Source organism: Hakea prostrata, chromosome 5 (genome assembly GCF_041222555.1).
Source record: "Hakea prostrata isolate BN-2017 chromosome 5, UWA_Hpros_2, whole genome shotgun sequence".
Taxonomy (NCBI): domain Eukaryota; kingdom Viridiplantae; phylum Streptophyta; class Magnoliopsida; order Proteales; family Proteaceae; genus Hakea; species Hakea prostrata.
This window is the reverse complement of record NC_142604.1, coordinates 54,291,465-54,435,643: the sequence shown is the minus strand read 5'-3', so window position 1 is coordinate 54,435,643 and position 144,179 is coordinate 54,291,465. Positions and strand designations below refer to the sequence as shown.

The 144,179-nt window shown below is 37.4% G+C and overlaps 10 protein-coding genes and 1 pseudogene across 12 annotated transcripts; 3 read left to right on the top strand and 8 right to left on the bottom strand.

Moving 5' to 3' along the window:
- Window positions 1–11,017: 11,017 nt before the first annotated feature.
- On the bottom strand, window positions 11,018–12,003 carry LOC149016582 (uncharacterized). Its single transcript, XM_089157137.1, has 2 exons — window positions 11,842–12,003; window positions 11,018–11,734 (listed from the first exon to the last, which is right to left on the bottom strand). The coding sequence occupies exons 1-2, from the start codon at window positions 12,001–12,003 to the stop codon at window positions 11,198–11,200; spliced, it is 699 nt and encodes a 232-aa protein (XP_089013263.1). The 3' UTR covers window positions 11,018–11,197.
- Window positions 12,004–16,711: 4,708 nt separating this feature from the next.
- LOC149016581 (uncharacterized) lies at window positions 16,712–17,536 on the bottom strand. The gene is made up of 2 exons (XM_089156785.1): window positions 17,363–17,536; window positions 16,712–17,251 (listed from the first exon to the last, which is right to left on the bottom strand). The coding sequence occupies exons 1-2, from the start codon at window positions 17,522–17,524 to the stop codon at window positions 16,712–16,714; spliced, it is 702 nt and encodes a 233-aa protein (XP_089012911.1). The 5' UTR covers window positions 17,525–17,536.
- A 27,694-nt stretch (window positions 17,537–45,230) lies between these two features.
- LOC149016580 (uncharacterized) lies at window positions 45,231–46,200 on the bottom strand. Its single transcript, XM_089156784.1, has 2 exons — window positions 45,876–46,200; window positions 45,231–45,767 (listed from the first exon to the last, which is right to left on the bottom strand). The coding sequence occupies exons 1-2, from the start codon at window positions 46,035–46,037 to the stop codon at window positions 45,231–45,233; spliced, it is 699 nt and encodes a 232-aa protein (XP_089012910.1). The 5' UTR covers window positions 46,038–46,200.
- Window positions 46,201–57,006: 10,806 nt separating this feature from the next.
- Window positions 57,007–58,108, bottom strand: LOC149016579 (uncharacterized). Its single transcript, XM_089157136.1, has 2 exons — window positions 57,898–58,108; window positions 57,007–57,820 (listed from the first exon to the last, which is right to left on the bottom strand). The coding sequence occupies exons 1-2, from the start codon at window positions 58,057–58,059 to the stop codon at window positions 57,254–57,256; spliced, it is 729 nt and encodes a 242-aa protein (XP_089013262.1). The 5' UTR covers window positions 58,060–58,108; the 3' UTR covers window positions 57,007–57,253.
- A 4,986-nt stretch (window positions 58,109–63,094) lies between these two features.
- Window positions 63,095–63,931, bottom strand: LOC149016578 (uncharacterized). The gene is made up of 2 exons (XM_089156782.1): window positions 63,719–63,931; window positions 63,095–63,628 (listed from the first exon to the last, which is right to left on the bottom strand). Exons 1-2 carry the CDS (start codon window positions 63,878–63,880, stop codon window positions 63,095–63,097), a joined length of 696 nt encoding a protein of 231 aa, XP_089012908.1. The 5' UTR covers window positions 63,881–63,931.
- A 1,556-nt stretch (window positions 63,932–65,487) lies between these two features.
- Window positions 65,488–90,649, bottom strand: LOC149016577 (O-fucosyltransferase 9-like). Of its 2 annotated transcripts, none has more exons than XM_089154683.1 (10): window positions 89,828–90,649; window positions 86,632–86,704; window positions 79,976–80,052; window positions 77,784–77,872; window positions 71,805–72,002; window positions 70,918–71,122; window positions 70,645–70,812; window positions 68,884–69,051; window positions 68,407–68,597; window positions 65,488–65,881 (listed from the first exon to the last, which is right to left on the bottom strand). In XM_089154683.1, exons 1-10 carry the CDS (start codon window positions 90,278–90,280, stop codon window positions 65,737–65,739), a joined length of 1,767 nt encoding a protein of 588 aa, XP_089010809.1. In that variant the 5' UTR covers window positions 90,281–90,649; the 3' UTR covers window positions 65,488–65,736. The 2 variants fall into 2 exon arrangements, with proteins under 2 accessions (XP_089010809.1, XP_089010810.1); XM_089154684.1 differs by having other exon boundaries at window positions 89,891–90,649.
- Window positions 90,650–92,077: 1,428 nt separating this feature from the next.
- On the top strand, window positions 92,078–94,985 carry NDHT (Chaperone DnaJ-domain superfamily protein). Its single transcript, XM_089154682.1, has 2 exons — window positions 92,078–92,494; window positions 93,917–94,985. Exons 1-2 carry the CDS (start codon window positions 92,157–92,159, stop codon window positions 94,335–94,337), a joined length of 759 nt encoding a protein of 252 aa, XP_089010808.1. The 5' UTR covers window positions 92,078–92,156; the 3' UTR covers window positions 94,338–94,985.
- Window positions 94,986–100,584: 5,599 nt separating this feature from the next.
- LOC149016575 (putative linoleate 9S-lipoxygenase 4) lies at window positions 100,585–104,848 on the bottom strand (annotated as a pseudogene). The gene is made up of 9 exons (XR_016173348.1): window positions 104,614–104,848; window positions 104,245–104,525; window positions 103,888–104,128; window positions 103,427–103,769; window positions 103,089–103,174; window positions 102,587–102,676; window positions 102,186–102,487; window positions 101,652–101,915; window positions 100,585–101,543 (listed from the first exon to the last, which is right to left on the bottom strand). The product of XR_016173348.1 is annotated as a putative linoleate 9S-lipoxygenase 4 (transcript).
- Window positions 104,849–109,707: 4,859 nt separating this feature from the next.
- LOC149016574 (2-isopropylmalate synthase) lies at window positions 109,708–125,742 on the top strand. Its single transcript, XM_089154680.1, has 6 exons — window positions 109,708–109,890; window positions 110,090–110,645; window positions 111,156–112,412; window positions 112,516–112,586; window positions 116,867–117,196; window positions 125,669–125,742. Exons 2-5 carry the CDS (start codon window positions 110,124–110,126, stop codon window positions 117,192–117,194), a joined length of 2,178 nt encoding a protein of 725 aa, XP_089010806.1. The 5' UTR covers window positions 109,708–109,890; window positions 110,090–110,123; the 3' UTR covers window positions 117,195–117,196; window positions 125,669–125,742.
- LOC149016573 (putative F-box protein At4g09190) lies at window positions 125,698–126,903 on the top strand. The gene has a single exon (XM_089156781.1). The coding sequence runs from the start codon at window positions 125,698–125,700 to the stop codon at window positions 126,901–126,903; it is 1,206 nt and encodes a 401-aa protein (XP_089012907.1).
- Window positions 126,904–128,365: 1,462 nt separating this feature from the next.
- Window positions 128,366–139,156, bottom strand: LOC149016572 (uncharacterized protein At4g06598-like). The gene is made up of 5 exons (XM_089154671.1): window positions 138,956–139,156; window positions 131,923–132,657; window positions 131,221–131,296; window positions 130,992–131,118; window positions 128,366–129,669 (listed from the first exon to the last, which is right to left on the bottom strand). The coding sequence occupies exons 2-5, from the start codon at window positions 132,636–132,638 to the stop codon at window positions 129,458–129,460; spliced, it is 1,131 nt and encodes a 376-aa protein (XP_089010797.1). The 5' UTR covers window positions 132,639–132,657; window positions 138,956–139,156; the 3' UTR covers window positions 128,366–129,457.
- Between the last annotated feature and the right edge of the window lie 5,023 nt (window positions 139,157–144,179).

The following is a 144,179-nucleotide window of genomic DNA, read 5'->3' as shown; positions in this document are numbered from 1 at the left end:
ATCATTCACGTATCATATCATTGTCATTAATTACATTATTGATATTTATGTTATATGTGTGGTGTGGAATCTTGAAAATGAATGTGTGATATGATGTTGAGTTGACCTCACCGAGTTCTGTTGAATTCATTCCTTTTATATGTCTTTTTCTATTAGATTATACTGCAGGTTATGAGGACTTCTTCCAAATGGAGGATTCGTTGCTAGTATATCTTCTTGAAGGAGTGACCGAAGAAGAAATTGACGCACATGGAGCTTCATGCCAGTATCAAGACTGTTCTTTTGGATTGGATTCCATTAGAGAACAAGTTTAGTTTATTTTTCATTGCGAATAAAACTACTCTCTTTTCTTTTCAAAACTCTGATGTTATACCTTTTATTTTGAAGTAATGGATGACTGTAACCATTATTTCTATTTTGATAATTTATTACTTGAACTTGATTTATTCTTGTCCATTTAATTATGCTATATCATGTTTTGTATGGATTTGTCACTGAACCTAGATCTTGCGGTGTATCACCCCCACGGGCATTCGGGTATGACCGGATCCGGCTGGGTGGGGTGTGACAGAAGTGGTATCAGAGCCTAGGTTCATACAAGTCCTAACATTATATGATACAGTAGGGGCATCCTGAGTCATCGATCCATAAATGACTCTATTAAATAGAAGTGAATAATAGGCTCAACATGAACTTAGAAGATTTATTGTAATGTTGCATAATGAATCAACTTGAATAAGATACAATAAGTATATGAAACACAAAGTCATGAATGTCATTAATTAAACAAAAGCATAAAACACAATAAAGCATATGAAACAGTAAATTGCATAATTTATAAAATATTTAGATTCTAAGATATCATAACCCAATATCAAGTGAAAGAGCGTGGACAAACACGCATAATAAAATATGTTTGAAACATAATAAAGCCGAGTGAAGTTACCCGGTACATCTGTGATAGTAGAAGGTAGATTCAAGGTTGTTAACGCTTGGGTGGAGGTTGAGGCTTTTTGGACGAAGGAAATTCTCCGAATTTTCTCCCTGAATTTTTCTGTGTTAGTGAAATCCACTCTGAAATGTCTGAAGATACGGGTCAAGAGACACCCGTACCCAAGGTTGTATACCTATGGGTGCTGCTCGTGGAATGATATATGTGAGATCAATGAGGATATCTCACATATAAGCGAAGATGGTGTGTGAAGAAAGTTTGCATTTGATTTCGTGAAGGAGATGTAATTAAATCTCATGTTTGAGCGTCGCATGAGGTTAGATATAACCTAGAAGTGTAGTAGAACCACCCCCAAGGCAAGAGTGAGGGTGAGAGAATGTTAAAAAGGTTAAAGAATGAAAAAAAAAAAAAGGGCTGTGGGCACCCGCGCGCAGCAGGCACGTCACGCGCCAGCCAGACGGCCACCAGCGCCCGCCGCGCGCGCACAGAAAGGAAATACCCAAAAAAAAAAAAAAAAAAAAAATAATAATAATTCTGTTTTGGCAGGTCTCTGATTTCCAGAGACCTACCGGGCGGGTGGCCGGGCGCTTGAAGCCACTGGCCTAACCCCCCCATGGTTTAAAAAAAAAAAATAAAAAAAATTCGGGGCGCTGTTTGTAGTTTTTTAAAAAAAAAAAAATTAATAAAAAGAAATATATATTTATATATGTATATAAACAAAATTAAATTAAATATAAAATTAAAAATAAAATAAAAACATTTTTTTGGGCCCTTAATTTCAGAAACCTCCCGGGTCCCACAAAAAAAAAAAAAAAAAGAGTTTGAAAGAAAAAATTTTCTTCTTCTTTTGGGCATGTGATTTAAAAAACCACCTTGATTCCTTTTAAAAAAAAAATAAATAAAAATAACTTTTCTTTTTCGGGCCCTTGATTTCAAAGACTGGGTATTTATTTATTATTTAAAAAAAAAAGAATTTGGGTCCTAATTTCAAAAAACCCCTAGTACTCTTGGAAAAAAAAAATTGAAATTATTATTATTATTATTATTTTTCTTTCTTTTGGCCCTCTTATTCCAAAGACCCCCATGGGATTTATTAAAAAGAAATTTTTGGAATCCTTCAAGCACTTCTATTGATTTCCAATAATAATAATAATAATATAAAATTAATTAATTTTTGGGGGACCTTTTAAGCGCTTCAATTGGTATTTATTCTTGTCTTAAGCTCAAATGGTTGGTTAGTTTGCTAGTGGTTATTACAAGAGATGGATGTATGGGACAAGTGTTTGTGAAGTTGGGATTTTGGTAAAGTGAATAGTAAAATTGGTGCAAAGTGTGGGAAATCTTTTTGTTGAAGCTTGGCTTGTGCGGAAATTGGTTGGAGCATGTTTCTAAACACCCCTAGGCATGTTTCTAACCAATATCAGCAAGTATTTTCCAGTTCTGAAGAAAATAATGTTGTTGATAATGAAATTGAAAAGAAAGATAGGTAAGAATGAAGGTTTTCTTGTGTTGTTGATCTTGATAATCTGTATGAAGTGTCTATGTGTTGTTTTGAGTTCCTCTTAGCTGTTTAAGAAGTCAGCAAAGAGTCCAGTGTTCTTTACCCATTAAATCTATTTTTCATTGTACCTTCCATTCCCTTGGTAAAGATTCGGTGGAACAATCAAACCCCTGAAGAAATTTTCTCATCTTATTGGAAGCCCAGGTATGCTTTCAATTTCGAGGACAAATTTTTTAGGGGGGAAGAATGTGAAATCCCGCCTAATCCTAACCTTGCTACTGTGCCAAATCCATACCTACCATATGCATTATTCGATTTATTCTCTGTCGACTGTCGTATGAGTTGCCTAGTTTTGTTTGGTAGAAGTTCACCCCGAAGCTGATCTTTTCTCCTCTCAATTTCTTCTTGTGCCTTTTATTTACCTTTGATAGGAGGGTGATCTTAAGTAATTCCCATGACTGATCCTCCTATCCCTGCTGTTCTAGAGTGGACCTCCATACACCCTATAACCTTGTGTTTTCCCCACATGATGATTTCGAAGGGAAATCAAGTGTGATCTTCATGATTTGTTATTCCTTCTAATTATTTCAAGACTTCAAGCTTTTCATCCCCTGTTCCTCAATCAAAGGTTAGTAATCTCTCTTGTATTGTATTGATCTACTTTTACTATGTTTTACCCTTTGTGATTGAGATTTAGAAGAAGATGCTGCATCCTTGCAACCATCTCTTTACAATCTCTTTTCATTTTTTTTGGGTTTTATGATCTTCATATTGATCTTTACCATGATCCTTATGAAATCTTCATAAAGCCATGATCTTACTTTACTCTTACTATGTTTTATTCTTTGTGATTGAGACTATGAAGAAGATGCTACATCCTTGCAACCATCTCTTCTACAATCTCCTTTCATTCTTAAAGTTTTGTGATCTTCATATTAATCTTCGCCATGATCCTTGTGAAATCTTCATGAAGCCATGATCATACTTTCGATTTGATTTCAAAGCATGTCAGATTTACTCCTTGTTTTATTACAAAAGACTTATTGTTATTTGTTTCCCGTAGATTTTGGGAGAAGAAAGTCAAGATAAAAGCAATGTATCTCCATCTCTTTGGAAGCCTAGTACTCTCCCAATTTCGAGGACGAAATTTCTTTTAAGGGGGGAGGAATGTGAAATCCCCGATTTCTACCCTTTAACGTGGTTTTAAGACCAGAACCAGCCTTGATTGCGACAATTGTGGACCATTCAATTGAGCCCGAAGGATTGAAAATTAAACAAATGTTAGTAGATGACCCTTATAATGACTCAAAAAATTCTCCTAGAGTTTAAGTGAAGAGAGAAGATTAATCTCGATAGTGTAAAAAGGGTAATTTTGTAATATCTGTAGATCAGTGATGGAGAATCCGATTGACGTAAATAATATATCAAATCGAAGATCGTCGAAAGACCTTTCCAACGAGCCAAAGATCATCAAAATCGAGTTCGTGGGTCCAACCATAAGCCAAGTTTGAGCCGTTTAGGTGAACCAACCCCCACCCATTTTCCTTAGGGGCAAAATTGGAAATTCGGATTTTTAAACCCTATTTATGTTTTATCTCATCCGTAAACGCATTTTTGGAGGCTAGAAAGAGGCGGAGGCTTTGGAGAAAAGGAGAAACGAAAGAGAGGAGCGATTTCCATTCTTCCGAAGGTGTCGGATCCGAACTTTCAAATCATTCGAAAGTTAATTTTCTTTAATCTTCTCTTACTCACAATTTTGATGTTTTCTCTCCTTTCTTTTGAGAATCTGAAAGGGAAGGTCTTATATCTGGTTGCTTTCCTTTATTGTATTAATGTCCCTTCCTAATTTGTGGGAGTGATATCTTTTCTCTTCTATTGTGGGATCTATGAAAGGGAATAATGATAGGTACCCTAGATGCTTATATTTTCTTATATTAATGTTTCCCTTGAGTTTGGGAGTAATGCTTTATCCTCTTGCAAAGATTTTAGAATTTACTCTCTAGGTCACCCAGTGATTTATGAGAGCCAAATTTCATTTGATTTTGGTCAAATTTAATAAAATTGAAGGTAACCGTAGATCCTTTTGTTTCCAATTAGATTTTCCCAAAGTTTTGTTTCATTATAAACTTAGTGTGGCAAATTATGACCATTCACTGAGGTTGAGAACTACCATTTTTAATCTAGTTTTCAGATTTGGTTTTTGTGGAAGATTTTAGGATATCCTTTTAAACCCAAATGGCTCTAATTGTGATAATTATTTCTTTGCATGAATAGGTTAATATATCTTTAGTCACTAATTTGTGAGAAGGAATTATTGATCATTGGAGGAAGAATAAAGTAAAAGGTGAGGAATATACTTAACTTTATATTACATGTGTAATGATGTCGATTACTTTTCATTATTGATATCTGTATTGCTTTATTATTATCTGTTTATTTCATGCTTTTGTTAAATATGAATTGCTATGATTTATGTTTATTATTACTTATGATGTTGCTCCTTGCTTTGAAATCTATTATTGTTGTTATGAAATGGAATGTGATTGTATAGAAAAATATTATTATTTCTTCTACCTTGTATTTTTTTACTAGGGTTGTGGGTTCACCCATTGCCCTAGTGATATTATATGATTACTTATATTGTGGTTGAATGGGAATGCCCTTTGCATTTCCCATAGATACCAAAGGAGGCGTATGGGACGCATTCCTATGGTGCCCTGCTCTTTCCGATTACTAATTACATATTTAGACATGTCTAAGTGTTTGGTTAGGTGACCTCATGAGTACTACTACCCTTTCCTATTGCCTTAACCCGTGATGTTAGTTTCCGATGTCAGCCCCACTATCATCATAGAGGGTAGGTTGCATATATAGATAAGGGCTCAGCCTCAAGCCGTGAATGACCCGTGAGAGGACATGGAGATCATCCTGTCCATTATATGTGGATGACCCGTTAATGAATGGGGTCCAACAGATGCCTCCATTGAGGATTCCATTCATAGGTGGGAAGGTATTGAACCAACAGAGCACTAGGCGTGAGGGGAAATATCCGACCATATGTTCGAGACCATATGACTTGCATTGGGCCTAAGATTATCCTTGACACGCGCCGACTTATACCAATGTGATGTGAGAGAGTGGTGACCTAATCCCCAACCATGGCTTGCAGACTTTACACAACAACCGCGGAGCCCACCTGCTAGTGCCGAGGGAAGAGTGATGAGCCCCCAAAGAAGACGGTGTATGACTTAATGCGTGTCTACCATAGAGACTTCAGATAGAGTTAGAGCATAATCATTCACGTATCATATCATTGTCATTAATTACATTATTGATATTTATGTTATATGTGTGGTGTGAATCTGAAAATGAATGTGTATATGATGTTGAGTTGACCTCACCGGTTCGTTGAATTCATTCCTTTTATATGTCTTTTTCTATTAGATTATCTGCAGGTTATGAGGACTTCTTCCAAATGGAGGATTCGTTGCTAGTATATCTTCTTGAAGGAGTGACCGAAGAAGAAATTGACGCACATGGAGCTTCATGCCAGTATCAAGACTGTTCTTTTGGATTGGATTCCATTAGAGAACAAGTTTAGTTTATTTTTCCGCTGCGAATAAAACTACTCTCTTTTCTTTTCAAAACTCTGATGTTATACCTTTTATTTTGAAGTAATGGATGACTGTAACCATTATTTCTATTTTGATAATTTATTACTTGAACTTGATTTATTCTTGTCCATTTAATTATGCTATATCATGTTTTGTATGGATTTGTCACTGAACCTAGATCTTGCGGTGTATCACCCCCACGGGCATTCGGGTATGACCGGATCCGGCTGGGTGGGGTGTGACATATATAGTAATGACCCATGTATTATTAATTTGTGCGATACGAGCCTGAATCCTATTGTGACATTGCCATGATTATATAGATATATATCTATATGTCCAGGTGTCTAAAAAATTACATCTTGTATGTTTCAGCTCATTTGACAGTATTGTGAGAACAAGCGTTAAAGTTTTATTACAACAAAATATGAGAAAATAAATTTTTAAAAAGCCCCGGAGGCCCCAATTGGCTCCGGCCCAGTTACGACGTTCACAAGTCTTCCTGTCCCGGACAAATTCACAATTCTTGCCGTTCCGGACAAGGCGGTCTGGCTAAGGTATTGTATATTATCTTGACTTCATAAGCTTGACTTGGCATTTCTTTTTATTATATATCTTCTCTGGAAGCGAGGGAAGAGACAAGTTAAGGATTTTTGCGAGTTAAATAAGAGGAGAACCACAAATCTAGCTTCAGTGGTGATGCTCAGGAGGTCTATCAAATTGTTTTGATTTTGCTGTCACTAAGATCTTTGTTGATCTTGCAGATTGGATCTTCACTATTCTTGCTGTCACGAACAAAGCAGATCTAGCTGAAGGTATCAATTTTAGTTAAAATTTCTAACCCTATTTACTATACATTTTGAATATAGTGAAAGATTGAATTAAATTTTATTTTTTTAAAATTCCCATTTTTCATTTGATCAGGTACGTAACTAAGAACTATGAGTAACTATTGGTCAAGGGATGATAAATTATTTGTGGATGGGGAGTTAGAGGTCCTCTCATTCAACCTAAGTCTTGCAAATTCACCTTCGCAATCATTGCCAATGGAGCGAAGATCAGATTTTATCTACGACGGTCCGAAAGGTGATGATTTCAAAGACTACTTGTCTAAGAATGACTTTCGGGTTAACCGTAAAGGGAGAGTTATTGTTGTTGTCCCCGGAAGAGATGAAAGGGTTGAAGCTTTTCGTTACTTTCTTCTCGACAAAGTAGTTCCTTTGCTTATTTTTGGTTTCAAAAACTCACGCTTGTCAAAGTTTAAAGAAGTGGTGGAATTGCAAAGCCTCCTGGATAATTCCAAAGCTGAATTGGAAAAGAAGAACGATGAGTTGAATGAATCACAAAAGCAACTTGACAGTATCAAGACAGAACTGATGGACAAGATTACTGTGATGAAGAAAGAGGTGATGGAATCACAAAGCCGCCTAAATGAAACTGAAGCTGAATTGGCAAAGAAGAACTATCAGGTGAGTGAATCGCAAAGGCAACTTGAAGATCTTAAAACAGCACTAATGAAGAAGTCGATGGAAGATCCACAACTTGCCAAATTTTCCCCTTTTCGGGTCCTAGGTGACTTGAGCAACATTTTTGAGTTTCTTCGTAGGATGAATGGGACTTATGTTAACTCGGAGGGCATATATATCAAGTTAGATTTTATTGGTGCCAAGAGTTCAGGACCATGGGTTACAACCGATAATTCACATTACCATTATCAGTCGGGTCTGAGAATGACTGATAGTTTTAGCTTCGTGCAATTCGATTGGAATAAGCATGCAATGAATATCCAAGAACGACAAGTTGTATTACCGCAAATACGGGGAGCTGGTGGTTATATAGATGCGCAATTGTATGTAGAAGCTACTAACGGTATTGGTACAATTATAGCTTTTACGTTCAAAGAATTTTGTTTTATTGGGAGAGTAAAGAGAGTCTCCGATACATTCCTTGAGAATGCTTTGGTCGGCGTGTTTTTTGAACAGACCAAGCATGACAAAAACAATTGCTACGTAGATGCTTTAGCAACTACTTTCTTTGTTCTCAAGTCCAAGGATGTGTATTGGAGAGGAGCTAGTAAGGCTGTTCCAAGATTTATTTCTTAGGATTAAAGAGTTTTATACTGTCTTCTTTAATTATTTAATTATTTGTTTCTTGACATGCTTGTACGCAATCTTCAACTTCCGTTCTTTTGTTCCCTCGTATAATTTATAGAGTTTTTTCTTTTCTTTTTTTCTTTCTTAAGATTGAGCAAATTTGTAGTTTAATGAAAACCTTGTGAATTTCTACTCTAAGAAGTCTCAGATTTAACATTAGGTGAAGAGATTTCTGTTGTGAAGCATAGTCTTTAGGATGTTTAGATGTGAAGCCACAATATCGCATATGTTAACAACATAACACTGAGCTGAGGAATCAGCCACAAAATTCAGTTTCTTTATTTATTTTTTATTTGGTAAATACAATGTTCAATTACCTTGGAATTAATAAAAGTAGACATATAATCTTCAAAAGTCAGTATGGAAGATGATATGGGGTTGGGGTTGCAAGATGACACCCAAAATTCATCATTCTCTATGAGGCGTAGTTGTCCCTCTACCTCAGCTATTGGAAAATCCATTTAGAGACAAAACATTAAAGGCAATTTAGAAATTATGAGATTCTTTAACCTTGACTTAACATAATTTGTTAAGCGAGTGTACCACTGTGTAAATTTATTTTGGGGTGTCTCCCTTCGGTCGTAAGCTCTTGTCTCCAAAAGGATGGCTCTTCCTCGCCCATGAATTCAGAATGAAAACGGAAGTGCTAGGTTAATGTAAAATCACGAATTAGAATGAAAACAGAAGTGCAGAATTGAGCTAATTGAGTCCTTCTCGTTTGCTGTTTCGAAATCGGAAGAATCAATCTGAAATCAAAATAGAATAGGCACCCATTTATGTTTTTTCTTATTTTTAGGAAGTAAGTTACTTTATTGAAAGGAAAAACCTCAATTACAACCTAAGCCTAACATATAAAAAAGTAAAAGCCAGCAAACCGGAATTTATGTGGTTTAGCCAAACTATGTATATTCCTGGGTTTTTCTATTTAGAAATCTTAAGATGGAGTCAGGATTCACTTTTGAACAGTCAATCTGAAATCAGAATGAAAACGAAAGTGAAAACTAAGTTTTGTTGTTTTTAGGCCGTTTATTAAGAAGCTTGGATCATCTATGGAACTCAATCATCAATGCTGCATTCGGTTGTGATGCTCGGTTGCAGAGAATAGAAGAGAAAAATACCACAGCTGGTAAATTTCTGGCTCACACAAATAGAAATAATTTAAAAATAAGATAGCTAGAGGCAGAGGATGAAAAATTGTCCTTATCATCATGCCCAATAAAATTACCTTAATCACCAAAACAAAATTTGTCTTACACCCCCAAAATATATTAAAATAGCATAGATACTCCAAAATGTTTCTTAAAATGATACAATGGTACACTCCATTAGAAGATTTTGTTAAGTGGATGGTTAGATAATTCATAATTCATAAATTTTCCTTTATATCTTGTGACTTTATAGTATTATCTTTAACCATTTTTACTTTTTTTTTTATAACTTTAAAATGTTGTTCTTATTGAAATTTTAATTCTAATTCAATAAATCTCAATTAATATCACCTTCTTCCTTTTAGAAGAAAAGAAAAAAAATCATATATCTTCTATGAATGATTTAGTTTCCTAATAAAATTTGGTTTTTTTTTTTTTTTTTAATTAGCGTGATGATTTTATGAGTGATTAACTAGTTTTGTTTTTGTAGTATGAATGGGATCACCTTAATTAATTAATTGAAGTCAACCTAAGGCCATCAATTATTGATAGGGAGGGAATTGGCCAAATTGCGGATAATCTATTATATTAAATATTAATTTTCTCTAACAAACTGATAATCCAATTTGAAAACTGCTAATCAACAACCAGGAATTGAAAATCAAAAGTAGAGTTTTTTACATGTGGGTCCTTTTCGTATAGTATAAACTAATGTTAAGTCCTTTATAAGATGAATAAAATACCCCATACACCCATATTTCATGCTTGCACCAGTCCCCTACCTTCCTCACACCTAGCCACCCTCCTGAAAATCACCCACATAGGCCCCATCTTTTTGCCCACCCACCATACTGGAATAACAGCATGTGTTGAGATCTAATATACATCGACATTTGAAATTTGAAATGGATGATCGAGATTTGCGGCAAGAGGACGTAATCCGAACTCCAGCCGTGCTTCTTGCTTTTCCTGTTTTCGCTAATTTGATCAGCAACTCCACCTCATTTTAAATTTCCACTTCCACTGCACTTATTATGCAACAGTGAGTGATCCTAATGTAATGGCGTTGCGCTTGTAAGAATTTAAACAATGAGTGATCCTAATGAATAAATTTTTATTTTTTTTTGTCGTCCCCAAGGGTTGAACCCATAACCTCTCCACTGAGAAGTATGAATCTTACCACTCTACCAACCCTGTATTGACAAGTAGTCCTAATGATTTGTATTTAATCATAAAACACGGTTCTTAGAAGCCGTTTGGTTGTAAAAACTCCTGGATTCATGAAACTAGAGATTCATCATTTTACATTAAAAACATGAACCTGTAGATTTATGGGCATAGGGTGAAATTCAAAGATCCCACTCCTACTATAAAATTGCCAAACATTTGTTTATTCACAAAAATCACGTTGACCAAATAAATTTTCAGGATTATTTCACATATTTAATTCCATAGATCATTAACCAAACAGTTAATTTTATAAATTATGACTCTATAAATTTGAAATCTTGATATTTAAAATATCAAGATATTTGAAATCTTCAGACGTATGTAACTATGGGACATATAAGAGATCGGCTACATCATGACAAACATGGAAAATTATATGAAACCATCAAAAGTTGGAGGTTTTCTTACCTTTAATTTGTTGGAAACCCCAACAATTCAGTTCAACCGTGGTTGAATATTAAATTCTCTTTCTCTTACCCTAATTAGTAATTACACAGCAGCTCACACAGACAACAAGTGCATGCCAAGTGTCAAGCACAAAGAGCACATGAAACACGTGGAATTATGATACAAAAACATCTACGTACTTCGAGACAGTACTAGTACCCCGCTTTCTCCACGTCATTGTGGTTGGTAGCAGCAACAACCTCTCCCAAGTCATTATTTACGTCCAGAAAATATAGCATAGAAACCAGAACAACACAACAGAAAAACATAGGTATAGGACCGAAGAGCCATACAAATAGTGGAAAAGAGAAGTAAAACGCTCTCAAGCCCAGTGACCAAAAGCTACTCCCTCGAGTCACTATCGTCTCCACATAATCTGCCATCATATGTGGGCTTATCATCTTCTTCGTCGGAAGGTTGATCAGCATGCTTGCATGGTGGTAATATCTTATCGACTGTACATTAAACAAGAATGCTAAAAGAAAACACACCAAAATGGAGAAGAATTTGATCCAAAACCCTAAATTAGACTGGGTTCCAATTATCATCACTGTTGGTCGAGCAGTGACGCTGGCCATGACCATAACAACAACAGTACAGAGCGTGATTGATGTACATGCCAAAACTGTCGACGCCATCATATTGTTTCTCAATGTCTGAACTGCAAGAATGTTGTTCTTGGAAGGATCCTGGCGGTGTCCATCATCAGAAATAAAACTCAGAACTGAAGAACAACATTGGGATCAAATAGAATAAAATAAAACCAAATGATCTAACAGCTTAATTAATTAATTACCTCCATCATGGTTTGTACCCATAAACGTCTGTTGATATCATTAAGGCCCAAGACAGTGCTCGTGGGATGAGTTTTGATTCGATGCAGAAGCCATATCTGGTAAGCTATCATCAAACAGAGACCTAGAGGAACCAGAAAGAAATCAAGGATTTGTATCTCCATGTTGGTGTTTGATGCTTGCAGTAGATCTCCTTAGGAACTAAACTCTGGTAGCTACCATATTATAAATTGTTTTGGAGACTTAGGAGATGAAGAAGAGAAGAGCATATTCAGGATTCATGCCTTTTAGTACCAGAAGCGATCTCGATCTCAGTCCATTCGTGTAGTGAGTGTGGACCACATAAACACATGAATGATACGAAATTGATTTTAATGTGAGTTCTGGCAAGCGAAATTGATGTCTTCCTGCTTTTGTGTGTGCTTTCATAGCAGAACTTGAACCGCTTCTACAAGTAAACAACGCGGGAAATAGCCATTTAGTTTTGCAGACCCACGAGATGAACTTCTACACATTCATGTTTCTTTTCTAACCCGAAATATCCTCCAGTGGTACTGTTTCGAGGCCGAATTAACCTGGATGAATCTTTGGTGGCCTCAGAATGATGGACAGGGGACTTACCGTAAGTTATTGGGTGCAATTGCATGAAGTTCCATTAGAATTTCGTTTATTTTTTTTGGTAGAAGAATTTTGTTTATTAACGACCTAGAGATATGATGAAAACACAATTTTTTTACTCATAAAGAATTAGGGCAGCCAATAGTAAAAGAAATCAAAAGGACCTTTAGAAAATCAAATCAGTAAGATTTGGGAAATTCTTGTAACTACTACTCATAATTTTTAAAAGATATTTAAAGAATTTACTCCTACAATTTAGTCCTCATTCATGATTAATTTAAATATTTTTTAAAAATTTATTTATATAATTTTGTTACCAATTCTAATGCTTTTTATTTTTTATTAATAATTTACTCCTTAAAAGGTTTAAATATAATGGATTTTAAAAATATTATTAAAATATAAATTAATTTAAAAAGATTTTTTGGAAATTTTAGATTTTTCTTAATATTTATTACTTAAAAATAAAAAATATTATTCTAGATTTTTCTTATTATTTATAACAATAAAAATTAAGATATAATGGACAAAAATCTTTCGTGAGATTTTTATTATTATTTATACCAATAAAAATTAAGATATAATGGACAAAAATCTTTCATGAATTTTTTATTATTTACTTGGATTCTTCATGTTGCATATGTAATAGTTCACACTCCTTAATATAAAATTACTAATTAAAAAACAGGAGAAGAAAAAAAAAAAATCGCTGCCCCTAAACTAAAAACTACCAAGGCGGCTAATAATTTACAAAATCTACCAATTACAGAAAAAGAGTAAGGGCTTGTTTGATTACATGAGTCTTTTCAAATATCTAGAGATCTCAAATTATGGAGTTTTAATTTATAAAATTAGATGTTTGGTTGTGGAATGAAATATGTGGAGTCATCCTAAAAAAATAATTGATCGATGTGATTTTTGTGAATGTACAAATGTATAGTTTTTTTGAAATCTCTGGATTTCACCCCATACCCATAAATCTACATATTCACATTTTTAGTGCAAAAAGGTGAATCTCTAGATTTCATGAATCTAGAGATTTTTACAACCAAATGGGTATAATTCTCAAATTCATGAGTTCATAAATTTGAAATCTCTGGATTCATGTAACCAAACAGGCCCTAAAGCATTCTTTTTGAAAAGAAAGAATCTTCTATTCTAGCAGCGTTGCTATTTTATAATAAAAAACTTGTTCCATAAAAAAGCCGAATCCATAATACAAATATGAAATGAAATGATCGGAATACCTTCGAATTCATGTTTAGAAAGGAGATTTTTCTTAATATTAGTGCTTTCAGCTCCTTGATTCCTCCCGAAGAAGAGCCCCTTGATTCGAAACTCATCACGGCCCGCTAGAGTCGGCCACTTGAGCTCCGTTGCCGCCTTCTGATGCTTCTCCCAAACTATCAGCCTACGATTACTGGGACGAGGATGAATTCGAAGGTATTCCAATCACTGAAATGAAATGAAACTTCTCCAAGATCATAAAAAAGAAAAGAAAACTAATATTTGGTTGTAGGAAGGTCCCTCCTACCTTTGTTGTTTTAGGCTCTTTTTGGTATCAATTATCATTCTCAATTATGAGAATTTTTCATTATTTTAAATTGTTTGGCATCTATTATCAGTTTTGTTTTTTACGTTAAGTCTTCTTAATAGAATATAAACTATAAACTAATGTTGGGTTCTCTTAGTGCAATAAATTACATTTGGGTCCCATAGCAATTAACACCATTTGGGAGACATTAAGTTTGTTTATAAAATAATTAAAACACCCCCTACACCCATACCCCATGCTTGCACCTAGCCCCCTTACCTTCCTCACACCTAGCCATCCTCCTGGAAATCACCCACATAAGCCCATCATGTTGGCCACCCACCACCAGCCCCACCATGCAGGAATAACAGCTCCAAGGCTGCATGGCAAGAGGCGTCGAACTTGAATGCTGCGTGATGAGCACATTTATGTGTGAAATCTTAGGGCATAAAGCATGCATTTTATACAAGTAGAGTTACCTTGGGTTTTATGTTGTTTTTGCAGATTTTAGGACTTATCAAGATTTAAGCAAATATTTGGAGTTTTGGGCTTGAATCATGCTATTTTACACGTCAAGAAGTCCATTCAAATTCTCAAATGAGAAAATGGGCCTGATCTGGAGCACGATGGGCTAGAGATGTGTGATTATGGGCCAACTCCGAAATATTGAAGAGATAAAGAAGGCAAATTTGATCTACGGGTGAGATTTTAAATCAAATCTACAGAGATATTATTGAGAGAGTCCAAATGGAAAAGAGTCATTGCATACTTCAATATCTTATTTCTTATCTTGGATTTAATTAAAGAAAGAAAAAGTGGAAAAAGAATTATATTTAGAAAGAAAAAGAGGAAAAATCCCGTTTTTGAATGCCTCTACCAGTTTCGATCAAACCCTTCATCGAACGGTCATCCGATGTCCAATCGTGCTGATTTTTGGAGGAGAGCTTCACGGCTACTTAAACCTCAAATCCAACGGTGGAATTATGCATCTGATCTCTCTAAGTTGGCACGATTAGTACGTCAAAACCCTAATTGGCTGAGTCAGATAGAAACCCTAAGTTTTATTCAAATTCAGCCGTCCTTCATATCTCATGTAAACTCTATAAAAGGAGAGCATACTCCATCAAAGGAGAACATTTTCTAGAGCTTAGTAGAAGCATTCTTTCTTCTCTCTTTAGTTTATTAAGGTTTTCTTTGCTTGCATTAGTGAGATTTAAATTTTTAGATTCAATGTTTAGGTTTAATCTATTTATGTAATGCAATTCAAGTTCAAGCTTCAAGTTCAAGTTTCAATTTTTTTTATATTCGTTTTTCTCTGGGTCTAGCAATTGCATATTTAGATCATTCTAGATCTAGATCTTCTCTCCTCCATCCATTCCCGCTTCTATCTACCCCTCCATATTCTTAATTTAGGGATTTACTTTCAGCATTATTTATTGTTCTCCCTTCCCCTGGATCCTTGATCAGAAATGCCTACAGTCGTGTCTCTCTTTGGTTAAGGCTTCCTTTTCCTTTTATTACTTTGTTATTTACTTTCTGTTATTTACTTTTTGTCCATTCATTCATCATCTCGGACCACATAACCGGAACAAGCCTACAGTCGTGCCTCTGCTTCTGGTGACGGGTGATGTTGCAAGCTATGAACTAAATTTTACTGACTGCTTTAACATACTAATTGGTTTTACTTTTTTTTTTTTCCTTTTTATTTTATTGTTCGCATTTTTTTCCTGTCTTTTATTTATGCATTGATTGTGTTTAATTTATTTTTCGTTTCAATTCGATTGCATTAGACGTATGGATTATGATCGTTTAGTTTAGTTAATTAGTTAACAAAAATTGAATCATTTCACTCTCGCATTACTATTAAGAAGTTGAATTCTAAGTGGTATATCTCCTTGAGATCGACCCGTTAGCTACACGATACCGTGCACTTGCGGTTACTTTTAAATTTTACAAACAAGTTTTTGAAGTCAAAATGTGGTGCAAGGATATTTTGGTTGTTTTATAAATAAACTTAATATTTTTCGAACAACATTAGTTGTTATGGGACTTAGACATAATTTATTGCAAATTATCATCAATCTAGAAACCCATCCTAGAGCTGTTATAATGGGTGAAACTAACACCTCTTAGTGAAAAGGTCATGGGTTCGACTCTTGCTGAGGCATATTAGTATCCCCATCCTTCGGCTTAATAAAACCCCTTTATACACTGACTGAAAAAAAAAAAAAAAAAAAAAAAAAAAAAAAAAAAAACCTTAAAACTTTCACATAAAAACTCTCAAAAATATAAAAATGAGATAGTTTATTAAATTGAATAATTGTAAGAGATCGGGCTACATCATGACAAACATGGAAAATTATATGAAACCATAAAAAGTTTGTTGGCTACATCATGACAAACATGGAAAATTATATGAAACCATAAAAAGTTTGTTGGAAACCCCAACTATTCGGTTCTACTGTGGTAAGCAGCTTGGTCCGCTTAAGCAAGGTTCCGATATCGAAACCTTGTGGATGCAAAAAAGTCCCAGCTGGGAGACTCACCAACTACAGCCACCGGATTAGTCAGGGCAAAAAGCCTTGGAAACCAGAGTTGGCAACCAAAAAAAAAAAACTCTTTCTCCTTTTTTTTTTTTTTTTTTTTTTCTTCGATCTTCTCTTTTTTTCTTTTTCTTTTTTCGGTCTGATACAAAAACATCTACGTACTTCAAGACAGTACTAGTGCCCAGCTTCCTCCTCGTCGTCATTGTGGTTGGTAGCAGCAACAACCTCTCCAAAGTCATTATTTACGTCCAGAAAATAAAGCATAGAAACCAGCACAACACAACAGAAAAACATAGGTATAGGACCGAAGAGCCATACAAACAGTGGAAAAGAGAAGTAAAACGCTCTCAAGCCCAGTGACCAAAAGCTACTCCCTCGAGTCACTATCGTCTCCACATAGTCTGCCATCATATGTGGGCTTGTCATCTTCTTCGTCGGAAGGTTGATCAGCATGCTTGCATGGCTGTAATATCTTATTGACTGTACATTAAACAAGAATGCTAAAAGAAAACAGACCAAAATGGAGAAGAACTTGATCCAAAACCCTAAATTAGACTGGGTTCCAATTATCATCACTGTTGGTCTAGCAGTGACGCTGGCCATGATCATAACAACAACAGTACAGAGCGTGATTGATGTAGATGCCAAAACTGTCGATGCCATCATGTTGTTTCTCAATGTCTGAACTGCAAGAATGTTGTTCTTGGAAGGATCCTGGTGTCCATGATCAGAAAGCAAACTCAGAACTGAAGAACAACAATATTGGTATCAAACAGTATAAAATAAAACCAAATGATCTAACAGCTTAATTAATTAATTAATTACCTCCATCATGGTTCGCACCCATAAACGTCTGTTGATATCATTCAGGCCCAAGACAGTTCTCGTGGGATGAGTTTTGATTCGATGCAGAAGCCATATCTGGTAAGCTATCATCAAACAGAGACCGAGAGGAACCAGAAAGAAATCAAGGATTTGTATATCCATGTTGGTGTTTGATGCTTGCAGTAGATCTCGTTGGGAACTAAACTCTGGTAGCTACCATATATATAAATTGTTTTGGAGACTTAGGAGATGAAGAGGAGAAGAGCATATTCAGGATTCAAGCCTTTTAGCACCAGATGCGATCTCGATCTCAATCCATTCGTGTAGTGAGTGGGAACCACATAAACATATGAATGTTACGAAATTGATTTTAATGTGATTTCTGGGAAGAGAAAAATTGATGTCTTCCGCTTTTGTGCATGACCTTTCCCGCTTTTGAGCGAGATTTTCCCTGCTTTTGTACGTGCTTTCATAGCAGATCTTGAACCTTCTACAAGTAAACAATAAATTTTGCAAACCCACAAGATGAACTTCTAGACATTCATTTTTCTTCTCTAACCCCGAAATTATTTTTTTTTTAATTTTTTTTTTGGGGTCAATAACCCCGAAATATCCTCCAGTGGTACTGTTTCGAGGCCGGATTAACCTGCACTGGACTATGAATCTTTGGTGGCCTCGGAATGATGGACGGGAAACTTACCATTAAGTTCTCGATGCAATTGCATGAATTTCCATTAGAATTTCGTTTATTAACATCACTTAAATGTATGATAGAGAGATATGATGAAAACACAATTTTTTTACTTATAATGGTAATGAATTCGGACAACCAGTAGTAAAAGAATCAAAAGGACCTTTAGAAAATCAAATCAGTAACATATGGGAAAATCTTGTAACTACTACTCCTAATTTTTAAAAGATATTTAAAAGAATTTACTCCAACAATTTAGTCCTCATTCATGATTTATTTAAATATTTTTAATAATTTATTTATATAATTTTGTTACCAATTCTAGTGCGTTTTATTTTTTATTAATAGTTTACTCTTTAAAAGGTTTAATATAATGGATACTAAAATATTATTAAAATTTAAATTAATTTAAAAAGATATTTTTGCAAATTTAGATTTTTCTTAATATTTATTCCTTAAAATAAAAAAGATTATTCTAGATGTTTTTATTATTTATACCAATAAAAATTAAGATATAATGGACAAAAATCTTTGGAAAAATTTTAATTATTTATTTGGATTCTGCACGTTGCATATGTAATAGTCATCCCTCCTTAATATAAAATTACTAATTAAAAAACGTGAGAAAAAAAATATATGGCTGCCCAAAACTAAAACCTACCATTTGGGCAGCTAATAATTTACAAAAACTACCAATTACAGAGAAAGATGAATAAAAAAATAAGGAAAACATTCTTCTTGAAAAGAAAGAAACTTCTATTCTACCAAAAAATTATAATAAAAAATTTGTTTCATAAAATACCCGAATCCATAATACAAAGATGAAATGAACTTCTCCAAGATCATAAAAAAGAAAAGAAAACTAATATTTGGGTAGTAGCCTAGGAAGGTCCCTACTACCTTTGCTGCTTTAGACTCTTTTTTGTATCAATTATCATTCTTAATTATGAGAATTTTTCATTATTTTAAATTGTTTAGCATCTATTATCAGTTTTTTATTTTTATTTACAATAATAGAAAAGCCTCTAAAATCCATGATATACTTTTATTATGAATTATGGTGAGAATTTCATTCTCTTCATTTATACAAAAGTTTACTTAAATTTTATAGTTAAAATTAGGATAAAAAAGTCAATACATATTCTTTTATAAATAACTATATATATATATATATATATATATATATATATATATATATATATATATATATATATATATATATATATATATATATATATATATATATATATATATATATATATATATATATATATATATATATATATATATATATATATTTTTTTTTTCTCTTTTCTTATTTGCTCACTGTCATTTTCTAACAATTTTTTATTTGACATACCAAACTTATTTTTTATTTCATTTTTATTTTTAACAAATTTCATCAAACCATTTTTCATTCTTGACGAATAATGAATTCTTGTACTTTTTTTTTTTAAAATTAAATCGGCATAATAATACAAAAACAGAACCTTATTTACCTTTGAATTTATACCTATTTAATTAACAATCTTCTTTTCCATTTCAAATTATAGAGAGAGAGAGAGAGGAAAACAAAAACTCAAGTCTTGAAATTTTCATTGACTACGAGTTGGATACTAGCAGCCAAGATACATCTTATACGAAAACCTCGTCAGCTGTAGAGAAGTTGGGCAACGTCATAACAAACACAGAAAATGAAATGAAATCATCGAAAAATAATTTTCTCAAGTTTGAATCTTTGCAGGGCTCAAAAGTGGCCAATGGGTGCCACATGGCAAACAGTAAATCCTAACCGTCCGATATTCGAATATTTTATCCTTTATTAAACAAGTCCAATTAAGCCGGTTCTTCAATCAAATCATTCAATCCAACCAATCCTTTACTAATCACTCACGCTCAACTTGTCTCTACTCTTTTTCCACAACGTTACTGTTTGTTGGCTGGAGACAGTGTGTCAACCGTTCAGGTTGGGCCGGTTTCGGGCCGGTGCGGGTTGGGTTCAAGTTGACTAACGGTTTGGGCTAACGGTTTAGAATTAGGTTTACTAAGGGTTTGGGTTCGGGTTTTCTAGCGGTATGTTTTGAGTACCTTGTTGATGTGTGGAATTTATCAAAAGCATGTGAATACATATAAGCATTAAGTTCCCACCAAGTATCTTGTGTTGAGTTTTCAAAACCAAAAACTTTTTTTCTACAAAGAAATAAAAATTATAGAACTAATATACAAAAGAAAGTTGGCATCTTGATGAATTTTAATGGGTTGTCTCTGTTTATTCTCCTCCCCCTTATAGACAGTTGTAAAAATAGATCAAAATAAAGCATTAAAAGATTTTCCAATGATAATACACTTGTTAAATATTTACTAAGCCCATCTTCCAAATGGTGAAGGCTTTGACAGGCATGTTGTTTGCATGTTCCAAAGCAAAACAAATTAATACTTGGGGTTTTTTTTTTGTCTTTTACATTTAAATTAAATTTATTTTATTTATTTATAACGGGTTTAACGGGTTGGTTCAGGTTTGGGCTAGTTTCCGGCCTAAAGGTTCGGGCTAGCGGGCCACACATTGGCTGGCCCGGCCCAGCCCGAACGAATGCGGGCCGAAGTTGTTCACTCCAAACACAACCCATTAAACTTCAGTTCTGGTCAATTCTGGCTATAACGGACCGGTTCTGTTCGGGTTAGGTTTTGACACCCTTAGCTGGAGTCGTCATTGTTGCATTCAGTTCCTGGAGTAGTTTTCCAAATGATGGTTTTGCTCTGGTTACCTATATTGGGAATTGTAGCCCCACAGCCACTTTAACCCTCATAAATGTGTTTCATGTTCTTTCTTTTGGGTTTAATTTTGTTATTTATTTCGCAATTCACCCAACAACATAATTGTTTCTTAATTTATATCCTAAACATTATACAATATAGGACTTTTACACAAAGGAGAAGATTGGGCTAAGGCATATAAGAAGTCTTTATTTTTTGGGGTTGGATCTCCCCATTGTTGTTGTTGGTTCTCATGCCACAGATCTTTGGCATATTCGTTTAGGCCATCATTCTTCAAAAGTTTCGGTTATATTAAACATTTGGACCCGAATATTTTCAAAAACTGCCTATGACGGGCTGAAAGGTGACGATTTCAAAAACTTCTTGTCTGAGAGGGGCTATTGGGTTAACCATAAAGGGAAAGTTATTGTTGCTGTCCTGGGAAGAGATAAAAGGGTTGAAGCTTTTTGTTACTTTCTTCTCGACAAAGTAGTTCCTTTGCGTCCTTTTGGTTTCCCAAACCCACCCTTGCCAAAGTGGAAAGAAGTGATGGAATTGCAAAGCCTCCTGGATAATTCCAAAGCTGAATTGGAAAAGAAGAACGATGAGTTGAATGAATCACGAAAGCAACTCGACATTATCAAAACAGAACTGATGGACAAGATTGTTGTGATGAAGAAAGAGGTGATGGAATCAGAAAGCCGCCTAAATGAAACTGAAGTTGAATTGGCAAAGAAGAACTATCAGGTGAGTGAATTGCAAAGGCAACTAATGAAGTTGATGGAAAATCCACAACTTGCCAAACTTTCCCCATTTTCCCCTTCTCGAGTCCTAGGTGACTTGAGCAACATTTTTGAGTTTCTTCGTAGGATTAATGGGACTTACGTCAACTCGAAGGGCACATATATCGAGTTAGATTTTATTGGTGCCAAGAGTTCAGGACCATGGGTTACAACTTACAAGTGATAGTTCACTTTACCATTATCAGTCGGGTCTAAGAATAACTGATTCTTTTAGCTTTGTGCAATTCGATTGGAATAAGCATGCAATGGATATCCAAGAATGATGTGTTGTATTACCGCAGATAGGGGAAATTGGTTCTTATATAGATATACCATGGGATACAGAAGGTATTGATGATATTAATCCAGTTGTAGCTTTTACGTTCAAAGAATTTTGTTTTATTGGGAGAAGAAAGAAAGTGTCCGATACTTTCTTTAAGAATGCTTTGGTCAGCGTGTTTTTCGAACAAACCAAGTATGACAAAAACAATTGCTACGTAGATGCTTTAGCAACTACTTTCTTTGTTGTCAAGTCCAAGGATTTGTATTGGAGTGAAGCTAGTAAGGTTGAGATTCCAAGATTTATTCCATAGGATTAAAGAGTTTTATATTGTTTTCTTTAATTATTTGTTTCCTCGTATGCTTGTACGCAATCTTCAACTTACATTCTTTTGTTTCCTGTTTGCAGAGAATTTTTCTTTTTTCTTTCCTTTTGAGATTGAGCAAGTCTCAAGTTCTTCTTCCGTCTTGTATATAATTTACAGTTTAAGTAATGAATACCTTATGGATTTCTACTCTAAGAAGTCTCAGATTTAACATTAGGTGAAGAGATTTCTGTTGGCATAGTCCCTGGGATGTTTAGATGTGAAGCCACAATATCGCATATGTTAACAACAGAGCACTCTGAGCTAAGGAATTAGCCACAAAGTTCAGTTTCTTTCTTTCTTTATTTTTTTTATAAGTAAACATAATCTTCAAACGTCGGTATGGAAGATGATATGGGGTTGGGGTTGCAAGATGACACCAAAAATTCATCATTCTCTATGGCGTGCTTGTCCCTCTACCTCAGCTATTGGAGGACCCTTTCAAAGATAAAACATTAAATGCAATTTAGGAATTATGAGATAATTTAACCATGACTTAACATAATTTTCTAAGGGAGCGTACCATTGTGCAAATTTAATTTGGGGTGTCTCCCTTCGGTCAGAAGCTTTTGTCTTCTAGAAGGATGGCTCTCCATCGCCTAATACATAAGGGTGGGAGTGATTCATACTTGTTCAGATCCCGCCCTACTATTATTATCCGCTCCTTTCCTATTATTATTATTATCCGCCATTTTCCTCTTATTAAAACTATTTCCCTCTTTACGTAATTCTAGTCGAGCTTGAACGCTAACTTGCTTCTTGGGATGTTTATGTCTTTTGCTATTTATTTTGGGGTGTCCCTGAAATTTTTCAAGAGAAAAATAAAGTAAGGGCAGGATGAGAATCTCTTAGTTGAACAATTCTAAATATCTACCATCAAATTTAGTGAATTAAATTCTCCTATCTTTTCTCCCATTACTTTTTTTTTTTTGGTAGAATCCCATTACTTCTTTATTAGTTATTGTAACCTTCAATAACCAGTTCTTTGTTGGGTTTGTAATAAAAATCACTTATCTCTTTTGAGTTCAAAATTTGAATTTAGTGGGTCCCACTTAGTGTTAAACATGGGTTAGGTGTTTGGTATCATTAAGAGGGCCTTGGGAGAAGTAAAATGGGGTGAGGAAAAGAGAATTTCTAGTGAGTTCTAAAGTGGATTATGAGCAAAAATGGGATTGAATTGGGATTGAACTTTTGTTTTTTTCTTCTTCTTTTGGTTTTGCAATAAAATGGTTTCTTCTCTCTTGTATTCTTCTTCATTGCAACTCTATTGAAGCTTGAGCTTGCATTGAAGAGTTTTCTTCAAGAGCTTGAGGTGGAAGGGTATTTTCAAGGAGGTTTGAGAGGTTGTGTGACCGGTCGAGGTAACATTGTATTATTCTCAAATCTTGTACTGTTTTGAATATTAAAATAGTGAAATCCCTCCCATAGATGTAGCTAATATTAAATATTTCAGATTAGTAAACCACGTAAAATTCTTGTGTGTTGTTTGAATTTTTCTTTCATTATTGTAATGGTTTGTTGTTATTTGCTTTGTGATTGTCTTTAATTTATTTGCACATGATCCTTGGTTTATTTTGTTAATTCGGGGTGATTTGTTTGATTACTCGGTTCCTTGGATTGGGTCTTATATTCTACAATTGGCATCAGAGCATAGGTTTTGTGCATTTATTTTGGAGACAATGAATGCTCATACATTTAGGGTGGAGGCATTTGATGGAAAGACAAATTTTGAGCTATCGAAAATGAAGATGAAAGATTTGTTAATTCAAAATGGTTATCACAAAGCATTGTTGGGAAAAGATAAGAAACTGGAAGGAATGAAAGATGGTGATTGGGAAGATATGGATCTCAAGGTCATGTCTACTATTCGGTTGAGCTTGTCAAATGAAGTTTTGTTTAATATTGCACATGAAAAATCGGCGGCGGATTTGTGGTTAAAGTTGGAAAGCATCTACCAAACAAAGTCTCTCACAAATAGAATTTTCTTAAAAAGAAAATTATTTTCTTTAAGAATGAAGGATGGTTCAAATATTTATAATCATTTGAATGAGTTCAACAACATACTTTATCAATTGGAAAGTGTTGAAGAAAATATGAAGGGTGAAGACAAGGCGGTGATTTTACTTTACACTCTACCAGAATCTTATGATCATTTAGTAACGACTCTAAGTTGTAGTAAGGGGGATTCTCTTGATTTTGATTCGGTTTGTAGTACATTACTTGCCGAGGAATTCCGAAAAAAGGCTTCTTTAGGAAGTTCTATGGAGGTGGGTTCGGAAGCTAATATGACAAGGGGTAGAAGCAAAGAACGTCATGATTCTTCAAAAGGTTATTCAAGAAGCAAGTCAAGACATCATTCTAAATCCAAGGGGCATAATGGCAAGTATAATTGTTGTTTTTTGAAGAGAGTAGACATCTTAAAAAGAATTGTCCCAAAAGAAAGAAAAAGGGTTTTAATTCAGGAAATGAGAAAGGTAAAGAAATTGTTGGTGAATTCTAAAGAGACAAATCAAGTTGTGGCTACCACATCTAGTGTTATTGAAAATGAAGTGTTGATAGTGGGTTGTAGTTCTGAATTTCACAAAAATTGGGTTCTTGTCACCGGTGCTACACATCATATGTGCCCACACAAATCTTAGTTTAGTACATATGAACCATGTGAAGGAGGATTGGTGAAGATGAGGAATAACTCCACTAATAGAACAATTGGCATTAGATCGGTATACTTAAAGATATTTGATGGTATTGTTCGCACACTTGAAAATGTTAGACATGTTCCGGATATGACAAAAGGTTTGATTTCTTTACCTACTTTGGAGAAAGAAGGTTGTAAATTTTTTGGAGTAGATGGAGTTCTCAAAGTTTCAAGAGGTGCTCTTGTTATCATGAAGAGAATCCGGGTTGGTCTCTTATACAAGTTATTGGGTAGTTCCATAATTGATGATATTGCAAATGTGGTGGTTGACAAAAGAGATGTTCCTCTTAGATTATAGTATCGAAGACTTGGGCACATGAGTGAGAAATGTATGAAAATTTTGATAAAAAAAACTTATCTCAAATTTGAATTTTTTAGAGAAGGAATTTTGTGAGCATTGTGTCTATGGGAAGCATCATAGAAGGTCTTTTAAAGCCGATATATACACAAGTAAAGGGATTATTGATTATATTCACTTGGATGTTTGGAGTCCATCATTGGATGTGCCTTATGGTGGTGCTCAATACTTTGTTACTTTCATTGATGATTTTTCAAGGAAATCCCTCCGCTCGACTTTCTACTTTCTGCTTTAAACTACCTCTCTTCTGTCTCCATGTCAGCTAACAATTTCCTTTCACCACTGTGTGACAATTCTCAAGTCAGGTGACAATTCTCAAGTAAAAAAGGGATGTGTTAATGGCATTCAAGAACTTCAAGATTGAGGTGGAGAAAAAAATCGGTAGGAGCATCAAAGTTTTAAGGACGAATAATGGAATGGAATATGCAAAGAATGAATTTGGTAGTTTTTGCAAGGAAGTATGAATTGTACGGTATCATACCGTTGTGCATACTCCACAACAAAATGGAGTGGCAAAGCGCATGAATAAAACATTGATGGGGAGGGTTTGGGCTATACTTAGCAATGCAAACTTAGAGAAAGAATTGTGAGCTGAAGCTGTGTTGACGGCATACTATCTTGTGAATAGGTCTCCTTCAATGACTTTGGGTGGAAATACTCCAAATGAGGTATGGCATGGAACTTTTTATGATTATTCGGATTTGAAAATTTTTGGATGTGATGCATATGCTTTGATTCCAAGTTGTCAAATGAGCAAACTTGATCCAAAATCCAAGAAATGTATTTTTGTTGGATATGGTAAGAATGTGAAGGGGTATCGGTTATGAGATCCAAGTACCCATAAGATCATTATAAGTCATGATGTACATTTTGATGAATCCTCTATGTTGATTAAGGGGGTGGAAAAGAAATGTGATGGAAAAAAAATCAATTGTTGAGGATACCCATGAACTTCACATACAACCTACAAGTTCTTCAAATGAGGATGCTCATGATGATGAAGATGTTATGGATCTTGATAATCAAGACGTACAAGGAGAAATTCAAGAAGAAACACCGGTTGGCGTTGAAGAAGAAATTGTGGTACCTTAGAGGAAGGCCGATAAAACAAACTCGTTTGGTAGAAAGGTACAAGGATTATGTTGATCCAAATACTTTAAGAGCTTTGGTGGCATTAAATGAAGAACCAAGTACATTTCTTGATGCCATCAATGCGGATGATGCAAAGCATTGAAAGGATGCAATGAAAGAAGAGTTTCAAACACTTCAAAAGACCAAGACATGGGATTTGATGGAATTGCCAAAGGGAAGAAAAGTCATTAGTTGTAAATTGGTGTACAAACTCAAGAGAAGGGTGGATGGTAAGGTATAGGGTAAGGCTTGTTGCCCAAGGCTTTGCACAAAAGGAAGGTATAGATTTCTTTGAAAAATTTTCCCCGGTTGTGAAGTTGGTGACTATTAAGTTGGTGCTTGAACTTGTTGCTATGTGTGACTTGGAGCTTGAACAAATGGATGTAAAAACGGAATTTTTACATGGTGATCTTCTTGAAGAGGTGTACATGTGGCAACCGGAAGGATTTGTTGAGAAAGGCAAAGGGAAACTCGTGTGCAAGTTGAGAAAGCCCTTATATGGACTTAAACAAGCTTCAAGACAATAGTACAAAACTTTTGACTCATTCATTTTAAGTCTTGGTTACAAAAGAAGTAAATATGATCATTGTTTATACATTATGTTCTTTGATGATGGTTCATATGTGATTTTAGTTTTACATGTGGATGACATGCTCTTGGTATCCAAGGATAAAACTAAAATTGAAGAGCTCAAATGATATTTGGGCAAGAGGTTTGAAATGAAGGATCTTGGTCAAGCCAAACAAATTCTCGGAGTTCAGATTCAAAGAGAGAGAATGAATGAGACTTTATCACTTTCACAAAAGTCCTTTGTGAAAAAAATTCTTGAGAAGTTTGGCAAGTGTAAAGAAAAGGCAGTTTCAACTCCATTGAGATCACATTTCAAATTATCTTCTAATGATAGCCCAAATACGGAAGATGAAAAGAGAAAGATGTCAAGATGTCCTTATGCAAGTCTAGTTGGGAGCTTAATATTTCTAATGGTGTGCACTATGCCGGATATTGCTCATGCGGTTGGTGTGTTGAGTAGGTTTATGACAAATCCTGGAAAGAAGCATTGGGAGGCGGTAAATGGGTGCTTCGATATTTGAGAGGCACAAGTGACTACTTTATCACATTTAGCAAAGGTGAAGAGAAAATTCAAGGCTATGTGAGTGCTAGTTATTATGATGATCATGATAAGGGATGATCTACAATGTGGTATGTTTTCAAGTATACCAAAGGTCCAATAAGTTGGATGTCTAAACTTCAAGCGACGGTGGCATTATCAACTACCGAAGCGGAATACATGGCGGCAACCGAAACTTGTAAGGAAGCTGTGTGGCTCCAAGGTTTGATGGGTGAGATTAACATTAAGTCAAAAGGTATGCATTTGTTTTGTGATAATGAGTGCAACTTACTTGGCCAAGAACCTGGTACATTACAAGTGGACAAAGCATATATTGGTACAATATATCATTACATTCAAAAAGTCATTGAAGATGGAAGGATCCGATTGTTAAAAGTTGGAACTAATGAGAATGTGGCGGATATGCTTACCAAGGTTGTCCAAGGAGAAAAGTTGAATTGGTATCTATCTTCTCTAGGTTTCAAGAAACATGATTTGACAAGTAAGCGATTTCCATCAAAGTGGAGATTGTTGGGTTTGTGATAAAAATCACTTTATCTCTTTTGAGTTCAAAATTTGAATTTAGTGGGTCACACTTAGTGTTAAACATGGGTTAGGTGTTTAGAATCATTAAGAGGGTCTTGGGAGAGGTAAATGGGGTGAGAAAAAGAGAGTTTCTAGTGAGTTTTAAAGTGGGTTTTGAGCAAAAACGGGATTGAACTTTTGTATTCTTCTTCTTCTTGTGGTTTTGCAAGAAAATGGTTTATTCTCTCTTGTATCCTTCTCCATTGCAACTCTATTAAAGCTTGACCTTGGATTGAAAAGTTTTCTTCAAGAGCTTGAGGTGGAAGGGTATTTTCAAGGAGATTTGAGAGGTGGTGTGACCGGTTGAGGTAACATTGTATTATTCTCAAATTTTGTACTATTTTGAATATTAAAATAGTGAAATCCTTCCCCGTGGATATAGCTAATCTCGAATATTTCGGATTAGTGAACCACGTAAAATTCTTGTGTATTGTTTGCATTTTTCTTTCATTCTTGTGATGGTTTGTTGTTATTTGCTTTGTGATTGTCTTCAATTTATTTGCACAAGATCCTTAGTTTATTTTATTCATTTGGATGATTTGTTTAATTACCTCGTTCCTTAGGTTAGGTCTTGTCTACTACATTCTCATTTGCTTTTTCTTTTTTTTTTTTTCATTTAACAAGAACAAGTGAACAACCCAAGGAATAAGATGATGATTACATGGGATTCAGCTGGTATTGGAAGAAAAGCAGCAAGAAAGGAGGGAGGGGAGAAGGTTGGGTGGCAGGTGATAGTGGGCAGACGGTGGTAGTGTGTTTTTTTTCCTTTTTTCTTTTTTTGGAATTTTGAATCCAATGGCACAAAGCCACAGAATCCTCATTGACCATTCATCCCCAATAACTCCTCTACTTCCCATGATTTGATACAAAGAAAGCCTCCGTTGGAGAGATTACCTTTGCTACTTTATGCATCTCTGTCAGGCAGATCAACTTGGTGGTTCATTCCCCAGGTAAGCTCGCTTTTGACGACCACTCTTTCTTTTGGAAGATTTTGGCAAACAAAGGCTCTCTCAAGAGGAATGGCATGCAGGGTTTAATATAAAATCTTAACTGATGATTAAGGGGGATGGTTAGAATAAGGAGAAGGAGAAGAAAGAGGAGGTGGGGCTGCCGGAGGTGGAGGAGACGCTGATCGATGGAGGTGAGTGAAGAGGGTGAGTGAATAACCATGGGAATAGTTATGTAATTTATCCTCTGAAGGGCATTTGAGTAATTTAACTTTTAAATTTACAATTGAATTGAAGTATATGTCATTTGCTGAGTTAAATTAATAATATCATTTCACTGTCCAAATGATAACATGTAATTTTCAACATAATACTGAGTAGTCACTATTTTCACCCCAATAATAATAATGGGTTATATATGTAAAGAAAATAAGTTTAAAAGAATATTCCAAGTCAAGCTTTTATGGTTGGTTTTTCGTTTTTCTTAAGGTATGTATATTGCATTCAGATTTTGATTTAATTTCCACTATTCTTGCTGTCACGAACAAAGCATGCTGATCTCCCTAAAGGCATGTATATTGCATTCAGATTTTGATCTTCACTATTCTAGCTGTCTCGGACAAAGGCATGTATATTGCATCAATTTTAGTTAATATTTCTAACCCTTTTATCATTTTTATAGAAGACTTCATATGTTTGACTTGGAATTTTCTTTTGATTATCTTCTCTGAGAGTGAGAGCGAGGGAAGAGACAATAAGAAAATTGGAGTTGAGGATTTTTGTGAGTTAAATAAGAGGAGAACCACAAATCTAGCTTCAGCGGGTGATGTTCAGGAGGTCTATCAATTGTTTTGATTTTGTTGTCACTAAGATCTTTAGCTGATCTTGCAGATTTTGATCTTCACTATTCTTGCTGTCACGGACAAAGCAAATCTCGCCGAAGGTATCAATTTTAGTTAACATTTCTAACCCTATTTACTATATATTGAATATAGTGAAAGATTGATTCCCCCCCCCCCCCAGTTTTTCATTTGATTAGGTACGTAACTAATTAAGAACTATGAGTAACTATTGGTCGAGGGATGATAAATTATTTGTGGATGGGGAGTTAGAGGTCCTCTCATTCAACCTAAGTTTTGCACCTTCATCTTGTGAATCATTACCAGTGGAGCGAAGATTAAACTTTCTCTATGATGGACCGAAAGGTGATAATTCCAAAAACTTCTTGTCTGAGAGTGGCTATTGGGTTAACCATAAAGGGAGAGTTATTGTTGCTGTCCTGGGAAGAGAAAGAAGGGTTGAAGCTTTTCATTACTTTCTTCTCGACAAAGTAGTTCCTTTGCGTCCTTTTGGTTTCCCAAACCCACCCTTGCCAAAGTGGAAAGAAATGATGGAATTGCAAAGCCTCCTGGATAATTCCAAAGCTGAATTGGAACAGAAGAACGATGAGTTGAATGAATCACGAAAGCAACTCGACAGTATCAAAACAGAACTGACGGACAAGATTACTGTGATGAAGAAAGAGGTGATGGAATCACAAAGCCGCCTATATGAAACTGAAGCTGAATTGGCAAAGAAGAACTATCAGGTGAGTGAATCGCAAAGGCAACTTGAAGATCTTAAAACAGCACTAATGAAGAAGTCGATGGAAGGTCCACAACTTGCCAAATTTTCCCCTTCTCGGGTTCTAGGTGACTTGAGCGACATTTTTGAGTTTCTTCGTAGGATAAATGGGACTTATGTTAACTCGAATGGCATATATATCATGCTTGATTTTATTTGTGCCGAGAGTTCAGGACCATGGGTTACAAGTGATAATTCACTTTACTATTATCAGCCGGGTCTGAGAGTGACTGGTTGTTTTAGCTTCGTGCAATTCGATTGGAATAAGCATGCAATGGATATCCAAGAACGACGAGGAGTTGTATTACCGCAAATACAGGAAACTGGTGGTTATATGGATATGCAATGGAATACAGAAGGTATTGATAGTACTAATACAGTTGTAGCTTTAACATTCAAAGAATATTGTTTTATTGGAAGAATAAAGAGTCTCCAATACATTCCAAGAGAATGCTTTGGTCAGCGTGTTTTTCGAACAGACCAAGCATGACAAAGACAATTGCTACGTAGATGCTTTAGCAACTACTTTCTTTGTTCTCAAGTCCAAGGATATGTATTGCAGTGAAGCTAGGAAGGTTGAGATTCCAAGATTTATTTAGTAGGATTAAAGAGGTTTATACTGTCTTCTTTAATTATTTGTTTCTTGATATGCTTGTACGCAATCTTCAACTTCCGTCTTTTGTTTCCTTGTATAATTTTGTAGAGAATTTTTCCTTTTCCTTTTTCTTTTCTTTCTTGAGATTGAGCAAATTTACAGTTTAATGAAAACCTTATGGATTTCTACTCTAAGAAGTCTCAGATTTAACATTAGGCGAAGAGATTTCTGTTGTGAAGCATAGTCTCTAGGATATTTAGATGTGAAGCCACAATATCGCATATGTTAGCAACAGAACACTCTGAGCTAAGGAATCAGCGACAAAGTTTAGTTCTTTATTATTTTTTTTTATTTGGTAAATACAATGTTCAATTACCTTGGAATTAATAAAAGTAAACATAATCTTCAAACGTCGGTATGGAAGATGATATGGTGTTGGGGTTGCAAGACGACACCCAAAATTCATCATTCTCTATGCTACGTACTTGTCCCTCTACCTCAGCTATTGGCAAATCCTTTTAGGGACGAAACATTAAAGGCAATTTAGGAATTATGAGATTCTTTAACCTTGACTTAACATAATTTGTTAAGGGAGTGTACCACTGTGTAAATTTATTTTGGGGTGTCTCCCTTCAGTCATAAGCTCTTGTCTTCCAAAAGGATGGCTCTTCCTCGCCCATGAATTCAGAACGAAAACGGAAGTGTTAGGTTAATCTAAAATCAGGAATTAGAATGAAAACAGAAGTACAGAATTGAGCTAATAGAGTCCTTGTTTGATGTTTCGAAATCGGAAGAGTCAATCTGAAATCAGTTAAGAATAGGCACCCATTTATGTTTTTTCTTATTTTTAGGAAGTGAGTTACTTTATTGAAAGGAAAAACCTCAATTACAACCTAAGCCTAACATATCAAAAAGTAAAAGCCAGCAAACCGAAATTTATGTGGTTTAGCCAAACTATGTATATTCCTGGGTTTTTCTATTTAGAAATCTTAAGATGGAGTGAGGATTCACTTTTGAACGGTCAATCTGAAATGAGAATGAAAACGACAGTGAAAACTAAGTTTTGTTGTTTTTAGGTCGTTTATTAAGAAGCTTGGATCGTCTATGGAGCTCAATCATCAATGCTGCATTCAGTTGCGATAATCGATTGCAGAGGATGGAAGAGAAAAAGGACCACAGCTGGTAAATTTATGTCTCACACAAATGGAAATAATTTAAAAATAAGACAGCTAGAGGCAGAGGATGAAAAACCATTCTTATCATGCCCAATAAAATCACGGTAATCACCAAAACAAAATTTGTCTTACACCCCAAAAATATATTAAAATAGCAGAGATACTCCAAAATGTCTCCTAAAATGGTACAATGGTACACTCCATTAGAAAATTTTGTTAAGTGGATTGTTAGATAATTCATTATTCATAAATTTTCCTTTATATCTTGTGACTTTATAGTATTATTGATGCGGATCAATATGCTTCTGGATCCGGCTGAGCCTCCTCTCGTATCCGGGACGATGAGTCCTGCAAGAAAGGTTAGATGCGGGCCGGCTTGTGTGCCGGGCAGCCGCCTCCGATGGCAAAGTTAGATGATGAACCGAATGAGGTCTCGTGCAAAAGCTACACAAGATTATGCTCAAAGTGTATTGGTTGCTTACCGGAGGGGTAGATATGTGCATTTATAGTGTGGGTGTTACCTTTTATGTATTTGGTAAGTTGGCCAAACAAGGGCTGATGTTTCTCCTCGGATCATGCTCCCTTGTTGTTGGTCCCATTCAATCAGCTGCTGAGTTGACTTTCTATAACAAGGATGATTGCTATATCTGTGGCGTACGTTGCGCTTTTGGTTATAGAAGATCGGCATCCTTCCCGATTAACCGTAATGTGGAGCCCCATTCGGCCTGGACCCGATCACGTTTCGTCCTGCTTGGACCGGGTGCGACTCGGCTAATATGACAAGGTGTTATATTCGGGTTATACCCGTTTGGTTCTAAGCTTTCCGTATCATAAGCCCCCTATCCCGATCATTGCTTGCGATGTTCGGGATAGCTAAGTGGTTTGGAGTGAGTTGTGCCTCGGGAGATTCCACGAACTCCCTTTCCTCGGGATATTCCAGGAATACCCTTTAATGGGCGCATTAAATGCCTGCGCACTAAAGTGATCAGCCGTTTTTTGTAACGGCTGTCCTCAGGACTTCGCCCAACCTGGGATTGACACGTCAGGTGGCTAGGCGTAGGCTCATAATGAGAGCCTCGGGGGAGGCGAACCGCCTTCACTTTGTAACCGTTGATCGTCAAGAGTCGTAACCGTCTGATCAGGAAGTGTAACGCCTCTTCCGGCAATATAAATAGAGGCCTTTCCCTTCATTTTCTTCCCACCGTTTTCTTTGCTCTCGACTTAGCGACGCTCCCGACTGACTTCTGAAGCTCCTCAAGCCTTCCCTGCTTTTAATCAGTAAGTTTCCTTTTCCTTATGGCCCCGAGGAGATATAAGGCCCGAAGAAGCCAAAAGTAAGCTTGAGAGGGTTTAGGCATCAGAACAAGGTTCCTGTTCCCATCTACCGTGATAGACGTCGTCGAGCCGAGGGTTATGCCAGTGAGGGTGATAGCGATCAAACAAAAAAGTACAATCTGACCGGGGATCGCCTGAAAGAACTCCACGAGCAATCTTCTGATGAGGAGAAATCCAAATCTAATAGCTGCTCAACCCAGGACGACGATCCCCGACTCTATGATGAGATCCAAGAGATGTTCCGTAAGGACAAAGAGAGGCAGGCGATGCAAGCCTTGACTTCGTCCCTCGTACCCGATGAAGTGGGAGGGGAAGTAGAAACCGGGGTAGAGGCAGAGGAAGAGGCCGAGGAAGAGGCCGAGGTCGAAACTATTCCAAGTGTAGATTCCCGGGAGGATCCCGATCAAAGTTTCAATTCAAACCCTGCTCCTGTTTCTGATTCTGCCACTCCTTCCGCTCAGAGTGCCCTAAGACCTGAGTCTACGGCCACTTCCCGGGATCCCCCTGCTGTATCTTCCCAAGCCTTCCTTCGGACTGATGTCCCATCTACCTCCCGGATATCTAGATCGAAAGCTCCCCCTCAACCGCCCTTTCAACGTCCTAGCGGTTTTCGGGGGGCCATTCCCCGTAAACCTGATTGTAAGAAACTCGATTCCGCAGCCTTAGAAATCCTTCGAGCCGAACCCTTAACTCCCTGGCACATTAATTTTGTCCAGAATTCCTCGGGACCTGAATTCTATCTCTGCTCCCTGTTCCCCGAGGATCTTGATAGATTCTTAGGTAGTTTTGGTATTCCTGAGGGATATCAGGTTATCATCCCGACCGATAGCCAAAGAGTGAACAGTCCTCCCGAGGGGTTCTATCCCTTGTATTACGATGCTTTTATCGGGGGGTTACGTCTCCCGTTGCATGATCTTTTCATAGACGTGCTTGACCATTATAAACTCAGCCCTTCTAACCTGAGCCCCAACAGCTGGAGGATTATGATCGGGTTCGTCGGTTTTTGTAAGTCAATAGGAGTCTTCCCGACTTTCGGCTTATTCCACCATTACTACTCCCTTCATCCTCACAGCCAACGCGGTTGGTTTTTCTTATCCAAGAGAATTTCCCCGTCTCAAGGGAACTTTATCTTAAAGGATTCCCTCCCGTCTACCACCAAGAAGTGGCGGGAGTTTTACCTTTTCTTTAAACCACCTTCTCCCGAGCCTTTCCGTACTCAGTTCCAAGAAGTCCCCAAGGGGAAGATTGACCGTCTGAATATTCCTGTCGCCCTTCATCCCGAGGAGGAAAACTATATTGATATAATAAACTCGGTAGACGATGACGAGCTCGCAGTCCATGGGTACTCCATGGAGTACGAGTCAGTTCTTCAGCTATGGGGTTTCTCCCCGAGTAAGTCTCTTTTTATTGTTTTTGTGTCATCTATGTTGTGCTGACCTGATACGTATTCTTCGTTTTTCAGTGAGTCAAGATATCTCTGAAGATGATCTTCTGGCAATGGCGCTCGGGAACATGGACGAGGCAAGGAGACGGAAACCTGTGCCTACAAGCAAGACTCCTTCGGGAGTACTCAAAAAAGCCCCCGCTCAAGTTCCTGCGGCTGCCAAGGCGATAGCCCCTCCTCCCAGGCCATCTCCGGACCAGAGTCTAAAGAAGAAGGCTCCTTCCTCGGGAGCTGAGAAGCGTAAAGGAGACGGCGTTCCTCGTCTCTCGAAAAGGGTTCGTATCAACGAACCAGCTCGGGAGGTTGCCCCCTCTTCTTCGGGTGGTGACCTTGGTTTTAACTCCGTTTTCAGTGACTCGGAGTATGCTGAACAGTGGCTAAATGAGGCCACTAATGATGCGGATGCAACATATCTGTGCAACCTCCCGAATAGGGAGTTTTTTAATGAAGGATTCAGGTACCTGTCTTTCTTCCTTTTTCTCCCGAATCACTATTATCAATCTTCTTACCCGGGTAATCTTTTTTTTCAGATACGTTGCTGGTGTTGTGCACATTTTTTCTGAGTCTCTTCGTAGGGCTCGGGACCAAGCAAAGCAGTTAGCGCTGGCCGAACAGCTCCACGGGGAGTCGAACGTTCGGGCCCGCACTGCTATTACTGCCAAGGAAGATGCGGAGAAGAAACTGAAGGACGCCGAAGAGAAGGCGGCCAAGCTGAAGAAGGAAAGGGATGTCCTTTCCAAAAGTAAAAGCAAGTACAAAGGGAAGGTCAGTGACCTGGAAGAGAAAGTCGGGAAGGTGTCTGAAGATTTAAGGGCGTCTGAAGCCCTCTTATTGGCGGAGAAGAATGAGAATGCCCAACTAAGAGACAAATTGAAAGAGCTGGAGTCCTCGGGAGCCTCAAGACGAGGTGTGCTGGAGGAATACTTCATGACTCCAGAATTCAAGAATCTTACTCTGGCTGTCGCTACTCCCGCCTTTAAGAGGGGTATGCGAGTTGCCTTTAAGAAGGCTCTACAGCAGACCGACCTTCCTCGTCCCCGAGAGTTGGAGAAGCTGCTGGACCCTCTGATCTACGATGAACTCGGACGCCCACGTCCCAAAGACCTTCCCGAGCTTGAGGATTTCCCTTTTCCCGATGCTATGGACTATATTGACCCTCTCCCCCAACCCTCTCCTGAAGACGAAGTAAGAGAGGAAGGTGAAGATGAAGGAACAATAGCTCGGGAAGAAGATAGTGAGCTGCCAGAAGAGCATGATCGGGGCGAGGGAGAGACCCAAGGTTCCCCTGCCAATACTGTAGGCATGCTGGAGTCCCTAGAGGGTGCGACTGAACCAGCTGCTGAAGAAGACCTTCCCGGGAGTCCTTCAGTGAAAATTGATGCTGAATACTGTAATCTTTTTTGAATGAATCAAGTTTTTTTCTCCATTTTTGTTGTTCATGAGCTACCAAACAAGTCTTTTTTCCATTTTTGTTGTTCATAAGCTACCAAACAAGTTTCTCTTGGGGGTTATCGAGATAAGCCCGAGTGATTTGTATAAGCATACATACGAATGGTATCTTTAAGGAAAGATGTAAATTCCCTCAAAAAAGGAATAATTAATCAAACGGGAATGAACCCGAGTGAATGGTATCTTTGAGAAAAGATACTATTTCCTTAAAAAAGGAGTAATTAATCAAACGGGAATGAACCCGAGTGAATGGTATCTTTGAGAAAAGATGCTATTTTCCTTAACAAAGGAGTAATTAATCAAACGGGAATGAACCCGAGTGAATGGTATCTTTGAGAAAAGATGCAATTTTCCTTAAAAAAGGAGTAATTAATCAAACGGGAATGAACCCGAGTGAATGGTATCTTTGAGAAAAGATGCTATTTTCCTTAACAAAGGAGTAATTAATCAAACGGGAATGAACCCGAGTGAATGGTATCTTTGAGAAAAGATGCTATTTTCCTTAACAAATGAGTAATTAATCAAACGGGAATGAACCCGAGTGAATGGTATCTTTGAGAAAAGATGCAATTTTCCTTAAAAAAGGAGTAATTAATCAAACGGGAATGAACCCGAGTGAATGGTATCTTTGAGAAAAGATGCAATTTTCCTTAAAAAAGGAGTAATTAATCAAACGGGAATTAACCCGAGTGAATGGTATCTTTGAGAAAAGATGCATGTTCCAACCAGAGTTGATCAAGTGGGAATGAACCCGAATTTATCGTATCTTCCTTAGAAAGATTTGATCTGGTAAAATGTGAAGTCACAAACGGAGTTGACCCAATGTCTATAGTGGTTATTGGTAGAACTTCTTCAAATTTGTGGAATGCCATGAACGATCAATCGGGCTTCCGTCTTCTATTCTCTTCAGTCGATATGATCCCGGCCTTGTTTCTTTTTCCACCAGGTAAGGCCCCTCCCATGTTGGAGCTAGCTTTCCTTGATTTCTTGGGTCTGAAGCCCCTGTTCGTCTTAAAACCAAATCCCCCGATCTATATCTTCGGTTATTCACCCGAGAGTTGTAGTGTTGTGCCGCTCTCCTTTAATACAATAGATTTTTCTGTTGTGCTTTTGTCCGGGATTCCTGCAAAAGATCTAAATTCTCCCTGAGCCCTTGATCATTTTGTTGTTCATTAAACGTATCATAACGCAATGATCCAGCCAATACTTCCACGGGAGCTAGGGCTTCAGTCCCATAAGCTAAACAAAAAGGGGTTTCGCCAGTTGGGGTTCGCACCGTAGTTCTGTATGACCAGAGGACGCTCGGGAGTTCCTCGACCCACATTGCCCGGTTATCTTCCAACCTTTTTTTGATCCCATCAAGAAGTGTCCTGTTGGTGACCTCAACTTGCCCATTGCTCTGGGGGTAGGCAACCGAAGCGAATCGATGTTCGATATGGTACCTCATACAAAAGGATTTGAACCCGGCGCCTTCAAATTGTTTGCCATTGTCCGTCACTAATATCCGGGGTATCCCGAACCTATATATTATCTTCTCTTGAAAAAACTTTTCCATCTGTTTCTCCGTGATGGAAGATAATGGCTCAGCCTCGACCCACTTTGTGAAGTAATCTATTGCAACCACCATGTACTCCCGATTCTTAGGAGCTTTCGGTAGTTTCCCAACAAGGTCCATTCCCCACATCGCAAATGGCGTCGGGTTGGAGACGGATATCATGGGGACCGCTGGTAACTTTGGGACATTAGCGTGTTTCTGGCATCGTTCGCACTTACGGACATATTCAATCGCGTCCTTTTGTACCGTAGGCCAGAATATTCCCGACCTTAATACTTTTTGTGCCAGCGCCTTCCCGCCCATATGTGCACCACATATGCCTTCGTGGATTTCAGCTAGGGCGTAACTCGCTCGGGATGGCCCAACACATCTTAAGAGGGGATTCGTGAAGGACCTCCTATACAGGTGTTCCCCGACCATGGTGAACCGAGCGGCTTGATTCCGAACTCTTTTTGCTTCTTTTGGATCAGTCGGGAGAATGTCATCCCGAATATACGTAATCAGAGGTGTGGTCCAGTCTGGTTCCTTGCTGATCTCAAAGGTTTCCAGTTCTTGGATACTCGGGCTATTTAATTCTTCAATGTAAACCGCCGAGTCCAAGTTTTTGTAACTTGCCATTGACAGTCGGGAAAGTTCATCTGCATTTTCATTCTCCTTTCTTGGTATCTGTCGGTATGTTACCCGTTCAAAGAAGGTTTGAAACTGTCCAACCTTGACCAAATATTTAGCCATTCTTTCATCCTTTGCTTCATACTCCCCCCTGATTTGGTTGACAACCAATTGAGAATCACTTCTTACTTCCAGTTCCCGAACCCTGAGGGCTCGGGCCACTCGCAAGCCTGCTATGACAGCCTCATACTCTGCTTTATTGTTTGAGGCTGGGAATTTGAATCTTATTGCATAGCTAATGGTAAAGTTCTCGGGACTACAGAGGGTCAATCCTGCTCCCGATCCTGAAACACTGCTCGAACCATCAACATGTAGAATCCACAACTCGGATTCTCCATCCGTCGGCATTTGGTCATTTTTCTGCGGTATAGTGCTTTCGACAACAAAGTCGGCCAACACCTGGGCTTTTATGGCTGTCCTTGGCCTAAACTCAATCTGGTACTCGCTAAGTTCCACAGACCACCCGACCATCCTCCCTGCTACATCAGGCCTTTGGAGTATTTTCTTTAATGGGAAGTTAGTCGGGACTATTATCGGGTGCGACTGGAAGTAGGGCCTTAGTTTTCGTGATGCCACGAGAAGTGCCAACGCTTGCTTATCAACGTCCGGGTACCGTTTCTCAGCATCTATAAGCACATGGCTCACATAATAGATTGGATTCTGAACGGTATCACCCCGAACCAAAATCGCACCGACGTTTGGCGAGATTGCCGGATAAATCGTAAGAGCTTCTCCAGACAGAGGTCGAGCCAAAACAGGTGTTGTCCAGAGATATGTTACAAGATGATCGAAGGCCTGTTGGCATTCTGGTGTCCAAGTGACTGTTCCCGAACTTGACATAGTCTTTAAGGCTTTGAAGAACGTGTTACATTTTTCCCCAGCCCGGGATATGAACCGATTCAAAGCGGCCACCCTCCCGGTTAAACACTAGATTTCTTTTATGGTAGCTGGTGGTGTCATTTTGATCAGTGCTTGAATCTTTTCCGGATTAGCCTCGATTCCTCTCTGGGAAACCATGAACCCAAGAAACTTTCCCGAGGAAACCCCGAAGGCGCATTTTTCAGGGTTCAGGCGCATTCGGTATGTCCTAAGAACATCAAATGTCTCTTCCAAGTCAGCCAAATGTCCTGCCCGAACCAAGCTTTTTACAAGCATGTCGTCTACATATACCTCCATGTTCCGCCCGATTTGCCTTTGAAAAATCCTATTGACAGCTCTCTGATAAGTTGCCCCTGCATTTTTTAACCCGAACGGCATTACTCGGTAGTAATAACTCTCCCGATCAGTCATAAAGGAAGTGTGTTTCTCGTCCTCCCGACTCATTAAGATCTGGTTATATCCCGAGTATGCGTCCATGAAACTAAGGACTTCATGACCAGCAGTGGCATCGATCAGAAGATCAATCCTCGGGAGTGGGTAGCAATCCTTAGGGCAAGCTTTGTTCAGGTCAGTGTAGTCGGTACACATTCTCCATTTCCCATTTGCTTTCTTTACCATAACTACATTGGCAAGCCAGGTCGGGCATTCGATTGGTTCTATGAAACCCGACCTCTCCAATTTTTCTACTTCAACCCTGATTGCCTCATGCTTTTCAATCGCAAAATTTCTTCGTCTTTGGATGACCGGGGTAGCATCCTTCTGTATCCAGAGTTTGTGCTCTGCTACTCGTCTGTCTATCCCGGGCATATCATTTGCTGACCATGCGAAGATATTCGCATTATCACACAAGAACCGAGTAAGTTCCTTCTTGAAATCGTCTGGCTGCTCTGAGCCAATAAACGTTCCTCGGTCAGGAAAGGATTGACTAAGTTGGATCCTTTCCAGCTTTTCCACGGGTTCCGCCCGTTGCATGCTTTCTTCATCACGATCATCCCGAACCTCGACGTTCATGGCCGTTCCCGAACTTTCTGGCTTACGCTTTTCCTTCAAGTAGTTTGTATAACATTGTCGGGAAGCCGATTGATCTGAGCAACACTCCCCGACTCCGGATTCGGTCGGGAACTTTAACTTCATGTGCCTGGGGGACACCACTGCTTCAAGTGCGTTCAATGTTGGTCGTCCCAGAATGACGTTATATGCCGACAGTTCCCGGACCACCATGAAGTTTACCCGAACCAAAGTATCTCGGGGTGACACTCCAACTTTGAGATCCAGATGGATCGTTCCTTCTGCCACTGTGGATGATCCTGCGAAACCATACAGTGGCGTTGATGATGGTGTTAACAAATCATCAGCCAACTTTAATCTTCTGAAGGCATCATACGAGATGAGGTCGACGAGAGGATCCCGTGTCCACCGAACTCGGTGAACCTCCCGGTTTGCTATTTTGACTTTGATGATAATCGCGTCATCATGTGGTGACGTGACACCATCCAGGTCAGCGTCCGTAAAGGTTATAGGCTCGGGACATACTGGATTTTGCCTTTTCTTAGGCAAATGAACAACCCCCACGAACCGAGCCTTTTGTTTTGCCTTTCTGATCGACTCCACAGTTGGTCCCCCCATAATGACGTACACAGGTGTTTCCTCCCGATCGACCTTCTCTTTTCCTTTGTCCGCTTTTTTGTCAAGCTCTTTTGGACTTGGGGATCGACCTCTTTTCTTTGGCGCCGGTGAATATGCTTGGCTCTTCCCCGACTGCCTTACATATTGACCCAACTTTCCTTGTTGAATCAATTTCTCTATTTCAAACTTCAGATTCCGACAAGCATCCGTATGGTGTCCGTAATCTTGGTGGAATCGGCAATATTTTGTCATATCCCGATCCTCTGGAGGTGCACGTATCTTCCCGGGCCATTTCAACTCCTTTTTATCCCGAATATTCATCAGAATTTCTGACGGCTTCGAGTTTAAAGGAGTATAGTTTACTTGTTCACGCTTCCAGTGACTTTTTGGCCTCTGATGCTTGTCACTTGGGGATGGTTTTTCCTCACGTTCTGATCTTCTATCCCGATCTGATCTTCTGTCCCAATCTGCCTTAACCCGAGCGTCTATCACTTCATAGACACTGGCTTGCTTTTGACACCTGCGTAACAGCATGCCGTACGTTCTTGGTTTGTCCGTAAGCAAGACTTCCAGAAGCCTTTGGTGGGTAATGCCACTCCAAAGCGCACTGTATGCTACTTGATCATCAAGCTCCTCGATCTCGATGGCAACTTCATCAAACCTTTTCAGATAATCCCGAATGGACTCATTTCGGCCTTGTCGTATGCCAAAGAGGCTGTCGGACGTCTTTTTACTCCCGATTGCACTTCGGAACCGAGCTATGAATTTTTGGGCCAACTCCCGGAAATTATTTATTGATGCCGGTCGTAGACTACTAAACCATTTAATAGCCGGGCCCTTAAGTGATGCTGGAAAAGTTCTGCAGAGCAATTCATCCTCCCGACCTAGCACCGTCATTACCGATTTAAAGTAGCTGATATGCTCCTTTGGATTTGTTTTCCCTTCAAAAGGGGTGAAGGTCGGCATGATAAAATTCCTTGGTAGAGGCATGTTCATGATTTCGTCCGAGAACGGCTCCCGATCCACTACGTCAAGATCCTCGTCATGATCCCGATCTTCCGGTTTCGCTCGACCTCGGCCACTCGCCTTCGCAGCCGGTTCTGCCTTGTACCCTCCTCATCGGATTCGACTCGTTCCTTTTTTGAGCGAGGGTTTGTAGTCTCCTTCCTTTGGGATGGTGCCCGAGAGGTCGAAATTCTCGACCTTGAAGGTTGGGGTTGGCTTTCTCCTTCTTCTTCCTTCTCTACGATCTCATCGACCTGTTCCCGACTATACCTGGGGGGCAAGGACCCTGTTTTAGGCGGCAACGAAATGCGTTCTAAAGCACTGATCCTTGTCCCATTAGGCGTGGTTTGGCGCTTGCTACGATCAGGTTGTATTTCCCTTTGTTCCCGAGTAATTTTTGTTCTCGGGATGCGCCTTGGATGTCGGGCTCCTCGCACCGTCCTGAAGGCTTTCATTAGCCTTCCCGACTGGGTATTACGCCTTGGTCCTTGTTCGACCCCAATTTGATGTACTAAACCACGTAATACCCCTTGCATTTCAAGCATGCCTTTACGTAGTTCGTCCATATCTGCCATAATGGCTTGGTCCCGGGGTCCTCGTGATGTCCCCTCTTCATTTGGATCATCCAGAACCATGTTGTCCGGAAGTATCTCTTGTTCTTCGTGAACCGACGGATTAATCATTTCTTCGGGAATTACTCGATCATCCCCCGTACTTTCTTGTCGGGAACGTCCATTAGTTCGTCGCACCATGACTTGAAGATTTTGTCGTTCCCACAGACGGCGCCAAACTGATGCGGATCAATATGCTTCTGGATCCGGCTGAGCCTCCTCTCGTATCCGGGACGATGAGTCCTGCAAGAAAGGTTAGATGCGGGCCGGCTTGTGTGCCGGGCAGCCGCCTCCGATGGCAAAGTTAGATGATGAACCGAATGAGGTCTCGTGCAAAAGCTACACAAGATTATGCTCAAAGTGTATTGGTTGCTTACCGGAGGGGTAGATATGTGCATTTATAGTGTGGGTGTTACCTTTTATGTATTTGGTAAGTTGGCCAAACAAGGGCTGATGTTTCTCCTCGGATCATGCTCCCTTGTTGTTGGTCCCATTCAATCAGCTGCTGAGTTGACTTTCTATAACAAGGATGATTGCTATATCTGTGGCGTACGTTGCGCTTTTGGTTATAGAAGATCGGCATCCTTCCCGATTAACCGTAATGTGGAGCCCCATTCGGCCTGGACCCGATCACGTTTCGTCCTGCTTGGACCGGGTGTGACCCGGCTAATATGACAAGGTGTTATATTCGGGTTATACCCGTTTGGTTCTAAGCTTTCCGTATCAATTATCTTTAATCATTTATCTCTATTTTTTTTTATAACTTTAAGATGTTCTTCTTATTGAAATTTTAGTCCTAATTCAATAAGTCTCAATTAGTAGTATCTTTTCCTTTTTAGAAGAAAAGGAAAAAAAAATCATATATCTTCTATGAATGATTGTTTCCTAATATAATTTGGTTTTTCTTTTTTTTTTTTAATTAGCGTGATGATTTTCTAAGTGATTAAATAATTTTGTTTTTTAGTATGAATGGGATCACCTTAATTAATTAATTGAAGTCAACCTAAGCCCATCAATTATTGATAGGGAATTGGCCAAATTGCGGATAATCTATTATATTAAATAATAATTTTCTCTAACAAACTAGTAATCCAATTTGAAAACTGGTAGTCTAATAACCAAGAATTGAAAATTAAAAATAGAGTTTTTTACGTATGGGTCCTTTTAGTAGAGCATAAACTAATGTTGAGTCCTTTATAAAATGAATAAAATACTTCATAAACCCATACCCTAGGCTTGCACCAGCCCCCTAACTTCCTCGCATCTAGCCACCCTCCTGAAAATCACCCACATAGGCCCCATCTTTTCACCCACCCACCACAGCATGTGTGCTGACTGTTGAGATCATATATCCACTGACATTTGAAAATTGAAATGGACGATCAAGATTTGCGGCAAGAGGACGTAATCGGAACTCCAGCCATGCTTCTTGCTTTTCCTGTTTCTGCTAATTTGATCAGCAACTCCACCTCATTTTAAATTTCCACTTGCACTGCACTTATGACGTTGTGCTTCTAAAAATTTAAACAGTGAGTGGGCCTAATGTAATGACGTTGTGCTTGTAAAATTTAAACAATGAGTGGTCTAATGTAATAATTTTTTGGGATAATTACTATTACCCCTGTACTTTGAATTTATTATTACTGTATCCCCGAATTCATCATTTTAAACATTTGTGCATTCACAAAAATCACGACCAAATAATTTTTCACGTAAATTCCACATATTTAATTCCACAGATCAGGTTAACCAAATCGTTAATTTTATGAATTATGACTCCATTGATTTAATATCTTGAAATTTAAAATATCAAGATATTTGAAATCTTCAAACTCTTGTAATTAAACCGCCCTTAAGAAAATCTACACGTAAAAAACTCTCAAAAATATAAAAATGACAATAATTAAATAGTTTATTAAATTGAATAACTATGGGACATATAAGAGATCGGGCTACATCATGACAAACATGCATGGAAAAATATTATATGAAAGCATCAAAAGTTGGTAGTTTTCTTACCCTTCTTAATTTGTTGGAAACCCCAACAATTCAATTCAACCGTTGTTGAATATTAAATTCTCTTTCTCTTACCCTAATTACACAGCCAGCTCACACAGGCAACAAGTGCATGCCAAGTGTCAAGCACAAAGAACACATGAAACACGTGGAATTATGATACAAAAACATCCACGTACTTCGAGACAGTACTAGCTCCCTGCTTTCTCCACGTCATTGTGGTTGGTAGCAGCAACAACATCTCCCAAGTCATTATTTACGTCCAGAAAATATAGCATAGAAACCAGAACAACACAACAGAAAAACATAGGTATAGGACCGAAGAGCCATACAAATAGTGGAAAAGAGAAGTAAAAAGCTCTCAAGCCCAGTGACCAGAAGCTACTCCCTCGAGTCACTACCGTCTCCACATAATCTGCCATCATATGTGGGCTTTTCATCTTCTTCGTCGGAAGGTTGATCAACATGCTTGCATGGCTGTAATATCTTATGGATTGTACATTAAACAAGAATGCCAAAAGAAAACAGACCAAAATGGAGAAGAACTTGATCCAAAACCCTAAATTAGACTGGGTTCCAATTATCATCACTGTTGGTCTAGCAGTGACGCTGGCCATGATCATAACAACGACAGTACAGAGCGTGATTGATGTAGATGCCAAAACTGTCGATGCCATCATGTTGTTTCTCAATGTCTGAACTGCAAGAATGTTGTTCTTGGAAGGATCCTGGTATCCATGATCAGAAAGCAAACTCAGAACTGAAGAACAACATTGGTATCAAACAGTATAAAATAAAACCAAATGATCTAACAGCTTAATTAATTAATTAATTACCTCCATCATGGTTCGCACCCATAAACGTCTGTTGATATCATTCAGGCCCAAGACAGTTCTCGTGGGATGAGTTTTGATTCGATGCAGAAGCCATATCTGGTAAGCTATCATCAAACAGAGACCTAGAGGAACCAGAAAGAAATCTAGGATTTGTATCTCCATGTTGGTGTTTGATGCTTGCAGTAGATCTCCTTAGAAACTTAACGCTGGTAGCAACTAAATATATAAATTGTTTTGGAGACTCAGGAGATGAAGAGGAGAAGAGCATATTCAGGATTCAAGCCTTTTAGTACCAGATGCGATCTCGATCTCAGTCCATTCGTGTAGTGAGTGGGAACCACAAACATATGAATGTTACGAAATTGATTTTAATGTGATTTCTGGGAAGAGAAAAATTGATGTCTTCCGCTTCTGTGCATGACCTTTCCCGCTTTTGAGCGAGATTTTCCCTGCTTTTGTGCCTGCTTTCATAGCAGATCTCGAGCCTTCTACAAGTAAACAATAAGTTTTGCAAACCCACAAGATGAAATGTGATTTCTGGGAAGAGAAAATTTGATGTCTTGTCTTCCGCTTTTGTGCATGACCTTTCCCGCTTTTGAGCGAGATTTTCCCTGCTTTTGTGCGTGCTTTCATAGCAGATCTCGAACCTTCTACAAGTAAACAATAAGTTTTGCAAACCCACAAGATGAAATGTGATTTCTGGGAAGAGAAAAATTGATGTCTCTCCGCTTTTGTGCATGACCTTTCCCGCTTTTGAGCGAGATTTTCCCTGCTTTTGTGCGTGCTTTCTGTTGGTGGACTGATTCAAAACTAACCGACGGCTCACTTTGGAAGCCGTTGCTGTTTCATAGGAGTTTAACGAGTACTTGAGTGTGCTGGAAGTGGTTGCTATTTTTTAGGAAATCAATACGTTAGGAGTCCTCTTGAGTTGTTATTCAGTTTTTCAGTAATATAGGACTGTTAGTTTCTGTTTTTTCTTATATATGTAATTCTGAAGTCTACAGAAAAGTGCGTGTGAATGAGTGGAAGCAGATCCATTATCATTGTTTCGTTTAGTCAAGAAATTCTGGGTTTCTGATTGCAGTTTTCTCTCTGTTTGTGTTCTTGTTCATCTTTGTTTCATTTATTCCAACAGTTTGGTATCCGAGCCAGGTTGTTCTCTTGACTTGAGGAGTAATGGCAACAATGGGAAGCATATCACAGCAGTCGATGATCCATGTCTTCAAAGGAGAAAATTTTGATTTTTGGAAGATAAAAAATGAAGACACTTTTCAAGTCACAGGATCTATGGGAAATAGTGGATGAGGGATACAATGGGACGGATGATGAAGCAAGACTGAGAGAGAGAATAAGAAAAAGGATGCAAAGGCTTTGTTTTTTATTCAGCAAGATCTTCATGAAACCATTTTTTCCAGAATTTCAGCAGCTGAGAGTGCGAAGGAGGCTTGGAATATACTGCACAATGAGTTCCAAGGGTCATCTAAGGTAATCACTGTAAAACTTCAGTCTTTGAGAAGAGATTTTGAGACCTTGTTTATGCAGAAAAATGAGACGGTCCAAGATTTCCTATCTAGAACAAAGGCAATAGTTAACCTTATGAAGTCTTATGGAGAAACCATCTCTGATGAGACTGTTGTAGCTAAGGTTTTGAGGAGTTTGAATTCAAGATTTGATCATGTAGTTGCTGCCATTGAAGAGTCAAAAGATTTGTCAACTCTTACTGTTGATGAGTTGATGGGATCCCTGCAAGCTCATGAGAGTAGATTAAATAGATCATTAGAGAAAGATGAAGAAAGAGCCTTCCTACAAGTCAAAGATTCAAATCAAGAAAGATGAGGAAGTAGTAGAGGAAGGGCACATGGAGGATATAGAGGCAGAGGTCGAAGCAGAGGTTGGGTAGAGCAAAGAAGATGTTATGTCTGTAACAAACCAGGACATTTAGCAAGGGATTGCAGGAGCAATCAAGCAGAATTTGCTGAAGATACAAATGAAGAAGAGGAGGATTTTTTTATTCATGGCTGGAGTGGAACATAACAGAGAGGAGGAGACTGTTTGGTTTATAGATAGTGGCTGCTCAAATCACATGACAGGATCAAGAGCCATATTCAAGAATCTTGATGAGACACAAAGAAGGGTGATAAGACTTGGAAATAACAAGCAGATCCAAGTCGAAGGAAGAGGTACGGTTGAGGTACGAACTAATTCTGGCAAAAAGAAATTTATTTCTAATGTTTTATATGCACCAGAATTAGTACATAACCGATTAAGTGTAGGGCAACTAATGGTTAGTGGTTTTTCTATATTTTTTAATGAAACAATGTGCACAATTACTGAGAAAAGCACCAACCATGTATTAGCCAAGGTTAGTATGGCAGAAAATCATATGTTTTCACTTGTTTTTAACAAACTAGAGGGGGAAGCTCTTGTTGCAATGTCTAAAGATACATCACAATTATGGCATCTTAAATATGGTCATTTGTATTCTAAAGGTTTAAAGTTGCTAAACCAGAAAGATATGGTGAGTGGTTTGCCACAGACTGAAGAACCAACTAAAGTGTGTGAAGGTTGTGCATATGGCAAACATAGTCGGAGGACATTTCCTGTTGGGCAGTCATGGAGAGCTTCAGCACCTTTAGAGCTAGTGCATGCTGATCTATGCGGTCCAATGAGAACAGAGTCATTGGGTGGAAGTAAGTATTTTTTTACTTTTTTTTGATGATTATAGTAGGATGATATGGGTATATTTTTTGAGGTTGAAGTCAAAAGCATTTGAGAAGTTTGTCAAATTTAAGGCTTTGGTGGAGAAGCAGAGTGGCAGCAATTTGAAGAAACTTTGAACAGATAGAGGAGGGGAGTTCTTATCCACAGAGTTCGTCAGTTACTGTGAGAAACATGAAATTCATAGAGAACTGTCAGCTCCTTATACTCCAGAGCAGAATGGCATTGCGAGAGAGAAAGAATAGAACAATTGTTGAAATGGCAAGAAGCATGATGAAAACAAGGGGTTTGCCTAATATGTTTTGGGCTGAGGGAGTAACCACAACAGCTTATCTTCTGAATATTTCTCCTACGAAGGCTGTCCAAAACAAAACTCCATTTGAGGCATGGCATGGTAAGAAACCATCTGTGAATCATTTGAAAGTATTTGGATGTGTGGTGTATGTGCATATTAACTCTCATGAAAGAGATAAACTTGGAGAGAAATCCATGAAGTGCATTTTTATAGGGTATTCCACACAATCAAAGGCAGATAGGATATACAATCCTATGAATGGGAAAATTATCATAAGCAGAAATGTAATCTTCAATGAAGAGGAAGGTTGGAAATGGGAGGACAAACAAACTGTAGTCCGTTTGACAGAAGAAGAAGAAGGAAGTCAAAACCAAGAAGATGAAGTGCAAGTTGAAAGCCCTTTAACAACAACGTCATCAAGAAGCTCCAATCAATCAAGTAGCAGCTCAAACACACCTAGCAACTCTCCCAACAGTGACTCGGATGATGATGACACACCACCTAGAAAAACTAGATCTCTTAAGGAGATCTATGAGTCATGCACTCTTGCTTTCTATGCATCAGACCCTTATAGCTATGAAGAGGCAGCAAACAAGTTGGAGTGGAGGCATGCTATGGAAGAGGAGATTGCAACTATAGAGAAGAATGAAACATGGGATTTGGTTGATCTACCTCAAAACAAAAAGGCAATTGGCTTGAAGTGGGTATTCAAGACCAAATACAACTCAGATGGAACATTACAGAAATACAAGGCAAGGTTGGTGGAAAAGGGTATTCACAAAAACAAGGCATTGATTTTGAGGAAACCTTTTCTCCAGTAGCAAGATTTGAAACCATTCGAATTCTACTCTCAATTGCAGCACATTTGGAGCTGGTTATGTACCAGTTTGATGTCAAGTCAGCATTTCTAAATGGTGATCTAAGTGAAGAGGTGTATGTAATCCAACCTGAAGGGTTCACAAACCAGAGAAGTCCAAATAAAGTCTACAAGCTCAAGAAGGCGTTATATGGATTAAAACAAGCACCCAGAGCCTGGTACTTGAAGATAGACACTTATTTCCTACAGTTTGGGTTCAAAAGAAGTGAGAATGAGCCAACATTATATGTGAAACAGTGTGGGAGTGATGACTTCCTCTTAGTTTGTTTGTATGTCGATGATATGATTTATTTGGGAACTAATAATTCTCTACTTGTAGATTTCAAAACTCAAATTATGGAGAGGTTTGAGATGACAGATCTAGGCAAACTCCATTATTTTTTGGGTATGGAAGTGAAACAGTGCAGTAATGGAATCTTCATCTCACAGAGAAAATATGCTACTGATTTGCTAAAGAAGTATACAGTGAGCAACAACAAGGAAATTGATACACCAATGAATTCGAATGAGAAGTTGCAGAAAGAAGATGGGACAAAAGCTGCAAATGGAAAACAATTCAGGAGTCTGGTTGGAGATCTTATCTACTTAAGTCACACCAAACCTGACATCGTTTTTGCAGTAAGCTTGATCTTTAGGTTTATGCATAATCCTACAAAACACCATTATGGAGCAGCAAAAAGAGTTTTAAAATATGTTGCAGGAACTCTAAATTATGGGATATGGTACTGTAAAGCAAGAGAGCTTAAGTTGATGGGGTACTCTGACAGTGACTGGGCTAGATCAGGATGTCAGCAGATGATAGGAAGAGTACAACAGGCTTTTGCTTTAGCCTTGGGTCTGGATTGGTGACATGGAGATCTAAGAAACAAACTACAGTAGCTTTATCTTCTTGTGAAGCAGAGTATGTGGCAGGGGCAGCAGCAGCATGTGAAGCAATTTGGATGAAGAAGTTGTTGACTGATTTGGGGATGAAACAATCAGGAGCAACTGAAATCTTTTCTGACAGTAGTTCAGCAATAGCCATGACAAAGAATCCAGTATTCCATGGAAGGGCTAAACATATTGAAATAAAACATCATTTCATTAGGTAGTTGGTTGCAGGAAATGAAGTTTCTCTAAAGTTCTGTACTTTTGAAGATCAGATAGCTGACATTTTTACCAAGGCTCTTCCATATTCAAAGTTTAGTCATCTAGGAGCTAGGCTTGGACTATGTGAGTTTGAATCAAGAGGGGGTGTTGGTGGACTGATTCAAAACTAACCAACGGCTCACTTTGGAAGCCGTTGCTGTTTCATAGGAGTTTAACGAGTACTTGAAGTGTGCTGGAAGTGGTTGCTATTTTTTAGGAAATCAATACGTTAGGAGTCCTCTTGAGTTGTTATTCAGTTTTTCAGTAATATAGGACTGTTAGTTTCTGTTTTTTCTTATATATGTAATTCTGAAGTCTACAGAAAAGTGCGTGTGAATGAGTGGAAGAAGATCCATTATCATTGTTTCGTTTAGTCAAGAAATTCTGGGTTTCTGATTGCAGTTTTCTCTCTGTTTGTGTTCTTGTTCATCTTTGTTTCATTTATTCCAACACTTTCATAGCAGATCTCGAACCTCCTACAAGTAAACAATAAGTTTTGCAAACCCACAAGATGAACTTCTAGACATTCATTTTTCTTCTCTAACCCCGAAATATCCTCCAGTGGTACTGTTTCGAGGCCGGATTAACCTGCACTGGACTATGAATCTTTGGTGGCCTCGGAATGATGGACGGAAACTTACCAGTAAGTTCTCGGTGCAATTGCATGAATTTCCATTAGAATTTCTTTTATTAAGATCACCTAAATGTATGATAGAGAGATATAATGGAAGTACAGCAACCAGTAGTAAAAGAAATCAAAAGGACCTTTAGAAAATCAAATCAGTAAAATTTGGGAAAATCTTGTAACTACTACTCATAATTTTTAAAAGATATTTAAAGAATTTACTCCAACAATTTAGTCCTCATTCATAATTTATTTAAATATTTTTTTTAATAATTTATTTATATAATTTTGTTACCAATTCTAGTGCATTTTAATTTTTTATTAATAATTTACTCTTTAAAAGGTTTAATATAATGGATACTAAAATATTATTAAAATCTAAATTAATTTAAAAATATATTTTTGGAAATTTTAGATTTTTCTTAATATTTATTCCTTATAAATAAAAAAAAATTTTTTATATTTTTATTATTATTTATACCAATAAAAATTAAGATATAATGGACAAAAATCTTCGTGAGATTTTTATTATTATTTATTTGGATTCTTCATGTTGCATATGTAATAGTCCTCATTCCTTAATATAAAATTACTAATTAAAAAACGTGAGAAAAAAATATATATGGCTGCCCCAAAACTAAAACCTACCATTTGGGCGACTAATAATTTACAAAAACTACCAATTATAGAGAAAGATGAAATAAAATTAAAAATATGGAAAGCATTCTTCTTGAAAAGAAAGAAACTTCTATATATTCTAGCAGCGGTTGACAACTTTATAATAAAAAGTTTGTTTCATAAAAACCCGAATCCATAATACAAAGATTAAATGAACTTCTCCAGGATCATAAAAAATAAAAGAAAACTAATATTTGGGTAGTAGGAAGGTCCCTACTACCTTTGCTGCTTTAGGCTCCTTTTTGTATCAATTATATTCTCAATTATAAGAATTTTTGTTATTTTAAATCATTTGGCATCTATTATTAGTTTTATTTTTACTTACAATTATAGAAAAGCCTCCAAAATCCACGATAGACTTCTATTATGGATTATGGTGAGAATTTCATTCTCTTTATTTATACAAAAGTTTACTTAAAATTTTATAGTTAAGATTAGGGTAAAATAGTCAATACATATTCTTTTATAAATAACTATATTTTTTTTCTCTTTTCTTATTTGCTCACTATCATTTTCTAACAATTTTTTATTTGACATACCAAACTTATTTTTTTATTTCATTTTTATTTTTAACAAAATTCATCAAACCATTTTTCATTCTTGATGAATAATGAATTCTTGTACTTATTTTTTTTAAATTAAATCGGCATAATAAAGAATGAAAATTGATACAAAAAAGAACCTTAATTATCTTTGAATTTATACCTATTTAATTAACAATCTTCTTTTCCATTTCAAATTATAGAGAGAGAAGAAAACAAAAACCCTAAGTCTTGAAATTTTTCATTGACTACGAGTTGGATACTAGCAGCCAAGATACATCTTATACGAAAACCTAACGATCGTTAGCTGTAGAGAAGTTGGGCAACGTCATAACAAACACAGAAAATTATATGAAATCATCAAAAAATAATTTTCTCAAGTTTGAATCTTTGCAGGGCTCAAAAGTGGCCAATGGGTGCCACGTGGCAAATAGTAAATCCTAATCATCCGATATTCGAATATTTTATCCTTTATTAAACTAGTCCAATTAAGCCGGTTCTTCAATCAAATCATTCAATCCAACCAATCCTTTACTAATCACTCACGCTCAACTCGTCTATACCCTTTTTCCACAACGTTGTTGTTATCATTGTTGATTGGAGACAGGGTATCAACCGTTCGGGTTGGGCCGGTTTCGGGCTGAAAAACACTCAACCCAAACACATCCCATTAAGAAAATAACAGTTTCGGGCCGGTGCGGGTTGGGTTCGAGCTGACTAACGGTTTTGGCTAACAGTTTAGAATTTGGTTTACTAATGGGTTTGAGTTCGGGTTTACTAGCAGTATGTTTTGAGTTCTTGATGTGTAGAATTTATCAAAAGCATGTGAATACATATAAGTATTAAGTTCTCTCCAAGTATCTTGTGTTGGGTTTTCAAAACTAAAAACTTTTTTTCTACAAAAAAATAAAAATTATAAAACTAATATACAAAAGAAAGTTGGCATTTTGATGAATTTTAATGGGTTGTCTCTGCTTATTCTCCTCCCCCTTATAGACAGTTGTAAAAATGGATCAAAATAAAGCATTAAAATATTTTCAAATGATAACACTTGCTAAATATTTACTAAGCCCATCTTCCAAATGGTGAAAGCTTTGACAGGCTTGTTGTTTGCATGTTCCAAAGCAAAATAATTAAGGAAAACAAATGGATACTTGGTTTATAACAGGTTTAAAAGGTTGGTTCGGGTTTGGGCTAGTTTCGGGCCAAACGGTTCGAGCTAGCGGGCCACACACGGCCTGGCCTGGCCCAGCCCGAACGAGTGCGGGTTGAGGTTGTTCAGCCCGTTAAGCTTCGGTTCGGGCCAGTTCAGGCTATACGGACCGGTTCAGTTCGGGTTAGGTTTTGACACCCTTAGCTGGAGTCGTCATTGTTGCATTTAATTCCTCGAGTAGTTTTCCAAATGATGGTTTTGCTCTGGTTACCTACATTGGGAATTGTAGCCCCACACTCACTTTAACCTCATAAATGTGTTCCATGTTCTTTCTTTTGGGTTTAATTTGTTATTATTTCGCAATTCATCCAACAACATAATTGTTTCTTAATTTATATCCTAAACATTATACAATATAGGACTTTTACACAAAGGAGAAGAATGGGCTAAGGCATATAAGAAGTCTTTATTTTTTGGAGTTGGATCTCCCCATTGTTGTTGTTGGTTCTCATGCCACAGATCTTTGGCATATTCGTTTAGGCCATCATTCTTCAAAAGTTTCGGTTATATTAAACATTTGGACCCGAATATTTTCATTTCATTAAAATTATGTTTACTCCATTTGTCCTTTAGCTAAGTAAGCTCAACATCCTTTCACTCTTAGTACAATCTCTACCACTTCATGCTTTGAATTGATACATTGTAAGATAGCTAAGATGAGGGATAGGAAGAGTAGAAATCTTGACCATGTTAGATGCATTAAAAATGGAGATGGTAAAGTTTTAGTTTGTGAGGAGGACATTAAGAAAATATGGAAAACATATTTCTCTAGTTTACTAAATGAGCATTCTTCAAGCACTTATGATTCGGACGATTACACATTTCACCAAGGCACCAATGTCCGAACTTATATATGTAGAATTTCGATGTCCGAAGTAAAAGAAGCTTTGAGGAGGATGAAACTCAGTAAGACACAAGGTCTCGATGAAATCCCAATTGAAGTATGGAAGAGCTTAAGAACCCATAGACTAGTTTGATTGACTAAGTTGTTTAATAAGATTATGAGCACAGGGAAAATGCTAGATGAATGGAGGAGAAGTGTCGTGGTTCCAATTTACAAAAATAAATGAGATATTCAAAGTTTTAATAATTATAAGGGCAATAAATTGATGAGCCATACGATGAAATTATGGGAAAGAATAATTGAAACCCATTTGAGACACTTAACTACAGTTACGGAAAACCAATTTGGGTTTATGCCAGGAAGATCTACAACGGAGGCTATTTACTTAATTAGGAGACTTATGGAAAGGTATAGAGAATGTAGGAAAGACCTTCATATGGTATTTATTGACCTAGAAAAAGCTTATGATAGAGTTTCTAGAGCGTTAATTTGGCAAGTACTAGAGAAAAGAAGCGTTGCAAGTAAATATGTAGATGTAGTTAAGGATATGTATGATGGTTCGGAGACTAGTGTTAGAACAGTGGGGGGACAAAGTAATGAATTCCCGATAACAGTTGGCTACATCAAGGGTTAACTTTAAGCCCATATCTAATTGCACTGATAATGGATGAATTAACCAAAGACATTCAAGATGAGGTCACCTGGTGTATGCTTTTTGCAGATGATATTGTGTTGATTGATGAGACCCAAGTGGGGATTAATACCAAATTAGAATCATAGAGTAGCTTTAGAATCAAAAGGCTTAAACTTAGTAGATCGAAGACAAAATATCTAGTTTGTAACTTTAGTCATGATCGGGCAAATGATGAGGTGGTGATACTTGACGATAATGAGATTCCTTAGAGTGATTGTTTTAGGTACCTAGGTTCAATCATAAGAAAAGAGGTGATTTAGAGGATGAGGTTTTCCAAAGAATTAAAATAGGGCGGATGAAGTGGAGAGGTGCGTCCGGGGTCTTATGCGATCGGCGTATTCCATTAAAGCTTAAAGGAAAATTTTATAGGACCGTTGTTCGACCAGCTATGATGTACGGTGCAGAGTGTTGGGTTGTTAAAAAGAATCATATAGATAAACTCAGTGTAGCAGAAATGAGGATGCTAAGATGGATAAGATAAGAAATGATCATATTAGAGTTGGTCTGGGAGTTGCTCCCATAAGTGATAAGCTTCGAGAAAGTCATTTGAGGTGGCATGGCCACGTTCAACGGAGACCTATAAATGCCCCTGTATGGAGATGTGATATAATCCATATTGAAGGAACTATAAGAGCTAGGGGGAGACCTAAGATAACCTTAGGAGAAGTGGTGGGAAATGATATGTATAGATTAGGTCTTGTATCTAGCATGGCCTTGAACAGAACTTGATTGGAGGGCAAAAATCCATGTAGCCGACCCCATTTAGTTGGGACAAGGCTTATTGTTGTTGTTGTTGTAACATATGGGGACCTTCCTTTGTACCTTTAATCTATGATGCTAAATATATGTTTTATTGTTATTGATGATTTTTTGCAATGTGTCTAAGTGTTTTTGTTAAATCATAAATTTGATGTTTGACCCCATTTAATTCAAGAACTTTTTGTTATGGTCAAAATCTAATTTGGATATCAAGTTAAATAACTCCGAACTAATAGTACGACCACCACAACAACAAGAGGATTTCGGCATAGTTTTTTTTCTTTAGTGAGTCGAAATAAATGAATGAAGAGTAGAGGGTTGCTTCGATCCAATGTTTGGATTGACAAACCAATTTAATTGAACTGGATTAACAGATGATAGAGTATTGAAACAACCAACAGTTAAGATTTATTGTTCAACACGTGGCGCTAATTCATTGTGACCCATAGATGGCCGCTACTTTGAGTGTTAGAGACAATTACGGTACAATTTTCTCACCCTTAATTTGTTGTAATTCTCAAGAATTTTTTTTTGTTCATTGACTATCACGAAGATAGTAGACAGTTAACGTACATACTAAGAAAACCTTGTTAACCTCAATGGGTTGGCTCAATTGACAAAAGACAACGACACCTCATAGTATGATTAAAACTTAAAATCTTCTGACCATATAACTAAATTATGTATAAAAATTACCCTAACAATGTAACTAAAGTGTCAAATCCACAAATCTCATTAGTTGTGTAGGGATTGAGCAACATCATAACAAACATGATCATCAGAAATATCAAAGCTAGCATAATTTTCTTGCCTACCCAAGTATTTAATTCTTACAAGAGGAAGAAAAAATGCCCTATTCAATTCAACTTGGGTTGAACACAAACTCACACACGCAACAAGTGCATGCCCAAGTCTCAAGCACTAAAATTTACCCAAAGAAAAAGTCTCTAGCACTAAAAACACATGAAACACGTGGAATTATGATCCAAACACGTCTTTCAAGACTTAATATTTGAAGAGCCCACCGATCATTCCCTGATTCCTCCCTGATTCCTCGTCATGGTCGTTACCAGCACCGACAACATCTCCAAAGTCATTAGTTATGTCCAGAAAATAAAGCATAGAAACCAGCATAAGGCAACACATAAGCATTGGTATAGGACCAAAGAGCCAAAAGAATAGTGGAAAAGAGAAGTAAAACGCTCGCAAGCCCAGTGACCAGAAGCAACTCGCTCGAGTAACTATCCTCTCCACATATTCTGTCGTCACATCTGGGCTTATCATCTTCTTTACAGGAAGGTTGATCAGCATGCTTGCATGACTGTAATATCTTATGGACTGTACATCAAACAAGAAAGCCAAAAGAAAACAGACCAAGATGGAGAAGAACTTGACCCAAAACCCTAAATTTGACTGGGTTCCAATTATCATTTCTGTTGGTCGAGCATTGGTGTTAGCCATGATTATAGCAACAACGGAGCTGAGCATGATTGATGTAGACGCCAAAACTGTTGATGCCATTATATTGTTTCTCAGTGTCTGCACTGCAAGAATGCCGGTCTTGGAAGGATCCTATAGTATCCATGATGAGAAACGAATGCAAATTTAGAAGTGAAGAACAGTATTAATGTAAAAGCTTAATTACCTACCTCCATCATGGTTCGAACCCATAAACGTCTGTTGATATCATTAAGGCCGATGACAGTGCTTGTGGGATGAACTTTGATTCGATGCAGAAGCCATAGATGGTAAGCTAGCATGCAACAGAGACCTAAAGGAACCAGAGAGAAATCAAGAATTTGTATCTCCATCTTGGTGTTTGATAAAGACTCTGCTACTACACATGCCTTTTTAATGGCATTTAAGTACCAGATGCGATCTTGATCTCAATCCATTGATGTAGCGATATTTAAGGTGATTATTTGATTCTGTGAATATGTCCAATAAAGTCTCCATGGAGATTCACTTATGAAGCATTTCCCAATGTGGGCAGGCTTATATTTCACGCCTTTTGCAATTTAAAGGAAGATTAGAATAATTACCGGAAAAAAATAAAGGAGATTAGAATAATTACCTAAAAAAGAGAAGTGTGTTTTTTTTTTTTTTTTTTTTTGGGGCAAATCTACTGGCAAGGTTAGGCAAGGATTTGGGGGATTCCCACAATTAGGAAATAATGTTATCAACTGTGAAATGCTTTTCCTTTACGTGTTGTAATTGCTCCCTAGGGTTTGACAATGCGTGTATCCCTAATACTACGGTTTTGTTATCAGGGTTTTTTTTTAATTTTTATCTCCTTGATTCCCATTAATGTTTGGATTATTTTAGGTGATTTGACTTTTTGTTTTTTTGGTACAAAGGGATTTTATTAAGTCGGGGATGTGGATATTAATATGCCTCAAAGTCGAACAGCTCTGTGTTGGCGGTGATTTGACTTTTACATAGATGCATGTATATTATTTAATAAACATCTCATCAGACAGGGAACGGGTGAAATTTCCCATTAATGTTTGGATTCCTTTTAGGTGATTTGACTTTTACATAGATGCATGTATATTATTTATTTTCAATTAATTTTAAATTCTTTATTATTACTCTTTTTATACTTTTCACCACATATTATGAGGGTGGTCTACCTTTCAATTCTGACAAAATGAATCAGAAATAGAATTACAAGTAGATTTTTTTATAAATCTTCATAATGTGTAATAGAAAAATATGAACGAATCACAAACCTCTACCTTAATGAATAGAAGATCTGATTCTTTCTTTACATTCAATCTCATGATTTACTGTCAATGCAGGGTTGGTAGAGTGGGCATGAATACTGATGAGATATATCATTCTCTTTAAAAAAAAATGATCAAAATATTCATATTCCTTGGCACCATCAGATTGAAAAACTTGAATCTTGGAATTAAAGACATTGGTTGCATAATAATAGAATTGCTTGAATACTAAAATTGCATTATAACGACGTACAAGTGGAAAAATCCATTTAAATCTGCTGTAATCATCCAAGAAAAAATATAATAACTGTAACCTTGTGTAGATGGTGACGGAAAAGGGCCCCAAATATCAGAGTGCAATAATTGGAATGGAGATACTGCCTTGATTTATTCAACTTGAAAGGCAATTTATGTGATTTTCCCATCTGAGATGGGACACACAAAACTGGTGAAATAGATGAAAGTTGGTGCAGACCAGAACTGCGAAAGAGAGAGTCCAAAGTTCTCTTCGACGGATGCCTTAATCGGTCATGCCACACTTCTTGAGATACACATTCACTGAGATGAATAAAGGGAGATGCGGATGGTGGATGGAAACGATAGAGGCCAGCTTCAATTGATCCTTAAAGTAGAACAGTCCCCATTTTGAGATCCTTCACAAAGCATGAACTTGGATGAAATTCCATATAAATATCATTATCACGTGTAAATTTACTCAAAGAAAGCAAATTTTTAATAATAGAAGGAACATGTAGTACTTTAGATAAAGTAAGAATTTTAGAAGGCATTGATAGAGAAGCACTTCCAATATTTTTTATATGCAAACCTGAACCATTACCACTGTGAAGTTGATCAATACCATGGTAAGGCATTGTTGTATCCATGTGGGTTACATTGGATGTAACATGATGAGTGGCACATGAGTCAGGGTACCAAGAAGGATCAAATGAAGTAGTGGGTCCTGCCAAGAAAACTTCTGGAGAAGAATTCAGCTTGGAGGCATTGTCACATGGTGCATAGCGAAAATAATATTGCATCGTTGTATGATTAGTTTTGTTGCAAATTTGACAAGCAACCATAGGGGTATGGAGGAGAGGTGGAAGATGTTTTGCAAGTCGACCACGATTGTAGTAACCTCGAGCTCGTCCTCTGCCATAGCTGTGAAAGGGGCCACGATGTCGGTTAGTGGGTGGGGGGTTGATCTGGTGGATAGATTAACTTCTAATGAAGGCAAGTCAAGTTGTTTTCTTGTTTGATCTTTGAAGATTTCTTGATTCAGTAAAAGACCTATGAAATCATCAAGGTGAAGAGGGTCAAGACAGGAGGTAATTGAGGTGGCAAAGGATTCATATTGATGGCCTAGGCCACGAAGCATTGTGAGGATAATATCCGCATCAGAAACTGAGTGAGCAATGGAAGCAAGATGATCAACAATAGATTTAATATTCTGAACATATTCAGCCATAAAAGAGTGGCCTTTGCGAATTTGCAAAAGTTGGTATTTCAATTGCATTATGCGAGCTTGAGATTGTGAGGCATTACAGGGAATTCCAAGTAGCGTGGGAAGTGGTGAGACCAACGATTTGAGAAAGAGCACTTTCAAAAAGGGAGGAGATAATCCAAGATAAGATCATCTGGTCTTGCTTGTGCCATTGAGAATATGCAGGGTTAGGAATAGAGGTTGATGTGGGTGATGTGGTGCAGGGATTGGGTATGGTTTGAGGAGGAGCTGGATTGGTTCCATCGACATAGCCATAAAGGTCATGTGCATGAAGTAGAGGAAGAAATTGTGATTTCCAGAGGAAATAGTTGCTTCGATCAAGCTTTACAAGTAGGAGAGAAACAATTTTGGTAGGTGAAATCAGAGAAGAAACCATGGCAATGCTGGAGTTGGTCTTGAGGATTGTCTAGACGGCAGTCAGAGGCTGAAAAATTGATACCAAATTAGAATTTCGTTTGAGAGAGAATTCTTCCACACTCAGATTAGTGAGTGGGAGATGTATATTAATATTATATGAATTATAATTCAAATATTTGAGTTTGAACTACAACTTGTTTACAATCAAACTCTACAACTTATTGATACTTTAACTATAACTCATACAACTTGTTTACAATCAAACTCTACAACTTGTTGATACTTTAACTATAACTCAAAAATCTTCTTGATCGGATGGATAGAGCCAGTTATGGTGGATTTGAATTCAGAACTTATCCTTTACACTCCTTGATTCCCATTAATGTTTGGATTCTTTTATGTGATTTGACTTTTTTTTTTTTTTTTTTTTTTGTACAAAGGGGCTTTATTAAGTCGGGGATGGGGATATTAATATGCCTCAGAGTCAAACCCACAACCTCTTCACTAAGAGGTGTTGGTTTCACCACTAGAACAGCTCTATGTTGGCGGTGATTTGACTTTTACATAGATGGGTGTATATTACTTAATAAACATCTCATCAAACAGGGAACAGGTGAAATTTCCCATTAATGTTTGGATTCCTTTTAGGTGATTTAACTTTTACATAGATGCATGTATATTATTTATTTTCAATTAATATTCAATTAATCTTAAATTCTTTATTAGTACTCTTTTTATACTTTTTCACCACATATTATGAGGGTGGTCTACCTTTGAATTCTGACAAAATGAATTAGAAATAGAACTACAAGTAGATTTTTTATAAATACTTCATAATGTGTAATAAAAAAATATGAAAGAACCACAAACCTCTACCTTAATGAATAGAAGATCTGATTCTTTCTTCACATTCAATCTCATGATTTAATGTCAATGCAGGGTTGCTAGAGTGGTAAGATCCATAATTCTCAGTGGAGAGGTCATGGGTCCAACTCTTGTGGACGACGAAAGCTCCTTCTAAGGATGTAATCTAGGTGCATGCAAGCTAGCCTAGATGAACCTCAAACACCCGGAAAAGAAGAAAAAAAAAAGCTCATAATCTATTGCATGATACTAAAATTTGATAGTATTCCCATGCATGCAAAAAATTATATTGTCATAGATCAGTTTTTTTTTTTTTTTTCGGGAGTGGCCCAAACACTTGTATTTGACATACTTAGCATGATTTTCCTTTACAAGATTTTTATATGATTTGACCATGAAATCTGGATATAGTCGACATTGAAAATGTTCTAAGAATATTGTGATAACATTGCACGACCCTATGTCCAAGTGAAACGTTACCCATCACATATATAAGTAGGAATTATTCTGTCCTTTTATTCTTGATTTATTCATGTGAAGTATGTGATCCCAATAGGTCCATTGGCATCTGGGGCCATGGAACCTTCTATCAAATCTGTCCTTTTTGTTTTCTATCACTGAACTTGGTTTTCCTTTATTTATTGTCAATAACTTCAGCTGCCTATGTTAGTGCAAGCATTGCAAATTTTACATTAAACCTCAAGGGCATGTCAAGATGGAATATTTTAGGCTTGAATTTGGTTAAAATTTGAATATTTTGACTTTGAATTAAGGGTCAAGATTGAGTTAGAGTTCACTATTTACTTAGACTCAATTTGATCCTATTGATGGGATATTTTAGATAAATATGGAACAAACACAATGAAACTATAGTTTGTTTTATTGTTTTGAAGCAAAAGTCAAGGTAAATGTAGGCATTCAAGATTAGAGTTACTATCATATATAAACTCCATCCCAACTCGACATAAACCAACCTTTTGCAGCCATTGAAGTCATTGAAGTCTAGCAATAGAAACCCTGGATGGAAAGGATCCAGATTTTATGAGCACGCAAATCCTCTGCGTTCAGACAGGGTGTGCGTTTGTGCGTCCGACTGTTGGGTAGGGTACTCGGGTTGCTTGCTTGGTACCATGGGTAGGATATCTAACACCTGAATCCACTCATCTCATACTCCATAATAGCCAATTACAAATAGAAAGCAGGAAAAGTAAAAGGAAGCTTTGGGTGCAATTTCTTATCTCATCAAAATTTCTCACCTCCAACATGGTTTTCCAGAAGTTCATAGTTTTCCAGAAGTTCACAAATTCTGGGAGATTCGATCTTTATAAAATCCACAAACACATAAAATAATGTTCTTCAAAAATTCCCTAAAAAAAACAAAAAAAAAACAAAATACAACTACCTTGCTGCTTCCTCGTCCCTATGATCATGGACACCAACAGACTCTCCAAGGTCAACAGTCATATCCAGAAAATAAAGCATTATAACCAGCAAAACACAACAGAGAAACATAGGGATAGGACCAAAGAGCCACAGAAACAGAGGAAGAGAAAAGTAAAATGCTCGCAAACCCACTGACCAGAAACAACTTCCTCTGTTCACTGTCCTCCCCACATACTCAGTCGTCAAATATGAACCGGGCATCTTGTGCAATGGAACGTTGATCAACATGCTAGCATGGCTGTAATATCTTATGGATTGTATGTTGAACAAGAAAGCTAGAAGAAAGCAGACCAAGATTGAGAAGAATTTTATCATAAACCCTAATTCGCTGTGGCTTCCAAAGATAATTTCAGACGGTCGAGCATTCGAGTTAGCCATGATTATTGCCACCACAGAGCTCAACATGATCGCTGTAGATGCCAAAACTGTCGATGCCATTATATTGTTTCTGAGTGTTTGCACTGCAAGAACCCCATTCTTTGAAGTTTCCTGGAAAATAAAGAAAAAAATTCTCTTCTTTCATGTTCCGTGCAATGCAAAAATTAAGAAACAAAGAGAGCTGAATCAAGAATTAATTACCTCCATCATGGCTCGAACCCATACACGTCTGTTGATGGCATTGACGCCGATGACAGTGCTTGTTGGATGGTTTTTGACTCGATGGAGAAGCCATATGTGGTAAGCTAACATTACACAAAGGCCTGAAGGAACCAGAACGAAATCAAGAATTTGTTTCTCCATTGCTTTTGCCCTTCAAGAAGGGCTGAGCTTTCTTATGAATTGGTTTGGGAAACGAATATGTTAAGTGGAAGATTCTCAATGTAAATCCAAGAGTTCCTCAAATGGGCATATGTACCAGCCCAAGCTTGTCGGATCATATGTGTTAAAAATATATTATTCTTTCTTCTTCTGTAACGGTTCCGCCATCAATCACCAGGTCCCTAGCCTACTGTTCTCGGATTCTCGTACGAATCCTATTCTTGTACGGCCCTATCCGTAGGTACAACTGATGGAACCCAGCATGGGGCCCACATATATTTCTATATATAGATATGAGAATCTCATTTTTTTTGATAACGTATATAGATGAGAGAATCTATACTATACCGTCCTCGTCAGAGTCTCAGACCGCCATGTCTATGTGCTATGTGCACGTACCACTGTTATGAATTCAGACGAGCCTCCAAATTTCCTGCCTTCACCAATCACCACTGCCTTGATCATCCGCTTTGGTCCTTCGGAATCTCAAGGAGCTGTCGAGAAACTTCACTAAACTTCCTCTATTTCTGATTGCTACCTCATCTTTGGTTTATGCCAGGATATCCGCAGCAAGAACCAGGTTCTCGCTTTTACAGTGGGTCTTGCATGCCAACATGAAGCCAAGCTGGCAAAGGCCTGTCACCCTCAATGAATTTTTAGTTCTTGCTGGGGAGTGGCGGGACGGGAGTGTTGGGTTTGTTATAAAAATAACTTTATCTCTTTTAAGTTTAGTTTTGAATTTGGTGGGTCTCACTTAGTGTTAAACATAGGTTAGGTGTTTGTTATCATTAAGAGGACTTTGGGAGAAGTAAATAGGGTGAGAAAAATAGAATTTCTAGTGAGTTCTATAGTGGGTTTCAGCAAAAACGGGATTAAACTTTTGGAGTCTTCTTCTTGTGGTTTTGCAAGAAAATGGTTTATTCTTTCTTGTATTCTTCTCCATTGCAAATCTATTGAAGCTTGAGCTTGTATTTAAGGGTTTTTTTTCAAGAGCTTGAAGGTGGAAGGATATTTTCAAGGAGGTTTGAGAAGTGGTGTGACCGGTTGATGTAACATTGTATTATTCTCAACTCTTGTACTATTTCGAATATTAAAATAATGAAATCCCTCCCCACGGATGTAATTAATTTCAAACATTTCGGGTTTGTGAACCACGTAAAATTCTTGTGTGTTGATTGCATTTCTCTTTCATTCTTGTGATGGTTTGTTGTTATTTGCTTTGTGATTGTCTTCAACTTATTTACATAAGACCCTTGGTTTATTTTGTTCATTTAGGTGATTTGTTCAATTACCCGGTTTCTTGGATTGGGTCTTGTCTTCTACAGGGAGGATATACAGTTGGGTGGAGATGATCTGCACTTGCTTTGTCTCAATCAGCAGATTTTTTATTTATTTTTATTTAATATTCACAAGCAGATGATCTCGAATGCCAATCAATTCTCCCAAAAGAAGTCCTTAAGACACATTTAAAATATAGTTCAGTGAAGGCTTGCAGCAGAGATATATGGATGTCCAGGGTAGTTCTTAAAACGAATGGGCAGCAAAGAGTAACTCTTCAGTCTTTTATGGAAAAAAACATTACAGGAAATTTTATCATAATAATTAATCAGTTGCTGTGTCATATACAATGGGAGTTACCAGATTACAAATCCAAAGACAAGAGAATCAAAACCTTTACAATATGCTTCTCTTTCATTTGCAGAGACAGAAGAGAGAAGAATAAACAAAAAGAATTTGACAGCCAAATGGGGCTGATTGATGCTGCAAAACTTGCACTGGGAAAGAAATCTGCCAATTGTATGATGTATATCAAGAAAGAAAAATAAAAATTTGTTGCGTTACCTTTCCCCATTCTGACCTATATTACACATACAGTCTGGCATAGGAAAAGCGTATGAAGTGCTACTGGGTCTTTTCACTTCACTGCCAGTCAGATCACTATAAACAAGCATTTCTTGCATCTCACTCTTGAAGTCTTCCCATCTGCCATAATAACTAAATTGAGCTTTTCTCACAAGTCAATAAGTTGTTTTCTAGAAGAGGACGAAAACTTCAGTGCTCAAGGTGCCAAGTGAAAGCAACAATAGGCATGGAAAAGGTGTAATAGTATATAATACAGCATATTCTGAAAAGTAAAGTTAGGTTGTATTGCACCTTTGGTCCATAACAACAGAAAATTAGATTTTCAGGATATCAGTTTCAAGTATAAATGTGTATAATTGGTCCAATAAAGAGAACATTTTCTCCATTTTCTGCCTAAAAGCTCTACAAGAGCATATAGAGCTCTTTGCACTCACTTTCACTTGTTGGCTCTGATTTTTTCCAATTACTCCTTTGATTATGGAAATTATCCTCCCAACAACAGAAAGAAAGAATCTTTGATCCCGTTACGCACGCTTTTACTTGTTTTCTGTTTCAGTCACCACTTCATGCTGTAGGATCACTATCATCAATTGATACTCACCCTTTTATGTCTCTTACATATACATTAAACAAAATTGAGTGCCTTAATTGGGTGATGGCCAAAATTTTGACTTGCAATAGATTGCGGTTTTGAACTCAAATTTCCATGTGAAGCTTGCAATCAAGGGCTCTCTGCCTAACAGGAATTGCTGAAGATATACCACCAATCCAAAAGCTTGAACCATGCATTGTGTGAAGGATTCATAGACATATCAAGGGAAGCATGTCTCAGGGGTAACCAATGTGGGACTATTCCCCTAAAAGCAACCTCTCCACCCCCCCCCCCCAAACCTCTCCAAATTGAGGGCCAGGCCTTCCAAGTTCTTATCAAAACCAACATCAATGTGAAGTTCAATTTAGGTTTGGAATTAGGGAATGATGAATCTAGGGCTCGGCTGGTCAGATGGGCTGAAAATGAAGGAATGTAGGTGGCAATATAGGCATATGATCCTCTAAGTTTGGTCAGGTTTAGATTGCTAATATAGGAGATATGGGGTATCTAAGTTTTAGGAAGTCTGAGAATTCAAAATTAAAATAATAATAATAATAATAAACTGAAAGGGAATGGGGTGGGATATGCTGGCTGCACTTACATGGATGGAGGAGGCTTGTTTAATGATGTGGAGGAGATGGAATTGCCTGAGTGACTGCTGAATACAGTCATAGAGGAATCCCTGCTTGGCTTCACAAGAGGCCCTAACAATACACTTTGGAGATTCCTTACCAAAGCTAGAACACCATCTCGATGGACCAAGACACAGACTAAACTGAACAGCTGAACAGTATAAATCATAACTTGTAAATAATAACATGCAACAGATGGCTTTCATCCCTTGCGAATAATGAAATCCTAAGTGGACTTGAACTCTTAACTAAAGCTGAACATAAAAACTAGCTTGAACTGAAATTAAACACTTTCTTAAAATTTCTAATTGGACTTGGGTTTCATGATTCAACCCTTACAAGGACTCTCAATCAACTCCAATAAGAAATAATTAAATAGCATGCATCAGCCTCAATAAAGACTATTTAAATATTATGCATAGTGTCTAATAAGGATAAAAATCATATGCATAAACTCTAACAAGGATAAAAATAAAACCAAGTATAGGTAATTTTTGTACTCAACTCATGTACCCATGTTTTTGGTTCATTAAGTTGGTTGATTACAAAGAAAACCCATCCAATGGAGGTCCAATACCTATACGACCTAACCCTAGGCCTAATCAGAGGAAAAAAGAACCTAATTTGGGGTGGATTGCCATCACCCTCTCCCATTTTCACGCTTAGGCAGGTACACATGCACCAATGAACAGAGGCAGGTCCTGACACACCTGCAGAAAGATTGGATAAAGCCCGCTGAGTACCATGTGGATATCCAACCAAGAAGCACAAACCACCATTGGGTGGAGGGACAAGAGTTATATATGGGGACAGAGGTCTCAGGGGTAACCAACCTGGGACTATTTTCCAAACAACTCAAACTTATGGTTGAGAAGGGTTTCCAAAATCCATGCTGAGAGAAAGAGCACACAAGCCAGCTGGCCAGCGCCCAATGCTACAAGGTGGTCTACCTTGGGCTTCACTGTCAAGTATTTAAAGACATGGGCTGTGAAGAGAGTTGGCCTGAACATAAATGATCGTCTGAGAAATTTTATTGATTGAAGGTGAAGGAGTTGTTTGTTTGTGGGCCAATTATAGAGTAACACCATTTTGTTTTCTATTACAGGATCTATCAACTGCCAAATTTTATCCACAGTAAAATGGGAGTGTCAACCTGTGTGATTAGATACTCTTAATACTAAATAACAATCAAGTCAGAAGAGTTCAAGCCAACAAAATGATTGTCCATAAATTTTCAAATGTAAATGCGATCATCTCAGATATTTAGTAAAACTGACATCTACCGTATATTATTGGAGAAAACAAACTAGCTCAGATGTACAACTTTCCAAATTTGGAATGTATTACTCAAGCATACCATCGCAATTGAATAAAATGAATGAGAAAAGATATTTACACTGCATTTCATGATAAAATCTAACCTGATATTTGGGCTGTCAAACAGCAGGGCTAACTTTGTCTTGTTAGGCTTGATTGTCTTCGCATGTCCACCATAGAGGTAGCGTCTCTGACCTGTAACGAATTGAGCAAAGTTTCCACCTTGAGTTGTGACAAAAACTTCACTATGAAGGCACATTGTGTAATCAAGAGCTCCTAGTCTTGATGAGTGGCCCTGCATCACAAACTCCAAAACATTAGAGAACATCTACCTACTCCCTGTTAACATCATTTAGGGTTCCACAAAGAGGGAACAATGCGAAGTATGTCACATAAGTAGTAGTGCTCACCATGCCCATATTATTATATTTAAAAGTTTCAAATACTTGATGTGGAAGCTACATTGTATTGTGTAAGTATGCACATAAGTAGCAGTGCTCACCATACCCACTATTATTAGATTTAAAAGTTTCAAATACTTGATGTGGAAGCTACATTGTATGCCACAGCAGACGCAATACCTTAAATGGAAAAAGTTCATCAGGTGAGGCTAGGGTTTCCTTCATTTCTAAATGTGGAAACATCTGCCGAAGGGGGGCCAAATACTTTTCTGCCTTGTAGATTTTCCCAGCAGCTACATACACCGGGGTATTACTGTTGAAACCCATGCCCCTAAGCATCATTCCCACCTTCAATGACAAGAAAATTGGTTCAGTAACATGGTATTGGACAGAAAGATCAGTCTCAGCTTCAAGTTCAAGGCTTTGATTTTGATAATGAGTTCAGGTGCTTAGAGCTGGGGATAACTGGATGCAACAAAAAAGATGCTGATATACCTTTTCTTTGGAGAGGAATGAATAAATAAAATAAGGAAAAATGAGAAATTTTCTTGTAAAGAATATTTGCATGTCGAAGTTAAACATAGAAATGCTTCATCCCCATTTCAGTTGGACTAAGTGTATTCAATCATTAGGAAGGATCTAACGGTTTTACACAACCAATTAAATGTATTTTGTCTTACAAGTTGATCTTGCATAGAGATCCAAGCATATAAAAACAATCTATAAATGTTGAAAAAAATGAAAGCATCCTCCCAAGGCAATAGACCCCTATTATCCTACCTCATGAAGTTAATAAATCCTCTACACATGAACAAACAATAGAACTTTATTCTAGAACAAAGACATGCATCACCTGTCCAGAAATAGCAATGAGATGTTGACTAGGTTCAGCAAGGGTTCAAACAGAAACCAAAATAGAGCATTTGGAAAAGAAAGAAAATAAAAATTAACATATTTAATATACAATACTGGCAAGTTTTGTTTGAAGAAGTGATTAAGAATTGTATGAGGTGGTCAATGCTCTAACATCACCTTTGAGTCTGCATCCTGGATCAGATAGGGGGAGAAACCAATAGGCTCGAGGAGAGTAGGAAGCAAAAATTACATTCAAAAGGATTCAATAGAAAGTGAGACTAAGGAAGTAGGTAATTTTAAAATATAGAGGACTGAGTTTGAACACAAAATTAGTAAAGTTTGTCTTTCTCTGAAGGGGACTACAGAGTATGTCATGAAGTTCATAAAAGACTCAAGGAAAAGGAGAAAGGCAGCAAGAAATGTAAAAGCAGGCAATTAGATATTCTATATAAAAAAAAAATTGGTCCCTGCAGAAAGTATGAACCACTATAATGTTTGACTTCCCCAATTTTCCTTAATGTCATTCTGCAACTTCAGAATTGCACTTGCAGAGAATGTTTCACCATCTGATACCCTAAAGTTATTACATCAATTAAATTGTAGAGGAACATTTAATTATTCTAAGTATTAACAGTGAGGCATATCTGACACCAGGAAACATATCAACACCCACCCAGAACCAATGCAACCATAGACTGCAGTAGAAATTAACTTTCCTGGTGTGACTCATGAATAATCCAAAGGCATATTCTAGATATTCAAGTACTTTAGCATTCGGATCATGCTTCACAATTGAAGCAGTTCTCATTCCCTGGGTTTAACTTTTCCTCACCTCATTTTGGATAGGGTAGGATTTGATTAAAATTATCTTGCAAAGGAAGAAGTATTTACCAGAATAGGTGCATTGTGTTCAACATTACTACAGGCACTCAAGCAGCAGTATATCTTAATCAGATGCCAAAATGTTAAAAAGATGTAACCTCAACTAGACACTATTTTTATGGATTCTAGATCTCTCTTAGAATAAACATTTTGAACGTAAGATCGATGTCAATATTCATAAGAACCAAATTTGAATATCTGTACCTCCAGAGGAGTTAATGGGCATTTTCCATTCATCCGAATATCGCCTGGGTTTGTTATTCGACCAGGTTTCCTAAATTTTCCTCTCCAACTTTTTTCTCTAGCAATATCCATTTCATGTTTCTCTTCCACAGTGCCATCATAAGTACAGCAAGAAAATGCAACCATGTCCTATACAAATAGAAGATTCACATTCAGACATAATCTGGAAGAAGAATAAAAACAAGAATTCATGATACAGCCTATATATTCAGAGTCAAATGTGACAAATAACACCTTTTCAAACCGGAGATGAACTGAAACATACTTTCCATCAGTAATGGAACTATTCATAACCATCCGGTCAACCATACTTTCTGCCAAAACTCTTATTGGTTCTGAAAACCTTAATGCTTCATAATTAGCCAAACATCTAAGGCCTTCGACACTTGATGGAACTGAATGGGCCAATCTACTGGAGAAAGGAGCAATACGTACTACACTGTACAACAAAATATCAAAATCCATAGAAGTTATATAGAAGCAAAATAATATAAACTTATTCACAAAGGAAATTACTCTTCAATTAGTAATTTCAAAAGCTGAAATGTCTTATTTGATGTAGAAACAAATATATGATACAAAACAAGGTTAATCTTCACAATGATCAAATGTACAACAAAGAATTTTCAGTAGTCATTTTGACCTTTCGTTGTTAGCAAAATAAATATATTAGGAGTCAAATGGGATGAGATATGGAGACAAATACATCCACAATGTGAACCGAAAAATAAGGTTCACAAAAATAATGGTTAACTCTGACTGTAAACCTAAAGAGAATAAATGAAACAGTGTATCGGGTAAAAATGGAATAAAGACGAAGAAGCATCAGCAAAGACTTCTCATAACAATATAATATGAGAATAATATTGAACCCTACTACGATAACAAAGTCAAATGACATAAACGCCCATATGGTGTTAAATCTCACTAAGATTTATTTATTTGTAAAGAACCAAAAACAACAATTTTTCAGGGGGAAGAAAATCCAACAGAAGCAAGATCCCACATGGTTAGAGTTCTCCTAATCCTAGCTACAAGGCTTCCAGTATAATTTGTCACAAGAAGAAGTCAAGTTTCAATGCAACAAACAGTACGGCAAATGAAAGGAATTAATATTTTACCCACTCTGCAACAACTTTGGAAGGACTTTTTGCAGATAGTAAGTTGGACTAGACCGTGCTTTAACTCTTAAATTCTTGATGTTGGTTATATTGTTGTCAAACTGGTGAAGTATATCTTCTGGGACCTCTTTGATCACATTTACATGTTTTCTGAGTGCTGATATAAAGAACTTCTCATCGAATACCTCCCCAAATTTGCTGCAGAAAATTTGAAGAAAAATACATATATGTGTAATTTATTCAAAACTTAGCTGCAGAAATGTGAATTCCCAGAGATTAAACACGAATGTGCACTTCTTGTGCCTTTTACCTTGACAAAGAACAAAAGCAATTGGTTAGCATTTGTTTAACATGGATAACATGGAAAAAGAATAAAAACTGACCTAAAAAGTATTACTCAAAACATATCACTTTGCAGAAATTATTCAAAACAAAAGCACTATAGTGTAATTGATAGAAACCAAGACTAGATGTTACACCTTAATAATATTGACAGCATTAAATCTAGTATTTTTCTTCATTTACTTCAAAGTATGGGCTAGAAATCAATCAAATTTCCAACAGGATTGTGTTTCCAGATCACCCGATCTATGATTTATTTGCCCCCAGAAATGAAGCTAAGAGAGAAAAGCAAGCACACAGAAAAATGAAATAAAATCTTTATGAGAATCTGAGCACAACAGAAGGGGGGAACTAACTAGAAGATAGCTAAGGATAGAGAAAGGAAGAGTAGAGATCCTGATCATGCTAGATGTATTATAAGTTAAAAAGGTAAAGTACCAATTAGGGATGAAGTTATTGAGAAGAGACAGGAAGGTTATTTCTACTGCCTACTAAGTTCTAACAGATGACACTTCAAGTAACAGCATTTTGGAAAGATATGTAGTGAAAAACAGGGGTGTTCCAAGTATTTAAAAAATAAAATAAATAATAAAAAAAAAAGAGCCTTGGAACATGATGAGGTAGACAAGGCATGAGGATCAGATGAGATCCCAATACAAGTGTGGAAAATCTTAGGACTTTTGGTTTACTTGGCTAACCAAGTTGTGAAAAAAATTATGAGAACAAGAAACATGACAGACGAATGGAGGAAAAGCATTACAATTCTGAATTACAAAAATTAAGGTGGCTCAAAATTGCAATAACCATAGAGCATAAAACTACAATGAGTCAATCAATGAATGTATGGGAGAGCTATTGAAACCCACCTAAGACAAAAGCTACTACTAAGAAGAACCAATTTGGTTTTATGCCAACTCCACCACAAAAGGTATTTACTTGCGGACTCTAATGGAAAAATTAGAGATAGCACGAAGGATCCATATTGACCTAGAAAAATCTTACGACATAGTCCTCAGGGAGTTAATCTCACAAGTACTAGATTGAAGAGAAGTGTTTCAAGTAAATAGGTGGACATAATCAAAGATATGCATGATGTGCAACAACAAGGTAATAGGGGACAGAATAGAGAAGAAGAGAACAAGAAAGAAACCTCAAAAGGCTCAGAGTTGTAGCAAGGGAAGAGAGAGAAGAAAACTCATAAGAAGAAAAGAAGGGGGGGAAGAGAGAGAGAGAGAGGAGGAAATGTACCAAGCTCAAGCCTTAATTCATCTTTTCTACTCTTCCCTCAATAAACTGATTACAAGTGTCCAAACAATAACAGAACATACTTCAATAAGAAAACAACAGTAGGACTCTTCACAATTTAAAACTAACTAAAATTGATCCTACTAGGACTTTTAGCAATCTAAAACTAACTGGGGAAAAAGAAAAAAAAAACTAACTAAAACTGACCCTAAATATCCTATCCAAATAAAAAATTTTGATTAAATCTCAATAAATAAAATAATAAAATCCTACAGTATCTTTAAAACTCCCTAGCAAAACCGCATCTCCTACTTTATCTCCTTGCAAGCTGGACTTGGGCCCACCAAATACAAAGAATACTCCCCTAGGTTACTGTTAACATCACTGTAGCGTGAATAGAAAGATATTTTTCACTCGATCGGCACCAAGAAAACAGGATTCGATCAGTTGCTGCAGCATTGTTGGTCAAAATCACTGAGAAAATAAGAGTAAAAAAAAACAAAGCAAGTGATATAACAGATAGAAAGATCTCAGCGAGCTGAAGGAAAGTAGGGAAAAGACACAAGAAGGTAGAAGAGTCAGAGAGAGAGAGAAGAGATTTACCCAAGTTTGGACTTTGATACCACTTAATGGGGGACAGAATAGAAAAGAAGAAAATAAGAAAGAAACTTGAGAAGACTCAAATTGTAGCAGGGAAGAGAGATAAGAACACTTACAACAAGAAGAAGAAGAGAAGAGGAGAGAGAGAAGGTAAGGTTGCAAACATACAGAGCTGAAGCTTTAATTCTTCTTTTCCATTCCCCCCTCAATAAGCTGATTACAATAAGAAAACGACTAAAACTGATCCCATAAAGGACTTTTAGCAATTAAAACTAACTAACTGGTCCTAAACATCCTATCCAAATTAAGAATCAGATTACATAATTATCCCAACAAATAAATAATAAAATCCTATATTATCCTTAAAACTCTTATGCGATACAGCATCTCCTACTTTATCCATTCACAAGCTGCACTTGGGGCCCACAAAATAGGATGAATAATCTCCTAGGCTACTGTTCAACTTACGTGGTGCAAAAGTAACTGATTATGCTGCATAACAAGGGCAACTAGTGAATTCTCAAATATAGTAGGTTACATTAAGGATAAAATTTGAGCCCTGAATTGTTTATGTTTACTGTGAAAGATTTAACCAAAAACATTTAGGTTCTACGATGTATGCTATCTGCTGATGATATATTTTTTTTTTTTTGGATGAATATAAAAATACATTATAAAATCCCAAAGGGAAAGAAAGTACAGAGGGAAATAGAGGGGAGGGCAACCAGACTAAGATTATCTGGAAGACACAAGCAAAGAGCTCTCAAGACCTCAGGTAACAACAATGTGTTTGTTCCTTAGGTTATCTACAAGGGGCTTGTGATACAAAAAAAGGATCATGAAACTAACATCATTACAAATGGGCTTTCCAAATCTGATCCACTGAGCAAGATTTGGTGGTCCATCTGCGAAAGTTGCACTCCATCCAAATGTATGAGATGCTAGCCCCCCAAGTAAGCTTCTCAATAGTGTTAGCAATCTTAAAGCCTCCAAAAGTAGAACCAATCCAGCGACATCCTAAATCCGAGGGGCTGAGGGTGTCTAGATCTAGACCAAATAGAGGAGAGGGTAAAAAGCCAAATGGAGTGGGCAAAAGGGCAAGCAAAGATTAGGTAGGGGGTGGTTTCATGACTTCATCAGTTGGGCAAAAGATACAAGGTTGGGAGGGTAGAAATGAACCAAAGGATGAGGAAGTCTTGGGTTGGAAGGCAAACGGAAAGAGCTCTCCAAATGGTGAAGGCATGGCAAGGGATATAGCCTTTAAACCAAGAAAGATTGGACCATGGCACTGGGGTGAGGGGCTACAAATATGGTTCCAGGCAGAGACAGAGGAGAAGAGGGAGGTTTTTGGGAGGAAGCCAAACGAGATGGTCGTAGGGCAGGTAATCAAGGGATGGGGGAGGAGAGACCACACACCGGCAATCTCAAGGGGAAAGGGAGAGGAGGGGACCATGTTACGGCGAAGGAAGTGAGAGAGAGGCCAGAGTTAGCGATGCTTGAGAAGTAGACTGCCCTGGCTCCAACAACATGAAATAGAATGCCTGGGGGAGCTAAGGATCGAGCCAAAATGAGATATTGGAACCATCAGCAATTTTAAAGGAGACAGCAGAGAGGGCAATAGGTTGAAGAGAAAGGAGCTTGTGCCAAGTCCAAAAAGGGTTGGAAGTGGTGGAGGCAGTCCAAAACGAGTTGTTCTTGAGAAGGTAAGAATAGACCTAGTTGACCCAAATGGTTTTCTCCTAAGAGGAGATTCTCTAGATGAGTTTGAGGAGCCCAAACATATTGAAATCCTTAATTCTGCAGATGCCAAGGCCACCTTTCAATTTGGGTCTACAGACTTTGGACCAGATAATGGGGTGGAGGAATCTATGGTTTCTTGACCTTTATCAGATAAAGCTACTAAAGAGGGCTTCAATGGAGTGGATGGTGGATTTGGGGAGGGCAGAGACACCACTTCAATATATCTAGGAGGCTAGGAGAACCGATTTGATCAATTACAACCTACATACATACAAAAGGATATTGCTTTTCCACAATTGCAACTTTCTTAGGTTAAGGTCAAGCATGGGGGTACAGTGGTGGGCACAAAGACGGGCAGGGATAAGGGGAAGATCAAGATACTTGACAAGAAAGGAGCCAAGAGAGAAGCCCAAGAGCTGGAGGAGGGAAGAAGATAAGGTGTCAGAGACTCCAGAAAGAAAGATTTTTAGACTTGAAAAGGCTGGTCCAGAGGCTAAAAAGGGCTTCAAAGAGGTAAACAGAGGACATAATAGAGGAGATGGAGGTGGAGCTCACTTTGCAGTAGACCTTAAGGTCATTTGCAAAGGCAAGACGGGATTGAAAAGCAAGGTCTACACAGTGACCCATCTAGCTGGCATGACAGGCATAAGACTGAGTAGTCTGGACCACCTAACCAACACATCTGGACCATTGCGATTGCCCAGAACAATCCAAACAATGATGGCCAACTTAAATCCATGAGTATGTAATATATAGGATTCAACATGCTAAATATGAGATGGAATATGTTGGTTTCAACAGAAGGAACTACCAGTCAGAATGCAGGCATGCAGCATGCAGCAAGTTCACAAAAATAAAAAGGGGTAGCATTACACCAAACAACCCACTGGATAGCAGATGCAAAACCCTAGGAGCTCTCTGTTGCAGGCTGTCTGTTTAAGAAGTTTGTACTAAGTCAGGCATAACAAAGGTTGTTCTATTCAACCCATGATAATGCTTTTAGTAATCAAAATCATATTTGTCCAATGCCAATTCCTGGTCAAACCCCTTACTGGTGTATTGGCATTGACCAAGAAAAAGAAAAACCACTTTTACTGGAAAAAGGGGAAACCCATCCGCAGATCAGCAATGAATTGGCCAAGAACAATACCGATCTTTTTAACTATGCCCTGTGATTCAATTATAACTTACTGATCATTTAGTGTTCCAATCACAAATATCTATCACTTATTATCAGATCCTGATGTATTAACAGATCACAGTAACAACAGCTACCTAGCACAGCTGGTGATGTTGTGGTGCGCCAAGTCCATGCTCACTGTGAGCTTGGGAAGTCTTGAGTTTGAGCCCTTCCAACAACCCTTACCTATCGTCCCGGGGGGGGGGACTAAAGAGGACTGCAGCCCTCTCAAGAGTCTACAACCAAAGGTATGAATTCTCAAAAGTACTCATCAGAGCTGAGGCAGACACAGAGAGAGAGAGAGAGAGAGAGAGTTGTTTTCTGCGATATTCGGTGAACAAAAGCGAGATATAAATTATAGAGTATGTGATATGTTAGGGAGGATAGAAGCTAGAGAAAAAGCTTATCTCTCCTCTTTTCCAGAACCAGTCCAAATCAGTAAATAGAAAGATATAACAGAATGTTCTTCCCACATCATAGATAGCAAGTCTGATAAAGAGTATCTCCACAAATTTGAACCAAGGTGGAAGTTATCTCCTAGGCCCCCTCCTAGTTCCAACAATGAGCAACAAACAAATGAGCCAATGTTTTGTCATTGATAAATTTTGACATCAAGTGTATGGAAATAGAATTTCTGGAGATTATGAATATCAACAGAGCAACGTAGGAATGTAGCAACATGTAAGCAATTAATAAGTAAATTTTAAATGTCTTGGTGTGTTTACGACTCAAATATAAGTCGGATAGAGAAAGCAGATAACTGATCTTCAGCAGAATACATTATGGTCTAGTAGAAATATACTTGTAAATTCAAGAGACTAGAATAAACAAGTGCAAAAACAATAGAAAACAAAACTAGCATTGAGTGCCACCTGTAATCCTGCCAAACACTATTATAATGAAATATGGGAGCAACAAGGGTAGCATTTAGTAACCCCGCCACAGCCACTGCATCACATATCTGAATCAAATACAGCATTCATTAAATGAATTAGATGTTCTTGGATAATATCCATTTTGTACATTATATGTGTCAAAAATTCAGTACTAGAAAAAGGCTAACTTTATTTCAACATATTTTCAGATATTGAACTTTAGTGCATCAATTCCAATAGCATCCTAATTAAGTGCATGACATATTGATGGATTTAAAGATTGGTATAGATGCAACTTATATAAATCAGCATTGAATGGTCAGATGTCAATTATCAAAGATCCCACTCAACTTTGACCTTGAAATTACTTAGTTGAGCTCTTTTTCCATGGATCCCAACCACTTTTAAGCGCAAAATTAAACATACTTAGGCCACCCAGTATTGAACAAAAGTAAACCCTGCTTAAGCGCAAAAATAAACTTACTGAGGCATAAAACTTAATACTTGAACAAATGTGCTTCGCATATGATAGAATCTCACTACAAAATAATAGAAATAAAAAATTATCATTTCTATGTACATGCTATGTGCCTAATAAGGCCCAATTTGATGCATGGGAGCTAAACCATGGGATTGGTTAAAATGCTTGACTCAACTCGTTCCATCAGCTTCAGAGCTTTTAGTGCATTGGGAAAGTACATAACATTTGGTATTACAGCTTGCACCATGTCAACAATTCAAATTAGAGAAAGGGCTACCTAGGAGAAGGGGTAGCTGGAGTAGAGTGAAAGCTAGCAAGAAAGGGCTACCTGCTGCAGAAAAAAATTAAAAAAAAAAAAGAAGCAAGCAAAGTGCAGCTGCTTGAAGAAGGCTACCTACCGCCAAAGTGTGAGCTGCCTAGAGTGAGAGCCATCAAACAGGACGACTGCAAAAGCATGGTAGTATGTTACATGCCTAATGGGGCCCAATTTGGTGTGTGAGCACTAAATTGGGCCAGCCTAGTGTGGGATAGGTTAAAAGGTTTGACTCAACTCATTTCATCAACTTCGGAACACAATACATCACATCATAGATTACTTCCCCCATTGCAACTAGATTGTTGAAATATTTGTCATGTTTAGGTGGGGAAATAAAAAGTGCTCTGATATCCTTCAATAGATAATGGCAATGCTGCAAGTAACAAGGCCAAGGCCAAGGCAAAGAAGGCCTCTACATGAAATAACTAAAAGGATGGATCTGAGTGAGGGCTCAAAGGAGTATGTTAGAAGACCAATTTGGAGGAATAACTAGGACCTAGAATATGTTTAAGTTGACATCTACCAATATGTTGAGTTGGACTTTAAGCAGTACTTCAAGCATACCATGACATGGCCGCATTTTGTCATGCAACCTAAGGAATGGTTCCATCAGTGGCAAAAATGTTCTAGAGATGTTATGGCTCTGTGGAACTCTACATGATTATGACAGGTATAGACGTGTCAATAGTAGTACTTGTACTGAGATAGGCATAGGGTTTAGTGTTATTGATGACACTTGCTGACATTTGTGTACTATTAAATGGTTATTATTAAATGATTATTATTCATTCATTTTGAATCATATCCCAATTGCTTTTATTGGACTTTGGTGTTTTCTAGTACTAAATTATGAGTAGAATAAGTTATATTAGGAAAATGGTACAAAGGACTACAGCATATAGTAAGTCAATAACAACCTATAGTCGAAGCCAAACTGTTGGATATGTTTTCTGAAGTTCAAATGTATTAGGGTTTCTCTGAAGTTTCAGCCAAGATATAGCCAATTTTTACCACCGAAGTGGCCAACCAAGACTTTTAGCTGAAACATACAAAATTTTGGTAAAAATTGACCCAAAATATGAAATATTTTGATTCTGGCTCAGGCTGGAATACAGTTCTAAACGAAAATTTTGAATTATGCTCAATCCTATGCTTTGAAAAACAGTTTAGTATTGTATTGGCTGAAAATGGAAATTCTAATCCATTGTCAAAACACAATCTGGCAGGAATTTTTAGTACTTTCCAGCACTTTGTGTATGACGCTTTGTGCTGAAAACCCAATGTTTTCCTTCTTGTAAACAAAAAGCAGAAAAGGGACAGATAAAAATATAGAAAGACAGTCACTGAATATCAAAAGTCAGGCACCAATTTACTATTAAAAGTATCACATACAGATAAGCGTTGTTGATTAAAACCACCGTTTGCTTCAATAATGAGGAAGCCATTTGATCTTCGCAATTTTGAGAAACCTAAATGCCAGAAAAATAAAATTCATTAAGAAATAACAGGAAGAAACTAGAACTAAGTATTTGACTAGGCCCAAAAAAAAAAGGAGAAGAGAAAGAAGATATTTATGGGTATTCAGGTGGTAATTGCCAATGACAGTCAATATTCAAGCTCCGGCTGCACATTTGATACAGTTGCGATATATATTCTAGCTATTACAACAAAATACATGCTCCAAAGTCATAATTTCATCCATATCACGTAGAGCTAAATACTCATGAGCTTGAGGTAGATAAATAGAGAATTTCAATGTCTCTTAATTAAGTTTCAATGCTACTATACTGCCACCCATAGATTTTCAGCTACCAGTTCTAGTTGCTGTTTCATCATTTGGCTCTAATTACTAAAACTAGGTTAGTAGAGCTGCTAGTTAATTACTGTGTTAAGATCCAACCTAACCAATTGTTTCTAAAAAAAGTAGTGGTTTTTGCAACTACAATCTCAATTATCGAGGCATGTGGTGTGTTCTGGTGGATCGGGACCAGAGTAAGTTATTTTTGAAATTCTAAAAACCCCAGATAAATATATGACCAAGCAGTAACTTTTGAGAATTAGTTACTCTATGAGTCTTCAACAACTCCTTAAGATCTATGATTATTGCAGAGTTGATTTCGGAAAAATTCTAAGGCTATCCACTTGAAAATAAATTACATGGTTTTATGTAACCACATCGTAGACCTAGGCTTATCAATTTGGTCTAAATTTTGAAGCTCTTACAAGAGTATAACAAGATAAAGTTGCAGATCATATGGAAATATACTTTCTACAAAATGAATTTTTGTTTGTCAACTCAATGGTGGTGTTATGTCTGCCTCAAAGTCTTGTGCCTACATTGAAGATTTGACTTGCTCTGACATATTTGGGTGGTAATTTGGATTTTTTTTTTTTTTTTTTGGGGGGGGGGGGGGGGGGGGGATGTCGGCTGATAGGACCAAGGCTCCAAGCCCAGAGCTTATCACTGAGTTTGTTGGGGGCATGAAGATGAAGCCCCTGAAATACCATAAGACCTTGCTTGATGTATCAATTTGTTTACCTTTCTTTTGTAAAGCACAAGTGAGATTTGGGGTTTCAAACTAAGGGTTTTAGCGGGAGCTTGTAACACCATCTTGGGTGAACTTAAGAGATCCCGTTGTATCTTCTTTTGTTACCTAGAGAAAACATCTTCCCATTTGCCTATGGTTGTAGCACATTGCATTGGAGTGTGAACCACATTAAACCTTTTGTCTTCTTCAATCTGTTTTCTTTTCTGTTTGCTATTCATTGGTCAGTTCTAAAGATGGGACCATGGGAACCATTATGTCAGCCTACGGTTCTTGTATCCAATTCAAAGATTGACCTGCTCCTGCATATTTTGTTGGCAATCTGACAGATACTCTCTGAGATGAGTGATGGGCTCCATGCTTCAGCTGACCCAATTCAATGGATTGACCCATTTTGAATGAGTATTACTATGCTTTACATCTTCTTGCAAGGCACAATTGAGATTTGGGTTTTTTGACTAAGGGTGCTGGGGGAGAACTTAAACAACTGTTTTAGCCATTCTTGAGAGATCCCATTGCAACTTTCATACATTACATGATGAAAACATATTGAGCTTTGCCATGGAGCATTTGCTGTGTGAACTATGTAAGAACTCTGTTTAATCTTACTTTGTGTTCGTCTGTGGTCATGTTTTCTTTGGTATTTCCTTCTAAAGAATAAAAGTATTTTACAAGCTTGTAATAAGCAACAAAAAACACCAACTTAGATACATGTGATAGTATTGTTGGAGTAAAGGAAACTTTACTGAGGATGAAAATAGATGAGGTAGTAGGCCCATATGGTATCCAATGAAGATTCAGAAGTGCTCAGGAATCAGCTGAATAACTTGGCTCACTTTATTTTTTAGTCGATTGTGAGCACAAGAACTCTAGATGTAGATGCATAATGGTTCTAGTTATAAAATAATGATGACACTCAAAGCATTAATGACTTTAAAAGAAAGAATTTAATGACCTTACCATGAAATTACAGAAGAGAGTAACTAAAACCCAACAGAGAAAGAAACTACTAATTCAGACAAACAACTTGGTCTTATGCTATGAAGGTCAATCACACAGGATATTTCTTTCCTTAGCAGGCTTATGGAAATATTTAGAGCATAAGAACTAAGATAGAAATCCATATGGTTTTTACTGACTCAGAAAAGTTTATGATAGAAGCCATAAAGACTTAATTTGGCAAGTGTTAGTGAAGAAAACTGATTCAAGTTAACATGTGGACGTGGTTAAAGGTATTTATAACATTGAGATGACAGATATTTATAACATTGATATGACTATTAAGAACTGTGTGGGAAGGATAGGGTAGTGAATTCCTAACCAAATTGTTTAAGGATTGGGGCTCTACAGCTCATATTTGTTTGCGGTGATCATAGGTGAGCTGACTAGAGTCAAGATAAGATCCCCTAGGTGCCTTTTCTACAAAATATAGGGATGTTTTAAAACAAACATCAAGAAATCACGAATTGAAATAGAAAGAAATGATAGAACACAAAGATTTAATGTGGTTCACACACCAATGCAGTATGTTATGCCAATGGGCAAAGAAGAACTTTCTACCATGTAGGGAAAAAAAAAGGATGGAGACCTCTTAACCAATCGCCAAAACATGTCACAAGAACTCTCACCCAAAACCCTAAGGCAAAAAATCCCAAATCTCTCAATGGCCTAATAGGCAAACATCGGTAGATATTTATAGATTTTAATCAGTTAAAAGGGTCGATACATCGGGCCACCATAAACTGAGATCGGTGATGGGCTCCAAGCTCTCTGCTTCCATCACAAATCTCCAAAATCAAGTCATTCGGGTTGCCCTCCGAAATATGTTGGTGTTGGTCCATCTTCGAAGTCAGGAATAAGAACTCAAGTCACAACATAACAGACGAATGTAAGTTGGGCCATGGACACTAACCTTGGAACCATAAGGTAAAGGATTGGTAGAACAAAAATGGAGTATACGGTGCCTAATGTACAATATGCATGTAAAATGAAAATTTTGGTACCCATATCTAATCATAAACAAATAAACAAAAATGAAGATGAAGAATTCACAAAGAATTAGAATAGGGTAGATTAATTGGAGAGATGCATCTATAATGTTGTATACTTTTAAAACTCAAAGGAAATTATACAGGACAATATGCAGACAGCAATGTTATACGGAATGAACAAACTTAGTAAAGCTGAAATGAGGATGTTAAGGTGTGTCAAGTCTATTGTAATTTCTCTCCTTTCGATAAGCATGCTGTGTTACTCCTACCAGCAGGTTGTTATGAGGTTTGTTCTTTTAGCTAAGGTTACTATGTGTTCGGAATGCAGCAGAGCAAAGATTTGCAAAAGAGAATCAAAGGAGATCGCACAGACACAAAACAAAGACTCACAAGGTTCACCGAAGGTGGGCTACATCCACGTCCCAGCAATAAATTATGATTCAAGCCCTAACCTTATATATACAGTGTCTCGCACAGTACAATTTAAAGAACTCAGATACCCTAAATTACAAAATTGCCCCTAGAAATTGCGCAAGAATCACTAGTATCTCTTGGATTAAGTTGAGACCAGGCTTCACCGATAACAGCTTGGTCCTATTTTATACTAACATTGGATAATCCTGCCTTTTTCATTATTCTGAACTTATAAATAAAGATGCTGATCACGCTAGGACCATTAAGCCTAGTGTAAGTTTCTTGTTTATTCTTCCCGTTAATCTCTTCATCTCTGCTTTCTCTTACTTCTCTTCAACTCATACTCCAATTGACTGTTTGATGATCCAATACTATGACATGGTGGAGTGGTATAACTGGGGAAGATAAGTTTAAGAACTGATATATCATAGAAGAGATAGGAGTAAATCCGAACTGTTACAAGTAGCAAAGAACTCATTCAATATGCATGGACATGTGCAATATAGTCCTTTGAATGCTCCAGTATGGAGGAGAGATTCACCGCAGATGACAGAGCTAAAAGAGACAGTCTTCAGTTTATAGCTTTGAATAGAGCTCATTGAAGAAAAAGGATCAATTAGTAGATCCCATTTAGTTGGGATAGGGCAGAGTTGAACTCAATGATGGGATTTCAAGGTACAGAGGAATGACATAAGGACTAGTTACATGTATAACTTTCAGAAGAACTCATTAGAGAAATTGGATTGATAAAACAAACCCAATTAAGTTGAAAAAGGCTGAGTTAGATTGCACAAAGTTGAAGTCAAAGATAAGATTTTGTAGCCAAAGAAAGTATATTGTAGACTTGCTACCTGGAACAGGATTTACCAGGCTGTCATCCAAGAGATACTTCTCTGGAAGTTTCTACTGACTCAAGGATAAAGAAGGGGAGAACCTGTTGATAAGGGACACTATTAGCGACAGGTAGAAGAGCTAATCTACATATCTCATCCATGAACTGACACTGCTGCAGCAGTTAGTATTGTGAGTCAGTTCATGCATGATCACATTCCAATCATGTGTCCACCATCCTCTGAATTCTTCATTATCAAAAGTCAGCTCTAGGAAAAGGTGCTGTCTTGCCCCCCTGTGATCATATCCATGTTGAAGCTTAAACCAATGCAAACTGGGAAGGATCACATGATCGGAAGCTCACTTCAGGATATTGTACTTTTGTTGGTGGGAATCTGGTTACTTGGCGAAGTAATTAGCAAAACGTTGTTGCAATATCTAGTGCTGAAGCAGAGTTCTGAGCTGTGGAGCAAGGGGTCTGTGAATTATTATGGTTACGTGGTCCCCTAGAAAATCCAGGAGTGCTAGTACCTCTTCCTATTATTCTTTGTTATAACAACAAAGACACTATAAGCATTGCCCATAATTCAGTGCGACATGACAAGACAAAGCCTGTGGAGATTGCCAAGCATTTCATAAAGGAGTTGAAAAGCAGCATAATCTATATGTCATTTGTGAAGTCTGAAGATAATAGTAGATGTCGTCACCAAAGGGTTACTTGGACACTTATTTCATCCTATTGTTACCAAGTTGGCATGTGTGATATCCATGCCCCAACTTGAGGGGAAGTGCTAAGAAGGATAAATTGTCCCTCTAGAGCTAGCGCCATAGTCGAGAGAGACACAATCCCTCTCCTATTCCTTGTAGGACTTCATATTTGAATGTGTTTTTTATTAGTTTAATTTCCTATTCTGTTTTAGACTAGTTTCCTAATCAGTCTAGGTTAGTTTTTCTATTCCTACTTGTTCTTGTATTTCTTTTCCTACTCAGAGTAGGACTTACTCAAGTTCTAACTATAAAATACTCCAGTGGGGCCAATGAATAAACACAATTCTCTGAAATTATCTCTCGTACTTATATCATGTTACAACAAGTTCACGGAAGTGGTCCAGCTTGAATGAAGCTAACTCATAGACTATCTTTTCAGGTAGGGGGTTCATAGATTTGAATTTTCTTGGATTCTGTACTAGAGGATTTATTGTTTATGAATGCTATCGACTAACAGAGAGAGCTTTGTGAGAGTTTTTAGACTATTCATTATGAATCCTCTTCACGGCTGATGCAGCCATCATCCAATTCATGATCTCTCCCATGTTGGTGGTCCCACATGAGTACCTTTTCCAGTCAACAACCCTGCAGAAATTCAACTTTGTTGGAGCTGTTGTTCCATATATTTGATTGGTACAACACTTTCCAATCTTCAGCATGAAAATTGAAACAAAATGAACTAGTAAAGGCATTGACTTTCCAATCTTCAGCATGAAAATTGAAACAAAATGAACTGGTAAAGGCATTGACATTTTTCCTCCAAATCCCTTTATCCTTGTTAACTAAATCTAGAATGTACCCACTTAACTTTCAAATAACCCAACTCTTTTCTTTTGTTGCCCTTGGATGAAAGTCTAACATGAAACTACATTCAGAATTTACCCAATATGTCCTCACTAAAGGGGTGTACCCAGGCACAAGGCGTGCTCCCACCACTGCAGGGTCTGGGGAAGCTGATGATTTACACAGCTTTAGCATCGTTTCACAGAGAGGTTTTTCCAGGTCATAATGATTGCCTTAGCATTGCGCCAAAGCCCAGCCTAAACAGACCGAAAATCCATGAGTTGCCCAACCATTTTATAAATGCTCAATAAGCAAAAATTTAACTATAGGTTCAAGCATACCAGAAATAATTGGAGTGAGAAATCATGCAACCAAAGGAATGACATAGCTAACAAACACCAAAAGTAACAATTACAAAATAAAATAAGATGTGGTTTAGTTTTTCTGTCAAAGAATCATCTCAATGGCATCCTTTTCAATAAAGAAAAATAAGAGGTTGAAAGTTTCTTGTCCATATAAAAAAAGAAATCAAGACACCTGAAAGTAAACCAAAGATATTGGTAAATAAAGTAGCAATTTACGCCTCAAACAACACCTTGATTAAAATAATGGACACAAAATAATTAAGATCATGGAGGTAAGCTGCCTAGAGTATTTATGGATTAAACAAAATCATGCTTAGGTGAACTCAAAATATTAGATGTGACACTTAAACCTGTTTGTGGAAGATTTTTGCTAACGCAAGGTACCCAGCATTTGTCTGGTTCTCGATGCCATATCGTCATTAACTGCACAAATTGAATATTTTTTCAACTTCCAAGTCCTTCATTTGAGTAATGGGAACAAACAGAAAAACTAGTCAAGTAATGATGATTCACCTGAAGAATGCAGTCAGAACAATAGCAAAGAGCACAAACCAAAATATAAGATTCAGAATTAGGAATCTGAGTTATTCATGGTACCAAATTCAACAAAGGCAAACTTTGGAATTTGTTGCTTGTATTTTTCATAATTTACTGAATTGAGGGACAACAAAATTTTTAATAAAATTTTAGACTCAATGTCACAAATAGTTAAGTTTTTTTTTTGGTAATATATATATATATATATATATATAACACCCCAAAGGGAAAGGATACAAGAGAGGGGAAGAGAGGGAGCACTTCCAAGCTAAGCTAGCCTAGAAGAATACAACAGAGGATTATCTAGGCCCCAGATAACAACAGTATGCCTATTCCTTGGGATATCTACAAGAGGTTTGTGAGGCAAGAGAGAGAAGATGGAGTTAACTTCATTGCAAATGGCCTTCTAAATCTGATCCTAGGATCTAGATTTGGGAGTCCATCAGCGTAAGTTACACTATGGGCCACTAGTTACACAAGTCTATGCTCATGGAAGGCCTGCTGGGTAGTTAAGCCAGCAACTGAATAGTACAATAATAAACATATTTTACTTATTAAAAAAATATATTTTCCATGGTAGGCTGAATTTTATATCCCCAAAGAATCAAGGAGACTGACAAGAGAATGAACAAACTCAATAGAATATCTTCTTACATTCAAGACCCAAATCATTATTTACATATTCAAGTCCTCAAAGCACTGCCCAAGTGTCCAGGCTCTTTCAGGGGACCAAGGCAACAGAATGCCTAGTTGATAATTAGGAGTTCGTGCTGATTTGTATTTCATTGCTTTATTTTTATAAATATGCAAATGTTGTATTTTATGCTCTGTTCATCGTTAGCTGATTTTCTCATATCCGGTAATTAGTAGAATAGTTCTATCCCATTGAATTGCTAAGGCTTCTATCTAGCAAACAAGCATACTTATTACTACAATATTATGTATAATCGTGTTCTGAATCCTTTTTTTATTTTTTTTCACCAACAGATCATTTGAATTAAAAAAAGGAACAAAGTATGTACATATGTAAGATGACAATGTGGCTCCTTTGCCAGATTTCTCTTTTATTGCCCTCATTATTGAAGTTAAAAATTACAGACTTACCCACGGGAGGCATGTACATACATGTTCCTTATGCATGTCACAAAGGTGAATACCTAACCACATAGGGGCTCCCTTAAAAGCCTTGGGTCACTTAGTAGCCTTGACAATTATGATTTGCCTTTTGCCTCCTTTCCAACACCAATCTGGAAAAGAAGCAATGAGAAGAGGAAAAAAGGGTGGAGGCTTCAGTTGTCTGCTACCTTAATGATACCTTTCCAGGTTCCAACACCTTATGATAGATACCCTCAGACGCTCCCCAGATAACAGGACCCAAACTCTACAAGCCCCATATAAGCCATAAATTATTCTTCCTTAAAACCAAAATCTCCATAGTCCGTTACATCAGAAGGTCTTTGAAAAGCCCCATACACATTTGGGAGGCAAACTATACCAAGTTTAACCACTAATGCAAAAGAAGAATAGAATGACAATAAAGTACCTTCAGATAAGTAGATGCATTTCCATCCAAGCTGGACTTTTAATAACCGTCACACTTTTATTTGTTTTCTGCAATTTTAGAACCCTTGCTACACCTGCCAGTGATGTAATTAAAGTTGGCAGACCACAGTTTAGATCTGCAACTTTGGCCACAGAAGCAAGTCATGTGAAGCATACTGCTCCAGACTGGACAACTGATATAAGGACAGAACTTAATCATATTAATCACACTAAGGGGCACACCTCCCCATCTCTTTCAACAGCCCTGATTTTAGGGCAAAGAAAATTCATTCTTATACAGTTAAGCATGTTCATAACTTAATTTGCCTCCTCCCTGATACACTGTTCATGACAATATATCAGCTAGCAAGTCAATACTGGATTTGGTTAAATGGCAATTTGCAACATTCATTACATTTGTAGGTGAATCAACCAAGTTAACAATATTGATTCATCCCCTCAGCAAAGCAGAAGAAAATCGTTTGAGGTCATATGTACAAGGGAACTAAGATGATAAGATATCATCTTAGTCCTGTACAATTAGGTGACTACTACCTCAATGATTTCAATCAAACACTAAGTCTGACCTTCAACACATACTCTGGCCAGAGCTCACAACTGGTCACCAGATAAAGAAACCCATTGCTCTCTTCCATAGGCCCCAGCTAATATCTCAGAGGATGGTTTTCCTAAAGCATAGTAGAGATCAGATTCAGTCAAGCTAGTTCTACAAATTTAAATCCAAATAGTCCAGATAATAACAACAATATACTCTGAGCCACCTCTTCAAAAATTAGAAGCAACCGCAATTCAATCCTATGTTAACATATAGCAGTGGACAGCCAGCTTTAAGTCCTGCCTTTCGAAAAACTCTGCTACGGGGTAGCTTCCAGCAGACAAGCTTGGATCAACATAATCTGTGCAACTTTGTGGACATCACCAAATGGAGATTAATTCATTACTGAAGAGGAACTAGGGTTGAGGACAATTTCCTAGGGTGGGGTGGAAGAGAGGGGTTAGTCACCAGCAATCATGATTTGTCTCTGACAAGGCAGAAGCTGAAATGTTTAACCTCTACCAACTTCATGTTAACCGATTATTTAGGTGCCTGAATTTTGTCTCCTCAATTGGATTTCTCCTAGTGTCACTGGTCATATACTTCCTAATTGGGTTATCTTTAACTGTTGAAGAAAATAAAGAACATGAACCAACTCCATTATTTCTTAACAGCATATTAACATCATTTTCTTATTATATGATAACTATCACTCACTTATCTACCATGCAGGTCCCAGGAATCCTAATCATTTATTCAGTGAGAAAATTAATCAATCTGTAATTTCAAAAACATATTTCAAAGCAGGAAAGAAAAACTAAAGAACTAGTAAACCCATTAATCTTGACGCATTATCAATAACAAAAAGGGCAAAACTCAAGAATGAAGGAATCTTTTTTCAAGAAAGTTACCATGACATAGAAAGAAGAGTGGAATTCATGATGAAATGACTTAAGCAGAAGTGAAATGCTTACAGCATTGGAGCTACAGTTATCATCAAGCTGCATAAATCGCCAGAGCTTCTCAAAAACCTGAGGACTTCGATAAGTTGAACCAGGAGGAGGCGAAGGCTGAGGATAATAAACCACAACCCCCTGAGGATTTGAAGCCTGAAAACTTGAAGAACGCTTATACAGCCTCCATGAAAAGTACAGAAGCGGAATAATAAACAGAAGCCGCCGTTTGTAAACAAGCTGGGATAGACAGGTATAAGCTAACTTCCCCCAAAATGACATCTGCTGCTGCAGCTGCTGCCTCCGAGGACGACGACGGGTTCTTGACGATGGAAGAAACATGGAGGTCTGTGTCGGAGCAGACACCGGAAGAGAAGCCCCTTCGTCACCAAGATTGCTATTCCCGTGCATGGCTGCGGTGAGGCGGTTCTTCTGAGTCTTAACAACTAAGTAAATATCACACTGATCAAGTTCTGATGATTCTTTCTCCAATTCTTCCACCACAAGCACCAATCAAACGAAACCCACATTACTAAAAGAAGCGATAGAAAATGCTCTCCATCTGAACCCAGTACAAAGAAAGCGGTAAAGAATCAGTCAGAGCAGCAATGGCTATAACTAAGCAAGAAACCAAGTTCAGCTTACAGAGAAGCTCAAACTTTCAGTTCAGATGCACAATAAACAAGGTAATTAATTTCTGAAACTGAGAAAAGAACTTTTTCTTGATCAATTCGACGGCACAGAGGGAATAAATGGAATTTAATGGACTCTTCGGGAGCGGCAAAGGAGAAAACAAGAGCTGAGTCTCTGACAAGCGTAGCGAGGTAAAGGAGGGAATTTTCAACCAATAATAGATTGCCAGCTCAGCAACTCGCATAACTGTGGGACCGATGACCTATGCGGCGTTTACCGTTAGGGGCGCTCCAGCCAGCAGACTCCCCCCATGCATGCTGGAGTGTTGACAACTTGACATACATAACTGCTTGAATTTTTTTAGTAAATCTCGATTCAAAAAAAAAAGTGTTTATATAGTTAATTTCATCTTCTTCATGTTTTTATCAAAAAAAAAATATTCATCCATATCTTCCTCATTTTAATGAAAAGTAAAATGCTAATTATGCAGGTTTTTTTTTTTTTGGTAAAAAAATGTCATTATGCGCTTAACACCCTCAACAATGACAGGGACACTAGTAGTTTCTTAAAGTACAAGGTTCACTGTGTAATTAAGCTATAATACGTGAGAACATCAATAAAAATTCTTTTTATCTATTTGAAAATTTTATAGTGTCAATCCCTGAGCTACCTAATTTATTAGTTAGACACCCTCATAACATATCGGAGACACTCCCTACTCTTTGGAAATCAAAGTTAAAAAATGATGTAAATGAGTTAAACTTTTCAAAAGACAAGAATATCTTTGAACAACAACCTTATATTCGAATCATGTTTATCTTCTTCTACCGTCTGCAACCGCATTTCTTCCATTCTTTCATATTCATGATTTCTATTCTTGAATGAACAAACTTTTTGTTTTGTCCCTTTGTTTTCTTCTTCCTTTAGAATGATAATATTAAAAATAGATAAATAAAAATTAATTTTATTAATAATAAGAAAATTAATTGATAAATTAAATACCTTAAGAGTGTCACTAATATTAGGAGATAACCCAAAGGTAACGCCCAAAATTTTCCTATTTATTTACTTTCAAACCTATATCCAAACTTCGTCATTCCTATAAAAACTTCAAATTTTTTGTTTTTCCATTTTTTGGTGAAGTTAAAATTCTTCAGGCAACCAACGGGGGTTGGTCCAAGTGGTAAGCAGCTTGGTCCACTTAAGCAAGGTTCTGGACTTCCGGTATATAAACTTTGAGGATGCAAAAAATTTTCGTTGGAAGACTCACCCACCACAGCCAAGTGTGCGACCCGGGTCGAACACCAAATTAATCAAAGCAAAGCCTGGAAACCGGAGTTAGCAAACCAATAAATAAATAAATAAATAAATAAAAATCTTTCTGGCCTTACACTTTTTCTTTTTTTTTTTCACTACATCGAAGGGAGGTTGAATCAAGTTTGCCCCACCCTCTATGAGGTGAGAATCAATTTGTTTCTTTCAGAAAGCTCCACAACCTCAAGAAAATCTCATTCCATGGCTTTCAAGAGCCTACGGAGAAAGATCAACTAGGCCCCACCCTCTCTGAGGTGAGAATCAATTTGTTTCTTTCAAAAACAAAGCTCTACAAGTGCCATATTTTCTCCTCATCAACCTCAAGAAAACCTCACCTTCCATGGCTTCCACTGTGGCTCCTCCGTCCTTCTCGTTCTTGCATGGAAGCACAAAAGGAGGCAAGAATTTGGAGGAAACCCAGACGAGAAGTAGCAGTAGTGGTGGAAGGAGGAGAAGAAGTCGAAGCTTTCGTGTTTTAGCATCAGAAACCTCCTCCAGCCAGCGCAGAACAGCTCCACCTGGAGTTGACACTAGAATTCACTGGGAGAATCCAGACGAGGGTTGGATTGGAGGAACTACTACCAATTCATCAACGCGAACAATTGAGGAAGAACAACAAAACCTTTTGGGCAAAAACTACTCTGATCTGCTTGAAAACACCTTTGATTCTCATTACCAGTGAGTCTCTGTTCTTTTTGGTTTTATCTGATTATCATCTTTATCCGTTAACCCCATAATCTGGATCGTTTAATTTGTCTATTCATGTTATGGGTCAGCTTCAAATCATCATTTTCTATCTTCTGGGTCATGGAACAAGGTTTACAGACCTGCTAAACCTGGGAGTCTCGTGCACTTTAAACTGTCTTTATAGAATCACAGTACAGTTTTCATTCTAAAAGATTGGATGGATTGAGATTATATTTTGTGGCTGAAGTTTGTCCTGTTCAATGAGCTATTGAGGCAAATATACACCACAAAATAAGCAATAGACATCGGTTCCTCATGTGGCTGGTTTTTGGCCCTGCCCTCTGAGCTTGCCGGCCTACTTTTCCAACCACCTGGTCCAACCATTTGATAGTTAGTTTGAGACCAGGTTCCCAAAAAAAAAAAAGTGATAGTTTGACACATGCTATACCATTGGATGTATGTTTGGTACTTAACCAATGTGTCAGAAGTTCATAGAATGAATTGGGATTTTTCTTGTACAGTGCCATGAGCAACAGGGGTGCCTTGGTGCCCTGCATTAAATGGTTGTTAGTTGTCACATGAATTTCATTAAATGCTAGCTGCTCAAAACAGTGTTCCATTCGTTTTAAAGAAATACCGATTCTTTCACTAAGGCACCATTCATTTGTTGAATCTGAAATGGGGTGAGAAGAAGTTCGAAAAAATAATTTTATCCATGAAATCCCTAAGTGTATGTGACCTATTTGGTTCACTTTTTTTTTTTGGGGGGGGGGGGAGGTAGTAACATGCCGACCCCATCCATTTTCAAAGTCTCACTAAATAAGTAGAGTTTTGTAGAAAAGTATGAAAAATAATAAAAATGAGACCTACATTTAAAAATTTTCCATAAAAATCTTTCATGTTCCCCCATTCCCATTACATGTAAGTCCCAAATGTTTATTTTTTTCCACCCCACGGTTGCAAACAAACCGTGCCTATTAGTTACAAATGCACATGGTGTGACCATCAAATGCAAGTCCAGATCTTCTATCTGTTGGGAAAGCACTATGTGCTCACCTATGTGCTCCCGACCGCTTTACAACCACAAAATACAATGGGGCTACAAGTGAAAAAAATGAGATTTTTTTTTCAAAATATTTTTTCCACCTGTGGGCCCCACTGTATTTTGTGGTTGTAAAACGGGCAGGGGCATTCTCTATGGTCCCCGTGGGAGAGATGATCCGGATTCATCAAATGCTGGCACCTGGCACCACAAGTACCACCGCCCTAGTGTCAAGCCTATTAACCTATTCAATACTAAATTGGCCCAAGCAAATTAGACCCCTTAGGCACAAAACTGTAAGAGTCATAAGAAACCCTATGCTCCCAACCCCTAAGCTTCCTGCAGACCTGATATGGAGAATGAATATTCAGGTTCCTTGGAGTATCTACTGAGGCTGACTTGGAAGAGATCAAAGCTGCTTACCGGAGGCTATCAAAGGAGTACCATCCAGACACAACATCACTGCCATTGAAGGCAGCATCAGATAAGTTCATGAAACTACGAGAGGTGTATGATACTCTCAGTAATGAAGAGAGGCGAAAATTCTATGACTGGACATTAGCTCAGGAAGCTGCAAGTCGACAAGCAGAGAAGATGAGGATGAAGTTAGAGGATCCTCGTGAACAAGAATTGCGTAATTATGAATCAATTCCCGATATGGTTGATCGTCTTGGTGGGAGGAACATGAAACTCAGTGATCAAGCCTTGACGGGTCTCACCATTGATATCATTGCAGTAATGTTTTCAATATGTTCCATTATTGTTTATGTTCTCTTCTTTCAAGATCGATAGTGGACAGATGAAGATTTTAATCTCTATATTTTGATCTTTATATAATAATAACATGTCATCAGCTCTAATGCAAACCAAAGAAACCAGGAATTCAGTGAGAAATTACAGTCTCAAAACCAGTTCAGTCCATCTAACTCAGCAGCAAACCTCGGCTGCCACCGTCTCTGCTGTGAATTTCCAATGGGCAGTTCCTGCTTTGTTGAATTATTTGTCTTGATCATCTCCTCCACTGGTTTCAGAACAGTATTTTGAGCTGATCCAACCTTAGCCCTCTCCTCTTCAAGTGGAGACACAACAGAAGAACCCACTACGGCACCGAAGTGTTCAGCGCAGACGACATCGAATGAACTGAAAATCGACATCATGATTGAAGTCTGAAAGCAAATGAAAATGAAAAACTAGTCGGAAGCAAATATGATCTTTCAATTCAGTTTCTCAGAGAGAAAAAAAAGAACGCTTGAAGGAAGAGAATTCTGGGTTTCCGTTTGGGGTCTGAATTAACCAGTTTTCGGATTTTATAGAGAGATTCTTGTACCATGAGATTCTCGTGGACGGTTGAAATTTGATCATTCAGAGACTCGTTCTGCCTCTGCCTTGCCTTTTTCGAAGAGGCATTTCGCCGAATACGTAATGCTCAACCACACAACTTGGTTCCACAACTTGCGTTACCCTTTCTACTAGGAAAGAGAAAACCCACACAACTTGAGTTGCGTGTGTTTTTAAACCACATCTTTTTTTTTTAACCAAGCACCGCCATTGATGCTTATCTGTTAGAAGTGCAGTCTTAGACAGCATTAAAATCGTCACCGTCTTCTTACCTAATCAAGCTAAGCTCGATTTCCTACCACAATCATCAACTTTTCCTTCAGCCACTAATCTAGGATCTAAAAATCTAGACCAAGTTGTTGCCTTTAATTGATCTCACAGAGTGATTTGCTAAACTCCCAACTTTTTCCATTCAAGTGGAGAAGATTGATTTCTGTCTTCTCATGAGCTCTTACAAGAATTACTCCAAAGCTATAATAACCGCTCATTTCTGGGAGTTGACCTGAATGGCAATATTCTGATCCAAAGTGAGTGAGTCTGGGCAGATGGCAGTAGCCTAGGAACCCAAGATCCATTGAGAGAATTTCATAAACCCAGTAGCTCCACCAGTTTGGCTGATCAATCCAGACAAAACGGCCATAAATTCATTGACGGAAGAATTATTTGTTCAGGGTTCTCACAATCAAGGGAAGTGGAAATTTTTTATGATGAGAATTCTGGGAAAACATACTTCTATCGATTTGGGAGCAAAATTTCCGTTGCGTTCAGCAACGAATTTCTTTCACAGAACGCGTTGCTAGACTTGCTTCATGAATCAAAGTGAATTGAATATTAAGATTTGGAAGAGCAATTCATATGATACAACAACGAATTACAAAGAATGGTGTCCTCTGTTCCTAATAAAGAAAAAAATCAAAGAAGAACCGAAACCAAGAAAAGAGCTTCTCAGTGAGAGACAAAGGTCTCGAAACAGTTCAATCCATCTAACTCAAGAGCGAACCTCGGCAGTTCCGACTTTGATGAAGTCGTCTTCTTCATGTCTTCTCCTGTTCTCAAAACCTTGTCCTGAGTGGATTTCGCCTTAGTCTCATCTTTAATCTGATACATCACCGAAGAACCAACTTTGGCACCAAAGAATTCACCACAAACCGCATCGAATGAACTGAAAATCGACATCATCGTTGAAGATTGAAAATGAGTTCTCTGCCTTCTCGCAGGAGCAAAATTTTTCTTCTTCTCTAACCTCAGAGGGCAATAGACGCAGTGAGCAAAAATCAAAGAAACCAATTTCTGGGTTTTGCTTCTGAGATAGATCAGAGTGGATTTTATAAGGATTAGATTTGAGGGTTGGTTGGAATCCAGTTCGAATTAGTTTCTGGGTTTTGCTTCTGAGATAGATCAAAGTGGATTTTATAAGGATTAGATTTGAGGGTTGGTTGGAATCCAGTTCGAATTAGCGTTTCAAGTTCGCCTAATGTGAAAAGAAAGAGTCAATTCGTTTTGGGTCTGCGTAATGTTTGATTTTGACTCAATCTTGACAGGAGGGAGAAACTTCCAACTGGAACTTTCTCATATCTTGCACAATTGGGATTTTGGAAGAATGAGTTGTATCTTATTTGATTACAATCTACAACCACGCGTTCCTGTATTATTTAATCAATTGGTTACATCTATCATTATCCACGATAAGTTTTTCAAAGAACCTTCCTAGTTGATGACTCCACCATTAAAGAACCTTCTCGTAAAAGTGGATGACGATAGGTGATGGTGTTCTTCTCTATAACGTTCAAGATACTCCTAGAATTGCTGCCCAAGGAAGAAAGAACTATTCCTATAATTTCTGCCCAAGGAACCAAGAGACACTTTTGGGTGTAGCGCTACCTTAAACACAAAGTGTATTAAGTTTCATTCCAATTATGATTAATATATGTCTCACCTAAATTTAATTAGTGCAATAATATTTTAGATTGCAAATTACGATAAGACAAAAAAAACTTTTGTTGCCCATCCCATAATTTCAATCCCAATCTCAAAATTAAGGGTTTTAAATGAATAAAATTTGGGTTGGATTAAATTGAATTGGGATAAATTCTTCTCAAAAGGAATATGGAGATTGATTGAAAACAAACTCTCAATTAAAGTTAAAGGTTGAGGTTTGAGAATTTAATAATTTCTATTTTCATCTACTATTTTTATTCTTTAATTTTCTCATAGTCTTTTATTATTTTTCTTCTTTATGTATTTTAGAAAAAATGTTAGTTTCATCCTTAAATTACCTAGAACTTTGCTTCAATCCTGTGTATTTAATGCCCAAGACCATTATGCGGTATATTTCGGTTCGTTGGATCGAGATCTCGACCATTGAGATTCAATGATATCTTCACAGAGATTTTGGATCCGATGGTCCGAAATTTTACTTGACCTAAATGTGAATTAACTGAAGCAATTTCGTAATATTTAATGTCTAACAAGATGTAGGGATTTTACTCAAGTCGAACATCATGGGCCATCAAATCGAAATTTTGATTTTAACTATTGGAATTGAACGGTCAAGATTCAATTTTGACCGAAATTTCAAATTTTACTGTCCGAAATCTCAACTTAACGGTCATGCCAAGCAATTTCGAAAGATATAGAATTAGGCGTACAGGAGACAAAAATCTAGTTGAACTCGTCAAACTTGCGCCGTATTTCTCGGTCCAAGTCAAAAAAGCCGCAGACGGAAAACGAGTTGAACTGGGTTTCTCCTTCCGCGCACCTGAAGCGATATTTCCAGCTTGAATTCATTAGCTCAATCCCCCTATAAAATCCATTAAACTGCTCAAATCATCATAGAAATCAAAACCCAGAATTCCCTTTTCTACATCTCCTTTTGCCCTTCTAAGAATTCAAAAGTTTTCTTTGCATCAGTCAAAGCTTTGTTCAAGATGTCGATTTTCAGTTCAAGTTCTTTCGATGCTTTCTTCTCTGAATACTTTGGTGTCCCAGTAGTGGGTTCTTCAGTACTGCGTAAACTTAAAGAAGATCCTATTCCTAAGGTGCTAGCATCACCTCAAAATTCGGATTTCAGAACAGCAGAGGAGACGAAGAAGAAGATTTCGTCAAAGGTGCCAGCGCCACAGCAGCAACAGTGGATGCCGAGGTTTGCTCCAGAGTTGGATGGATTGCACTGTTTTGAGTCTCTTATCTCTCATTAAACTCTTTTAGCTTCTTGGGTTATTGGGTTTGATTTGTTTTGGGTAAAGACGATGACATTCTTTGTAGTTCTTGGATAAACATAATGGAACTCATTGATGATTGTTCCAATTCTTATGTTCATGACATTAAATTGTTCTTTCAAGATTCAAAATCTAATCCATTATGATTTGTGAAGAGATGTGTTATTTAGTGGAAGGCATTACTTTTAAATCTTTACCCCTTTGCCATAAATCAAGAGAGTTTCTTGGGGTGTTTAGTATACGAATCTCTTAATTCAAGGGGTTGATTTAGTTCATACTTGATACTGACGGTTCAGGTTGATTTAGTTCAACTCTGATTGAATCAAAGGGGTTGATGAGAATGAAAATTGCAGAGAGTCATTCTTTAAATTAAATGGACGTTTGCTATTGAAGAGACACATTGCTTATGCTGTGGATATCAAAATCTTGGCTATGGAAGAGATGGAATGGGCGTTTGATAGATTTAACTATGGTTGAATCATCAGCAGAGGAGACTCAAGCACTGTTTACAAGGGTGGTAACTATTAAGAAAGCCATCAATTTCAATGAAAAGAATGGATGAATTCATAGATGAAATTGGCATTTTATCAGCCAGTCATATAAATATTGTGGTGCAGCTTGGTTCCTCTTTTGGTTTATGAATTTGTCCCCAGTGGAATCCTCTCCCAACACCTCCGTGGTGTTGCATCTCATTCATTGTTGACTTGGGAAGAACGTTTAAAGATTGCTGCTGAAGTTGCAGGAGCACTTGCCAATATGCATTCTTTTTCTAACAGGCCCATTGGATGGGAATTTCATTTCCAAAGTGTCTGATTTGGGCGGTTTCAGGGCTAGTCCCATCTGATCATAATTCATACACACTCAACAACACTGGTTCAAGGAACATTGGGTTACCTGGATCCAGAGTTTTACCAATCAGGTGATCAGCTGATTGAAAAGAGCGACATCTATAACTTTGGAGTAGTTCTTGCAGAGCTCATGACAAGTAAGAAAGCAATCTTCATCAAAAGTTGAAGAAGTTGAACGTCGAGCTAATCATTCTGTGAGCTTTAATCAAAGGGAATAACTTGATCCAGATTTCAGATCCTAGAATGTTGAATGAAGGAATGAACTTCATATGGTTGCCATGACTGCAAAAAGATGCTTAAGATTGATTGGGTAAGACAGACCAATATGGAAGAAATGGCAGCTGAACTTCTGTATCTGATATCCCAATACAAGATTCTACAAAGGCAAAGAGGGTTAAAGAAGATCAGTGCACAGCAAAAAGTTGACAATCAGAGAAGTATATGGTTAAGGCCAACATAGTTACCCCAATGGGATCCTACTTCTTCCCTATTCTTTTCAACCAAGCAGTTTTGTATTAAATTAAGCATATTTATCTTGTAAACCCATAGTTATGGGATTTCTTGTTGGAAGAATTCGGAGAGAATTTGTTAGATAAGCCTTTAAGCATTACTCCCTATCACCAAAAATTTTTCTCTTGCTCTTCTCCCTTCCTCCTTAAGCTGTGATTTTAGTTGTGAGGGTTCTTTGTAATGTAGTACTGTATTTTGAATGATCAAGACAGTAGCCAATCAAGATATTTTCACAAGGAATGAATTTCAGATTTGATAGACTAAGTATGAAACAGAATTCAGAACGAAACTAAAGCCTAGAGTGATATCACAATGAAAATAACATATCAACAGGGACAGAATAACTCTTCAAAGTAGGGGCGCAGGATTATGAACCAGAATGGAGTTAGGCCGAAGTTTAAATTACTATTATGACATAAGAAGGATTCTCTGAGATCTGATATCAAGTAGATGGTAGATCTGAATGGTAACCAAAACAGAAAATGGTCACTAAAATATGCTTGTTAACAGACAAAGAAAAAGAGGGAACGATGTGAGGGAGTTGACAAAGCAATAATAACAAGAAAGTAAGACCTAGGCTTCATACCACTAGGTGGATTGATCATATCAAACATCAACCTACCTTGATTAAAAACAATGTTTCTCCATAGAAAAAAAAGCTTGCAAAGCAACTTCGATGTCAATTGATGCGTGAGGTGTCCTCTTATGTAAGTCTCTTTATATAGTCAAACTAAAGACAACATTAAATACATCATCCAACCACTAGCAAATACCCACCTAACATTGACTCAACCACTATTTCTTTTGACAATGGGTTCCTTATTTTCACACTATAACCATTTTCATTGACCTTAATGAATCTATCAAGAACTAGACTTGGGCTTGGATCTAACTCATTAAGATCATAACATGTGAGCTAACTTTAACCACCAAACCCTATGACCTTGTGACCTATTATTGGCTTCTTTTTTTCTAGCATGTCTTCAGCCTTGCATCACCATGGGCTGTGGAACCCGAGAGTGTTGAAGGAGAGTATCTTCTCATCCTCTACTAAGTTGCATAGGAGACATTGCATTTATGGTGCTTAAAGTAATTGAATGCCTTATACCCGTGTGAGGACTGATCATAGATATAATGAAACTATAATTAAATTTATTTTGCTATTGTATATTCAGTCAACTCTTTCTGTATCACTTCCTATAATTCAATGTCTTTCACAATACATTTACAACAATCAATCTCAATCCTTTACAGCAATCTACAGAGTAAAAATCAAAAACCAAGAAGCCCATATTAGACTTTCAAGACAGAACAACTAAATTGACACGCTATTAGGGATTCCCTTCCCTGTAATTCCACCTTTGGAGGTCACATTTGATGTGTCAGGATATAACAGAGTGTATGGAATCTTTGCAGGTCCCAGCCTGTTCTTAAGCTTAGGATTGTTATTCTTTTCAGTGATTCTCTTCTCTACGTCTTCTAGATTCTTCACAAATTGATCAAATTTCTTGCGTATTTCTAAGTTGTCTGTCCATTCTGTTGATCTTCGTTGCCCCAAGTAGACCTCTTCAGTTGTGTGCCTTGAAAGGACCTCTATCAATGCTACACCAAGAGTCATCTCAAATCTTGAAGGTAGCGTGCTCAAATAGTACTTTTCTGGATCTTTAAGGAACTCACTGAATTCAATTGTCCCCTCCAAGGGAATAAATCTCCGACAAAGTGTCGGTCGGTTGGGAGGATAGCCGGCATAACCATATTGCCCAAAGTTCACAGAGGCATGAAATGCTGAAGCAATCCATATAAGGGTAGTTAGAACTTCTACTAGGTCAGGGATGGTATCCATTTTATACCACCAATCTTCATTTTGCTTGTCACCATGACCTATTGTCCGGATTTCCAGCCACCATGCTTGAATTTCCACATCAGAAAGGACAGAATCATCACTGTGATAGTATACTAAGCAATAGTCCTTGACCCATGTCTTCACAGCAGTCCATATCTCTAGCCCATCAGAACCATAAGGGTAGTCTTCAAAGAGAAGCCGCACTCCAGATGGGTAGTTTTCATCCTTTAAAGCTAGATTCCTGAAAATAAGGTTTACAAATCCATTAGATCTTATACTTATCTGTATATAAATTATATTTGCATGTCTATATGATTTTGATAGATATATTGAAGGTAACAAGTATAACCTTTTGAGAAGATCCATAGGAAGGGCTTGGTCCCTGAAGTTCCATTCTCTATAGAGTGCAGAAGATAACTCCATTGAAATCTTGGTGGGGAACATTGTCTTCTCCAGAACACCTCCAGAATTGATGAGAATACTCCGAGCAAGTGCATTTATATGCATTGTGTCCTTGAAGTGAGGATCAAGCAACCGGTGAACTGGATGCATCACGCTCAACTGCCTTCTTGTTGCAATAATGAAGGGCTCAATGATGGCGTGTGTCTTTAACCTATAGCAAGGATGAAATTAAGGACAATATTTCACACTTTGCCTTAAAGAATGATACTTATCACCATATATTCTGTCTAGAGCTTCCCATGATTCTTTCCCTTTCAGGATAGAATGAATGACCAACTTGAGGTCCTAACATCTATTTTCTGAGAACCAGTTCTAACCAATTTTAGCCAAAACATACCACTTAAAACCACTTACCCCCTACATTGTGTACCAGACACAACCTATGTGCTCAAACAAGCAGATTATAGATCAGTTTCCTCACCAATGGCTTATCAATTGATGGTAACCAGAATCATTAGCCACCACATGAGTCTTAGCAAGATGCCACAATGCTGCTTCAGTGCCGGTGCTAGCTGGAACAAATACTCGACTGCTGACTTCACCCTCATTAATGCTTGGCAAGCTCAGTTCAATTGCAACTGGCTTCAGTGTGGCATCTTTCCTTAGAAACAAAATCGTCCGTGAAGCATAAATGCAGATCCCTTGGGCAGCATTTATCCTCCTTAGATATGGTAAGAGGTAGTCATGGTGGTCCAAGATGAATATCCTCCATTGCCTCAATGCCTATAAATGAAAATTTTGATGGTCCAAATCAAAACAGTTCAGGGGTAAAAAATGAAACCAAAACCAAAAGAAGATGTAAGGTATAATTAGTAGAATTACCGAATCAAGAGATAGACCCTCCAATTTACCCTCCAGATGTGATGCTCTTATGTTACTCATCTTTCCATCTTTACTTTGGGGTGGAAATTTCTGTCAACAATGAATATTAGGCTTTAGAGAACTCTTTCCTGGCCTAGCCAGTATTGCACATGGTTTTAGGGTATCAATGTTTGGTTTGGTTCAAGGCACAAAGTGTACAAACCAAAACTGAAATTGAGAATAGGAACATATTTTAGAATTCAATTCAATTTCAAATTTATTTGGGTCTTTCTTTGGTACTAGTTTGGTTTAGGTCCTATCTTAGGTTTCAAGCCAATTTTTTACACTTTTCTCAATATCCTCAACAATTATGCTTGAAACCCTATTTAAACTACAAATAGCCGAGTTCAAGGAGCTAATTTAAGACAAAGCATCACAGTAAATGATTAAATTTTTTAGATGCCTACTCAAGTTTTAGTAGACATCACTTGCAGGCAACCTAAACGTGAGTTCTCACTGTTACCTGTAAACATTTGATGACAGAAGCATTGATCCCAGCAAGCATTTCTCGTGCAAATTCGTCATCATCCTTCCAGGCCATCGGATTCTCTAGATTAGATCAAGAAACAAGAGTGAGAAAAGGGAAGGAGGGGACAGGAAACATGTAATTTCAAATCCAAAATGGTATTGCTATTTTTTTTTTAAATGTAATTTTGGATGAAAAATTAAAATTTTCCTAAACAAATTAACTAAATTGTCTTTGAAGTTCCCATACATTGGAAAGTGCATTTTGAAGTAAATCAAAGTAGAAGGTTTACTTGGTTCTTGAGCATCTGTCCCTCCAGTAATGTGTGTCCTCACCTTTTATAATTTGAGGAATTGGAAATTTCACTTCATGTTGTCTGCTCAGCATGTTTGGTAATATCTTTGATGAGTTCCTCTGGAACAAACTTCTTCAACTTCTCTGTTACCAATTCTTCTGCTGCATTACTTCGTTTGCCATACATGTTTTGTATCTCCTCCAATGAATCAAATCTATCCAATTGGTTCTGGTACAAGCCTCTTGCCTCAGGGACTAGGAAATGCAAGACTGCTTCAATTGAATTTGATATGAACTCTGACATTTTCTGTTGGCTGAATCTCTCGTCTGGAGGAACATAGATGTCCAGATTAACGATTTCCGGTCGACTCTCCATTAAAGGATCTACCCGAAAGAAAATAGACATCATCATTCTCAGGTAGTACAGAAAGACTTGGGCAATATTGGATACAGTAAATGGTGATTATGGTAATGAAAATGTGTTAAGAGATTGAAGATGTACCTTCCTTGCTTGGTGGCCTCCCTGTTCTGCCTCGTCGTGGATATGGGTAATTTTCTGATCCACCAAGGACTGGTCTTGCTTGTTCATGACGCTTAGCAGGATGTCCAAGATCATTGTAGCAGTCATAGTCATATATTCGATCCCATTCTTTCCTTTCTCCAGTTCCATCCCCTCTCAAGCTTTGAAGTTCTTCTTCCCTCAAAGGCATTAGAGCTGCTGGAGTGAGACTTGGGAGGTAACTCTGCATGACCACCAGAAAATTTTCAGCACTGGTAGGAGTAAACAATTTGATTTATCGCTCATTTACTGGTTACATAATAAAGAACTGGTAAACCGCAATGAGATAAGGAGACATACAGCATTGGAGAAGAACAGGCGGCTATGATTTGCTTTACTAAATGGATAAACCCAAGAGTTGCAGTCAAAATGAACTTTACGATTATCAAATAATTCAAAAGTTGCAGATATAAGAAAGAACTCGTGTTTATCGTGGTTCTTGGTCGTGAAAGCTCCTGGTACCCCAAAATCTGACTCTACATGGAACTTAATTCTGTAACTAATGGTGTTCTCTCCATTGTGTTTGGTTTTCTTCCCATGTTTGAAGGTCTTGTGCTCACTCAACAAAGCTTTCCCGCTCCCTGTTAACAATGAAGCTTTGACAAGTTAGGCCCTGGATTAGCATAATTTCAAATTAATTTCCAAAGTAAGAGATACTAAGTTACTTACCAAGATCAGTTCTGGTGCTACTGTAGAGATGAATTGAAGCTAATTTCCCAGGACCTTCCCTGCCAAGAATCTTGCGAACGATGACTCTCCCCTTGATAATTTGGAGATGGGTTTCTTGATTTGCAGTGCACTTGCTCAGGGGCACAGACCTCATCCACTCAAGAAGGTTGGAGCATCCCTCTTGACCCATCTTCTTTGATACCCACTAGCTTAATTTCCAGGTTGATATCTTACCTCTTTACCTGGTGAGATGTTATATATGTGTTTTCGTGTTTCAATGTGAAATTTAATCATTGCATTGAAGTGATGGAGAAGGAAAGAAGTGTGCTTAGCTTGACACTTTAGTTCTGCCTTTGATTCCACTCAAGGGTCTTTGCAAGGGTTAGAACCCCTAAGGTGAGAAGAGATCTCTCACAACGTTGTTCCAACAAGAACTTTCCTGCACTTTTGCTAGAAAGGAAATGCATTACTTCACAGTGGCATAGAGAGTTAGGGATCTTGAATTCTTAATTGTCACCATTTGACAAAGGCTTGATGAATAGGCAATGTTGGGATGAAAGAACCTTCTTGAGCCTGGACAATCTGAAACCAGCCAATCGTTCAACCAGACTGGGAAGTGGACCGGGTTGTGCTAGCTGCCTTTGGAATGTGGAGTTGAAGATAACAACCCTAACCCTATATATATGCTACTTGTTAAAACTGGAGTTATTATTGTTCTATGATATTAAAAAGAAAACTACTAATTCCCCCCCCCCCAAAAAAAAATTATGAATTAAGTGGCAATGGTTTTCGGATCATGCTTGGGAGCAGCGCTGCTCCCAACAGCCGTGGAGCAGCGCAAGGACCAGATTCAATTTGGGGTCCAAAGAAAATCTGATTTCTCTGGACCATTGAATGAACACTTTACTCAACGGTCTAGACTTGCTATGAACTCTCCCCTTGGGCAATAGTTTTCATGCATAGCCGTATTCATGCACGGCTTAGATGGGTTGCAGCTGGAAAAGCTGGTTTGCTACTTTTGTCCATTCAAAATGACCAAAAATATTCCCATCGCTTTACAAGGAGTTTAATAGAGGGAAAGGAGTAATTTTTGGAAAACAGAGAGACGAACATGAAAATCAAACATCCGCTCGAAAAAAAAAAAGGAGAAATCTTCAGCCCCCTAATTCATCAGATCTCTTACCCATAATATCCTCATGACCTCAAGATCTCCTCTCATAGCCCACCTGATAGAAACCACTCAAGCCTACTTATGTCAGATGGAGTGTGAGAGGAAAATTTTGATGGTGTGGAAGTACATATGTTATGTGTTAAATATGGAATTATTATTGTTTTGTGTTATTAAAGAAAAGCTACTACTTTAAAAAATATATATTAATTTAGTGACAACTAGAACTAATAAACACTCACGTGCAAATGCACGTAAACTTTTCGCTTTAGTAATGATTATAGAGAATAATACAAAGTACAGATTTCTATCGGTAAAATTATCATCTTGTCCAAATAATTTATGTTTTTAATTACTTTTTAAAGACAAAAAAATTTAGAGTATTTTGGGATGAATTTTGATAGTTAGTGAAGGATGAGAGTTGGCAATGGAGGGACAAAAAGAAGTGGTCGGATCATCTCTGCTTTAATTAAGTTGCAATGAGCCAGGGAGACATGGGGAATTTTTAGTGTTTTTGGTAGTAAGCAAATGATGTGAGTTGACATTAGAGAGGCATAGAGATGTGGTTGGGTCATCTTTACTTAGAACCAAAATCACAAAATGGAGAATGGGGAAGAAGAGCTGCTTCGAGGGCAGCAAACCTCCTAGGATTCAAGAGATAGAAGTAAAATTTTGTTGTATATTCATTACCTTGCAAATGCCTAACCCTTACATATTTATAGCCTAGAACTATTATCCTATGTTAATGGCCATACTGAACCTAACAACTTCTAAAGCCCCTTAAAATTAACCCACATATAAAACATACCCTTTTATACCCTCTTATTATCCTTATCTATATATAAGAACCATAACAGGTATGTCATGACATAACAAGTAATTCAACCATATTCTAATAATTTCACAAGTTTTGTTGCATTTTCTCACCATTATTTACAAGTAATTCAACCATAATCTAATAACATAAAAAGCAGTTTTATGAGGCCAGAGGCTAGGTTTCAAAAGAAGATAAGGAAGACAAAAAAAGGGGTTTCCTTTTGCAAGGAGGGTTAAATGAAATATTTAAATAATTATTTGGAAAGATGTCTTTCTTATGAAAATAAATAGTGTTAAAGATTGGTAGTTGGTAAGATTCATCAAAGAAATGAAAAGAAAATAATTAAACTTAGAGGAGAAAGAAAAAAACAAAAAAAAAAAAATGGGAAATGAAGAACAGGCCGGTGTGTTTTTGGTGAATAATTTTGTGGGTTTTGAACGGGTATTTCGTCAGTTGAGAATGAAAATTGTTCTGGTGGAAAACTTGCATCACAGCACAACATTGACAAATCTCTAAGCAATTGAATCATCTGAGAATTGTGAACGTGGGAGGTGAGGAAGAAAGGTAAACAGCAGATGAAGTTGTAGATGAATTTGAGCTAAAGCTTTTTACTTAATGACTCATTTAAATGAGGTTGAAACTCTTGTTGCCCCTTAAAGTGATAAATAAGTTGTGACTCATTCCAATATTATCAGTTACTCACACATAATAGATTCAATTAGTCTTGGTTAAGTCCCAAAATAAAATGACCAAAATATCCTCCTAATATCAATTTACTAAACTACTCTCACATATCCTTAGGTGGGTGAAGGGATTCCCATTTCACCCCTCTTCTTCGTAAACCTTACTGGAAGCCACCCACCACTATTGAAAACCACATCACCCCCTCCCCCTGCCCACAACCACCTTCTTCCATTCTGCTAGCAGAGATACCAAAAAAATCGGCGACTTTCTTGAAAATTTTTCGACAATCAATTTTCAAATCTATTATTTTTTTCATTAGGTTTTCTTTATTCTTGCCGAATTCCCCAAATAACTAGGATTTTTTTCTTGTTACACTATGGCTTTACTATTTCTTAGGGGTTTACACAATGAGAATTGATTCCCCAGAGAACAAAGTTGTAGTGATGGGAAATGTTGATGTTGAAACCCTAATCATGAAGCTTGTGATAACAAGGAAGCATGCAAAGCTTTAGCCCCAAAAAAGATAAGAATGATAAGAAACAAAGAAAATGGAAGAACAACGACCAAAAGAAAAGCGAAGGTGGTATTTGGGATGAGAACAAATCCCAGAGAATGGAGATGCCAAAATTGCATTTGACATTGAGAAAACCGAAGGCGTAATGAAAACAACAATGGCGGTCTAAAAAGAAAAGCGGCCAAACCCAAAGGAGAAGGGTCGAGAACTCTCCCACTGACAATAACTCACCAGTTGTGTATCCAAAAGGAATAGATAGTGACAACAATGCTAGAGTTGCAGTGGCGACAGTGAAGGTAAGAAGAAGAAAAAGAATAACAAAAAGGTTAGTTTCGCCAACAATGAAGGCAAAAGTGAAAACTAATTGTCGAATCTTTGACTATCAATGATTTTTTGGAATCTCCAGTGACGGTAGGGGGAGGGGGATGGTGGTCGCTGGCAGGTGTAGGGAGTGTGGTGGTTTCTAGGGGTGGTGGGTGGTTTCCGGTAAAGTTGTTGAAGAAGAAGGGTGAAAGGGGAATCTCTTCACCCACCTAAGGTTAGGTATAGGAGGGTAGTTTAGTAAATTAATATTAAGAGGGTATTTTGATCATTTTAATTTTGGAACTTAACTGAGACTTACTAGCAATATTGGAGTAAGTTATAAGTAATTTTGCCTTACTTAAAGAAAGCAACAAGAGTTCAGCTGTACTTAACGGAGTAAGAAGTAGGGTAAAACATTTTGGCAAAAGTCGCCCATTTTTTGGTGAATTTCACCTAGTTTGGTGAGTAGCAAGCCGAAAAGCGAAATCACACAATCTAGCCGAAAATCAACAAAAAATCATCGAAAAATGACCAAATTGGCGAAATATTGGCGATAATCGTCATCGAACGACAAATTCCAAAAAAAATCAAGAAATCGAGTGCAGCTCATCTCCATGTTAAGCTTGTTGTGAGGTCCAACCTTCCTTTGAAGTTTGAAGAAGAAGAAGATGAGCGCATTTCTTGTTGGTCAGCCTTCCATCACCGAACTACCGAAGTTTTTTTGTCACCAAAGTATACAAATGAAGAAGATGAAATGAACTTTTGGTATTTCTCAAAAAGTTAAGTGGATGACTTAGAGGTTACGTTTTGCATTTGTAGCCACATGTGGCACTGTTAAAACCACAAAATTGTAAAAAAATGTTAAAAAACTACTTAACGTGAAACAATGAAAGTGACATGACTAACAAGACTCTTACACTATTAAAAGACTATTTAACATGAAACGGTGAAAGTGACATTACTTGTTATACACTATCAAAATGTTATAGTGACATGACTGTATGGATCTACCAAATCTAAAACTAATTCTAAAATATAAGATTTTAAGGATATAATTAACATTCAATATAATTTCTATAAATGATGGTAATACTATATTTTTTATTTAATTTTAATGAAGGACAAAATAGACATTTCATATTTGATGTTAACAGTCACTTAACACCGTTAGAAGTGAGGGAGACAATAGTAATTTCATAAAGAAGGAGGTTTGATTAGTAATAAAATCCAAGTATAAAGGGCAATAGTAATTATCCCTATTTTTTAATATTTTATATTGACAATCTGATTTATTTGCCTGATATATCATTATTGTATATTTTAAAAACTTTATCTCACAGCTCACATTTCTGATTTGCGTATATGACAGAATCTCAGTGATTTGGTATGTTGGCAATTTTGCTGGTTCGCCAGGTAACGAACTGGCGAACTCTACCGAAATTTCGCACCTAGCTAAAAAGTAAATTCTTAAAAGAAAAAAAAAAAAAAAAAAATCGGTACGCCGCTAGCTTACCAAATGCCAAACCCTTTCCCGAAATTAAAGTAGTGATATCGAATTTTGCCGCGCTTTCATACCAAAATATTATTTGCCGCAGAAACTCCATTTAGTTGACTCTCTCTCTTCCGCCTTCCCGTGTACAACCGCTTCTGACACCTCGTCATCGCCTCTCAAGCTACGAGTTGAAGGCGAGGAAGCACTTTCCTTACCGTTCTCTCCCATTCCTTGAATTTGTGGATCTCTGGTTCACTGGCAGGGCTTCTGTGACAACTTCAACTCCATGCTACAGACCTGTGAGTCACTAACCCTAGCGAACATAAGTGTTTTCGTTTTGCCTTCTAGACTTTAGTTGTCTCAGTTCTTGCTTCTATTTCGACTTTGAATTTTTGAATTTGTTGTAGTGCTGCTATTCTCCAATTGTTTCTCACATTAATTTGGTTTCCGTTGAAAATTGTTGTAACTTTTATAATAGGGTTAATCTGAATTATGCAGGTTCCGAAGTGAGTGCTTCTGAGAAGTCTGTATTATGGATTCATCACAGTATTCCCAGACATTTAGAGCTTTAAATGATTCGGATAGGGAAAGTCATCAGTCTAACTTCAGTCTTCCGTTTACTGATATTTGTACTCTTTCCAATTATCTCTTCAAAGAACTTTCTAGTAAGTTTGAACTGTTATTCTCTGGATCTGAAGAAGCTAGGCTGCAGTTGGGTTTTTCGATCCATCCAGAAGAATTGATTCTGCTGCTGAGATGTTGTTTGGCCATGCTACGGTTGCTAAAATTTAACCAAGGTTTTCTTTTGGAAAAATGCAAGATTCTTCATGCAATACTCGAAAGACTATGTTCTTCGGATTTAACGTTGCATATTTCGGGCAGTCCAGGGGATAATGAGAAACACACGTTAAGTTTCAGAAGATCATTTTCACGCCAATGTGTTTATTATGCTAGTGATTATGGCTTCACCAAATATGTTGAGGAGTACAATGCGTCCATGTTTATTGTTGAAGAAGCTGGTTCACCAATTCCTTTTCTTTGTTCACTTCTAGAGGTTGTCTTGTCAATTACCAAGTACCATTTGTTTATTTTTTGTTTTTGATAAGGATTTATGTCAACCTCTCGAGGATTAAATCAATTAGTCCAAGAATGAAGGGTAAAACTGAACTAGACATTTAATTTACTGGTAGGTATCATGTATCATATTTGGGAAAATCATAGGTAACGTGGGAAAATCATGACTGTCTTCTAGCAGTTCTAGATTTTGTATGGCAAAAATGTGTAGCCATGGTTGTGGTCTTCTTGGGGATATCCCTGAATCGCACCCATGATATTATGATTTTTTGAGTAAAACTGAAAGTTATTGGCTTTTATACATAACTTTGATATCCTCAGGAAGATTTTTTTTAATTATTTTTTACAATCATTACTCTTGTTCAGTTTTTAAGTTTTCTTCCTCCCTTTCTTTTTCTCTTCCTTTTCAATGCCCTTTTGTGATTGAGCTGAAGCAACCGTATAGAATTTGTTGTATGAATGGGAAATTTAACTTGAAATTTATCTTCAGGTTTTTGCAGATGAACTTTTATTGCATAGAGATTTGAGACAGTATTTTAGACTAGCAGATTCTGTTTCTTCTTCAAGTGAAAAGCTATTTATGTGCTACAGCAGTCATGGTGATAGTGATGATGTGATGGAGGTGATCTGTGCTCACTTTCTGCTGTCATTTTCTGATGAACAAGCCTCTAGGAGGTTACATAATGCCTCCCTCTGGTGGCATGCCGAGGACTTGAGGACTTCTGAACTAAGCTTGGCTGCATCTCTTGCATTGCTTGGCTCCTCTGTAATATCTTCTGCACCAAAACTTATCCAAGCACATATAATTTCCATGATTGCTAGGACAATTGGTATCGACATAGCTCCCTCTAATACAAGATTAGATCTCAGTATTATGAATTGTTACATATCAGCATTAGAAAGATCAATCCTTCTGTACACTCAAAATATATCTACTTTACAAGTTTGCCATGATCTTGGAGTTTATACGGGGACATTTTCTTCTGTTAGACCGACAATATGGAAGAGAGGATGGCATCCATCTTTTGAATTATATATTCGACCAGTCACACGTAATAGAGTTAATAATAAAATTGCTGACTTGGCCTGTTCCCAATATTCTTCTGTTTGTAATTCGAGCTCCATAAAGAAGTCTGACTTCCTTAATGCCTCTATTTCGTACATGAAGGATAATCAATCTGTTCTTGATGAGTCATCGAGAGAAGAGATGCTGTCAATTTTAAATTGCATAATCTCAATCATTGCTCAGGAAGTTGAAGATACTGCAACTCACAATTGTGGGTATTTAAGTTTTGAAGAAATACATCTTCTTTCTTCAGTACTGAAGTTAGTTGGAAGTTCACTGCTGCAAACTGTTTGGTTTATGAGGCAAAATGGGAGTTCGGAATCCCATAAAATGTTGAATGATTACTCATGTTGTAAGGAGTATGAATTTCTAGTAGGCATCATTGGCTTCTTTCAACAAAGCTGTGTTAGTCAGCATGTGCAAAATCTCTTTCCTGAAGCAATGGGATCTTGTCAAAATAGACATAAGGAGTCCAAGCTGATGTTTATGCACTTTGTGGGCTTGTTACTATTCAGCTTTGAAAGAGAGCTTGAGCTTTTATGGAAGGGATGCTTATTCACTATGATGACACTGATGAACCTATTTATTTTTGAAGAGGGGAATTTAGATGCATTGAAGGAATTGCTTGGATTGGGAAATAAATCTCTCTTTACCAGATCTTCTATTAATAAAGTCTCACAGGTTAATTTCCTTTAGGGTGGAACTGATGGTTTTTTAGCTCTTTCTGTGTCAATATAAAATTATGTTATCTATATTGTGTTTAAACATATTTGCCGCTGTGCAGATTCAGGTCTTTAAAGATTCTAGCCTGGTAGTTGCCTCTGCATTTCAAAAGATTCAGACGCTGCACCTGAGGTATGTAACCTAGTATAAGATGTTAGAAGACAAACTTAAGTGCCTAATTAGTCTCAGCATAAATATTTGAATGTTGTTACTTGTATCAACTATCAAGGATCCATAAACATAGTCGTCAACGTACTAGGTGAACCTAGGTTTGTTCGATGCCCTTTCTAAGTTGCCTAGACAGTGCCTATGCAGTCTAAATTGCATTTCAGTATTATTTTTTTTTTGATGTCTCAATTATATAACTTATATCATAAAAAATCAACATTGATCCACATCAAGTCACACCAAGTCATCAAAAAAAAAAAATCTGTATTTAGGCATATTAACAATACACAAAGCCTTATCTTAATTAACTGGGTTAGGTACATGGATCCTTGCCTTCCGATCAGCTCTGTTTGAGGCTATAATAGATACAAGGCCTAAGCCATGCATATCCTTTTTCACCACTTCGCTAAAGGTTATTTTGGGTCTCCCCTAGCTTTTAGTTCCTTTGATCTAGATTAAATCATTCCTCCGTACAGGGGCATTTAAAGGCATCTATCAAATATGGTCGTACCACCTCTCAAAGGACTTTCTCGTAGCTTATCATTTATTGGAGCTACTCTCATACTAGCTTTGATATGATCATTCCTTACTTAATCCTTCATAGTTTTGCCGCTTGTCCATCTTAGCTTCCTCATTTCTGCTATAGTGAGTTTACTATATGATGTGTCTTAACAACCCAACACTCTGCACCATACATTATAGCTTGTCATATGATGGTCCTCAGAATTTTCCTTTGACCTTGAAAAGAATATATTGATCACACCAAACCCCAGATGCATCTCTTTATTCCATCCAGCCTATTTTAATACTCTGTGAAATATCACCCTCTAGATTGCCTTCTATATTAATGAAGGACCTAAGGTACCTAAAACAGTTGCTTGGCAGAATCTTCTCATCAAGCTTCATTGTGTGAACCCCAAACTAGGGTTTATCTTCAGGATCTTATTCAACTGAACCAACACAAATTCTAGGGTTTTAATGCCCTGTGTTTGTAGGATTAGGGCTGAATATGTGGTTCTAGGGTTGGGAATTGAGTTGGACTAGGTTCGATTATGGCTTGGAACTAGGGTTGATTGAATTTCAATCCTGAAACTTGCTGTAATTTTAATTCAGAACTGAATCTCAAGTTTAGGGTTTTGAAATTTAAGGATTAATATGAATTAGGGTTTCTAGGGGGGCTTGCTAGGGCTAGGGTTAAGGTCGAAGAAAGGGTACAAGAACATGTTTCTAAAAGGAAATAGCGTTTGGGTAAGGGGTTTAAAAGATAGGGAAAGAGGGTTAGGGTTTGTCGAAGAAGGCGAAGTATAGGGTTTTCTAGGGTTTTGAGTGAAGGGAATGAGGCCATGATTAGGATCGAAGGTAAGCGAGGGTAGGGATGTTTGATTCCTATAGGGGGTGGGAATTAGATGAGGGGGTGTCAGGTGTATGAGATCTAGGGTTTAGGTTTGGGAAGAAGAGGGGGGGGGAACTCAGGTTTAGAAATCTGGAAATTTCAATGCTGCCACAAGAGAGAAGAGAGGAAAAGAAGAAGAAAACAATTTTTTTTTTTTTTGGGGGGGGGGGGGGGCATTGAGGGAATGGGGCTTCTGGGGTTTGGGAAGGGGGAGGGATGGGGCTGTGGTGGGGTAAGGGCTGGGATGAGTTGGATTAGAGTTTGAGGATTGGGGGGCGGTGCTGTTGCCGCAGGCAAGGGGAAGAGGAAAAACTTGGTGTGAAAGTGGGAGAAGAAGAAGGAATGATAGGGGGGTGGGGGATGGTATGACCTTGCTTGTAGTTGAAAGACGTTGAAGAAATCTCAGCAAATCACCATCAGCCACAGGTTTTCTCCATGGAACCCTACGATTCCATCAAATTTAATTTTATTAATCAATCATAATCTGCCTTTACAAGTTTGTGGCTTTATTTAGAGCCTTACATGAGTGTACTCGCATGAGGAGTTAAAATAAGAAGGAGATTCAAACTAGGACTCTTATTCTAACAAGGACTCTAACTTAGCTCATCCTAGGATAATTCAAATTACAAAATATGGATAGGTGTAGGCTCCTTGTAGAAATTGGACTACAACTAGGGGAATCCCTCTCTAATTGGGAAACCAACTTGACTAGGATTCTTTAATAACTCATCCAAAACTAAACCAAATTCAAAACAAAAGTAGAACTAGTTTCCCAATGGAATTTGGGCCACTACTAGAGGAATCCCTTTCTAGTTAGGTTTCCTAGCTAGACTAGGACTTTCTTATAACTTAACAAAGGTCTAAAATAAAAATAAACTTGGATTCCTAACAAGATTTTGATTATGGCTAGTTCAAGTTGGGTTGGACTAGGGGTAACCAAATGACCAAAATGCTGCTATGCGGACTGAATTGCCTAGGTTGCTGGCCCGGCTACAAGGTACAGGCAAGGTACACCATTTCGCCGAAATTTGGCAGTTTCGGTGAACGGCGAACTGAAATGGCTGGCAAAAACAAAATTTCTAAAAAGCGCCGGAAAATTGCCGAAAAATCACTGATTTTCTGGCAAACTAGCGAAATACACCGAAAATTGCCCAAGGATGTTGCTGGTATCTCCCGCTTTTGTTCGAATCCTCAAATCAAATTGAACTCTTACCATATCTGTAGAGAAACAGTGATGGAGAGATAGATTGAAACAACATCATTTTAGCTTTTCAGAGAGAAAAAAAGTGAGAGGAGAGACTGAGGAGAGCTTGTTGAGTTCACAATTGCCGGAGATGGTGGTTGTCATCGTCCATGACTATGGCTTAGAGCCTTCGATGCAAATCGTCGGAAATGGAGATGGTGGTTTGCAACTCAACAACTTAGCAAGAAAACAAGAAGAAATGAAAGAATGAGTTTGACTGTCTGAGATTCTGATTGACTATTAAAAAAAAAAAAAAAAAACCAACTATTACGTTGAGGTTTGTTGACCACACACTTGGTAAAGCATTTAATGATGACTTGATGAGGGATGAATGGATGATGGCTTGCCTTACCCTTACCTTACGTGAGTAATTAATGGGGGAAATGAAATATTTTTTACAGCTGTACACAGTACACCACAGCAATGAATTATTTTTATTATGGTATTTCATATTTGCTTTTTTGGTAAGTCAGCAAAATTTCGCCATTTCGCTGGTTTCGGCAACCAGCGAACCTCACCGAGATTTCACACACTGGGTACATGCAACCTTTCTGGGCCTTCTTCAGGTGGTTCTAGATCCGGTTCACATCATTTCACCGCTTTATTATCCTTTTGTTCATGTCACACAGTAGATATTTTTTTCCTAGTTCTACTTAATTTAAAAACCTTTTGATTCCAAAGTTGTTCTTCATAGCTCTAACTTGGTAAATCTCTGTTTGTGTGTCATCTACCAAGATAATTTCATTTGCAAAATGCATACCCCAAGGAACCTCGTCTTGAATGTGTTTGGTTAAATTGTCTATTGTAAGTGCAAACAAATATGGGCTTAAAGTTGATCCTTGGTGTAACCCTATTTTAATTGGGAATTCACCAGCTTGGCTCCCCACCATTCTTACACTTGTCACTAAACTATCACACATATCCTTAATTATGTCCACTTATTTACTTGACACATCTCTCTTCTCTAGTACTTGCCAAATTAACTTCTCTAGGGACTCTTCATAAGCTTTTTTTAAGTTAGAGACCAGATGAAGATCTTGGTTACACTCTCCTTCCCCTTTCATAAGTCTCCTAATAAGGTAAACAGTTTCTGTTATAGATTTTCCTAGCATAAAACCAAATTGGCTTTCTGTAATAGTAGGTTATTGTCTCAAATGGGTTTCAACTATTCTCTCCCATAATTTCATAGTATGACCCATTAGTTCTCCGTAATACTTAGCCATATCAAGTCATCAAATTTCAACATGGAAATAGAAGACAGAAAAACTGAAGAATCAAGCTATTGGCAGTTTGAGCCACTCTGAATATACGCTGGTTCATATGTTCCTGGACTTGCTAATTTTATGTATACGGTATACCTTGTCTCAGATTCCTTAAAAATCTGATCTTATTAGTAATTAAATTGCTCTAAGAATAAAGGAAAAATGTGGGGTTTTGGATTTTTCCCCCTTTCTTGGGGGAGGGGGGGGGTCTGGGTTGCAATTGCATTTATACCTGCTAGTATAAGGTCTGATCTAGTAGTAGCCCACCAAAGTTGTATATGTTCAAATTATCGCTCCTTTTGCAGGAACTGTCCTTTGATTTGCTTCCTTTTTTTCTTTTTTGTAGCAAAGGATTTCCATCAAGATATGAAACGGGGAAACAAGGTAGCCCATCAGAAACCTCAGCTGGCATTCTGCTCCAAGGTGCAAAGGAAAGTGTAGAAGGCATAGTGGAGAAGACCTGTAATGGGGAGCTATTTATGAAATCTACACCAGAACTCCACTGGAAACCGTCTGATATTGATGATTTGGCTGATTTTATTGAATGCAAGCAAGACAAGGATTATTCCAAGTGGTTGAAGGGTCGAGAAAAGTACCGCAAGTGGAAACGTGGAAAAACAACGGTTGTAAGGCGGGAACAAAAGAAATCATTTCGGCTTCTTTTAGGCGAGTAGACGTGAGTTAGTATTCCCACCCTATGTTGATTTCCTCTATTTGTTTTTTATCCCATTTGTACAGAAAATTTGTATAGCAATCATAGTCCTTAATTATAGAGTTTTCAGCAATCTAACTTGAGAACCTCTTAAAAATTTTCCCCCATTAGTCAATTGCCAAGTAGACCTGTCAATGAGCTGTGCCTGATTTGGTTAAAGCCTGTCTAGTTATTTTTGCTTAAATCAAGCTCTAATAGTGGGCAAAGATCAGCTCTCCCCTCCATTTAACGTATAGGGCATTCTGAAAAATCCAGCACAAACCCATACATCTATGTTATCATGTCACTAATCATTAGAGGCGTGTCAAGCGAACGTCCTTGTTTTGGTCCTTTCGGGGGCATTCTCGATGGTGCTTGAAAAATGCCCTTTAGTGGTTTATGCTCAAAGCTGGATTTCACTGAATTGATAAGTTTGTTTATTGCAATCCAATGTCATGGGTTCTAATCAGGGACAAGCCCTCAACAAATTGAATTAAGACTGCCTGCATACATTATGACCCTTCCTAATCTCCCATAGTAGTAAACACAGGGTAATATATGGTCCTTCCACTGTCAATAATTAAATAAGTGCCGAAAAATGATCTTTTAGATATTGAAAGTGTTTCATCATTGTGATGTAAACCACATTCAGGGCCGAAACAGGGCCTAGGATTGCTCCACCAAACCCTACAGTCCCTAGTACCACCAGGGGTTTTTTGGTCATTTTGCAAATTTCCTTCGAATCCAAGTTAGGGTATAATTGGGTCCATTATGCTTGTGGACCTTAGATCTATTTTTATGTTTAAATTTGAGTCCTTATGTTGCAAGTTATTTTAAGAGTCCGGACTAGAGTTGGATTCTTTAGTTTGTGAAGGAGTCCCCTAGAGTTGTCCTACTCTTTGCAAGTTATTAAAGCGTCCTAATTAGAGTTGGATTCCTTAGTTTGTGAAGGTGTCCCCTAGAGTTGTCCTACTCTTTGCAAGGGATCCATTTATCCTCCTCAGAATTCAAATTGGATTCCCTGAGAGTAAGTTATGGTGCTTCCTTGTGAGTTAATGACCTAGTCAATTAGGAGTTAGAGGAGTTGTAATTTGATTTGTATTACAAGTTAGTCCCGGTTTGTTTTCTTTCTACAGTTGAGTCCTATTTGCATCACTAGAATTTGTCATAAAATCCTCCCTCTAAGGGTATTCCAGCTCTAGAAAACTGCTGAATCTCAGGGAAGAGGATCCTGGAGTGAGCCAGATCCAGGGCATTCTTCCAATCAATTTAAACCCTATGTCCTGGTTCACATCACATTGACTTGAAAGCTTTTCTTTCTAGTCTCTTAATGGCAAAGACCACTACCAATACAAGATGTTGAACTGTTTTTAATGTGTTTTCTTAAGGACTAGGTGCATAACTCTTAATGTGTATTGAAGAGATTTTTAATTGCAATCCAAAGCAGCAAATTCAACCAAATGGTTGTGATTACTGGAAAGTGGATAATTCTTCTAAATGTATCAGGAGCATGTTTGTATAACTTCTTTGAAAAATGAAGAAAATGAGTAGGGCTTTTCAGCTGTTGCTCCCACTGTGAAAGAACTGTTGAATTCCTCCATCGCTTTTTCCCATTTTGATGGATGAAATCTCTACGTGTACCTATAAATATGGATTAATCTGTAAGGTCATAATCATTAAAAACATAAACAATCATTTTATCAGATTTGACTGTGAAAGAACTGTTGAATTCCTCTGTCACTTTTGGTGTTTCATGTAAAAAGACAAACTGCTGGTGCACTCTCGGCCTTTGCTGCCAGCTTGCCAGCATAAACTGAAGTTGTACCCTTGACACCTAGCCCTTTAATCAATTTGGAAATACTGAAATGCATCTTCCTTTTCTTTCCTCTCTGTCCCTTTCGATATCAAATTGGGCTGCTCCACTTCAATTTATTCCCCATTTCTTCAAGAGAAATCTATATAGTGCTTCTTCCAACCTACCTAAAATATGTCTAGTTGCTACATGGAAATGTAACTCTAAATCTCAGGTTAGGGTAATTTGGTAAATTCCCTAGATTCCTAGGGCTGCCCAGGATTTCCAGCAAAAAGGGGAAGGTTGTTTAGGGGTTTAGGGGATTCTTGAGGCTCTAAAACTCTGTTGGAGGTGTGGTTTCAGTTCATAATATAAGAACTTAGGGTTTATGGAAGTTAAAATTCTGCAGAATTTCTTAGAGAAGAAGACAAAGTGCAGAATTCTTCAAGGGGGAGAGGGGAAAGGGAAACCGTAGGGCAGGGGAAGGTGGGGGAGGGACTAATGGGAGTGGGTCGTGGGAAGGTAGGGGAGGTACAGGGGAAGTCTTAGGGTCTTAGGAGTGAAGGTCAGGGGGTAGGGAATGGTGCACAGGTCAGGGGAGGAGCTGGGGTATGAGTGTGATGGCCTAAGGGAGGTGGGAAAGGGGTCAGCAGCTTACTTGTAGATTGAAGGGAACTGCTGGACTGCTCCTGTAATGCTTGAAGAAGAAGAGAATGAAAACTTGTAGAAAATTATCTCAAACCCAGGCGTAGGTCACCCATCTTGGGATCCTATGATTTCTCTCAAGTCTCAAGTCCATTCTTCAAATCATAATTTTATTCCTCAATCAACTGCTGATTACGTCGACTCTAGGCTATTTATAGCCTTCAAAGAAAACAAACTGACTCAACTTAGGATTCCCTAACTAATAGGGATCCAACCACTTCAATACTTGGACTCTTAAGTATTGAAAACTTATTAATTAAGGACTCAATTAACTAACTCTCTAATAGGAAACAACTCTAAAGGATAAAATCCCTTTGGATAAGGAACCCTATCACAACCAACCAACTCCAATTAAACTAAACCTCTTTAATAACTCAAATTTTACTAACAAAAATAAAAATATAAAATTAGATCCCTGACCCTGGGATCAAGAGGAGTAAACTAGACCTATTTTCAGCCCTAAAAGGGAAGGGGAAAATGACCAAAATACCCTGGGGTATTCAGCCAGCTTTAAGTAACTTTTTGGGTCTGGTTTTTGGGCCCAATTTTAGGGGTTCCAACCCTGATTACAGCACATGGCCTGTCAATCAATTTGGAAATACTTGGTATATCTGTCTCTTCTTTCCTTCTCAGATTGGCCCGCTCAATTTCACTTTGAGAAGTACATAACTAAAGTCCCACAATACCCCATCATCAAGGGTGTGAATTGGATAGCCTAGTGTCCATCGAATTAACAAATATCAATACATATTAGTGAAATTGTTTTTTTTTTTATCAATTCAATTCCTAACTAAGATTCATTTTTCCTATATCAATCAACTCATATCAACGTCATATCAATATTGGTCCAACTATATCGGTTCTCAAAAGTCAAAATAATGTACCCAAGACCACAAGTTGACATCAATTATAAACTATTCTTTCCATCTATTGCATCCAAATGTGACCCCTCGAGTGAACCACGGGTGAACCTTGAAAGATTGGCCCTAAACTTGTTCACAGAAGAGAAGGGTGAGTGTAGGCCTACCTATGTGGTCGAGTAGCTAGCTCCAAAGAGCTAGTCTGATTCAAATACAAAACCACCCCGAAATGGAGCTTTGATTGTTTGAGTAGGAATGCTAGTTAGACAAATGGGAGTAACGAGCGTTACCATTAAATGTGGTAGATGTGGGGTTTTATAGTAGAACTTGTTCCTTCAAAGCCGTTAGATCGTCTAGCTGGTGCATTAATCATCGTTGGTTGACACGTCAGATATGAAAGTTGATTGTTTTATCCTATTAGTGCCTGCCATATGTATAGCGAAGGCGGCTAACATGAGAGGGTCTGATCTGCAGCCAATAGTTGGCGGATGTGCCCCCTGAGGAGGATGTTGCAGCAAGTCAACGTATCCTTTGTCAGGTACGGACCTGTAGTTCCTGTTGAGGGGCGTTTCTTGACCTTCTGTCTTCCCAAGGTCTGAGTTTGAACCCCCAACTTGGTGGTCTTCTCATCCTTCCCAGAGTGCATGGGGTCGACCTCCTAGTCTCGACGGTGATTGTCCTGAGGTCGAAGCCCTTGGGTTCTTGAGGTCTGAAGTTGAGCTTAGCCTTGGGGATTGTTGTATGAAGTTTCCTGATGTCGAATTCCCTGATTTGGTTCGTCTTTATTGACCTAACTAGTGCTAATAGGCCCAGCCACTGATTCAGGATTGGGCGGATTGCCTTGGTGCTAAATGGCATAGCTCCTTCAAATTAAGATCAAACATGATCAATTATTCCTTATGGTGTTGGACCCTAATCTTCGTGGTGACTCTCTTAAAGTTGAAAATCTAAAGACTTTAGCACCATTCTTGGGCCTACAATGAGCTACCATTCTCACACTCCCTTGTCATCCTTGTTTCATTGTTATTTTTGAAAAACTATTCGTTAGGGCTACAACCGGGTTAGGTTGGGCTCGACTTTTTAAGACCCTAACCCTAGATACTCTAGCTTGGCCTTGACCCTGATCGTGACCCTATAAAGCAAGGGAGGGCTGGGCCAGGTTGGACACTTCCTAATCCTAGCCCTAACCATAGAATAATGGAACAATGCTTATTTTTGTATATTCCCCTGCTTTTACCACATAAAACCCACAAGGTGGTAGGGTCAAGCTAAGTTAGGTCAGGCTGACCCTAGTCAAATAGTTGACCTTGACCCAATCTTGACTTAGGTTAGTTGGGCTGCCCTAAAAAACCCTATCCAAGCCTTGTCCCTAATTAGGGCCACTTTAGATCCGCTATGGCTTGCCCCTTAGGGCTAGAATTTGGACCACAAGCATTGTTCAGGCTTAGGGCAGGCTCAGCCTATAAGGGCCAAACTCCCTACTTCTCATAACCATATCATTATTTATGGTTCATTAACGAGTGACATGTCATATTTTTGTTCTAGTGTGATCACACTACATATTTTAAAGTTAGCAATACTCATCATAAGTGGTCAAGAGTATTGGATCCTGTGTAATTAGATTGTTCGGGGAATATCGAATTGTTTGTGAGTTATGTAATATGTAGGTTTGATGAAATCTTGATATAGCCTCCTACTTCCATACTATCCTATTAGGATGCACACTTCATTTCCCTTAGGGCAAGAAAGATATGATAGACAGCCTTTTTGAATAGACAATTGGTTGTTCCACCTTGTTATATAGGTGAATAGAAGATACTAGAAGCAATCAGGCTTGACCCGGTTCCCGAAGCATTTACCCACTAGGGTTAGAAACCCTAACTTGTGAGATCTTTATAAACATAGCAGCCTAACCGCACAAAGCATTGCTTGGTCATGTGCTTGTGGTCGTCTTCCTCACTCTAATTGTGATTTGACTGTCTCCAAAGTTTTCCGTCACCTTCCTTGGATTTAGAGGGTTGATTGTGGAAAATGATTGCCTTCCATATCTGAACAGGATCTTCGTAGAGCTTTCATCACTATCAGTGGAGAACGCATAGCGTAGCCGGATCTTCTTGGAAAGATACTTGAGGTAACCCTAGATCTCCGTTTGCTTTCCATTCTATAATCTTCATCTATATCATCATCATTATTATTATTTGGTGAGGTCAAAAAATCTCAATCAAGATCTAGAGTAAGTTTATATTAAATATACTTAGGAACTTCTCCCTACCTACCTAGAACTTATATTCTTGTCCCCTAGCCCTTCAATCATTTGTCATGCTTAATTTTATTATTTTATTCTCGGTTATTCCTTTTCCTTGTCAAATTAGGTTGCTCAACTTCAATCTCTCACCCTTTTTTCAAGAGAAATCTACAAGGTTTGTTTGGTTTTTTTTTTTTCGTTCAATCATATGTGTTGCTACTTTACCTAATCTTTTTCTTATCAGGGTTCCGCTCAATTTTAACTTAATTTAAGAAGTATAAGCACTAAAACAAGAAGAGGAAGAAGAAAAGAAGATCAACGGTGTCATGATCCCACAATAAACTAAATGTTACTTTTGTGTTCTTCTTTTCCTTTTTATTGTTGAATAAGGTCTAGATTTGGGTTTCAATTACTTGAATTTTTCTTTTATTGTTATAGCTGCTTCATGTTATGGTTATGAACTTTATGTAGGACCCTTTTTTTTAATTTATATTCATTCACTGATGATCCAGGTTAGGACTTCAAATTGAATTTTTATTGTTGTGATGATTAGGGTGAAAGTTTAAACTTCCGCATGGAATCTTAGAATTGTAGATAGCTTTAGTTTCCTTTTTAAATTCATGTGTGTATTGTTTATACTTATTATAGATTTAGGATTTTGAATATTTAATACTTTGTTTTCGTGGTAGATTATATTCCATGAGCTCTTAATTGTTATAGACGATGACATAAATTGTCATATTATTGTTGACTATCCAAGTTAGGCTCTTGAATTTTAATAAGATATTTAATTTACTAAAAAGAATCCTATTAAAATAGGTATAGAATACTGTTTTTGAGTGAATGCTTATGATATATTCAAACAAAAAAAATCCAAGAGAAGAGAAGGGGGTTACGTGCTAGAATTTGATCTAGTATACTGGTGCTAAATAGGGTCTTCTGTGTATGAGATAAGATAAAGGGTCTGGTTTAACATATTTCATCAATTTCAGAGTTCTTGCTGTACTAGTCAAGTATCCAATTTATGGTAATAGAGCTGAACACCATGTCAAAGTTCTGAGTCACAAAAAATTGTTATTTAGGAAAAAGGTAATATAGATTATAGACTATAGAATAGATTGGAATTGTTAAGAATTACCAGCCTACTGCCGAGGAAAAAAATGGGAATATAGTCAAATCTCATATAGATATCTAACTAGTGATCTATTATGTACCTAATGGGATTCAATCTATTATATGGGCACTAGAGCAGGTCAAGCTAGTATAGGATAGGTAGTTTCCACTTTCCATTAGCCTTCGAGTTTTTAGTGGTACATGCCAAACAGGGGAAAGAAGAGAAAAGGAGGAGGAGAGAGAGCCAAAGCACTGATCAATTAGACTAGCCATTTAAGGAAATTATTTACACTTAGAAAGGAAATAGGGGTGCCCCAACTACAAACAGTGTATCTAAATCTATCATTATTGAAACAGAAGCAGTGGCTTCCCTAAGCTCATTACCAGTTTCCTACACAATGAAATCTCAAATATCTTAATTTGTCATTGACTTTTTTACTCACCTTCTAAAAAATTCTCCTATAAATATGGTATACCACCATATAGAAAGCTATTTACCTATCTAATCACAACAAATATTTCCTTTGAATAAGGAGTTGACTCTATAAAGCCTTGATGAATAAATAGAAGCTGAGGCAAATTCACCGTCTAAATAGAAACTCTTTCTTGACTCCTCAGTAATGGATCCATCCGTCTCTATATATGTAAAGAAATCTACTAGATAAACTTGAGAACTCTCACTTTTTATATCTCCTTAATATGATGAATACCAACTAGTCTCTTAAGTTTTGGTCTACACAATCTCCCAATTGATAATATGAAGGAACTTCCAGTGGTCTCTACTACCCTTCCATAAAGAAGTCGTCATCAACAATTCTAGATAATAAACTATGATTAAGGGTAGTTCAATCTCCGAGCAAAACAAGTATGAGCACTGCTACATCATTGACCATACTAGATCCAGCATGTTCCAGAACAAATTTAGAACATTTTGGGTTGGTCTTGTTTATTTGTGCAACATGGAGATGTATGTTTTCTAGTGTTTTGGTATGCAATGTGTAATCTCTCTACTCAAATTAAATCATATCCTTTTAATGGTGTACTATCCAATGCATGTCATTCATCCTTTCAATTGCCCATGCACTGGATTGATAGTGTTTTTAATGATTTTTTTCAATGATCTGTTTTCGTCAAAACAGACCTAGTTCAGTTCCTCCTTCAAAAGAAGTAATTTTTTTGAAACATAATTCCAGCATCACTTTTTGCCCCTAGTGTTCATCATATCAACTGTCCGTTCAAAAATGTTGCAGTGAATTAAGTGTCATCAGCCTCCCTGTAACAACTCATATCAACTGTCTATTCCGACATGTTTGCAGGGAATTTTAGTGTTGTCAAACCTCATAAATTCTATCATGTTATGCAGGAAATTTTATCTCTTTTTACCTTTTGGTATTACATGTTTACAATAATTATATTGCCTACTAGGCTACTACTAAAATCACTATTTATATGAATCCTTACTGTATATAGTGTTTCTTGCTTTTGTCTTGAGGATTTCTTCTAGGTGGAGTTTGTAGTTTGTTCTTTGTTTCCTTCTTAGCACTGGGGTGAATTCCTTGCTTTCTTTGGTTCTGTCCTTGAGATCAGTTTCTGTTAGAACTTTCCTGTTTCATTTGTATATAGTTTTCTTCTTCTCCTTTCTAGAAAATCTGATACTAGCTCTCACAAAGAGTGAAGAAAATATAGAGCAGATTCTTGCCTTTTTGTTTTTGCACATAAACCCAATTTCTTCACTATTACAGAGAGAAGAATCAGCTCATCATAAGGAAAGATGGCGGCAGACATGACAATGAAGACTCAGATGGTGGCAACTCACCCATTTTCTGGAACTTCTTCACAGGATGAAAACGAAGGGAAAAGGGGTCCAAGACACAACACCTTACCCACGCTTCCAACTGATCTTATCTTCCCTATACTCACTAGAGTTCCTGCAGCATTTGTCTACAACTTAAGGTCCGTGGATAAGTCATGGTTTGACCTGATATGCTCCAATCCATCTTTCATTCAAGCTAATCTCCTCCAAGCCAAACAAAATCCAGGATGGATCATGGAAATACCAAACACTTTCAAGGGAAAAGGTATGTTCGATACATACTTGATGAAGCTTGAGGATGGAGGGTTTGTTAACCAAAACATAAACATCACTCACCATGCAAGAGTAACTGTCTTAGCCAGTTGCAATGGTCTGCTTTTGATGAAGAAGAGGAGCAATCTTTATGTCACTAACCCTGTCACAAAGCAACAGATGAGGTTGCCTCATCATGGTCTCCGCCACAATTTTGAACGTTATGCCTTTGCTTTTGCTTCTTCAACCATGAAGTACAAGGTTCTTTTTAATTGCACTGGAACAGAAAATGATGTATGTCGAATTCTGACACTGGGTTCTAACACATGGAACGAGATTCAAGCGGTTGCTGGTTTACCAGACATGGTAATCGAGATTGACGATTTTCACCTTTCTATCAACGGAATTGTGTATTGGAAAAGAATTTTTTGTCGGCGACAGACTGAACAGTCATATATTCTTTCTGTAGATGCCAATACAGAAAAATTCCGAGTGACAGAACTCCCTCAAGGGATTTGTACATCAAATGGTTGGTCTTACTCCAATCGATTTGTGGAAATGAGGGGACAGTTAGCATTTATGAATTCACCAGAAAGGTACTCTCAAGGAATACACATTTGGCTTTTGGAGGATCCAGAAAATGGCATTTGGAGAAGGCAACAATCCATTGACGTTTCTCATTTATGTGCAAGAAATATTGTCAGAACTGTGAATGGGGTCTTCATTCAACCAGTCTTGAGCTTGAAAGAAGGGAAGATTATTATATTTGTTGAGTTCAGGAACGAAATTCGTCGTTTCATTGCTTTGGAGATGGAAACAAATAGAGTAACGTTTATGGATGTCCCCGGCTACATCCGCAAACATCACTGGATTCCTCATGTTATGAGCTTGGTGCCACCACGGAACCCATGAGAAGAAACAGAGAGACTTCGAATACTGCTCATCCAACAGAAAGCAGAAAGGTAGGTGTTGGCTTTGGATTTGGATCTTACTGCTATTGACTTAAGTTTAATTTACATATGGGGATTTTCAAATAGTTTTAAGGACTTTTTTTTTTAGGAATTATTATACTTTCTTGTTGAACTAATTGATACTGTTGTTGGTATAGTTGTATTTTTATGTGGATTTGAATTTGTTCCGTTTGTATCAAAATAAATTTGTTGTTTTGATTTCCCTTCCCTTCACTCCTGACTTTGTTTGTGGTAAACTGTAAAGAAAATTTTGTTCTTTTGATTTCCCTCCCCTCAACCCCTGGTGGGAGTTGGATCACCTCTCGGGGAATAATGTTATGCTTGGGCACCACACCCTAGTGGCGAAGCCCACTTATAAATGTTAAATTAAAAAAACACAAAAAATAAACATTTCAGTAGATCTCATGTGGACCCATCCTTTACTGGATGATTCAAAACCGTCTAGGGAGAACAAAGGAGAGATGATCCGAACTTTGACTTGGCTTGTGGGAAACTTTGAACTATGGGTTTGTCCTTTTCTTTTGTGTGGATTTAAATTCTTCTCTGTTTCCAATTCTATATGTATTATTTGTTTCTTTTAATAAGGATTGACTTTTGAAAGAATGGACTGGGTGACATGATTTCCCTGTTGGACTTTGATGGTCCAAAAGTGCAACCAAAGAAGTAAAACAAGAACTTATGGAAAATAGAATGTCATTTTGTCCTGCACCTTGTGTTGTTATCAAGTTCAAGAACCAGGGGGCAGACTTGAATGCTGTGCATTATACTGCCAACAGTCAAGATTTCGCAGATGGTTAAAAGCAAAACGGACGGTCAAGATTTTGATATCAACCATTGGCAGCACAGCACATTTAATGAACAGCATTGAAGTTGAACTCAGAATCAGGTCAACTACATCAGCACAAGAGGTTTAAGGAAATTGAGATATTATTGAGGCTTTAATTGTTGGACTTCGTATCAGAATAGATCAAGCTCAAAACTCACAAATCAAGCTTGCTAACGTTTGATACAACACGCAAGTAGTGATTGATCTAATTCAAAACCCAAAGAACAAACAGTGGCCACTTGCTCATTGAGTCCCCTTTTTGGCAAATCTAACTATTTGTATAAAAATAGGCTTCAATAGTTTTAAGAACCCCACATTCCAGCAATAGTTCACCTATTTAGCACATAGACCGTCTATAGAATTTCAGAATTTCTGAATGATTGAAATGTAGTTGAACTAAGTAACCTATGTAACTGTCTTTTTAATAATTTAATTTATCCTTTTATCCAAAAAAGAAAAAAAAATTCAAGAACCTATCATCAGTTTTAAGACATGTTTTGAAAAACTGGCCTGTCACATTAGAAGCAAGACGGTCATTTTCAGATGTCCCAAGACAGTTGTGTAAATAATAATTGCCACGGGCACAAACAGGTATCCTCTTTGAAGAATTTCAGGACTAACCCTAGGATGTCTTCAGTTGAGGGGATTGTCATTTTCTCTGCTTTTATTGCTTCCGTGCAAATCTCATGAGAGAGCAGTGTTTAAAGCTTTGATCAAAACGCCTCACTCCCAAGCGATACCCTATCATTTTCAAATTTCCATGGGAATAAGCTTTGGATCTGAAGCATCCCTATCCAAAACAGGAGCCTTTGTTCAGTTCATTTCTTAGTAGTTGGAGACGACTCAATTATTTTCCCTGATAACTAACATAGATTGACCAACACTGTTCACGTGAACGGTCATTGCTGCTTGGTTACAGACCAAGAACGCAAAATGTTCACAGATGCACATATGCAAATGATAACAGAAAACAATTCCAGAATGCACAACCAACGTACTTTGGCTTCTAAAATCGAGCGTAATACATGCAGAACTTTGCTTTTGTAGATCGCCATCTCAAGCTAGAATGCATTCAGCTTTTCATAACAAATTTTAGAGGAAAACAAATTTAAGAACATATTTAGGAGGCACAGAAACATCCCGTGTCACTTACACAAAGTCATCGCAATCCTTAATCCAACAAGCCAGTTGATAAATGCCTACCCTACATCTAACCTATCTTTAGCAATCTATACAAAGCAGGGTTCATTGTCAAGACAATCAAGACCATGATGTTGCTAGCTATGAAAAGGGAGTACTCAACCAAATATCGTGGCCATAATAAAATTCAAATAAGAAATACATTCTGCGATGCAATGTAGAAAGAGACACGGGTGGTGAGGGTTGTGCAAGATTACGAAGTTATCACCTCCGATGAATCATCTGCCAGAAAATCAAACTTTCTCCAGCATGACAACCAGGTGCACATGAAGATACCTGAAACACAATATGGTTCATGGGAAGCCATAGTATTCCATCAGGGCGTCAGGACTATGTTGACTACACTTGGTGCCTCTGCATGAAAGACACTACTTTGGTCGCCAGTATGATGCAAGATACAAAATATGGCACATCCTATGTGAACTCAAATTCAAAATGACTCAAATAATATGACACAACCTACGGTAACTCAAATACGAACTGGCCCAGTGACTGGCTCATGACTAGAACTGGCCTCTTTATGCTTTAAAGAGAGGTTGGCAAATTGGGAATCCAAGTCTCTGCTGGTGGTCCGGCGATGAGCTGATGATGCTTGTGGTGGTTGTTGCTGCTGCTGCTGCTGCTGTTGCTGATACAGTGCCCGTAGCCTCGCAACCTCCCTCTCCAACATTTCCTGCTCCACTGAAACATAACCTCAGAAGATTTTAGTTTTTCACCAAAAAAATAGTACCCAGAAATTCATATTATACTTTTATCAGTAATATCAGCCAGTTACGGTTCACCAAAAAGCAGGGAGCATTTTAATTTCTTTTGGGTCTTTAGGGGTGGGGCGTGTTGACAAGGGGGAGGCAGGGGATCTACGGGCTACAGCTGTTGTTTGTTCAAATATGAATTATCAAAAACAAAAAACAAAAAACAAAAACAAAAAAAAAATGTAGAAAAGGAAATCCAGATGCTCAAACTTTCCCAACAAGAGCATATAATGAAATGTCTTAAAAGAAAAAGGGAACTATACAGTAATAAGAACAGGTAACAATTTATTAGAAGGAATTAAGGAAATACTGCTTTAGAAATGACTTGCATTAAGACAAAAGAAAATATGCTGTTTTCTTTCAATCTAAGATGACATAACAATTAACATACTGGTGGCCGGTGGTACCTCCAGTGTCATAAATGAACCTCAATATTGTTGCTCTCCAGAGACACATTAAAATTGTAGAAGTACACGTTAACAGAGACTTGAAAAAAAAAACAACAAGCAACTTCAGTAAAACCCAATAACAAGAAAACTATAATAACATATATTGGGACGACTAGCTTAGCTGAACAGGTTGCACTTCATAATTCCTCAAGGCTCTGTAATGTTGCAAGGGAAATGTAAGGGAAGGAAAACAAAAATTTTTAAAGCTAATAAAGAAAGTTTGGTGTTCATTATTTCATTATCCAAGAACCCAACTTGATTAAATGAAGTAGTTGTATTTCTAACCATATTAAGTAATAATGCTTTTTTTTATGTAACTTTTTCTTTTAATTTTTCAAATTAAAGAGACTTAGATGTAAAGTAAAGTGAATTTCAAACCAAAATATAGAATGTTTTTGCAGTCAGAAATAAAATCAAGGATTTTTTTTTATATGAAGTTTCATTCCCTTTCCTTTTAATTTCCCCATAGAACAAAATGAGCCTAAGTTGTCAATTCATAAAGTGAAAGTTTAGCTGGTAAACAACACAGGAAACAAATAAGAAACGCATGGCTATAGCTTCAGCTAATATTCACAAAAGGAAAAGTGAAGAAATAGAGGGACTGGGGAGATTGAGTAGTGGCTTAGCAAGAAATTTGTATGCACCATCAACCTTTTCACTTGATTGGTGCATTTATTACGCATGGAAATTATGATGAGTCACATTTTGAATCTGAGAGTTCTCAGTAGCACTGTGCCCACAAACTTTTCAACTAATTTAACCCAAGGATAACAGCTCTTGCGAATCAAATAAAGAGACTTACAGTATTTTATAAGTTGCTCCTGTGCTAAAGTGTCTAACCGTTGCTTGAGAGCTTTGTTTTCCATGCTCAATATAAGATTCTGCTGGTCCAGAAATTCAAGCTCGGCTGAAAATTCGGAACCTTCAGCCTAAAAATTCACATATACATGAGAAACAATAACAATGTAATAATGTGATAGTTCAACGTCTTAAACAGTATAAGTTCTGCATTTAGCAACCCCTGGACTTGCCTGTAAAGCATGGACATTCCTTTCCAGTTCAGCAATATACTGCAGTTTCCGGACTCGTGACCGTTGAGCAAATTGCCTGCAGTAGAAGAATCCCAATGTCATATATACAAAGATGACAAATAATAGTATGCAACTTGTTTGTATTCTTAGGTTTTCATTCAGACATATGTTTTTCTCTTTTCAACATACAAATTATTCTAGATTTTGCTAATGTCAGAGATTGAGAACCCAAAATGATCTTCCCATGAAGATTGGGCACTTGAGGAGCAGTTTAGACTCAATCATTAAACTAATCAGCTGGGCACATTTAAACAATTCATTATAGAATGAGCATCAAGATGTCATGTACTTCAGTATCCATTAGAGTAGCATAGAACAGGGGAACCAAACATCCATTAACCCATCCACCCAAAAATGATACCCATCAGCTCAGCACAAGACAGAATCTTTCTTTTCTAACTCACTTGTTTTTTTAAGTGCAATCAACAGTTATCTTCTTCTTTGTATTTTTCCCCCTTTAGGGCAGGGTACAGGACCAATGAGATACAGTTAGCTAGTTGAATTTACACTTGAAACATCTGCAGAGGCATATTTTTATGGCAAATACACAAATATTTTCTAAGTTTAGGGTGAAAATTCCCAACATATTAGAAGTTCAGGAATAAAAATAATACTGAGATAAATGACTAAAGAGTTTCTTACTGTTTAGCCCGCTTGGGATCAGTCTCTGCTGCAGAAGGCTTAGCATAAGAGTTATCCTTCCAATCAGAAGAACCTCTTGCATTATTAGACCCAGATTCCTCCAGTTCTTGCCGGTCAGTAGCAGTCGACGAACCCCCACCTGGTTCCTGTGGAACTGGCAACTGTCCAGAGCTTTGACGAACAATATTGTCCCTTGAAGATTGCGGTCTACTTTGGTAATTAGCTGAACTCAGTGAAGGATCCCATGACCTATTCTGCTGCCTCCCAAAAGAATTTGGCTCAGCATACAATGAAGCATGCCGTGCATCTTGATAAGGATCATATTCCACTGATCCCCATGTAGGTACAGAGGTGTTTTTTAACTTGTCCTCCTGAGCTAAGTAATCCATGTTAGAAGCACTAGCCACATCCAAGTATGTGAAAGAATCACTAGAAGACCGCCGGTGACCTCTTCGCACAGGTGTCTCTGGCTCATTAAGAAGATCATCAAGCCAAGAAGGTTGCTCCTCTATTAGAAAGCTCTCAGAGGAAGTACGTTGGTGGTGTCTATGCCCCTCTCTTGGCTTTGGAACACCTTTTGGTCCTATTGCAGAACTTGTGCCATATTCAGCATAGGATGATGGAATGCTTGGGAAGGGGCTCTTAGGAGGTAGCAGTGATTGTCTCCCCGGGTATGGAAAACTTTTGGTGTTTGAAGAAACCTTTGAGTTTGCCATGGATAAAAAGGAACAGATCCTGTATGCAAAAAATGTAACATGAAATGACAGATTTCAAGACTTATTCGATAAAACAAGACAAATAAATTACATCAGATGATTAAAATCTGCACATTTTTAATGCACAGTTTCTTTCATCAGTGGGCACAAGATCTAAGTTCATAATGGTGCCATGCATGTATATCGACACAGAGACCAAGAGGAGGGCATTTCAGATCAAATAACGACTCTATTTTCCAAACATTTCATACTCAATTGACATGTCCATGAAGCTACTGATACTCATTTCTCTCTGAAGACTAATTAGTTTTTGCCAAATGTTCATGAACTCATGAACTGTAACTATAAAAGTAGGTATGAAAAGTGAAAAGCAAAGACATAAGGCTGAAAAAAATACCAAAACACACATATTGAAGCAAGTGTCAGGTGGGAGATCATCCAATAATAAAGAGAAGCAATTTTATGTATTTGAAAAAACCAAAGAGAAGCAATAGAGAAGGGACAGATTGACAGTTGACATTAAACACAAGTCCAAGTAGTAATACAGTGGGAAACTCATCATAAGAAAGACAGTAAAAAGAAAAATGTTCAACCATAGCGCATCGATGATGATAACAGCAACTAAAATGATGCATTAAAGTTCCAGGATCAGAAAATTGATTGAGTTTCATAGTTTAGATATGCATGTAACAGGAAATGTGGTGTACAATAAGTGAATGCTAGACAAACCTCAAACAAAAACTTGGAGAGGTTCTTGAGAGTTTGAAACTGAAAAAAATAGCAATAGTACTATGTTAGGATGATGTAGCCATGGATTGAAAAGATTCAACTAGGGCTAGCTTTCTGAGATCTCAACTCAAAAAGTAAGGGTGTCAAGTTTTAAGATTCTGGGCTAGTTGATTGGAATACATAAGAAAATAGGTTATGGTGGTTGAATAGCTCTAGAGCAATTTAGAGTAATGAGGCATATGGCTAGATGGGGCAAATTCTTGAGATATGGGATAAAAGGTTATTGGAATGGGGTGGAACTTGGAGAAACCTTAAGCAATGGTATATATGGATGATCCCTAAAGTTTAGGACCATTCTAATGATACTATAGGTGCAGACCTAAACTGGAAATTTGGTTTTCCTGGAGAGTACGAAAATGGAAAGAAAAAAAATGAATTTAGGGTTAGGAAATCTAGAAGATAGAAGATTAGAAAAAAAGAATAGGGGTTTAGATAATTCAACTTACTTTCTTGAAGATGTTCTTGAACACCAGATGAATGAGGATATATATTCTTAAGAGAAGATAAGAAATCACATAAGAAAGGGAAGAGATTGTCCCACAACGATGTTAGGTCATTGTACCTCACCGGTAGCAATAAACAAAAATCAATATTCAATTCATCAAGTCATGGCTTGACTGGCAATTAAATCGTAATTTATAGCCACATTGGCTGACATAATTTTAATTTCAAACTAGTAATCAAAATCAAAGGATAATTCCTACATAAACTTCTACACTGAAAAGGAAAAAATTCAACCCAATCCTTTACCTTTTAGATAACCTAAAGTAACTGGGAAAGTGAAATAATGAAGAAAATAGACTTATGATAGGACTCTAACAAGATAATAAAATAAATCCCGTTTCTTACTTTCTAGCCATATTTTAGACCCACCAAATAGGCCCAATGACAAATTTGACCCATGGAACCAAAAATACATACACATATCATCCATTCCTAGACTATTCCCAAGCAAAAATGCCCAACTTGGTGATGATTTTGCATCAGTAATGCAAGCTTTCAAACTCTTTCATTATATTTATTATTCCATTACAGTTCGAGAGGTTCTACTTTCAATTACCTTCTTCTCTTATCATAAATACGATTTGGCTTTGTTCTTTTTTGGGGATCCACCTTCTGCTCTTCTTCATCTACTACATTTCTTCCCTCTGTCTACTTCTATAAAAACCTTTCCAGACCACCAAGTATCTTCTCTTTCAATACTGAGGTCTCAAATCTCCTCAGATAATGACCTAAGAGACCCTATATAAAGAATCAACTTTCTTTTAGGATTTTAGGGTAGTTATATGTTTTTAGGGTTTCAAGGTTTAAATCAAACTTTTAAGGCCTAGAAAAACTTTTATATGTTTTTGTTTTCCCTTTTCAGTCCTTAGTGGCCATTTTTGTATTGATTTTTCAATCTTCTCAGTCCTTTTCCTAGATCTACATCCTTCATCACCCTGAAACCATGGAAACTGGAAGCAGCACCAACTTTTATTTCTATTGTGTCAAAATTTTGTGCCATGACATGGATATCTGATTTGTATGGCTCAAGGGCCTTCTACAAGATCTTTGTGCTATACTAGGATACGAAATCTGCCATTAGTATTGCCCACAAACTAATTAAGCATGACAAATCATGTGGAAGTAGGTCACTGATCCATCAAGGAGAAGCTTAACCAAGGACTTGTATGTATTCCATCTGTTGAGTCTGCTGATAAATGGCTGAAGTATTCAATGACCCTTCGTTTGTTTGCAAGATAAAGGGTGAGAAAAATAAACATGTGGGACCTGCTAACAGTGGGATGAGGGAACATGAATGGAAAGGAAATGGTTTTGTGTAAAAGTTGACAATATGGGTCCCAATTATATCATATCCCTCCTTTTTCCACAAAGTCCCATTAAAAATATAGAAATTTTAAAAGAGATGGGATAGGAAAAGTGGGATGACACGTCAATAGACGAGCTTCCTTAAATTAATTTAAGGAAGCTTGTCTTCTCATTTTCCCATCCCATTGAACCAAACAATCCAAATTTTGGAATTTGTGAAAAAGTTTACTTATCTCCTACCCCTTTTTTCCTACCTCACTTCAAATTCTTCAAACAAACGGTACCTGAAGGACTTAGTATTTAGTTTTTTTGTTCTGTTTTATAAAAGTTGAAAATGCGACATCTCTGCACCAACTTAAAGAGTATTATTAAAACGTGAGCTTTCTCACAAGTCCATATACTTTTTGAGGTTATCTCCATGTTTTTCAGAACCAAGTAACTTATACCAAATGGGACATTCAAGGAAACTTGCAGTCTCAGTGACATTTCACAGTCTAATAGTCGTAAAGCACATATCTGATTAACTTGGTTGTCAAGACAGTACCACCCTATAGCTATGAAAGAAACAAGTTACTTTGATCATTTCATAAGCTTCGTATTGTTGTATACAATTCACTGTTTGCAATGCCCAACTCTTACGAAGAGAAAGGGAACTTTCAAGAAGCTCTGAAATATTCCTCAGCTAGTTGACTAGACGACGATGGACATCCTCCAATCCAAAAAGGTTGAATCACAAACTAGGTTTCACACTGTCGTATACAGTTCATTCTTCTGCATCCACTATTTAGTTCACAACATCACCTATGCAATGGTGGAAGAATCAAACCTCTCATGATTGTGTGCAGATTAATGAAGATTCACGGCAGTTACCAAACATGTGACAGAAAAATAACACCCAAATCCCAATCCACAAAAAAATACACAAATTTTTTATGTGAAAAACCCTCTCAAGGTGAAAGGAAAAAAACCATGGGAGCATGTCCAGGTAAATCTTCCCCTATACTAACTAGTAACTAATGAGCTTACAATATTCTACTTTAGAAAAATAATGGAGGTAACGAAAACATCAAGAAGGAACTATTTATCTTGGCTACCAACTCATGTAACAATGTAGATCACAAAGAACAACAATGGCACATCAATAGTGGCGATGACAAAAATAACAAGAAGTGCACCTTTCCTATTTCGCTAGATCAGAAATTGATGTCACACCACTGCATGCCTAAAACCAAAGTACAGATCTCGCAGAACGGGCTTCAGATTCACAAACTTCAGAAAGAGGGAGACATGTTCCTTGTTGTTATGCTTTATGGGTTACAACAAAATTCTTTATAGGGAAAAATGAGAGAGAAGAGAGGGGGGGTTGGCTCATTGAAGCTGACTCAAACAATAAAAGTGCACTCAGTCCCAATCCACAAGAAGAGGAAATCCAACTCCCAACATGAAAAACCACTCATGGAACACCAACACACCAGACAGAGACATTACTGCCACAACAAAGCTACTCTTTAGAAATTGTTCCAATACTTATCAGTGCTTTCAACCAAGAACATATTTGATCCAAGCCAATTGAGAAGCTGGGGAGGCGGAATCACTAACGCATATTACTGCCAGACAGAGAACTTGTCATTGAAGAATTATATTTAACCCCCAATGAAGCACACCGTGTTATTAACGTATGTAAATTTGGCAGAGGCACTTATTTAAGTATTCCTTAGGCTTATATACTTCCATATATCCATACAAACTTCAGCAAATACGGATCAAAATGTATTCCAGCACTACAGTTAGGTGCCCAAAATTAAGATAGTAGTCAGAAAAGTTCCCTTCACAGTTGATTACAAATTCAAAGATAAATATCATGGGACCAAGGCACTTTTAAGGCCGTGCTCCCTTAGTTCCTCACATAACATTGCAACATCATTTTACCCCTTACACGCAATCCTTTTGACTCCAGAAACACTGGTATCACAAAAATTGCAGGTTAACAAGACCTGCAATATTAGAATTGAACTCAGCTAAGAAAAAGAGGATTTCACTTCACCAAAGCTTTCACTCCCTTTTCCATTATTAATTCCTGATTAGTCAAATCACTTCTGATGTTTCAGATCTTGTCTCTTTTTGTATCAGTTCTTTAATCATTTTCCCAGTCTTCATTTCTGTCCTACTCCTATCCTATTGGAAAACCATGATGGAGATTCTGTTCCTTTCAACATCAAACCAGCCTTTCTGGAAATAGAGATAAGGTGCATAAATTTGCCCCTAACTGGAACCTGCTAAACGTGGAAGCCCTGTGCACTGATTTTCGGCTTTATTAACATCAAAACCAGGATAACATTGGATACCAAAACAGTTGGAAAAAGTTTAAAAACCTGAACAGGCACTTGTCCATACAGAAGATTAATATCCTCCAGAAACCAATCAAGCAAAAGGATTTAGGGGATTGTTGGCACATTACTGAACTCTAAATACAGGTGATCTCCGTAGGTTTTGCTCTCTACTTCATGATTTTCTATAAGGACCTCTCACTTCCCCCGAATCCTCAATCTTGGTCCTTCCCTTTTAAATAAACATAATCTATTATTCTAGTCCTTCTATACTTATTCCAGACTTCCCAAAGCAAGTTGAAACCACGAACAATTTTCCACAAATTTGATTTTAGCATGAAAATTAAGTGAAAGAACATTTAAAACAAATTCACCAAGTATGTGGATGCTGCTATGACTAATATTTTAACACCTCCCATTGCTCAATTTCTTGTTTTACTCACTGTTTACTTCTTTTATTTCTAATAAAGTCATAGCTTCTAATGGCTCCGTGAAGCCAACCCCGTTTAGTTGGGATAAGGTTATGCTTGTCCTTGTGTAACTAAGAGGAGCCCCGATACATATCAAAAGAAACTGAAAAATGTTCAAGAACCAATCGTCTGAGGTTATATGCTAATGGTATTTAACTTAGTACAATAGCTCTAGTTGTAACTTGTAGCAGGGTTATCTTCATCATTCACAAGATGTTAACATCATGCATCGTCAAGGAAAGCATAACCTAAAGAAGGCACACTGAATTGTCCATGGAATGTATAAGGATCAAGAAGTAAGCAGTGGAGAACCAGATGAACCACTGCACGTTATCAATCATCTTTCTTCTAGAGTCTCCCATTTAACTTGAAATTTTAGGGCTTTGACAGTTCCTAGAACTACTACGTTGCCTCTTTCATAGGTTCCTCAATGTAATTCCCAGGATATGATACACCTTGACCCTATTATTACCTCAGATTTCTTAAATAGATTTCAGCAAGGAATTACCAGTTTCCAAATCGGTCAAACCACACACAGAAATAATTAAAAACTATTCATACCACTTCTTTCGCCATTGAAAATAATGAAGCAGTAGCACAGAAATTAACTGGGATTGTTATCACAAAAGAGTTCGTTTCAGTGACAATTTACCCACGTCCAAACCCAGTTAAGATCCAAAACTTACCAAGAAAAGCAATAAAAATCGAAAATAAGTGCAACGACTGCCATAGAACTCAATCAAGGATATGAGATTCCAAAATTAGATAAAATGAAATCCGAGAAATTAAAATAATGTGAAAAACCCAAAATTACAGAAAGAACGAAACAATTAAGTAAAGAAACAATGGAAGATCAAGAATCTACAGAAAACGAAAGGAAGAGAGCCAAATCAAATTGATGAATCCAAGAGAATGTACAAACCAGATCAAACTGGCAACTCTTGATCCGCTTCTCTTCTTCCCTCGTCCAGAACCGAACCCTAAGTATCAAAACGAGAAAGAAAAAAAATAAAAAAATCAAATATAACAACTGAAAAATCCTAGGGCTCTTCAAGAGAGCGGAGCAGATATAGTTGGTGGCTGGCGCCTGGTTGGAGAGAGCGAGAGAGAAAGAAAGAAAAAGAGTGAGCCAATAGCATTTATCAGAATCCTTTGATGAGATCTCGTGATATGAGAAACAGCAAAAACATGTCTTTACGGGTTCGGGTCTTACCGCAAACATCATTGGAAACTTAAAAGAACGATGTGGGCCCTCCTTACTTCTCGTTTCCTCTCAAAAAAATATTTAAATGTCCACATGGCAAAGTATTATTCGTTGGAAGCGACAAAGTTGGCCAAGGTGACCCCACATAAGTGATTAAATTGACAACTCCAGGTCCTTAATCATATGCTATTGTTTTCGAATCTTTTCGCTATCTTTGATTCTAAAGCAGTGGTTTTTGGTGAGGGGCTACTAAATCTGACGGTGGAACTAGGTTTACCATATCAAACAGCCTTGAATATCTCGAGATGTAAATGAGAAAAAAGAGAATCTTCCAGTCATCTTGGACAACTCATAGAAAACCATAAGACAAGGCTGACAAGCTGTCTGGGTCTTGACTCTTGAGAGCTCTAGTTGACTGCAAATGGTGTGCGATCGTGCTGCTACCATTTCTGAAGTCTTATGGATAAATCAAACTGGATTTAAACCGGTTCAAGTAACTGAACCAACCAAGACCACCTGTACAGTCAAGTAACTGGCAATTGGCATAAAAATATTATCTCATATATACTTTTTTCGTTTTCCTCTCCTCTCCATCTTCTTTCCTTGGGGTATTCTTGATTTGTTGGGTTTAAATGTCTTGTATTCTTGTGGGTCTATGTATTTATAATTTTAGTTATATTTGTAATTGAAACAAGGTTTAGGTCAATTATTAATACTGGATTAAAATTGTAATTATATTGAAATTAGAATTTTATGTTTTACTATAAATAATATATATGGAATAATCTAGATGTTTCATTTATTGTAGAGAAAATTGAGGAAACCATCCTAGGAATAAGGATTGGGGACAAGTAAAGAATAACACTTTATGGGTTTGAGAGTGGTATGAGGTTTTTTGAAATAATTAAACTTTTTTTTTACTCTGGTGAACATAGGCAGGATTTTTTCGAGCCACATTCAATTATTCTTGTGTGTTCTTCGTCGTTCGTGGTGTGCATTCATATCCCTAACAGAGAGGATGCATGATATTGGAAATTAATAATAAAATATAATTAAGACTAAAGGTGTGAATAATAAAAAATTTTAACTGATAAATTAGATAACTCAAGAAATAATATTAATTATAATAGTTACTCATGGGTACAACTAAATGAAAATCCAACACCGTTTAGAGAACCATCACTATCCTATATTAATTTGATGAAAGGCTTCTTTTTTTTTTTTTTTTTTTTTTTTAATAAGGTTCATCCGGGCCAGCTTGTGCGCACCACGACTACATCCTCAATGCGCTTTTTATATAATTAATATAAACGGAGCTTTGCCCCGGCCCCGAGGGGATTCGAACTCTGACCTCCTACGTGGAAGCATTGGTTGCCCAACTGAGCCACCCCTTGGGGTTAATTTGATGAAAACTTTTATGCATGACTAGTGCTTCAACCATCAAACGGAGGACAAAATGGATTCATTTATTGTAATAAAAATAATAACAATAGAAGATTCTCTGTATAATTAATTCATATTATTATTTATCAAAAAAATTTCATATCATTAATTAACTTATTACAATAAAAAAAATCTTAAGTAAGAAACTTAGAAGCTTCTTCTTTTATAATTTATATTCTTAATGATTTTATGTATAAATTTTCCTTTTTACATGGTTTCTACCGGAAAGAAAAAGAAAACAAACCAATAGAAAAGTATGTGATACACAATATAATCGGGTATAAATAAAATATACACTTTTTAAGAATATGATGGATTTTTTATTTTTCTTTCGTAGAAAAAGACCCTTCCACTCAAATCCTAAATATCAACCATATGAACCACTTGAGAAAAAAAATTTATCTTTGTAAGTGTCAATTTCTTCCAAATCATGAGCTCTAGCTTAATGAGATGCTAGTTATTACTTGTTTCTAGTTCTTAGCTATCACGTCCCCAACTTGCATATTTCAAAACTTTTAGAGAAATCTATGGGTTTAATCAATTTATAATGTGTGGGATCTTGGTGGTAGGATATTTTAATTTTTGAGTATAAAAATATATAGTTTTTCTTTTTTTTGGCCAACCGCTAAATCAAACATATGGTAATTTAAAGCAAAAAATCTTCTTGAGTTGATATAAAGACTGAATCTCATGCCTTCACACATATTGAGTTGTGATTCTTGCAAGAAATTTTTTATAACGTTTATCTGGGCCACTTTACATGCACACATCTTCAAAGTAGTTTTTATATATTACTTAAATATACCACGGTATCTTGCCTCTCACCCTAAGGCTGCGTTTGTTTGCTAGAATAAAGGTGGGGTGGGAAAATTCTTGAAAATTTTTTTTTTTTTTTAATTTTTCTTTTAAATTCTAAAATTGTAAGTTGTTTGGCTGCTTGGAGTGGGAAAGTGAGAGACAAGTTTCCTTGAATCCAAAGAAACTTGTCTGGTGAGGTGACAACCAAGGTCCAAAATGTCGCCGGGTGTCACCGTATCGGTGCCCGGCTACACAGGCGACACCAGTGATATAGGCGATATTTTGATCGATTTTTTGAGAAAAACTCAAACAAAATTGATGATGAAAATCATGAAATCTGCAAATGGGGGAGAGTCCAAGAGCGCTGTAGAGAGAGATCTGCAGTGGGACTGTGGGAGAGACCGAGAGAGAAGAGAGATCAGAGAAAAGAGAACCGAAGAGAGTCATGACTCGTGAGAGTGTCCAGAGAGATCCGTAGTGGGAGAGACCGAGAGAGAGAGACTAGTCATCAGAGATCGCAGCGACGAGAAAACTCCGTCTGCCATGGTTTCCGGCAGCTTCCATGGTTTCCAGCAGCTTCGTTCCGCAGAGAAAGAGAAAGGAAGGAAATACTTAAAAGTTAAATGAGAGAATAGTTAATACAAGAAAACCATAAAGGAATTTTAAATGAGAGAAAAGAAATAAAAATAAAAAAAAAAGAATTCCAGATTCCTAGGTCGCAGAGATAATTTAATAAGGAGAGAGAGTAGTTAATGTGAAAATTTTAAATTTTAAAATATCTCGATATTTTCAAAATTTATCGCGATATATCGAACTTTTAACGATATATTGTGATATTTTGTAAAATCGGTGTCGCTGGGGAGTGTCGTGTTGCCCCCAGCAACAGGTCGAAATGTCGCCCTGTATCGGCGATATATCACCGACACGAGGAACCATGGTGACAACCCAACTTGCTCACCCCAATGCTTTTTAAAATCCCAAAAATTTGGTGGAATTTTATGAAAAAATTTAGAAAAATAAAATATAAGACCCACCATTATCACTTTTCTATAAAACTCTTTCATTTCCTTTCTTTCTCCCTCACCCAACTATACATGGGGCTCACATGTTTTTTTTTTCCACCCCACTTTTGTAAACAAACGTAGCCTAAAGAAACTCGAATTCTTTATCTCATACTATGAATCATTGATCTTTAGCATGAACTTTTTCTATTCCTTTTGATTCGCCTTATCTTGTTTTTCTTTGCCATCAGTCTCTATTTTCAAATGTCAATTTTGAATCTTAGCTTTGCCACACGAAAGATGTTATGTGGTTGCTTGTTGACCGGTTCATTAGAAGGACCGGTCTGATCCACGTGAAAGACCCGACCCGGTCCTTTGTTAAAGAAAGAGACACAAAGAGAGACAAATATATGTATTTATCATTTTCAATTCCACATTACGCCACAACATGACGCAATAGAAACATGTCTCTTAAGCTTCTTTTTAAGCATCGAAGCATCACTTTTGCGATCTCACCACCAAAAAAAGTCCCTGAGTGGTCTCCCATTATTAGAAACGTTTAAGAGGTTCACAGCTCAGACAGCCATACGATTATTCTTTCTTATCTCTTTAAAATACGGAAAAGACTAGTGGTCCCACCTGCAATTGGGTGTGTTGCCTTTTCCCCTACCCTCCCAGCCAAACACATCATTATTAAGCTCCCTGTTAGTAAGAACGTTATCACATATGATCACTTTCAATGTCGCAAAAAAAAAACTAAAAATTTGGTCATGCAGTGTTAATTAAGGTTCTGTTGATTATTTATTATTGAAATACATCTGAAATTAATACTTTTTGGGTAAGGCATCTGAAATTAATATGACTCTCTTTCTCTCTTTGAAATGGTTTCTATTTATTTATTTATTTATTTGGTAAACAACACTACATTCATTAAAGAAATAAAAGTACTGAGACACAGCTAGCTGCATAAAAACATAAGGTTCAAACTGAACTAAGGAGCGGAAAGCGACCAAACTGTCATATGCAGTAGACAGGGTCATCCTGAGTAAGGGATGGGTCAAGCCCAATATATCCTTAGAAAGAAAACTGCAACAAATGCAGCACCAAATAAGCATCGGCACCCACATAGGGAAACAAAATACACGCCTCAAAGGCGGGAAATGGTCCCTATTTAGAAAGTGTAAATAATGCATATGTCTTACTTATTCCTATTTGAATCGTCAATACTCATTGGAGTATAGAAATGGTATTATATGTACAAGCTTGTTTAAGCAACACACCTTTAATTGCCTTCAAATTTTTTTTCTTTTCTTCTTTCTTGAGAATTAGATTGTTCCAATGTGTACTAGAAGGTTTATGGAACACTGAGATTGAATCTCACTACAGATAACTCATATAGACTTAGGGGTGCAAGTTTGGCCCTAACGGCCTTGACCCGCCGCCCTAAGCTCGCCCCCAGCTCGAATAAAGCTCTGGCTCAAGCTTTTGGCCCTGAGGGTAGATTAGGGCCAAAATATTCTGGCATTGACTAGAGCCAAAGGTGGGCCTCGGATTATTCTTTGGCCTATTAGGCCTATCCTGACCAATCCTTGATTTTTTGCCTTGACCCTAGCCCTGATTCTATCATTAATTTTGTCCCTGATGTTTGATCTCAATAAATTAGGAACATAGACAATGATAGGGCAATCAGGGCCAAGGCC

Coding starts and splice junctions, on each gene's coding strand:
- LOC149016582 (XM_089157137.1), bottom strand. CDS start 12,003: ATGGAGATACAAATCCTTGATTTCTTTCTGGTTCCTCTAGGTCTCTGT. Junction 11,735..11,841: donor GGGTACAAACCATGATGGAG/GTAATTAATTAA, acceptor GGACACCGCCAG/GATCCTTCCAAGAACAACAT.
- LOC149016581 (XM_089156785.1), bottom strand. CDS start 17,524: ATGGATATACAAATCCTTGATTTCTTTCTGGTTCCTCTCGGTCTCTGT. Junction 17,252..17,362: donor GGGTGCGAACCATGATGGAG/GTAATTAATTAA, acceptor CATGGACACCAG/GATCCTTCCAAGAACAACAT.
- LOC149016580 (XM_089156784.1), bottom strand. CDS start 46,037: ATGGAGATACAAATCCTAGATTTCTTTCTGGTTCCTCTAGGTCTCTGT. Junction 45,768..45,875: donor GGGTGCGAACCATGATGGAG/GTAATTAATTAA, acceptor CATGGATACCAG/GATCCTTCCAAGAACAACAT.
- LOC149016579 (XM_089157136.1), bottom strand. CDS start 58,059: ATGGAGATACAAATTCTTGATTTCTCTCTGGTTCCTTTAGGTCTCTGT. Junction 57,821..57,897: donor GGGTTCGAACCATGATGGAG/GTAGGTAATTAA, acceptor TGGATACTATAG/GATCCTTCCAAGACCGGCAT.
- LOC149016578 (XM_089156782.1), bottom strand. CDS start 63,880: ATGGAGAAACAAATTCTTGATTTCGTTCTGGTTCCTTCAGGCCTTTGT. Junction 63,629..63,718: donor GGGTTCGAGCCATGATGGAG/GTAATTAATTCT, acceptor TTTATTTTCCAG/GAAACTTCAAAGAATGGGGT.
- LOC149016577 (XM_089154683.1), bottom strand. CDS start 90,280: ATGCACGGGAATAGCAATCTTGGTGACGAAGGGGCTTCTCTTCCGGTG. Junction 69,052..70,644: donor GCCCATTAACTCCTCTGGAG/GTACAGATATTC, acceptor TTGTCATTGAAG/GTGGGAATGATGCTTAGGGG. Junction 65,882..68,406: donor TTTGACAGCCCAAATATCAG/GTTAGATTTTAT, acceptor TTATTATGGCAG/ATGGGAAGACTTCAAGAGTG.
- NDHT (XM_089154682.1), top strand. CDS start 92,157: ATGGCTTCCACTGTGGCTCCTCCGTCCTTCTCGTTCTTGCATGGAAGC. Junction 92,495..93,916: donor ACCTTTGATTCTCATTACCA/GTGAGTCTCTGT, acceptor ATGAATATTCAG/GTTCCTTGGAGTATCTACTG.
- LOC149016574 (XM_089154680.1), top strand. CDS start 110,124: ATGGATTCATCACAGTATTCCCAGACATTTAGAGCTTTAAATGATTCG. Junction 110,646..111,155: donor TTCTTTGTTCACTTCTAGAG/GTTGTCTTGTCA, acceptor ATTTATCTTCAG/GTTTTTGCAGATGAACTTTT. Junction 112,413..112,515: donor CTATTAATAAAGTCTCACAG/GTTAATTTCCTT, acceptor GCCGCTGTGCAG/ATTCAGGTCTTTAAAGATTC.
- LOC149016573 (XM_089156781.1), top strand. CDS start 125,698: ATGGCGGCAGACATGACAATGAAGACTCAGATGGTGGCAACTCACCCA.
- LOC149016572 (XM_089154671.1), bottom strand. CDS start 132,638: ATGGCAAACTCAAAGGTTTCTTCAAACACCAAAAGTTTTCCATACCCG. Junction 131,119..131,220: donor GGAATGTCCATGCTTTACAG/GCAAGTCCAGGG, acceptor GTGAATTTTTAG/GCTGAAGGTTCCGAATTTTC. Junction 129,670..130,991: donor GGAGCAACTTATAAAATACT/GTAAGTCTCTTT, acceptor GTTATGTTTCAG/TGGAGCAGGAAATGTTGGAG.